This window comes from Bombina bombina, chromosome 11 (genome assembly GCF_027579735.1).
Source record: "Bombina bombina isolate aBomBom1 chromosome 11, aBomBom1.pri, whole genome shotgun sequence".
Classification (NCBI taxonomy): domain Eukaryota; kingdom Metazoa; phylum Chordata; class Amphibia; order Anura; family Bombinatoridae; genus Bombina; species Bombina bombina.
In genome coordinates this window covers 50,554,170-50,698,348 of record NC_069509.1, presented here as the reverse complement: position 1 = coordinate 50,698,348, position 144,179 = coordinate 50,554,170, and the positions used below count along the sequence as shown (strand labels likewise).

General features: G+C 38.9%; 1 protein-coding gene across 1 annotated transcript; it reads left to right on the top strand.

The window, feature by feature from the left end:
- The first annotated feature begins 39,243 nt into the window (after positions 1–39,243).
- Positions 39,244–126,707, top strand: XPO6 (exportin 6). Its single transcript, XM_053694945.1, has 24 exons — positions 39,244–39,903; positions 40,725–40,815; positions 44,332–44,444; positions 45,068–45,265; positions 45,398–45,557; positions 47,076–47,153; positions 51,125–51,623; positions 52,183–52,309; positions 52,532–52,641; positions 52,889–52,997; positions 53,307–53,399; positions 56,587–56,656; positions 58,707–58,866; positions 61,981–62,073; positions 65,804–65,948; positions 66,372–66,518; positions 68,388–68,574; positions 74,123–74,278; positions 77,027–77,141; positions 80,940–81,111; positions 105,585–105,746; positions 106,014–106,112; positions 121,856–122,086; positions 125,859–126,707. The coding sequence occupies exons 1-24, from the start codon at positions 39,901–39,903 to the stop codon at positions 125,958–125,960; spliced, it is 3,420 nt and encodes a 1,139-aa protein (XP_053550920.1). The 5' UTR covers positions 39,244–39,900; the 3' UTR covers positions 125,961–126,707.
- Positions 126,708–144,179: the final 17,472 nt, after the last annotated feature.

The window sequence follows — 144,179 nt, the reverse complement described above, 5'->3', positions numbered from 1 at the left end:
AGTGTATTCAAAGCAGCTGCAGAAGCACCCAAATGTATTGGTCTCACCCCCACTCATTACTGGGGGTTGGTTTCTGCTGCAGCTTCCCTTTTATAGCCAATGCTGCAGTGTTGAAATTTTAAGTATAGGTGATGATTTCAACAGGCAAAAAAATAAAATATCAAATGACAAAATAAAGATAGATGAGCTATTTGTAAACAAATGAATACACTCCAGCAGGTCAAATTGATAATTTGCAACACATTACAGGTCAGGACATTTTACAGTGCATTATCCCTTTTATGTTTTTAAGACTGTATTTTAGTCTTACTGCTATACCAAATACAAATCCTTCTGATTCCTTTATTTTTTAAGCAGTACACCTGGCTTTTCTATTTCTGATGCTAATAAAAGCCTTTATCAGCACTGGAAAAAGCACTGTTGAAAATGTGCATAGACATAAAGAAAAGAGAGTTACGTAATACTGTCACTACTGCCCTCTCCCCCTCTTCTGATTGGTTGGATATTCAGCTGCACACTTTAATAGGCTTGTGTTATCTACAGACGTTTTTGTAGCTACATTTATATTATTTTACCTATATGACACATTGCGATTAAGCTCGTCTGACATAAAAAAGCTGCAAAGCCAAGGAATCTGATATTTAGTAAAACATGTATCAGTTTGATCATTGTTTGTGTATATTGTATACTGAAAGGGCATTAAAGACTCAATTAAACTTTGATGGGTGAGATAGAGAGTGTAATTTTGTTTTTCAATTTATTTCAGTTATTACATTTTATTCATTCTCTTGGTGTCCTTTGTGGAAAAGCATATCCGGGTGGGCACAGGAGCAGCAATACACAACTGGGAGCTAGCTGTGATTAGTGGCTACACATATATGCCTTTTGTCACTAGCTCACTAGATATGTTTAGCTGCACTGGAGCTGACTTTGGGCTAGATTATGAATGGAACGGAAATTAGCGCTCCCGCTTCTGCGTTAACTTCGAAAGATGGAGGCTTTTTGCGTGCATCGGATAGCTTGCATATTACAAGTTGAAAGCAAAATGTTTGCACGCGAGCGCTAACCCGACGAGCACAAAAAGACGAACTTCAAATATGGCGACCACATTAATGTATTCCCCCGTAGACATCAATAAAGAACAAAAAGGGGGGGTAAAATAACATCCGACAAGTCTTGTGAACCCTAACATGTTTAACCAAGTGCGCTAACCCGACATGAAATATTAATATTTCCCATTCCATTGTTCTTCACATAGCAGAATATGTTCTATTAATTCTTAAAGCACCAGTAAACACAGAAGATTTGCATTAACAACAAATACATGATGAAAAGACAATGCAATAGCACATTGGGGCCGATTTCAGAAGCTCCGTATCGGCCCTAATGCCTCAGGCTCACCAGAAACAGGAGTTTAGAAGCAGCGGCCTCAAGACCGCTGCTTCTTAACTCGTACGCCATCTCTGAGGTGGCGTACAGCAATCAGCCCAATCACATACGATCGGGTTGATTGACACCTAGTGGCCGATTGGCCGCAAATCTGCAGGGGGCAGCATTGCACAAGCACTTCAACAGAACTGCTTGTGCAATGATAAATGCCAACAGCTTATGCTGTCGGCATTTATCGATATGCGGCAGACATGATCGCTACAGCGGATCATGTCCATCCGCACAATGGTAAATCTACCCCTGTGGAATCTGTTGGTGCTTTATAAATAAAGAATAATAATAATAATAATATACAACAAATAATTTGAAACAACTTTTCAATTTACGTCTATTATCAAATCTGCTTTATTGCACTACTGGGAGCTAGCTGAACACACTGGGTGAGCCAATGACAAGAGGCATATATGTGCAGCCACCAATTGGCAGGTACCTCTCACAAAATGCATTACTTTTCCTGAGCCTACCTAGGTATGATTTTTAACAAAGGATACCAAAAGAAAAAAGCAAAATAGATAATAGAAGTAAATTGGAAAGTTGTTTAAAATTGCAAGTTCCATCTGATTCATAAACGTTTCATTTTTATTTTACTGTTCCTTTAATCCCATTGTTCTCCTGCAATTCTATGTACATCACCCCTTACTAAATTTCAAGAAGTTCAATGAATAGAAGATTGTTTGGAGAGGAATAGAGCTGCACAAGGACCTAAGTGTGAGGAGGGAGGCGCAAGCAGTAAAAAAAAAAGTGAAATATATAATGTTATAGTTTTAGTTAAATGCAACTATTTAAATTATTATTATTAAGGTAATTATTATTTTTCTTCCAATAAAGTACAGCTGAAAAGTTAATCAAATATGAATAGTTAACCTATTAAACTGGAGATATTTCACCTCCAAATAATTTCATAATTAACTATGTATTTGTAATGGTATATAAATAAATCAGTCATTTTATATAACTGGAAAAAGAAATCTGAAAAGTTAACCTAAAAATGAAACCTCATGTAGAAAACCATGTTATATATATGTATATATACATTTCAGCCATAAATTGCCTTGGGTGCTGCTCATCAATACAGATAGACCACCAAACAGAAGAGCACTCCAAAGGTCTTGTAAATTAGTCACCTTTAATGTGAACGTTTTCGGGTCAGTACGACCCGTTCTCAGACATACAGTCACTGACCATATTACAGCAAAATAGCATTCTGCCGTGGGCTGCTGAGCAGCTCAGTGCGGCGAACGCTTTAGACAAATAAAGGAAATGAAAGTCACCTTTATTTGTTCCAATGGTAAATCCTAGTGTTTCACAAACATTGCTTCAGGAATATTCCTAAATTAGTCACAAGGTGGCAGCAACAACATTGCTTCTTGCAGTCAGACACCACCAGCTGAGGCTTGAGAGCTCACTGCCAAAACCCAACCAGAATTCACGTGTTTATATCTCCAAAAATGTGATAAAACAAGTACATATGATACTATGTAGAATATTCATAAAGTATAATAAATATTTGTTCCGCTGTATTTACATACAAACTCAGTAATATTACAAGAATATAAAATTAAAGGGGCAGTGCAAAAAATAAAATTCTCTAGTGTGTTGGAGCATTTAATTATTGCAATATTTCTTGCATTTAACATAAGCATAACATTTTAAACACCTTTCAGATTTGCTTCTATTATCAAATGTGCTTCATTCTCTTGGAATCCTTTGTTGAAGGAGCTTCAATGCACGACTGGGAGCTAGCTGAACACAATGGGTGAGCCAGTGACAAGATACATATATGTGCAACCACCTATCAGCTGCTACCTCCCTGCAATGCATTACTTTTCTAAAGCTTACCTAGGTATGTTCTCCAACAAAGGATATCAAGAGAATAATGTAAATTAGACGTAAATTAAAAAGTTTACTCTATTCAATTGCTCTATCTGACCCATGAAAGTTTTATTTTGACTTTATGCTTTTTTAAATATTTAAAATGTAGAGTAGATCAGAGTAACTAAAAGATGGGCATAAACAGGCTGAATATATCTTTTCATGATGATCACTGTGAATGCAGGTTGACTAAATACTTAGCGAGTCCTTTGTTCACTACAATTTAATAGGAATACAGTGGAATAAAGGATATGTCAAATTAGGTAAAACCTGTTCTTATATTACAGTAAAAGGCTGTTTTGTGCGATATTGAAAATATTGTGTAAAAATAAATTAGCTGCCAGAGTAAAGGTCTAGTAATAATGTGTTACAATAAGTATATGATAAGATCCCACATTGGTATGTGTACATATAAGTGCATCGGAGCCTTTTGCAGTTAAGTAGCTGAAAACATGTAAAATCATATTTATGCAATATTCATATTTAATAAAGGTTTTACCTATGTATTTACTATAAACATTTCCCATTCCAGTGTTCTGCAGATAGGGGAATATGTTGCATTTCTAGATAGATATTCCTAAATATATCTGTATATATGTATACCTATTTATAATCATGTAGATAGATATAGATAATATATTTGTGCAAAATACCACTTATATATATATATATTTATGAAAAAATAGAACATATTCTTCTATGTTAAAACTTTGGAATGTGAAATATTCATATTTTCATGTTGGATTAGCGCACTTGAAAATTGTCAGGTTTGCGGTTGAGTAGTGAAAAGAGAAAGTATACGAATATACTCATTTTCTCATATACATTGCAAAATGATACTTAGAGGTGCAGTTTCACGCAGCTTCTAATTTATGTTTAACGTCCCTTTATATGCTCAGAGTATTTCAGCATTGTGCACATAAAGCATTATTTAAAACCAATAAAATATATATGACATTGTAACTCCAGAGGGAAAAATACATTTTTTCTATATATTCTCTTTATTAAGGGAACTAAAAATAATACGATTCAAGTCCTCATGGGAGTAGACAGTCCAACTCACTGAGTGTGTGTGGGATAAATGAATGGAAATCATCTCCAGGCAGCGGCCAGCAAGCTGCTAAATTATAAGCACATTAGCAGAACTACAAAATACCCAGAAACTAGAAACAAGGAAATAACACTGATATTGGACTTACAAGTAAAGAAACTATTAACAATATAGAAAGAGTTGATCAAATCCTGTGTATAAGAGAGTGGGCAATAAGTTGCTGCCCTTGACATGCAGATGCTGCCATAAAGTTAAAGGGATACTAAACCCAATTTTTTCTTTCATGATTCAGATAGAGCATGAGATTTTAAGCAACTTTCTAATTTACTCCTATTATCAATTTTTCTTTGTTCTCATGCTATCTTGATTTGAAAAAGCAGTACTATAAGCTTTAGAGCCAGCCCATTTTTTTGTTCAGCACCTGGGTAGCACTTGCTGATTTGTTGCTAAATGTAGCAAACCAATTAGCAAGCACTACCCAGGTGCTGAACTAAAAATGGGCCGGCTCCTAACCTTTCATTACTGCTTTTTCAAATCAAGATAACATGAGAACAAAGAAAAATTGATAATAGGAGTAAATTAGAAAGTTGCTTAAAATTGCATGCTTTATCTAAATCATGAAAGAAAAAATTTGGGCTTAGTATCTCTTTAATTCTCTAACAGCCTATGCGGTGTATGTATATCACAGGCTACTATATCAGGGTACTGTGCCTATACATTTACAGATTACTCTGTTATAAAATTCTAATTCTAAAGATGAATAAACCAGAGCAGATTTATTACCTGACAGCTGTGACAATAAGATTTTTAGCAAATCACAACTTCATAATATATTGGAGCAGTGGACCATACCACAAAACTGACAAGAGGGGAGTCTTGCCATGAATAGTTAATCGTATCTTCCCAGTTTAGTCAAATAATGCAGGTGCAGCAATCCCATTGTATTTATACAATTATTACTTGTGACATTTCTGAGATCAGTATGAATCCATAAAAAGGAGGACAAAAAATATGTTATGGATCTCTTTTGTTGATGTCCAGTGGTAGCTTTATGGGGGTGCTATGCACCTCCAAACATTTGTGTTGAACCCCTGTTGAGCTGCAAAGGGCTCCAGTTATTATGTGTGTTGTTTCTTTCAACCTTTTCACCACCTTTGTTAGCCCCCCAAATATTAAGTTATAGAACCGCTACTGCTGATATCTGTAGAGTATTAAAGGGACAATGAACCCAATTTTTTTCTTTTGTGATTCAGATAGAGCATGAAATTTTAAGCAACTTTCTAATTTACTCCTATTATCAAATGTTCTTCATTCTCTTGGTATCTTTATTTGAAATGGAAGAATGTAAGTTTAGATGCCGGCCCATTTTTGGTGAACAATCTGGGTTGTTATTGCTGATTGGTGGATAAATTCATCCACCAATAAAAAAGTGCTGTCCAGAATCCTAAACCAAAATAAAGCTTAGATGCCTTTTTTTTACAAATAAAGATAGCAAGAGAACGAAGAAAAAATGATAATAGGAGCAAATTATAAAGTTGCTTCAAATTGCATGCTCTATCTGAATCACGAAAGAAAAATTTTGGGTTCAGTGTCCCTTTAAGGAGACGTTGTAGTGGAATCCATTAGAGTAGGTACATTTTTCACTACTTGCTGTTGCACTCTATGGTTTACCCTACAAAGGACTTTATTACAAGTGCCATGCTAAGTGTAGCGCATGAGTGATAAGGGGTATATTGCGGCTCTCTTCACACCGGAAATAGCGCGCGTATGACAAGTTGAAAGTAAATGCAATTTGCTTGAGTACAATCGAATTTAACATGCGTCGAGTTAGTGCAATTTCAGAGCTCTGTTTAACTGTTACACGAGACAAAAAAGTTGCGCAAAAAATATAAAAAATACATTTAACAGTAAAGTTACACTCATAATAACATTGTCTAATAATTATTATTTTTAATTGCATTTAAAGGGACACTCAGGTTAAATTAAATTTTCATGATTCAGATACAGTATGTAATTTTAAACAACTTTCCAATTTACTTCTGTTAAAGAAAATGTGCACAGTCTTTTATATTTACAATTTTGGAGTCACCAGATCCTACTGAGCATGTGCAAGAATTCACAGACTATACGTATATGCATTTGTGATTGGCTGATTGCCATCACATGGTACAAGGGGAGTGGAAATATACCTAACTTTGAAATTTGTTACAAAAAAAATCTACTACTCATTTGAAGTTCAGACTAAGTGCTATTGCATTGTCTTGTTATCTTGCATTTGTTGATTATGCAAATCTAATGTGTTGACTGGTCCTTTAAGAGTTATAAGGGGCAGGGCTTAAAGATATGAGGTCTCAGGTGTTAGAAAAAAAAAAGGCATGCAAAGGGCTTTATCATAGATACATACATACATGTCTAAATATTATATATATATATATATATATATATATATATGTATTTATGTATTAATGTTTTTACTGTATATTTACTGTACATATTTAACATTATAATGTTCTTCGTTTACAGGAAAATGTCCTTTTTATTTTAAATACATATTTCTATAAATATCTGTATGTACCTACAGTAGGCTACAGGTATACCCCGTTCATACAGCGGGTTAGGGACCGGAGCCCCGCTGTAAAGTGAATACCGCCTTAAAGTGAAACAAGGCAGTTTTATCTTTCTTTTCCCTTGCCAGCGTGTTTAAAAACATGAAAACATGTTTGAGCTAACATATATTAGGGGTGCAATAGGGCTACGTTTAGTTTAACACTAGCACAGCACAGTATTAAATAAATACTGTACCTGTAAAATAGTGCCAATTACTGTAGTAAAATTTGCCAGACTATAGCACTGAGACCCAGATTGCACTGTAATGCTGTAAACAGAGTGAACTGTGCATAACAAAATGGTGCCAGTCACTTTTCTCGCAATCTCACGACGATTACAGCACTGTTTCAAAATCCTTGGAGGTTGAACTTCAGCTCCACAAAGCGCTGTATTAGCGATAGCGAAGCGCTGTAAAGTGAGGTATACCTGTATATGTGTATAGATATAGATATATAGGTATAGATATGTATTTTACATGAACAATAGCAAATATAAATATATATTTAATAATAAAAGTATTCTATGGGTAGAATATAGGAATATAAAATATGCACAATGTGCATCTGGATTCACAATTTAGGACTAACATGGTTGGGTTAGCGCACATGAAAACCAACTATGGGATCTTTTGGACGATGGCCTGCAGGAGGGTATAATTGACCAAGATACCAGAGCCTTTCTTTTTGTAGCGAGGCCTGTTATCTCAATCTTCCACCACCTCCCGAAGGTACATAAATCCTTAGAGGAGGTGCGTGGAATACCTATTATATCAGGCATAGGCTCATTGTTTGAAAAACTGCCTGGATGGGTCGAGACCCTTCTGCAGCCCTTCGTCCATTTGTTACGCTTCTTTGTAAGAGACACTAAACATCTTTTACAGACACTTGATCAAGTGCCTTGGGATGCCAACTGCTCATGGCTTACTATAGACGTTGTTGGGCTTTATTCTGCCATTCCCCATTCATGTGCTTTAGAAGCTATTGAAAACATATTAAATATGTACAGCAATTATGATAGTGGACTTAAGAAGTATCTCCTAAGGGTAATTGAGTTTTTACTAAGTCATAATTTTTTTGAATTTGGTGGGGAGTTCTTTCTGCAGAGACGTGGGACCGCTATGGGGGCAAAGTTTGCCCCGTCATACGCCAACCTTTTTATGGGTTGGTGGGAGCGGTCCCACGTCTATGCAGAAAGAAATCCGTACAGGAAATGTATCAAAGTATATAAAAGATACATAGATGACTTGTTGTTGGTATGGACAGGTACACAAACAGAAGCACAAGAATTTGTTCATTTCTTGAACAATAATAGAGTGAACTTGGAATTCACATTTACACACCATCAGACTGAAATTCCCTATCTAGATATCACTCTGATGGGGGATATACTGAGTGGTCATATCAACACAACCCTATATCGCAAACCTATTGCATCAAATGCTCTTTTGCATGCACGGAGCAATCATCCACCCCACACTGGCTTTGGAATTGCCAAGGGGCAGTTTATCCGTATCAAACGGAACTGCTCAAGTAGTTCAAATTTTGAGAAAGAAAGTACCATACTCAAAAATCAACTGAGGGAGAGAGGCTATAAGAGCAAAGTGATCAATAGAGCCTATTTAGAAGTAACCAGAATGTCTAGAGAGGACATGATATATAGTGATTGTAAGAGGAAAGACACTATTAAGTTTGGTGAGGAGAAACCCACCTTTATAACTACATATAGTCCTCAGTTTAGGGCTATTTGTGATATAGTCAATAAACATCTCCCCATTTTGTCAGCTGAAGATAGTCTGAAGAACTATACTTCACAAGGCTTTAATTTTGTCGCCAAAAGAGGCTGTACCTTGGGAAATATCCTCTCACCCAGCATGCTTAAAGAGGATCACACAACTGAGAGTAGCTGGCTCCAGGCGAAAGGACATTATAAATGTCATTATAGTAAGTGCATAGCATGTAGCTATGCTAAAGCTACGCGTACCTTTCAATCCAAAGTGACCCAGAGAATGTATAACATTCTTGATTTGACCAATTGTAGAACTACTCACATAGTGTATCTTGTAGAATGTTCTCTATGTGATAAGCAGTATGTTGGGTGCTCGACGAGAGAGGAACGGACACGTCTAAGAGAACATTTAAAGAATATTGAACAAAATAATGAGTGCTCTGGTTTAACACAACACTTCATACAAGTACATAATCAGAATGTGAGTATCTTCAAGTGGAAGATCATTGAATATATAAGACCTTCATCTAGGGGTGGCGATAGGGCACAAAGATTGCTGTACAGGGAGGCATACTGGATCTTCCAGTTAAAAACTCGCAGACCAGCAGGGCTTAATATAGATTGTGATGTCATAAATTTCTGGCAACGGAAGTGATATTAGTAAATACCCATCACAATCATACCTATACTGCGCCAAGGGTAAACATGTGAGTACAGTTTATCTTAGCCCCCTCATCTGACAGAACGGACTAAATAGAAATTGATGATAATAATGAGCTATGACATCTTGGGTTGATTACCTTAATACACATTGAGAATACACGGTATGCATACACCCATGTATTTATTTACAGTCTGGCAATTATTGTCATGAAAATGGAGTGAAGAAAAGTAAATATGTAAGTAATAAATATAAGTGCTTAACCAGCCCCACTGAATGATATATCCTTTAGTTAGGACTCCTTCTGTCCATATTACACATTAAATTGAATACAGTTAATAAATATTCTATATAGGAGCTAAGAAGAAAATGAAAAGGGTTTTTTTTCCTGATACCACTGATATACTTTGCATATAGCTGACTAAGCGGAATGAATGGTTAAGGGGTTTGTTCTAGATACTTTTTTGCAGGTCCCCTCTTATTCACATTGTTTATGTATATGTGGTATAGCTATATCCTGTATTTGCAGGAGATATGCTTACGTTTTGATAATTAGGGGATATGCATTTATCAATGTTCTAAATAAGTGTCCAATGATATGTACATTGCCTGTTGTTAATATGCACTTTAGTCTGATACCATGGTTATGTGTATATCTAAGAAAAACAAAGTACTAATGGCACTGCTGAAATTTGACAATTAGGGTAGCCTATTAATATCTGGGTTTATTGATAGGATATAATATCCACCAATTTATATTTTTGGCCCAGATTAGATATATTACAAGATGGCTGAGGTGCTGTGTACTGGTTTGAACATAAGAACAAAATCAATCCTAAGATTGAAAAAAATGTACACCTGTTTAGCACTCTTTCCCTAACTGATGGTGGCAAAGAGTGCTAAACAGGTGTACATTTTTTTCAATCTTAGGATTGATTTTGTTCTTATGTGTATATCTCTCTCTTAACGTATAGTGTTGTGGTCTCTTTAAATTATTCACAGTCACAGCAGGACAGAGTTAGCTAATCAGTCTGTGCTATTTAAGCACTAACTGGTAGGTAATAGCTATGTCTATGAGTAAGGCTTGATCACAGCCGAAACGCGTAAGACACCAATCCTGCTGTGAGATCTTGCTTTGGTTTTAACATTTTAAAGCTTGTAACCTGCTCCAATAAAGGATCTTTTTCATCTAAAATGCCTGGAGGTTTGCCGGAGTTCTCTGTTTGTTGTTGCATACCTGTATACGTGTATATCTATTCCTATAGATATAGATAGATATAGATATATAGGTATAGATATGTATTTTACATGAACAATAGCAAATATAAATATATATTTAATAATAAAAGTATTCTATGTGTAGAATATAGGAATGTAAAATATGCACAATGTGCATCGGGATTCACAATTTAGGACTAACATGGTTGGGCTAGCGCACATGAAAATTTAGTAATCTTAAAGTGATGATAAATCCAAGCGTATAACAAACACTAAGATCACTAAAAATCAAGTGGAGTTTAAGTGATCAAACAAGTAAGAAAGGGTGCTAAACTCACCCTTTCTGTGCCGTTGCATAGCGCTAAACTCAACGGCTCCGGTCGCCCACGGCACATCAATCTCCTTCAATGATGTGACATTTGCACATCTGAACCAATAGCTGTGCGTGTCAACTGACAGGTTTCTGTTTGCACGCACGGCTATTGGTTTAGAGGTGAGTTTAGTGCTGTGCAATGGCACAGAAAGGTGAGTTTAGCACCCTTTTTTACATGTATGATCACTTAAACTCCACTTGATTTTAATTGATGGTAAATCCTAGCGTTTGTTAAACACTTGGATTTACCATCACTTTAGGGTATGGTATTGAAATATTAAATATGAAAGATTAAAAAATATGTAAATTATTTAAAATTATTATACGAACTGTAAAATATTCTAAATAATCCATTCAATATAAATATACAGTATATATACTGTATATTACACACACACACACACACATATATATAAATTGTATTTTTTACAGTAGGTATAATAATTTTAAATAATTTATATATATTTAAAAAAAATGTTTTTATATTTAATATTTCAATAACGCACCTTAAGATTACTTGTGCGACTGCTGCTGCCTATTGACTCGCCAGCTATTCCCTGCATGACTTTCGATATCATAAATAAGGAAAGTACCTAACTATTTTGTATTGAAATGTCCCTGTATTTCTCTTCTGCTAAAAACGTGCTCTTAAGTGAATGTAATATTTACTTCTTTATTCACAAGGGATTACAAAATTCTTTGTTCAACCAAATAAATCTGTTTGTTGCAGGAATGCTCTTTATTCTGACAAAAAAAACTTTAATACAAACAAAAAAGCACTTATTATTAAGACAATGAAACACATTATACAATACTGACTAGTAGGCTTGTCAGTTGCTCTCCTCAAAAATATTGAAGAACCTGTAGGTGACTTGGCACAAAACTACATGAGGTCACACAGTGCATTCCCAAAAAGCCTCGACTCCAACCATGTATATGTTTTGCAACTGAGCAGTATATTTCATCCCTTGGCTGCCAGTAACAAACAAAACAATCATTTTACCTTTAAGGTTGTCAGTAACACATATAAACAGTAGGGATTTGACCCCTAGACTACGACTCACTTCTTTCTGCTTCATATTTGTAATGTATTTAGAAATATGAGGTCATTTACATTTAGCTAGACTCTAAAAAAATGGACATTTACGACTGACCAGTATTTTTGTGAAGATTTTACTGGTTTGACTTTGCGCTCTAGATTTTCCCTACTTTGCGATCTGTGTCTTTGGGCTGTGGGACAAACAGCCTTTCTAGTGAGCAGCAGCACCCAATGGGCCTGATTCTACTACAAGTTTTATCCGATTGTCAAGATTGCCAGGACTTCCTTATACTACAAATATCTTATTGATTATTTGATCATCTTCAACAAGTAAGTCTGTGTCATCATAACATTGTCGCATTTGAAATATTTGACTGTTTCATTACTGGTAATATTGGATTGTAGCGCTTTCTTTTTCTTTATTGTCCAATTTACTTTTATTACCAATTTTGCTTTGTGCTCTTGGTATTCTTAGTTGAAAGCTAAACCTAGGAGGTACATATGCTAATTTCTTAGCCCTTGAAGGCCAACTCTTACCTGAATGCATTTTGATAGTTTTCACCACTAGAGGGTGTTAGTTCATGTGTGTCATATATATAAAACACTGTGCTCACGCATGTGGAGTTACCTAGGTGTCAGCACTGATTGGCTAAAATGCAAGTCTGTCAAAAGAACTGAAATAAGGGGGCAGTTTGCAGAGGCTTAGATACAAGATAATCACAGAGGTAAAAAGTATATTAACATAACTGTGTTGGTTATGCAAAACTAGGGAATGGGTAATAAAGGGATTATCTGTCTTTTAAAACAATAACAATTCTGGTGTAGACTGTCCCTTTAAGATGATTTCTAGTTTGTTCTTCAAATATGGCCTCCATTCTTTTTTCACTAGTTTGACTTTTACTTTTCTGTATATTTCTTCTGCACCACGTTCTTTTTCTTTATATCAGCAATTGAGATTGAGGCATTATCTTTTTTATTTTCTTATAGCTTTAGTAACAATTCCGTATGTCATACAAAGCCAGAGCAATACATTACAGTATTTATAATGTCATACAGAATCAAAAGATACATATAATTATAAATGTAGTCTCCCATGGTACCAAACAATCCGGGTATCTGTGCATGGTACTTTGATACCTGTATTATTATTTTAAAGGGATACTTAACACTAAATACATTTCATGCATCTCCCTCTAATTATGGGTGCTGCCATATTGGAACCTAGGTTTCACTGCAGGTATCTGAAGAAGAATTACTGCACGTGTGCAAACATGTCAGCACTGGAATGTAGTGAAAGATAGACTTCAATCTGGCAGGCACCCGTAACTAGAGAGAGGTGGAGAATAACCTCAATTCTATGCTTATAAAATGAATTTAGTGTTTAATGTCCATTTAAGTTCATGGAATCAGTAGGTACACATTATGCAGTGTCCATTTATGTTCTTTGAACTCTGATGCATTATCATTTATTCATTTTTTTCTAAATCTTCAGTTATATAAACTGTTATTACTACATGTAATGTTGAAAAACCATTTGCGTTGGCGTGGTCTTAGTGAAACTAGTGTGTGATGATATAAACATGCGTTCTACAAAATAAATCATATCTTTGTCGCCGGTTAGCTGTAGTCATTAAAATTAGTTTGGGATGAATTGAAAATAGGAGCTTGTCATCAATTATAAACAAGAATTTATATCTATACAAATAAATATATTTTTATGTCTCACACTATGGCTAATGAATTATTTTTGTTCAGTCTCAGTGAGTAATTGAGAAGCAAACTTTAGTTTTTCTGTGTTATTGATCGTAATGCGTGATAACACCTGACCTAGCCCATATGGTGAGGCACACCATACCACTGTGATTGGTTTGTACATGTTGTAACGTACTACTACTTGTGATAATTAAATCAATTCTTTTGTTTTGTTGAAAGCTTCTTCACAGAGAGATGTGCAGTTATATATTGGCTTGGTATTTAGTAGCCTATTCATGGGAGATAAAGTATTGGACAAATCAGACAAATAAAAAGAGTGATAGTAGTTCACTAAACTGAGATATCATTATAGTGTTATGTTTGTATTTTCTCCCACGTTGTTTGGATGCCATCCTTGTCCACAATATGGACACAAAATTCTAGCCTTTCTTTAAAAAATTCACACGTTAGTAAATTCATTTTTTGTCTAAATTCATGTAACCATTATAGAAGCACATTTCCTCATATCATCTGTTGGTCTTTTCAGTTTTAACATATCACATGATGTATACGGATTGCTAATTAGGATTTTGTCCGTAGTCTCTTGCCAAATGGTTTATGCAGAGGTTACCACAAATATCAATCAGTTAAACCTCAATAGTCCCTCATGAATGTTAACTTTGAGCATTTCCTTTCAACCTCTTTGGACTTCTTTCCTCCTGCCAAACTTGTAAAGAGATATTCTCTCTTGTTCAAAAAGAACCTCTCAAATTCTGTTTGCACATTCAATGCTCTAAAATGTTTGCAAATTCTGATATCCCCATTTCTTTTATTTGCAAGCACTAAACATGAAGTCCAGTCACTAAGATACACATTTCATATGATGAATGCATTCAACAGTTTTTAGCTTTTTCAGCTCTGATCACAAAACACATTTTCTTAACGGCAATTCTGATGTTTCTTCAGTTTTCTTAGGCTGGAATCAGGGTCGACTCAACCATAGAACTACAAGTGGGTCCAACGGACCCAGGCAGCACTTGACAAGGGGCAGCACTTCAGTGACTGAGTCAGTCACTGTCAGACCCAAAACACTCCAGTCCTCTGTCACTGTGGGGGGGAGTCGCAGGCTCCCAGCAGCATAAGCTCATCATGCACAGAGACAGAACTGGTCAAGGGCGACATTCAAGGTGCATCTCTTCCCTAAGTTCCTTTCCACTTATTGCACAATTGTGCATAAGTGTTGGTTGTTGCATGCAGGTAGGCAGGCTTAGTAAGGTCAGTGGTCAGACTAGTAGATTCATATGCTAATCAATAATGTTACTTCTAGGTGGACTTCATTTCATTTTCAGACCTAGGCAGCACAATATCTTGAGCCGATCCTGGCTGGAATCGATCTATAAATACATTTCTTTCCTAAGATATGGAGAGTCCACAACATAATTCAATTACTAGTGAGAATATCACTCCTGGCCACCAGGAGGAGGCAAAGAGTACCACAAAGCTGTTAAGTGTAACTCCCCTGCCCATAATCCCCAGTCATTCTCTTTGCCTCTGTCAATGGAGGATGTGTGAAGTTGGTGTCTGAAGATATTTAAAGGGACAGTCAAAAATAAATTAAACTTTCATTATTCAGATAGGACTTTTAATTTTTATCAACTTTCCAATTTACTTTTATCATCAAATTTCCTTTTTTTTTTTTGGTATTCTTAGTTTAAACTAAACATAGGTAGTCTCATATGCTAATTTCTAAGCCTTTGAGGGCTGCCTCTTATCACATGCTTTTTAAATCTCTTTTCAACACAAAGAGACAGAAAGTACATGTGGGCCATATAGATAACACTGTGTTCAGGCACAGGGGGTTATTTAAGATTTAGCACAAAACAATGCTAAATTTAAGACGATAGATAATAAACAGTCACAGTCATGTGATCAGGGGGCTGGAAGAAGGTTCCTAGATACAAGGTAATCACAGAGGTAAAAAGTATATTAATATAACTGTGTTGGTTATGCAAAACTGGGGAATGGGTAAAAAAAGGATTATCTATCTTTTAAAACAATAGCAATTCTATGGTAGACTGCCCCTTTAATCCTTTTATGGTTACTTTTCCCTGCAAGCAAGGATTTGGGTTTAGCTGAGTCCATGTCAATCTCTTCAGTAGAGTAGTGGTGTCTATTAAGCAGTTAGGAAGTTGTGAGGTAGTTCTTGCTTTGTTTCTTAACACATTGCTGCACATGGTACAGAAAGCCAGAGTGGTTATGCCTTGAGGCACAAATTGTTTTGCCTATGCAAATTCTGTGCTGCATGCTTAGCTAGAACACTTCAATTTAAAGATAAATTGTTGCCCTCTGAGCCCAATGTCTCTCAGGATGATGCTGTTCAGGCAATACCACAGCTTTCTCCTCAAATGTCCCAAGCCTCTATGGCGTCACATACAGTGCCCTGCAGTTCCTCTCAGCCTCCTGGAGGAGTTTATTTGCCTGCAGATTTTGCTGCACAGGTATCTTCTGCGGTATCTGCGGCATTATCTGCTTTTCCTATGCTGGGAAAATGCAAGAGGAAAATTAGACATTCAGGTAGTAAGGTTTCTGTTTCACCTACTGCTACGCAGGTTGCCCTCCCTCATAAGTCTGATGAGGAGGATATGTCAGTAGCCTCTGAGGGTGAAATCTCAGATTCAGACAGTATTACTCCTTCATCTGATACTGAAGAAGTAAACTTTAGATTTAAGCTTCAACACCTTCGTGTACTGTTAAAGGAGGTATTGGCTACTTTGGAAAACTCCGATACTGTTGTTGTCAACCCTAAGAAGTCTAGTAAACTTAATAAATACTATGATGTTCCTTGTCCCAGACCGTGTGACAGAGATTATTTCACAGGAATGGGAGAAGCCAGGGATTCCTTTCTCCCCGTCTCCTGTATTTAAAAAGATGTTGCTGACTCCATTAAAGAAACAAATAACAATAAAGTGCGCTACTGCATATCCCCAAATATAGGTATTTAAAGTCAACCCTCATATAGCTATATCATAAATATACGTTTTTCATATGGTGTGTTTAACATCAACTGTTGATACAATAATAACCTTAACAGTTAATACACAATATACTTAATGTTCAAGCAGGACAGTTTGTAAGTCCAAAAAAGTCAGCGTGATCAGAAATGCAGCTCCTCCAGATAAATTCCCATCACAGACTGTGTTGTATTTGGTGTTTGTCACATATCACTGTTAGCAACGCTTTGCTGTGGCACATGAACTTAGGATATACAGCCTGGCTTCCTTTATCACTGTTTTTGGAGTGTTGAATCCCATACACTGAACACGTCAGAGAAACTGTCACAGAAACAACGTGTTGAATATTCTGACATTTGAATCAGCTGGGAGGATCCAGAAGGAGGCGGGCTAGTGATACGTCAGACGCCGAAGCAAGCAGCATAGTTGTATACAACTGATGCGAACGGTACATGTTTATATCTTGTAAGTAGCACTCTTGAAAGGGGTTATATAATAAATTTCATGTATTGTCTACACTTAGATGCGTGTTTTGCGCTTCTCTGTTCTTTTCGTTTGTACAGTGACTCCATTAAAGATTCTTGGCGCACGGTGCCTAAAGTAGAAGAGGTTATTTCTACTCTGGCTAAGAGAACTATGATCCCTATAGAAGATAGCTGCTCCTTTAAGGATCCCATGGACAAAAAGCTGGAAGATTATTTGAAGAAGATGTATGTTTATCAAGGTCTTCAATGGCAACCTGCAGTTTGTATTGCCACAGTAGTAAGTGCAGCATCTTATTGGTGCAACCCCTTGTCTGAATCAATTTTAGTAGAGACTCCGTTGGAGGAGATTCAAGATAGGATTAAGGCTCTCAAACTAGCCAATTCCTTTATTTCTAATGCTAACATGCATGTTATTAGACTGGGAGCCAAGATGTCTGGCTTCACTGTCCTAGCCCGCAGGGCATTATGGTTAAAATCTTGGTCAGCTGATGTTACCTCTAAGTCCAAGCTTCTGGCGCTTCCTTACAAGGGTAAGACCTTGTTTGAACCTGGTCTGGCAGAAATAATTTCTGATATTACGGGTGGAAAAGGGTCTTTTCTACTGCAAGATAAGAAGAACAATAGACTCAAAGGACGTCAAAGTCATTTTCATTCCTTTCGTAACTTCAAAGGTCAAAAATCTTCCTCTCCCTCTTCCAAGCAGGAGCAGTCCACGTCTTCTTGGAAGCCCAATCAGTCTTCGAATAAGGGGAAGCAATCAAAGAAACCATCAGCTGAGTCTAAGTCAGCATAAAGGGTCGGCCTCCGGTCCAGGATCGGATCAAGTGGGGGCAGACTTTCCCTGTTTTATCAAGCTTGGAGACGAGTTGTCCCAGATCCTTGGGCTGTGGACATAGTATCTCAGGGTTACAAAATAGAATTCAAAACTTTCCCTCCGAGGGGCAGATTCTACCTCTCAAGATTATCTGCAGACCAGGTAAAAAGAGAGGCATTCTTGAACTGCGTTCAGGACCTTTCCTCCCTGGGAGTGATTGTTCCAGTTCCAGTAAGGGAACAGGGTCTAGAATTCTATTGAAATCTGTTCATGGTTCCCAAAAAAGAGGGAACTTTTTGATCCATTTTAGACCTAGAGTGCCTCAGGCCTTGCCACAGCTCCCAGAATTTTCTCAAAGGTTCTGGGGGCACTCTTGGCAGTGATCAGGTCTCGGGGAATTACAGTGGCGCCATACCTGGCCTACATATTGGTTCAGGCGCCATCTTTTCAACAAGTAAACTCTCATACAGAGACCTTGTTGTCTTTTCTACGTTCCCACGATTGGAAAGTGAATCTGGAAAATTGTTCCCTTGTTCCAGCTACAAGGGTGGTTTTTTTAGGGACCATAATAGATTCTCTATCTAAGAAAATTTTTCTGACTGAGGTCAGAAAATCCAAAATTCTCTCCTCTTGCCTTTCTCTTCAGTCTACTGTTCGGCCATCAGTGGCTCAATATATGGAGGTAATTGGTCTGTTGGTCGCTTCCATGGACATCATTTTCTTTGCTCGATTACATTTGAGAAGCTCTGCAATTATGCATGCTCAGACAATGGAACGGAGACCATTCGGATCTGTCTCAGAGGATAGATCTAGACCAGTCGACAAGAGACTCTCTCCCATGGTGGCTTTCTCAGGACCATCTGTCTCAGGTCACATGCTTCCGGAGACCTTCCTGGGTGATTGTGACCACGGACCCCAGCCTGCTAGGCTGGGGAGCAGTCTGGGACTCGTTAAAGGTGCAGCGACTATGGACTCGGGAGGAGTCTGCTCTCCCCATAAACATCTTGGAGTTAAGAGCGATTTACAATGCTCTGATGGCTTGGCCTTAATTGTATTTTGCCCAGTTTATCAGGTTGCAGTCGGACAACATCACCTCAGTGGCTTACATCAACCACCAGGGAGGAACATGAAGGAGATGGCAAGGATTATTCAGTGGGCGGAAGCTCACAATTGTTGTCTATCTGCCATCCACATTCCTGGAGTGGACAACTGGGAAGCGGATTTCCTGAGCAGACAAACATTTCATCCCGGGGATTGGGCTCTCCATCCGGAGGTGTTTTCCAGGTTAACCCTCAAATTGGGGGTGCTAAAGTTGGATCTGATGACGTCTCGGCAGAACGTCAAGCTTCCAAGGTACGATTCAAGGTCAAGAGATCCTCAGGCCGCTCTGATAGATGCTCTGGCGGTTCCTTGGGATTTTGGTCTAGCATACCTGTTTCCTCCATTTGCGCTCCTTCCACGAGTTATTGCTCGTATCAAACAAGAAAGAGCATCAGTAATTCTAATAGCTTCTGCATGGCCTTGCAGGATCTGGTATGCAGACCTAGTGAAGATGTCATCTCAGCCGCCTTGGAGGTTGCCTCTGAGGAAGGACCTTCTAACTCAGGGTCCATTCCTCCATCCAAATCTTGTTTCTCTGAAGCTGACTACTTGGAGATTGAACCCTTAGTTCTGTCTAAGCATGGATTTTCTGAGTCGGTCATTGAGACCATGATCCAACTCTCGCAAGCCTGTTACTAGAAAAATTTAGCATAAGGTATGGCGTAAATACCTTTTATTGGTGTGAATCTAAGGGCTACTCTTGGAGTAGGGTCAGGATTCATAGAATTTTGTCTTTTCTCCAGGAAGGTCTGGAGAAAGGGTTGTAAGAAAGATCTCTGAAAGGTCAGATTTCTGCATTATCTATTTTGTTACACAAGCGTCTGGCGTGTGTGCCAGACGTTCAGTCTTTTTGTCAGGCCCTGGTCAGAATCAGGCCTGTGTTTAAATCTGTTGCTCCTCCTTGGAGCCTTAATCTTGTTCTTGAAGTTTTGCAGTAGGCTCTGTTTGAGCCAATGCATTCCATAGATATTAAGTTGCTATCTTGGAAAGTTTTGTTTCTTATTGCTATCTCTTCTGCTCAGAGATTTTCGGAACTCTCAGCTTTGCAGTGTGATTCGTCTTACCTTATCTTTCATGCGGATAAGGCGGTTCTTAGTACTAAATTAGGGTTTCTTCCTAAAGTGGTTTCGGATAGAAATATTAATAATTAATCAAATTGTTGTTCCTTCTTTCTGTCCTAATCCTTCTTCTGGATGTTGTGCGTGCTCTAAAATTCTACCTACAGGCAACTAAGGATTTTCGCCAGTCTTCTGCCCTGTTTGTTTGTTTCTCAGGAAAGTGTAAGGGTTAGAAGGCTACTTCTACTTCTCTTTCCCTCTGGTTGAGAAGTATAATTTGTTTTGCTTATGAGACTGCTGGACAGCAGCCTCTTGAGAGAATTACAGCTCATTCCACTAGGGCTGTCTCCTCTTCTTGGGCTTTCAAAAATGAAGCTTCTGTGGAACAGATTTTCAAGGCTGCAACTTGGTCCTCTCTGCATACTTTTTCTAAATTTTACAAATTTGATACTTTTGCCTCGGCTGAGGCCTCTTTTGGGAGAAAGGTTCTTCAAGCGGTGGTGCCTTCTATTTAGGTCTGCCTGTCTTGTTCTCCCTCCCTGTTCATTCTGTGTCCTCTAGCTTGGGTATTGGTTCTCACTAGTAATAGAATGACGTTGTGGACTCTCCATATCTTAGGAAAAAAACAAAATTTATGCTTACCTGATAAATTTATTTCCGGATATGGAAAGTCCACGACCCCACCCTTTATTAAGACAGTTATTTTTTTACTAAACCTCAGGCACCTCTACACCTTTGTGTTATTCCTTTTCCATTTCCCTTCAGTCGAATGACTGGGGATTATGGGTAGGGGAGTGACACTTAACAGCTTTGCTGTGGTGCTCTTTGCCTCCTCCTGCTGACCAGGAGTGATATTCCCAGTAGTAATTGAATGACGTTGTGGACTCTCCATATCCGTAAAGAAAGACTATTATCAGGTAAGCATAAATTTTGTTTTTATAGTCCATGCATCATTTTTCATGATCTTTCTTCCTCTCCTGATCACTGAATATTATGTTTACCATTTCATAACCTAATAGAAGGAGAATTTCCTGTGAATTTATTTTTTAACCTAATCAATATTGGCTTAAAATATCAAGTGTCTTCCAATCCATTCATGTAATTATGGAAAATGCTTCTACTGTGCCCAGTGACATTTGTATTTTCCTTCCTTCTGTCACCACTGGAATTACTGTATCTTTGTTTCCATTTGTTAAATCTATAAAGTGACACTAATAATTCATTATCATCCTGTTGATAACTGATATCTACATGGTAAAACTATTTCTTCATTATCTGGTCTTGAGCTTTCAAATATATCTTTGTACTACATACTTTTTTTTTTTTTTTTTTAAATCATTTATTTTAAAGTCAGCAATAGAAAACAAAATACATGCTTAAAGAGGAGATGAACAATAGATAGAAACAATTATACTGTATATTTACAAATTCTTAATATCTTGCTGACATACTTTTCCAGTATATAAATCCTAGAATACAGAAGAAAAAGAAAAAGAAAGAGAAGAAAAAAAAAAATAAAAAAATATATATATACTCTCTGCTCCGTCGTTCCCCTCCCCCCGTCCCCTCCACCCTCTGCGAGAGGTTGTTAGTACCATGATACAGGGAATATGTTACGTAAAATTAGACCTTCAAAGTATACAGATCTCTGAAATGCTTTGGTGAGTATATATTGTGTGGGGAGCGGATAGGTCTTTATTATTTTCAACCATTTATTAAAGAATCGTTGTATTTGCTTCTCACATGTGCTACAGACATTATATTGCTCAAACATAATCTGTGCTTTGACCGCTTGTAGGAATAGACTAAAAGGGTTTTTTTTATTATTTTTCCAATTTTTCAGGATTAGATTCCTGACTATTAAAGTAATAGTATTACTTAGGCTATGAGATACTGAATCTGATACCATAAAAAAAAATATTTTTTAGATCAAAAGAAAAGTGCTCCTAGCTGGTTTATTTTTGGACAGTACCAGAAACAGTGAAATAAATTTGCTGAGGGAAATTGACATTTATAGCAATGTCTTTGCTGTACTACATACTTTATATATTATAATTATTATTCTTTATTTATAAAGCGCCAACAGATTCCGCAGCACTGTCTATGGATACAAGGATAAAAGTACAATGGAGAAACAATACAATAAAAGACAAATTTTTACAGACAAATACAGGGGGAATTTAGGGCCGTATTCCCGTGGGAATTTACAATCTAGATACTAATATATTTTTTGTTTTTCTCTGAATCTACATACCAAAGCCGTATGATCTTAAAGGGACACTAAACCCAATTTTTTTTCTTTCACGATTCAGAAAGAGCATGAAATTTTAAGCAATGTTCTAATTAACTCCTATTATAATTTTTTCTTCGTTCTCTTGCTATCTTTATTTAAAAACCAGGAATGTAAAGCATAGGAGCCAGTCCATTTTAGGTTCAGCACCCTGGATAGTGCTTGCTTATTGGTGGCTACATTTAGCCACCAATAAGCAAGCGTAACCCAGGTTCTGAACCAAAAATGGTTTGGTTCCTAAGCTTTACATTCCTGCATTTTAAATAAAGATACCAAGAGAACAAAGAAAAATTGAAAATAGGAGTAAATTAGAAAGTTGATTAAAATTGCATGCTCTATCTGAATTATTAAAGAAAAAATTTGGGTTTAGTGTCCCTTTAATTGACACTTCTAAAGCATGAATTGTTATACTGGCAATATAAATACTGGGCCCTATATGTTCATAGGCTGATTTATATTAAAATAAAATGTATATTATTTCTTTATTGTAGTTGTATGAGCATTTAGTAATTATGCATCTTTACCAGACAGTTCTATACTTTTAGTAATCTCAGTGGCTATTTGGAAAGTTAAAGGGACACTGTATACTGTATTGTTCCCCCTTAATGTGTTCCCATTGACTTTCTATGCCAGGTTCATTAAAATTTGCTCCTTTAGGTTTATGCTAGCTTGCTTTGCTTATTGAACCCACTACCCATAATGAACATTTCAGTACCTCATTTGTATATAGAGAGGTGGGATAAACAAGTTGGTTCTTCCTGCAGGATCAACCTATTTGAATGGGCATGTTCTTGAGGACAATAAGTGGTGGTTTCAAAGAGGAAAACCAGTTATTTTAGATACAAAAACAAATCTAAAGGTGCAAATTCCCTGCATATTTAAGACCCAGCAGCTGGTATAACAACTCATTAGAAATACATTGAGAGGATACACATTTTACTGCACAGTGTCCATTTAAGTGTTACTTTAGTATAAGAGCATTATACAGTCCTCCCATAAAGCAATAGGGAGGTATTCTGCAAATCCACTAGTGCTGGATAATTTAATTAAATGTGGCTGCTTTCTGCTAAACACTTTAAAATGCTCAGTGATATCAAGGAACTTAAAGGGACACACACTGCACTATAGTCTCCCTTTAATATGTTCCAATGACATAGCCAGGAATGCGACAATGCACGCAGGAATATATATAATAATGTCCAGGAACCTAATGACATAGCCAGGAATGTAACAATACACGCAGGATTATATGATAATATCCAGGAACCCAGTGCCATAGCCAGGAATGTGACAATTTACCTGTGAGGGGGTTATGGTGTGTGGAACTCAGAATGCAGTAACAGATATACTTAACAAGTCTTTTTAAAGCTTTACTGAATGATAAACTAAAGAACAGTTGGTCGTTCATATTGAAGATCACAGAAACAGCAAGACTGAACATAGGCCCAAGACAGAACATTAAAGCCCTATACAAAGTTCAGACTACTTAAGTAGGTTGCAAGACTGTCATGGAATACCAGGTAGGTACAGCAGGAACAGCTGGTTTGAGGGAAGCTGTCACTGGTATAGCAGACACAGAATACTCAGCAGGCACAGGATACCCAGCGGGTACTGTTGGTGAGACTTTCACAGGCCAGGTAGGTACAGCTTCAGGAACAAGGTGAGCATACACAGGAATCAGGTAACTTTGCTTGGCTTTCAGCAACCAGGCTAACATAAGCAGGTAACAGGTAAGTATGCTTGGTCTCTGGAACAACATGAGCATACACAGGTATCAGGTAAGTATGCTTTGTCTTTCAGGAACCAGGAGAGCATAGGCAGGTATCAAGTGAGTATGCTTGGTCCCTGGAAGAAGGTGCGCCTACGAAGGTATAAGGTAGGTATTGTTAATCTCTGGAACAAGGTGAGAATACACAGGTAACAGGTAAGAATGATTGGTCTCTGAAACAGGGTGAGCATACACGGGTATCAGGTAAGTATGCTTAGTCTCTGAAATAAGGTGAGCATACACAGGTAACACGTAAGTATGCTTGGTCTCTGGAACAAGGTGTGCATACGCAGGTATCAGGTAAGTATGCTTAGTCTCTGGAACAAGGTGAGCATATGCAGATATCAGATAGGTATGCTTAGTCTCTGAAATAAGGTGAGCACACACAAGTATCAGTTGAGTATGCTTGGTCTCTGGAACAAGGTGAGCATACGCTGGTAACAGTTAAAGGGACACTGCACTTTTTTTTATTGGTGAATGAATTTATCCACCAATCCAGGTTGTTCACCAAAAATGGGCCGGCATCTAAACTTACATTCTTGCATTTCAAATAAAGATACCAAGAGAATGAAGAAAATTTGATAAAAGGAGTAAATTAGAAAGTTGCTTAAAATGTCATGCTCAATCTGAATCACGAAAGAAAAAAATGTGGGTACAGTGTCCCTTTAAGTATGCTTGATCTCTTGAATAAGGTGAGCATAGGCAGGTATCAAGTATGTATGCTTGGTCTCTGGAACAAGGTGAGCATATGCAGGTATCAGATAAGTATGCTTGGTCTCTGGAATAAGATGAGCATACGCAGGTATCAGGTAAGTATGCTTAGTCTCTGGAACAAGGTGAGCATACGCAGGTATCAAGTAAGAATGCTTAGTCTCTGAAACAGGGTGAGTATACGCAGGTATCAGGTAATTATGCTTGGTCTCTGGAACAAGGTGAGCATATGCAGGTATCAGGTAAGTATGCTTGGTCTCTGAAACAGGGTGAGCATACGCAGGTGTCAGGTAAATATGCTTGGTCTCTGGAACAAGGTGAGCATACGCAGGTACCAGGTAAGTATGCTTGGTCTCTGAAACAGGGTGAGCATACGCAGCTGTCAGGTAAGTATGTTTGGTCTCTGGAACAGGGTGAGCATACACAGGTATCAGGTAAGTATGCTTGGTCTCTGAAACAAGGTGAGCATACAGAGGTAACAGAGGTAACAGGTAAGTATGTCAAATTCCAAGAAGAATGTAAGTAATGCAATAACTCAGCAAAGAGTGGTGGTCTGAGTGACCTTTTATAGGAACTCCCACTCTAATAGCGTCCAGGTGAGAGTTCCAGTAATTAGGACATGGCCTCTTTAAATATAGGCAGACAGAAGAAATCACTCTCTGCATTCGCCAAGACCGGGAGCCGGACTGGGAACCGGGCAAGTCCTCATTACCAGGAAATATACGGACTAGACTGACATCCAGGAACTTTTGATATATACATAGAAATGCAGAAACACGTCCAAAAATGCAGTAACATGCCCCAGAGCACTGTGATACACCCAGGAATTGATACATCCAGGAACACAGAATTATAACCAAGAATGTTTAAACTCACTTAGAAATGTAGAATTAAAACTTGGGAGCAAGTGAATAACACACCTAACACTCTGGCAAATATAAATGCATATGGATAACACACATTGGCCCATTCATTCTACTGTGAAGTAAACCACTGTCAAAATGTTAAACTAATTAACATTTAAAAAACTAAATGCAAACAAAAAAAAACAAAAACATAAAAGTAAAACAAAAAACAAATAACTTTATCAGTTTTGCGATAGAGAAACACAACAGTGAGTCAAGATACTCCATAAGGGCAATAGGGTTCTTGAGAATTTCACACACATGCCGTTTGTGTAGGTGAAAAATCTGGCCACACCCCCAGAAAATCACTAGCCAACCCCCTTGTTCGTGACTATGAAGTCCCTGAGACACCTTCTCTCCTATCCATCAAAACCACTTTTCAATAACAAAACAAACATGCTAATATTTTAGTAACACAAGCATTTACATTAACCGTTCTTCAAGCGTATTTTTAAAGCTTTTGCAGTTGTAATTGTTTTTCCACTTAGCAAGACTCTCTATTCATGTGTGAGATTTTGTTAGGGTTGCCAGTATTTTATCAGGCTTAAATGTCCTTTTTTTTATGTATTACAAATATGGAGCAGAAAGAAGGGGGGGGGGGGGTCAATTCTCTACTGATCACATGCTACTGGCATCCAAAGAGATACAATTATTTATTTGAATGTTATTGGAAGCCAAGGGGTAAAATGACTGTTTAGTTGTGAAAAAATATACATGGTAGGATCAAGAGTCGGGGTCTAAGGTAAAGCTTTGGTGGAGGATGCTTGAATTCATTGTGGGGAATTCTAGAATTAAAGGGACATGAAACCCAAAATTTTTCTTTTCTGATTCAGATAGAGAATACAATTTTTAACAACATTCCAATTTACTTCCATTATCTAATTTGTTTAATTCTTTAGATATCCTTTGTTGAAGAAATAGCAATGGACATGGGTGAGCCAATCACACGAGGCATCTATGTGCAGCCACTAATCAGCAGCTACTGAGCCTATTTAGATATGTGTTTCAACAAAGGATATCAAGAGAATGAATCAAATTAGATAATAGAAGTGAATTGGAAAGTTGTTTAAAATTGAATGCATTTTGTCAATCATGAAAGAAAAAAATTGTGTTCATGTCCCTTTAAAGGGATAGTCTAGACCCAATACTTATTCTTTATTACTTATTGTTACACCAGACAAGCATCTTACAATGGGTTCCACATCTATAAGCTTTTAAGAAGTACATGAAACTTTTAAATATTTGTTTTTTAGCAGCGAAAATATCCACCAAGCTCCGCCCACAGCTTGTTGTCCAGTTAGCTATTTTCTTGTAAGACAGTTTAGAAGTGCATATTAGGGCCAGATTACAAGTGGTGCGCTGTTGTTTGCACTTAAGCAATATCAGGTTTTTAAACAACTAGTTAAACTAATTGTATAAGGAATACAATAAAGTTTGTAGCATTGAATTCCACAAAATCAATATCAATATTACTCCAAGGAAAATTGTTTAGGATAAATACTCTAATTTAAAAAGTTCCATACCATTCATACTTTAAATCTTTATTATATAAACTAGGAACACACATTCACACATTAGCAGAAGAATATAAAAGCACTTAAACCTAGTTGAAACGCGCGTCAGGGGTCCAGCAGGAGCAGCCGTGTCTCTCCTGTCTGTCTTTTTTAAACTGCTTACCTAAGTTGTAAATTTAATATTATGGTTCAACAATAAGAGATACCTAATCCTGGTGCCCACTGTACTAGATATCTAAAAATTAAAAGTAATTCAGCCCTCGGATTGTAAGGGCTTAGCTTACTCTATATTACAATATCAGTGGGCCCATGTTTATTAATGGTGAATGAATATTTGAACCTCTAATTCTTACCTTAAAACTAGGTTTAAGTGCTTTTATATTCTTCTGCTACTGTGTGAATGTGTGTTCCTAGTTTATATAATAAAGATTTAAAGTATGAATGGTATGGAACTTTTTAAATTAGAGTATTTATCCTAAACAATTTTCCTTGGAGTAATATTGATATTGATTTTGTGGAATTCAATGCTACAAACTTTATTGTATTCCTTATACAATTAGTTTAACTAGTTGTTTGTGTTCTGTTTCTTTAGAATCCACATCAGGTGTCTGTCCTAGTTAATATATAAATGCTATACTTTAATTTAAGGTATATTGAATGTAATATATAATAAGGAACAGCATCTGTTATTGTGAAAACTCCAAGAATCCCCACTCACATATTCAAAAATATCAGGTTTTTGTGGCCATTAAATTGCACTTGTATTACAAGTTGAAAGTAAATTTGAAAACTCTAGCACAATTGCGATTTATGCTAGAATGATTATCGCAATATATATGTTTATATGTGTTTACATATATTTGTGTATGTATTTATGTTTTTATACAGTATTTTTACTGTACATATTTCACATTCCAATGTTCTGCACATAGCAAAATATGTTATTTGTATTTAAAATAGATATTTATATATATATATATATATATATATATATATATATATATATATATATACATATAGGTAGCCCTCAGTTTACGCCGGGGTTAGGTTCTAGAAGGAATGGTTGTAAATCGAAACCGTTGTAAATTTAAGCCCAGTTTATAATGTAAGTCAATGGGAAGTCAGGGAGTTAGGTTCCAGGCCCCTCTCAAAATTGTCATAAGTAACACCTAATACATTATTTTTAAAGCTTTGAAATGAAGACTTTAAATGCTAAACAGCATTATAAACCTAATACAATAATCACACAACACAGAATATATAATGAAACTAAGTTAAATGAACAAAAACATTTGCTAAACAGCATTATAAACCTAATAGAATAATCACACAACACAGACTTTACTTGCATTTTTCTGCAAACTGTTCTTTCTATGCATTCCAATCTGGACTTTGCAAGCTGCCCTATAGCTCAGGTCTGGTTAAACTGATTAATTTCAGCTTGCTTGGCTTGCATATCTTTGCTGCAACACAAGCGGACAGCTCCACCTACTGGCTATTTTAATCAATGCACTGCTTCTCAATGCTTTTCAATAGCAGTTACATGACTGAAAAAAAGGTTGTTTTTCTGAAACGGTGCAAATTGAACCGTTGTAAACCGAGGGCCACCTGTATTTATATATATATGTATATATATATATATATGTATATATCTATACCTATATATAATCTATATACAGTGTATATATATATATATATATATATATATATATATATATAGGTAAAGATATATATTGTACCAAAATACCATCCGATATATGTAGAAATATGTATTTATACTATTTATGAATAAATATAACATATTCTATGTGAAGAACATTGGATTGTGAAATATTCATATTTTTCATGTTAGGTTAGAGAACCTGAGAATATGCGATCGGGTTAGCACACGAGTAGGGTTTTAGGTTTCTCTTTCCATTTTTTTTGCTCCTTTGACTTCTATTGGGGAATACGTTAACACGTGTGCGATATTCAAAGTTCTGCTTTTTGCGCACACCGGGTTAACTAGGAGCGATAACTTTTTACTTTCAATTTGTAATATGCGCACTACCCGATCACAATTATGTAATGGGTCTAGACTGTCCCTTTAATGTTTTTGGCACTTCTGGCAACTATAGATGTTAATAGCAGGACATGACATCTATGGAAAATATAGGCAAAAACTCGGCGGCCTCAAAAATATCTAGGCCGTTGTCACACTTAATATAGCAAAAGCAAATATACAAAAAAGTGCCACTTGCACAGACACAAATACTGCTAAATACTGTACAGGAGACTTATAAGCAATAAGCAAGTTAAAATAAATATTGTGGCATATATTGGAAAACACTATTACAGATGCAGTAAGTCACGGCAATACAGAAAAACCCACACCTACGCTGTGACGTGAAAACTTGCATATAACACAACATAACAATTTAAACAGATCCGTACATACTTGTCACTCACTGATAAGTAAACTAACAAATGTACACACACAATGATGTATTTTAGTTTTACTCTGTTGCTGAGAGATTATTTGTGTTGTGAAAAAAGACCCCAGGGCATGAATTGTATAGAAGCAAGATGTAACCTGACAGCAGCCCTAGGACAGGACAAGAATGTCAGTTATCCAAAAGGACGGCATACATCCAACCCCTGTCATTCTACCCAGATATCAACAGGAGAAGTGCATCCAACTGCCTGCTAATAAACTGACATAGAACACATGCCTCTCAGTGCTTCCTAATACACAGGTAACAGGAGGTAACTGTGCACTATATCCCATAAAGCACAGTTACCTCCTCCTAATACACGGACATCAGGGCACGTACCTCTCACCTCCTCCTAATACACGGACATCAGGGCACGTACCTCTCACCTCCTCCTAATACACAGACATCAGGGCACGTACCTCTCACCTGCTCCTAATACACAGACATCAGGACACGTACCTCTCACCTCCTCCTAATACACAGACATCAGGACACATACCTCTCACCTACTCTTAATACACAGACACCAGGGCACGTACCTCTCACCTCCTCCTAATACACAGACATCAGGGCACCTACCTCTCACCCCTCCTTATACAGCAGTATCAGGGCACCTACCTTTCACCTCCTCCTAATACACAGACATCACGGTACATACCTCTCACCCCATCCTTATACACAGACATCAGGGATCATACCTCTCACCCCATCCTTATACACAGACATCAGGGCACATACCTCTCACCTCCTCCTAATATACAGACATCAGGGCACCTACCTCTCACCTCCTCCTAATACACAGACATCAGGGCACCTACCTCTCACCTCCTTCTAATACACAGACATCGGGGCACGTACCTCTCACCTCCTCCTTAAAAACAGACATCAGGGCACCTACCTCTCACCTCCTCCTAATACACAGACACCAGGGCACATACCTCTCACCTCCTCCTAATACACAGACATCAGGACACGTACCTCTCACCTCCTGCTAATACACAGACAGCAGGACACATACCTCTCACCTCCTCCTAATACACAGACATCAGGACACGTACCTCTCATCTCCTCCTAATACACAGACATCAGGACACATACCTCTCACCTCCTGCTAATACACAGACATCAGGGCACATACCTCTCACCTCCTCCTAATACACAGACATCAGGACACGTACCTCTCACCTCCTCCTAATACACAGACATCAGGACACGTACCTCTCACCTCCTCCTAATACACAGACTGAGACATCAGGGCACGTACCTCTCACCTCCTCCTAATACACAGACATCAGGACACGTACCTCTCACCTCCTCCTAATACACAGACTGAGACATCAGGACACATACCTCTCACCTCCTCTTAATACACAGACATCAGGACACATACCTCTCACCTCCTCCCAATACACAGACATCGGGGCACGTACCTCTCACCTCCTCCTAATACACAGACATCAGGGCATGTACCTCTCACCTCCTCCTAATAGACAGACATCAGAGCATGTACCTCTCACCCCTCCCCCTACATACAGACATTAGGGCACCAATCTCTCACCACCTTTTAGTACACAGAAATCAGGGCACGTACCTCTCACCCCCTCCTTATATACAGTACAGACATCAGGACACGTACCTCTCACCCCCTCCTTATATACAGACACCAGGGCACCTACCTCTCACCTCCTCTTAATACACAGACGTCAGGGCATCTACCTCTCACCCCCTCCTTATTTACAGATATCAGGACGCATACCTCTCACCTCCTCCTAATACACAGAAATCAGGGCACGTACCTCTCACCCCCTCCTTATATACAGACATTAGGACGCGTACCTCTCACCCCCTCCTTATATACAGACATTAGGGCACGTACCTCTCACCCCCTCCTTATATACAGTACAGACATCAGGACACGTACCTCTCACCCCTCCTTATTTACAGATATCAGGACACATACCTCTCACCTCCTCCTAATACACAGAAATCAGGGCACGTACCTCTCACCCCCTCCTTGTATACAGTACAGACATCAGGACACGTACCTCTCACCCCCTCCTTATATACAGACACCAGGGCACCTACCTCTCACCTCCTCTTAATACACAGACGTCAGGGCATCTACCTCTCACCCCCTCCTTATTTACAGATATCAGGACGCGTACCTCTCACCTCCTTCTAATACACAGAAATCAGGGCATGTACCTCTCACCCCCTCCTTATATACAGACATTAGGGCACGTACCTCTCACCCCCTCCTTATATACAATACAGACATCAGGACACGTACCTCTCACCCCTCCTTATTTACAGATATCAGGACACATACCTCTCACCTCCTCCTAATACACAGAAATCAGGGCACGTACCTCTCACCCCCTCCTTATATACAGACATCAGGACGCCTACCTCTCACCCCCTCCTTATATACAGACATCAGGACACGTACCTCTCACCCCTTCTTATTTACAGATATCAGGACACATACCTCTCACCTCCTCCTAATACACAGAAATCAGGGCACGTACCTCTCAACCCCTCCTTATATACAGACATCAGGACGCCTACCTCTCACCCCCTCCTTATATACAGACATCAGGACACGTACCTCTCACCCCTTCTTATTTACAGATATCAGGACACATACCTCTCACCTCCTCCTAATACACAGAAATCAGGGCACGTACCTCTCAACCCCTCCTTATATACAGACATATGAGCATGTACCTGTCACCTCCTCCTAGTACACAGACATCAGAGCAGGTACCGCTCACCTCTTCTCTATACACAGACATCAGGAATGTAAAATATTCATATTTTAATGTTGGGTTTGCACACAAGTAGGTTTTTTGTTTCAACTTTTTCGGCCCCATTGACTTCTATTGGGAAATACGTTATCGTGCACGCAGTATTCGAAGTTTAGCTTTTCACACTCGGAGAGTTAGCACACAAGCGAAAACAGTTTACTTTCAACTTGTAATATAAGCGCAACCCGACGCGCACAAAAGCTTACTTCTAGCACAATTAACACTCGAGTAGGAGCATTAAATAAGGCTCCACTTTTAATCTTGCCCTTAGTCGGTATAGCGAGGCTCCTCCTTGGGAACTGTGCATCTCAATAATAACACCAATGTAACAACTGGCTGCAACCAAGTCAGATTTTCAGTAGCTCTGCAGAAGAAACGTAAGTTGTGTTCATTCTGTGACTTCTACAAGCATCTATGATATTGGTCTTCTTGGTCATAAATGGTCTGGATTAGCTCTAATGCAAGAAAATGCAGAACCCTTTTAACTATCGTTACCTTCCACAGCTTAGGATAAACATGCTTTTTAAAGCAAGTCCTAAATATAATCATTTACAACCATGTCTCTTTTGATAATGTGTGTCTTTGTGCATGGATAGTGATCAAATCGGGTAAAAATGATCAGAGATCTGAAAGTAAAATAATAAATATGTGTTGACTCACTTTATATCTTAAAGGGCCATAACAGTCAAAAAATTATACACACATTTGAAGAGCTGCTTGAGACCCACAGAGCACTGCTAGTCCCAAGCAGAAATTGATACTGATCCAAACAGCAGCGCTAGTTACACATCTGAGTCGTGCTGCTGATTGGATCAGCTGGGGTTACCACTGTGGACTAGCAGTGCTCTGTGGGTCGTGAGCGGTTTTTCTACTGTGTGTTTAACCCCTTTGCAGGAGTAAAACACACAATAGAGCAGGGTCAATAGTCTTAAAATTACATGCTCTAACAAATTAGATCATGTATTTTTTTTATACTAATAATAATCTGCATTTTTATATCGCTAAAGGTTTATCATACATCTATTACAATTTAATTTAATGTGCCTCCTGGTTAAATAACAAAATCTCTGCATTTTTAAAGGGACATTATATATATATATATATATATATATAATATAAAATGATAAACCTTATGATAAGCCGTAACCAGGCACATTACATTTTAATAGATGTATGATAAACCTTTAGCAATATAAAAATAAATATATAAAAAAAAACTCTACAATATACTTTCATTAATAATTTTGTCCCCTTTTGCTGTAGTTCCATTTAGAAATGGTGAGCATTTCAGTTCCTGTTTGAAATCGAAGTGCAGAACACTGTTATATTCCATACAGCCATTGGCTGCACACTCTAGTGACCTATTTATAACGTTCTCTAATTGGCCACAGGAGAGAAGGTAACCTAAGTTACAACATGGCAGCTCCCATTGTTTTATAGACACTAAGGGGCCGATTTATCATCTGTCTGGCGGACATGATCCGTTATATCGATCATGTCCGCCAGACATCGCTAAATGCCGACAGCATACACTGTCGGCATTTATCATCATTGCACAAGCAGTTCTTGTGAACTGCTTGTGCAATGCTGCACCCTGCAGATTTGCGACCATTTGGCCGCTAGCAGGGGGTGTCATTCAACCCGATCGTATGAGATTGTGCGGATTGATGTCCGCAGCCTCAGAGGAGGCGTATGGGTTAAGGAGCAACTGCTTCTTAACTCCTGTTTCCGGCGAGCCTGAAGGCTCACGTGGAAACAGAGGCATTGGGGCCGATATGGGGCTTAGTAAATTGGCCCCTAAAACTTTATATTTATTTTGTCACTATTTAAACAGCTAATGAAACTTTAAAAAATACATCTACATGTTATTCTCAGACTAATCTTTTCTTTGAATGCATCAATCTATCTACCATTTTTTTAGCCTTTAATATCCCTTTAATGGATTGTATTTCAAGAGATACCCAGGTTAATTTTGCTGAAAGAATCATGATAATTGATGTTTACTTTTTTTAATGCAAGGTTACATTTATTTTATTTTTTATACTAATGGTAGTGTGATATGTGCTGCACAAATAGCATACAAAGAAAATATAATTAAAGGGTGATGATCACATTTACTTTGTTCTCATGGTATCTTTTGTTTAGGATTAGGTAGGTAAGCTTAGGAGTGTGCATGTGTCAGGGGCACAAAATGGCAGCAGTTTTATATATAAATATATATATACAGTCAACAATTTTATTAAAACACTGGTTCCACCTTGCAAATCAGCTGCCATATAGTTCTCCAGGCATGTGAACTCTGCCTACCTAGATGTTCTCTTCCTCAAAGAATACCAAGAGAACAAAGTAAAATTTGATAATAGAATAATAACGGAATATTTATTATAATCATATGCTCTACCTGAACCATAAAAGTAAAAAAATAAAAACAGTTTCATGTCCCTTTAACTCAGGGGCGTATTAAGGCCTAGGCCAACAAGGCCGTGCATAGGGAGGAAAATTAGAGGGGGCAGCAGATTTATTTATTTTAAAATCAAGGTTCTTTTAAATGTCAAAATTGTGTATTTATATATATTTTCTTAATTAGTTTTTACTATGGTGTGATTATACATTTATTTCCCCCTTTGTGGTTAACACTCTTGAAGTTTGAATTAATCTTGGCAACAGCAGATAAAGCTAAACTTCCTCAGCAATCCATTCATCAATATCATTAATTCACACATTCATCCATTTACCCATTCAGTCAAAAAAAAAATCTAACTCCTGGTGGTGGTGGGGCAGCAGAGTTTTGAGTGCCTAGGGCAGCACAAAACCTAAAAACGCCACTGCTTTAACTACAACACAATCTTATAATGGGTAAAATATTATTTTAGTAATCTAAATTATTTTCTCAGCCATACATTATTTTAAAGTGAAGGTCAATTTGGATGAATTAGTGCCCGGTTTTTAATAATCCTATTAAAAACAAGGGCACTTTAAATAATCAAAATTGACATTTCACTTGTTTTCTTCAAAAATTTACCTTTTAATCCTGACACTTGATCCAGCGATTCCCCTGGCTGTCGGAAGCCTCTTCATACATCAGAAATTACTAATCCGGCATCCTCCAATCACGGCTTCCCCCCCCGGGGGAATCATGGCCTGAGGCAACGCAGTGATTGAAGGAAGCCGGATTCGTCATTTTGGACCCGCGAAGAGGGCTTGTGATGGGCGGAGGAAGCAATGCAGCGGCTGTCAGGATTAAAAGGTAAGTATTTGAAGAAAGCGAGTGAAATGTCAATTTTGATGAATTAAAGTGCCCTTGTTTTTAATAGGATTATTAAAAACCGGGCACTAATTCATCGAAATTGACCTTCACTTTAAGATAAAAATTGTTATCGGGCAACCTACAATACTGCACTAATCGTGTGTCCATGGGCCAAAATGGGGGCTATATTTTGGGGTCCAAAAATCCTTTTTTCCCCATAGACTTTCCCCAGGTGGCAAGCATGATTCAGCTCTGTTTATATACATTGATAAATTGTTTCAAACCATCTGCCTATTTATTTTTTATACATTTGTAGCTTTATGCCTTACACTTACAATGCAACACACCCTTTACTGGCACAAAATCTACTACCGAGGACTGAGAAAATACATGGCACAGAAAGGTCACACTCTTAAAGGGACAGATCACAGTATGTATACACACACTAATCTACACAAAGTCTTAAAGGAGCAGTCAATACAGTAGATTTGCATAATCAACAAATGCATGATAAAAAGACAATGCAATGGTCTGACAAATTTCAAAGTTATGTCTATTTCCACTCCTCCTGTATCATGTGACATCCATCAGCCAATCACAAATGTGTATACGTATATTCTGTTAATTCTTGCACATGCTCAGTACGAGCTGGTGACTCAAAAAGTGTAACTATGAAATGATTTTGCACATTTTGTTAATATAAGTAAATTGGAAAGTTGCTTAAAAATTGTATGCTCTATCTGAATCATGAATGTTTAATTTTTTGACTTGAGAGTGAGTCCCTTTAAAGCTACAAATCATAGTAGGCAAACAAAGTAAACAAAATGACTTTTGGACCCCAAAATATAGCCCACCCCTTTGGTCCATGGACACACAATCAGTGCAGTATGGTAGGTTGGCAGAAATGGTAATCAAACAGTGCCAAAATATACAGCCACACAAGCTACTACTCAGAAAGGCGAAATCTCCCAACCAGATCTCGAATAGACGATAAGAAAAGTGCCAAGAGTCAACGCTTCAATGTCCCTGTTATGGGATAAAGTGCTTAAGGTGGTGTCCACAATAAGTTTTATCTAACAGTGCAAATGGTATAATAAAAACAATATGTCTTATAGTATATACAATTTAATATGGTTACAATGCATATTCAACAAATCAAAAATACATTTTTATAAAATATAAAAAATATATTATAAATGTTAAAAACAATGTATCGATTTACTAAAACCTAACGTACTTTTTAACCTGATATCCACTATCTAATAACCAGTATTATAATCAAAAAAGTATACGTAAAATATTGAGATCAGAACAACTGTATGATAACTAATTTAACATATTACAGCAAGTCTAGTATACAAAAAAAGTCCAAATAGTCCCCCAAAAAAAATGTCCAAATTGGATTCCAATCCTATAGAATGGTTAAAGGGACACTGTACCCAAAATTTTTCTTTCATGATTCAGATTGAGCATTACATTTTAAGCAACTTTCTAATTTACTCCTATTATCAAATTTTCTTCATTCTCTTGGTATCTTTATTTGAAATGCAAGAATGTAAGTTTAGATGCCGGACCATTTTTGGTGAACAACCTGGGTTATTCTTGCTGATTGGTGGATAAATTCATCCACCAATAAAAAAGTGCTGTCCAGAGTACACTACTGAAACCAAAAAAAAAAAAGCTTAGATGCCTTCTTTTTCAAATAATGATAGAAAGAGAACGAAGAAAAATTGATAATAGGAGTAAATTAGAAAGTTGCTTAAAATTGCATGCTCTTTCTGAATTACAAAAGAAAAAATTTAAGTTCAGTGTTCCTTTAAGTGTTGGAGATGAAAAATCCGTGTGTGATGTGAGAAAAAATCCAAAAAAACTATAAAATGTGAAAGAAGTTTGAAAATTATAAAAATATAAATATATATATATATATATATATATATACAGTATATATATAAAGTGAAAATTTAAAAAATAAAAGTAAAAATCTGAAAAAAGGCGGTGTACTCCTAAAGTATATGTGGAAAAATAATCCTAAAGAGGATCCTTTGATAATGTCTTGAAGGACTGAGTATATGTATCCAAAATAATCGTGTAAGGTTCCTTTTAAATAAATCCTTTGTAAAGATGTATCCCAAATTAAATGAAAATTGGTGTTAGTGTTCTAGTGATTACACTATAGTGATGATCTTCTTCCAAATATGAATTTTGATAAATTAAGATGACGTCCCAATCCTATAGAAAAATATAAAAATGGACATAGTGCAATAAAGCTACTAAAAAGCGAAAATATAGGTATTTTACTCACCAAAAGAGCCTGGGCCGTTATACCAGTAACAGTCTACGCGTTTCGGTCCGCAGGGACCTTTCTCAAGACTGGTTTTTCTATAGGATTGTGACGTCATCTTAATTTATCAAAATTCATATTTGGAAGAAGATCATTTTTGTATACTAGACTTGCTGTAATATGTTAAATTAGTTATCATACAGTTGTTCTGATCTCAATATTTTACGTATCCATTTTTTATTATAAAACTGGTTATTAGATAGTGGATATCAGGTTAAAAAGTACGTTAGGTTTTAGTAAATCGATACATTGTTTTTAATATTTGTAATATATTTTTTATATTTTATAAAAATGTATTTTTGATTTGTTGAATATGCATTGTAACCATATTAAATTGTATATACTATAAGACATATTGTTTGTATTATAGCATTTTGCACTGTTAGATAAAACTTATCATAGACACCATCTTAAGCACTTTATCCCATAACAGGGACATTGAAGGGCTGACTCTTGGCACTTTTCTTACAGTATGGTAGGTTGCACACATAAGAACCCCATATCAATATTTGTCTTAATTTTTTTTTTTTTTTTAAAAAGCTGAGAAAATAATTTAGAAAGCTAAAATAAGATGTTCCCCTTTTAATGTAACTAAACCAGTTATATAGCTTATAATTGGAAAATTTCCTAAATTGAGCTTTATTTTCAATCGTTATTGGCCGCTATAACATGAGCTCAGTGTCATACAACTTCTGTTTGTCCACAGGGGAGATTTACACCCAAGGATAAAGTAAGCAAGTACTGACAGCTGAGCTTGTCACATTCCAATACTTCCTCTACCAACATGGAGGTCTTGTGATTTTTATATGTATATTAGTAATCACGTGATTCCTGACGACACGTCAAATGGGGCTACACCTACTTATGTCATTGGTTATTTCTTACAAGCAGAACGAAGTTTTCCCATACTAATATGGCCGTCGCCCACTACAAGTCGCTGATTGGAGGAAGCAAGTTGGATTCCCCGCCTCCATTTCCTGGTGCCGTTATCTGATTGGCTCCGGTTCCGGCCCGGTCTGGGTGACTTCCGGCGAGGCGGTTCTGTCAGTGACTGTGTGAGAAGGAGGCGAAGGCAGGCAGGAAGGGAGAACCGGGAGTCTCACAGGAACCGGAAGGACGCACCGATACTGAGCTCAATTTTAAGTGGGGGGCGTTCACTGACCTCTGACCTTTAATATCCATCACTTGCTGGGTGTGTCCCCCAATTCTCTAGGGGCCACAGAACCTCACGTGTAGTTAGCCCATCCCCTGCACACATTTGTATTTTTCTGCCCCTCACACACCTGTATTTTGCCCCCTCACGTTTGCGTCCATCTGCCCATCCTCTACCGTTTTAAACTGCCCTAGTTATATTTATTAATGGAGTATCCAGTTTAGATTTCTGACCTATCTGAGGGAACAGGGGGCTCTCTCTGTGGGTCTGGGTGAGCCCCTCCAGCCCACAAACTGACATCCCTCATAAGAAGAAGGATCTGCCAGTGTTTGGAATTTAAAATGAATAGCCCCTTTTTCTAGCACTTTAATTGTAAGACATTTTTACTGTTACACATAGTATAAGTCATCTATAATATTGTATCATTCTTAAAACCCTTCTGTTGTGGGGGTCAGGGGTCAAGTCTGTCCAGGAGGGGGGGACATGAGATTAAAGAAGGACACAGACACCAAGTGACTCCAATCAAGTGGCAGCATGGTGAGTCCTGGATATTCTTCTCCTTCTTTCTCTCTTGGCAGTGATGGTGGTCAGTGTTTCTGTAGCCCACTAAAAAGGTGTCTCAAAAGGTGCTGTCAAAGGGGCTCAAAGCTAAAATCCCAATGAATTCTTTAATCGTGCATATTAAACGCAAAAAACCTTGTCACATACTTCTGACCCTCCAACGTGTTAGTTAACAGCTTTATCAAATCCGGATCTAACTTGTATCTGTTTTTTAAAGGTCACAACAAAACCTAGGGCTAATCAAGGGGTATGTCTATGGACTGTAAAACAGAACAATTTTTCTAAGACATTTACAGTTTAAATGTTTGAACAAAACATTTATTTTGTAAAATTGCTTTTATGTCTAAGAGGCTCCTTTTTTCCGTGCAGTGTCACTGATATTATTGTTGTTCCATTGTGTTAAGGCTCTATAATGTGGTCTGCCATATTTGCTGATTGGTGGTCCAATTATTTTAGAGTGTATCTACATTGCACAAGGGCAGATATTGTAGTAAGACTGTTAGTGTCAGGTTTCACATCTACTCAGGTAGGACAACATGACCTAAAGGAGGAAATCATTCAAGAACTGACCCAAAATATGTTGCATCATATCGAGGTTCAATATATTCTTTTGTGCCTTGCATTCTGTATAAAGCCAGCTTGTAGGACCTGTTTCATGGTAGTGGGCATGTGATATATTACTTGTTAGTGGGTCTGGCGATCTCTGACTTTAGCCTTCCCTACGAGAGACCTTTTGTATTAAAAATCTGCTTGATAAATTTGTTGTTCAGGAATTTACTGGGCTTCTGTTTTTACAGGCATCGGAGGAAGCTTCGCTGCGGGCGCTGGAGAGTCTGATGAGTGAATTCTTTCATTCGGGCACATCAAATGAACGCAAAAGAGAAATAGGTAAGTCTGGCACATGATAGGCTGGATAGTGAGTTGCTCAGAGATTAAGTAAACTTGGCAAGGGGGTGATGAATGTTGCCCAGGCACACACATGATGGGAGGCTAGTGGGCTAGTTTTAAAGGGACATGAAACTTAACATTTTTATTTCACGATTCAGATAGAGCATACAGTCTTAAAGCTTTCCAATATACATCTATAATCAGTTTTGCTTTGTTTGCCTGGTATCATTTGTTGAAGGAACAGCAATGCACTGCTGGGAGCTAGCTGAACACACCAGTAAGCCAATGACAATGTATATATGTGTAGCCACCAATCAACAGCTAGCTTCCAGCTCCTGAGCCTACCTAGGTATGCTTTTCAACAAAGGATACCAATAGAACAAAGCAAATTTGATAATAGAAGTAAATTGGAAAGTTGTTTGAAATGACATTCTGAATCCATAAAGGAAACAAGTTTAATGACCCTTTGCCTTGATGGGGCTACACACATAGATAAAATGCTGCTCTGTGGCCACTAGCGTTGCAGCTCCCAAAAAAGGAAACGGACAATCAGGAGCAGCAGTTGCACTTTTTGCCAATCACTAGGTGTGTTGTATTTATGAGCCGCAACACTTTTTAAGTGGGTACAATGAATAAGTTAAAGGTACACAAACGCAACTTTTAAGGGGATGTAGAACTCTGATCTTGGAAGTTGGGTGAAATACTCTGTGTTTTTTACTTAAAATCATGTTTACCAGCAACTTCTTATAGGGCCATTATAGTGATAAAATGTTCTTATTCGCAAAGGGGTTAAAAACATAGGTAAAGTGCCAGTGGATTCCTTCAGTTACGCTAGCCACATGACTTAGACTTAACGTTGCTCATTGATTCTGCTGCACTTTCTGCTCAGCAGCTCTGTGGCTCCCTAGCGGTACTTTACCTATGTATTTAAACTACATGTGCGGGTTAAACATATAAAAATCGCATGCCCTAGCAAAATATGAGCAATGCACTACTTACTGTGAGCTAGCTGCTCGTCACTGTCTCACCCAATGTGTTCAGCTAGGCCCCAGTAGAGTATTTCCCTCCCTCAACAAAGGATACCAAGAGAAATAAGAATTTGATAATAAAAGTCAATCTGGAAATTGTATGCTATCTGAAACCCAAGTTTTCTTTCAGGATTATGTCCCTTTAAGTTGTATTTCTCATCTCTGTATGTTTATTTTATAACATTTTTGCTGTGAAGAAGGGGCAGGTTATTTCTGCAGACACAAATTCACAGTTTTGAGAACTACAAAATCAATAATATGTGATAATATCTTCTAGAGAGAAAACCTGCCCAAAATAATCTGACAGAAACCTCTGGGGAGAGCGTGACCTTGACCAAACAAATTAAGCATTGCCGTCTTAAATATACAGCCTCGTGCTACATAATTAAAACAAATCCGTAGGTCATAATGAATAACCTTTGGATTATAATGCATCTTAAATAGAAACAATCTTTAGACAGATTTTTCCTCAAAAAGCATTTTTTTTTTTTTTTTTTTTTTTAAATCATTGATTTTTATTCACCCAGCCTGACAATGCAGACCGTACAGCTAATGTTAATCTATACCGTATGCTCCATAGCTTTTTAATTGCAGCTTCCTCCCGCTTCTGAACGAAAAGCAGTTGATCAATAGAGAATTGTTTACCATGGATAAACCGTTCACCTGGCTTCTTGCGTCACAAAAACTCAAAATTATTTTACCCATTAAAAAAAAAAAAATAACCAACATTCCAGCATATCTTTATATTATTATTGTTTACTTGCTTTTTGCTGTTACAGTTGTGCTTTAGCCACAGACTGAGGCTCAGATTTTGTACTTGAGTATGCTGTATAATGTCTGATTTAGATATTGATTGCTTAGAGCAGTGCATATACCCATTTATTGTTAGCCTATGCAACTGAGTAACGGGTTCAGGCAATTTGCAGCATTTTGTTTTTTGCTTTTTGGCTTCTTTAGAAAGTGTGGCAAAATAATAAATGTATCCTGCAATGTTTTTTATTTTCTAGAATCTTTGGGGAATTAAATTGGTAAATGCACTGTTTAAAAGTGTGAGTTGAGCACTAATAGCTAAAAAAAGGGGGTGCTAGATAGCTATAGAGCTATATAAAGAGATTTATTAAATCACCTGAAAGTGAAGCAGAATATCTGTAGAAAGCTGTCTAGCAAATATCACATGATCATCTCTTTAAAAAAGGAAGATTGTTTTGCCTCAAAATTTCCTCAACTCATCGGATTAAGAGCCCTGAGAGCAGTTATCATTCAGCTACTGTAATATGCAACGTAAAAAAAATAGCCAGTCAGTGTTATCTGTGCTAAGTTCACACTTTGCTTTACTGTGATCTTGTGGGATTTGTCCATAATTTCATAGTAAACTTCCTTTAACTGAGGATGGAAATAACATGACTGTGCCTGCACATACCAGATGCACACTCCCTTGCAAGTCCCAGGACAGGCATTTTGATTGGCTGCTTAAAGTCTCTTTACAATTGGGATGTGGCTACTGAGGAAATTTTGAGGTAAAATATCTTCCTTATTTTACATAGAGATGTTAAAATTATATTTTCAAATAGTTTTTTTAAAAGATATGCTGCGTCACTTTCAAGTAATTCAGCATTTGGGTAATGTGTGTATATATAAATCTTATTTATTTTTAAGCACTTTTAAAAAGTTCATTTGCCCAACCACTTTTACTAAAAAAACTTATAACATTCAGCTGCTGTAGATTTGAATAGGACTTGAGCTACGCTTGTAATTGGCTGCACTGCCAATGTGACCCCCCCCCCCCCCCCAAAAAAAATAAAATAAAATGCTCCATCTTGGGAAGAGGACAAGAGCTTAGTGGGTCTAAATTTAAAGCGACAGTAAAAATTAAACTTTCATTATTCAAACACATACAATTTTAAACAACTTTACACATTTGCATTATTCTCTTGGTATCATTAATTAAATAGTAGGTTCAAGAGCAGCAATTCACAACTGGGAGCTAGCTGAACACATCTGGTGAGCCAATGGCAATAGGTACACGTGTAACCACTAATCAGCAGCTAGCTCCCACTAGTGCATTGTTGCTACGCAGTATTGATAATATAAGTAAATTGGAATATTGTTTCTGAATGATGAGTATTTTAACTTTACTCTCCCTTATCAAGGTAAGAAAATAAACATTTTAAAATAGTTTTCAACAAAAATATTTCATTTAGCCACATGTAGTTCACTTACACTTTTTAGGCCATGCGTTTACTGAGATTAAAGTGGACTATTACTTTAATTTGTCCCTTTATCGTCTACCAGAGAGGAGGTCATTTTATGATCTGTCCTGACACATGATGGGGAGTTTCAGTTGCCATGGTTACCATTTGTAAAAAAAAAAGTGTGTGTTGAAAGGTTCAGAAACTATTTTGTGAATAAATGACCCCTCTCATTATGTTTGTATGTGAGCTACGGCACAACATCTGACTTATTTTCTGCCCCTGACTTCTCTTCTCAGAATCCCTCCTGCATAATTTTGCTCAGCAGCTCGGTGCCTGGAGGTTCTGCTTCTACTTCCTGTCCAGCTCGCACAATGAGTACGTCCTGATGTACAGTCTCAGCGTCTTTGAGGTTAGAGACTTAATTTCTGTTTTCATCGTTTTCACACACATTAAACTTCTCAAAATTTGAACACCATTTAAATCAGGGAATTTAAAGTCCCATTTGTATTGCTTTAACACTTATATTTTCTTGGCACAATTTACAGTATTTTTTTAAACCTAAAGCAGTTCAGGGATATACTCCTTGAAAAATCTGGTAGAATTCCTGCTTTCCTTTTATTGTGACCCAGATAGAGAAGATGTGCTCATATCTAAGCAATCACTGTCTTGCATGTTGTAGGGTCAGATTAAAGTTCACCATCTTTTCTCAGAGCTGTTGAAAACAAAATTTGTTGAACTACAGCAACAAAATGTTCTCTTTGATCCCTGAAATTTTTTAAAAAAATGTTGTTATTTTTCTCCTAACCTTTTCTATATTTCAAATGCTGTTTTATATTGAAGAAGGGAAAAAAATAAAAAATCTTTATTTTGTTTTTTTAAAAAGATTGACAGTCTTGCTTGATATGGTAGAGTTCTGGAGGCCGTGCAGCCATATATCTGGAGCGCCAATGAGTGTTTATTGTAGAGATTCTCTTAGACAGATGTTGCATGCGTCAGGCCTCTTACACTTGTGCTTGGCTTCTATGTCTGCAGAGCCTGATCAACAAAATGTGGTTGGGGGTCCCTTCAGCAGAGAAGATAGAAATCCGAAGTTCCTTGCCTAAACTCCTCCTGAACCAACACAAGAGCCTCCCTGTCTTCGTCTGCAACAAGCTGTGCAAGGTCATTGTGGACATGGGAAGACAGGATTGGCCCATGTTCTACCATGACTTTTTCACTAACATACTGCAGGTGAGTTCATGACCCTCCAGATCACAGAGCAAGATCAAATCACCGCTTACTGCCGAAGGTGCTAGCTCACAATATTTGTGTGTATGTCTCTATCTCATAATTATTATTTTTTATTTAATGGCCTGTTTTTAGATGATCCAGACACCCAGCACCACACCTCTGGGGCTGATTATGCTGAAGACGGCCTCTGAGGAGCTGGCATGTCCTAGGGAGGATCTTAGCATGGCCAGGAAAGAAGAGCTACGGAAACTGCTGCTTGAGCAAGTGCCAAATGTGCTGGGACTACTGACAGGTAAGGCTATTTATTTAACGGACATTAAACTGCCATTATAGTGGGGGAAAATGACATGTTGTAAACTAGTGAACCTGCAATGCTATCTGTGTAACCCTTCAATGGGGTTAAAGTACAGACACCACCGCTGACCCACTCGGCAACGCTAGTCACACAACCCAGCTGTGTGACGGCTGATTGGGTGGCGTTAAGTTTCTGCATGGTTCCAGCATATACTGGGGCTTCTGAGTGGTACTTTATGTGTTTAACTTCTTTGCAGGGTCACTAGACCATGTCCATTTTCCATTATAATGGCCATCTTTAAGAAATCAAATTTTTTTTTTTCACATCAATAATATATCTAAAAAAAATTGAAGCTTAAAGTGAATGTAAACTCGAGCGTACTCGCTCAAGTCGTAGGATAGGATTTAAAAAATGAATGAGACTTTCATTCATCAAATTTGTAGTCTATACTAATCATCTTCCTAGATTTATTTTTTTTTTTTTTTCTTTTTAAATGCTATAACGATAAGTGTCGTTCCTTCCCCGCCATATTACTCAATTGATTGACAGTTGACGAATATGCAATACACTAATTGTGGTGTGTCTCAGCCCCTTTGCGCAAACATCACGACCCGTAGGGGTAACGATTAGTGAATTGCAGATTCGTCATCTGTCAATCAATTTAGCAATATAGTGGGCGGAGGAACGGTGCTTATCGTTATATCATTCAAAGGTAAAAATCTAAGAAGATCAGTATAGACTACAAATTTTGATGAATGAAACTCTCTTACATTTTTAAAATCCTATCCTATGACTTTTAGCGAGTACGCTCAAGTTTACATTCACTTTAACTGCTTTTTATAGCATGGATTCACAAAAAAGTACTGCAATTGCAGACTGTGAAAACCAGCAGTATAGTTGTAGCCCCAAAAAAATCTGTAAATCTGTGCCACCTTCATGTACCATAGTTTTTCCAACCCCACATGGTTAACTTTAACAAAGATTAAACTAATGTTGGCTGTTTTAACCCAAGTATATGATATTGGCAGAGACTGAGTATACAGTTGTTGGGTGTCTGCTCCTAGCAAAATGAGACTAATGGATATTATTTCTCAGTTGTGTGGCATTTGTGTACTATCACACTAAAGAATTCTCATCACTTTGGTATTCCATATTTTAAAAAGCTGTATGGTAAATGACTTGTATTAACGTCTGCTGAACACGACTGACTAAACTGATCAATCTCAATTTGTAGCAAATAGATTAGATTTAAAAAAAAAAAAAAAAAAGTTTGTGCATATTTGTTATAGATTTTGGGGGAACAGACACTTGTCTGCTATCCCCCCCCCCCAAAAAAAAAAGACATACAAATCTATTGACTCCCTCCCCAAAAAGATCTTATTTGGCAGTCTACTTGTTTTCTCAATTTTAAACCACAAATGTATTACTAGTCAGCTGGGAATTTCCAGCTATGTATTTGTACTTCATAGTCAGTTTTATACCAAGGACCATTTATCTGTATTTTGCATCTCAAAGGTGTCCTGGAAAATATTTGGGATAAACACAGCATTACAGCTGCGACTCCCCCTCCCTCGCCCACTGCGTCAGATGCCGGTAAGTAAGCGGCTTGGTTGCTGTTAGCCACTTTAACTGTTTAAAGAGTCAACAGGGGAAATAAGTGTTTTTGTGTAGCTTTTAGTAAATAATATTGAAAATGGCCCAGTGACCACTGCTGCTACTGAGATCACCTTACTAAATTGTCATCAGGGGAAGCCACATGTGAAAATAGGGGACCCATACATGCTTTTGGGGGTTATAATATAGATAAGAATTTTTTTTTTTTCTCTTTCATATGAGTTTTGCAGATGCCAAGGGATCTGAGATTCCATGTTTTTAAGCCCTCCACCCGCCCATCCAGCTCCCTTGCAGATACTCTAAGCTTCCTGCCTTTGCCACTTTTGTGATGTCACTCTGTGTGTACCTGGTGACGTCACCAGCACTCCCATGAAGCCTGGGAGTGCTGCCAACTAGGTCACCAAGGATCCCCGGGCCTGTAGGGTTATTCTGTGATCCCTCTGCATGACGAAAAGGGCTTGTCATGCACCTACAGGATGTACATCAAATCACTTCATTTACTGTTAAAAACCCTATTCACTAAAGTTTAGAGAGCTTATATTTTGTTTCTCATCTTTAGTGAATCAGTGCTCTGGAAGTCGGCAGTCTGGGCCCCTGTCTTTCTTTTGGTAGTGTTCTTTTTAATATTTGATTTTTATTATTTGGAGTGGTGAGTTAGCTTTGTTACTGGGGGTAGTGCCTTTTCTCAAAGGGACAGTAATGACAAGAAATTACTGTTGACTGATATGTTATTCTAGAGCAGAGATGGGGAACCTTGGCCTTCCAAATGTTTCAGAACTACATTTCCCATGATGCTCAACTGGTCTTCAGAGTGCCTTAGCATCCATTGGTAATGTAGTTCTGAAACATCAGGAGTGCCTCCCTGTTCTAGAGCAATAAAAGTCTCCTAGATTTTTTTTTATTTATTTAACAAAAAAACAAAACAATTTAACATCCTTTTTATTGCTGTTTATTTTCGATATCCTAACTCCACCCACCATTTACCTTTATTTAGAGCAGCCAATCTAGGTTTTAGCCCCCAGGCAACAAGCATAGCCACATTCATTATGTTAGTAAAATGGACATTGTTTTGCAGTTATCGGCTAAAGCCAATTAGCTATAGATATGTAGCAGAATTAGCTTTGAGGAGTTAGCATAGTGTATCTTAAGTTTTGAGAATTATACAATTTTTTGTTGTTGAATTACATGAAAGGGGGATCAAAATAAATAATATTGCAAAGTTTGTTTTATTAGACATAACTAAACCTTTTTTTAGTTATAGAGGCCATATCTTCAGAAGGATATTAACAAACTTGAATCTGTGCAAAGGAGGGCTACCAAAATGGTACATGGTCTAAAAAATAAAACTTACCAGGATAGGCTCAATGACCTAAATATGTATAGCTTAGAGGAGAGAAGGGAAAGAGGTGATATGATAGCAACTTTCAAGTACATTAAAGGGTTTAGTAAAACTGAGGCTGTGGGTATTTTACATAAAATGGAAAATTCAAGAACAAGGGGTCATGAGCTCAAGCTAAAGGGTAGTAGATTCCTGAGTAATTTGAGGAAGCACTTCTTTACAGAAAGAGTGATTGATTTATGGAATAAACTTCCTCAAGAGGTAGTAGCAACAAACACTGTGGGGGACTTTAAAAATGCATGGGACAAGCATAGGGCTATCCTACGAACTAGATAAGTTTATACTGTTAGGTAAGGTGGGGCAGACTTGCTGGGCCTATGGCTCTTATCTGCCGTCAATATCTATGTTTCTATGTTTCTATGTTTTTATATATTATATTGTTTACAGACCCTTTTTAATTTATTCTAGGAAGAAGATAATATGAAACTTAGTTCAGTATATTGGTTCTCTATCAGATTATTTTTAAATAGGGTGAGAAAAAAAAACAGGTTTTTCTCTGTCCGTAGTAAATATTAAGCTAGCACAGAGCTGTATCTGGTGGGACTGACTCTTTACATTCATTCCTTTGCTACTGGTGCTGGGTGTCTATTCCTCTCTTCCTGTGTGACGCCAGTAGACACACTGTGTGTGACATTTCCCCAGAGACGCTGTGTGTTTCACTTTCTTCCTTCCTGTTTGACGGCATTTGTGGTTCCATTTTGTAGCGTTGTTTAACCCTTTTGTATGCCAACATGGTCTGCAAGGTATCAGTTGTCTGCATGGGGGTTAGATTGGGGAAGTGTATTTTCCCCTCTCCCCCTGCTCTGTAAAGAGCTGTTTTTGTACCATAGCTGTATCATTTCAGTCCATCCTTGTGGGTTTGTTTCCAAAGGCCAATCGGCAATTCCATCTTTCAGCAGTTTAACTTTTTTTTGTGTGTGTGTTTTAATGTTCAGAATAACTAGATTAAAAGGGGAATGAAACCCATTTCTTTTCCCTTTCATGATTGAGTGAAAAGCGTACAAATTTAACATTGGCCAGCTAGCTCCCAGTAGTGAATTTCTGCAAACAATGGAAACCAAGAGCACGGAGTAAACATAATTTAAAGTAAATTGAAAACCTCTTAACCCCTTCGCCGCAGGCACGTTCCATGATGTCTTAACAGCGCTGGGCGTTGATCATCCTGCAGCCTCCCCCTTTGACACAAGCAAGAATCTGACTGGGGGCGTACCTAGCAGCGTATGCAGTTCCCCATGATCCAATCCAGGCCTTGAAATCGCATGATCGCATTCTTGATCACGTGATTTTGTTTTTACAGAATGTTAACATTGTTCCGATGTTAACACATTGATGCAGGCACGAAGGGGTTAAATTTGCATACTTTATCTGAACCATGAAAGTTTCCTTTTTTAATTTTCACTCGTAAACAAAAAAAACAAAAAGTGTTGCAAAATGACACCGTAACATTGCTTAAAGGGACACTGTACCCAAATTTTTTTCTATTGCGATTCAGATAGAGCATGACATTTTAAGCAACTTTCTAATTTACTCCTATTATCAATTGTTCTTTATTCTCTTGGTATCTTTATTTGAAATGCAAGAATGTAAGTTTAGATGCCGGCCCATTTTTGGTGAACAACCTAGGTTGTCCTTGCAGATTGGTGGATAAATTCATCCACCAATCAAAAACTGCTGTCCAGAGTTCTGAACCAAGAAAAAAAGCTTAGATGCCTTCTTCATATAAAGATAGCAAGAGAAAGAAGAAACATTGATAATAGGAGTAAATTAGAAAGTTGCTTAAAATTGCATGCTCTATCTGAATCACGAAAGATTGGTTCAGTGTCCCTTTAACCAATATATTTTATAAGACCTTTGAACCTCTTTTGCACTTCAACGGTTTCCTGCAAAGGCCCTTAGTCGTTTATTATGATCTGTTCCATTCCAGGCATGTCATTAGGTATGTATTTATTATTTTTTTTTTCCCTCCAACGTATTTGTTTTCTGTAACAAAGCTTCCCTTTATTGATTTAGAGAATTTGCATCTCCTGATTTGCGAGTACAATGAAAGTTCAGATATCTCCCATTATTAGAGACTCTCATAGCTGTGAAGGGGATGATTACCTTTTTAAAACATAGTGCAGCTTGACAGTAGGAGATCATTTCTATTTTCTCCTTCCTATAAATATTAAACCATTGAGTTTGTACTTACAGATGGCAGCGATGTGGACATACTGTTATTTACTTACAGATCTTTCCTACAAAATATTTAATATGTAATTAATATTGTAATTATTTTTTATTTTTCTTTGCAATTTGTGCTCCTCATCTGAAGGAGTTGCTTGCACATGTGCAAACAGGTCAGTGCTGGAATGTAGTGAAAGATGCATTTCAACATGGCTGCACCCATGACTAGAGGAAGGCGGGGAATAATCTTAAAAATATGCTTATAAACTGTATTTAGTGTTTTAATGTCCTCCTTGTTTTTTTTGTTTATCACAACGTTTAGTTTAATTCTTCTTGTGCTAATGTGAGCTTTTCCTTTTTGTCTCCTGTGCATCTTATCTTCCACTAGATGATCTCCTCAGTAACCTTGTGCACACCCCCAGCCTGGCCAAGCAGTTGAACCAACCTCCCCCTAGCCTGGAAGCTGAAAGTGAGCGAGTCTGCGCCCTGGCTCTAGAGTGCCTCTCACACCTATTCAGCTGGATACCCCTTTCTGCAAGCATCACACCTTCCCTCCTTTCCACAATCTTTCACTTTGCACGTCTGGGCTGTGACACCCGGTCGCGACGAGACCCCAGAAGCACCACCACCTCCACTGCCACTCTAAATGGTGGCAGTACCAGTCCACCACTATCAACTCTTGGGACAGTTTCTCAGCAGAATCAGGGCAAGCTGGGTGTCCTAGCAATGTCTTGCATCAATGAACTGATGTGTAAGAACTGTGTCCCCCTGGAATTTCAGGAGTATCTGCTGCGCGTGTGCCAGCAAACATTTTATCTGCTTCAGCGGATCACACGGGAGACAAACGCCCACAGTGTACGCAGCCGCCTGGAAAAGCTGGACGAAAGGTGTGGCCCCGCCCACATAACCTGTTTCCCATACTATCCTGAAAAGGACAATTCTGGTTTATAGCAGGGGTAGACAATTTTTTTAAGATGACGGTAGTATGTATGTGTGTATTTTCTTGCAGAGCCCATTGAACAAAAGTCTGCCATTTGTGGCAGATGTATATTAAGTATAAATGTATGTATTATGTAAATGTGGCACAAAGCATTGGAAATTGTATGCTGTATACTCTCAAATAATTACTGGAGATAAAAGCTGGTTTATAGCAGGAACTTTGTTGCCAAAATGATTAACTGCTTTTTAATGTGACAGTGACACAAACCATACAATAGACAATAGGTAATATAGCAATTTCTGAAATTAATATGCAAATATATATATATATATATATATATATATATATATATATATATATATATATATATATATATATATATATATATATATATATATATATATATATATATATATATATATTAGTAACCAATTTTTCTACAAAAATTCTGATTTGAATATCTGCGCGCGTATAATTTTTTATTTGTTTTTTATTTGTTTTTACAGCTACGTTGAAAAGTTTACAGATTTTCTGAGGCTCTTTGTTAGTGTTCACCTGCGGAGGATTGAATCCAATGCCCAGTTTCCTGTAGTTGAATTCCTGGCACTGCTTTTTAAATACACTTTTCATCAGGTACATTGGCGTCTCTTGCTTATACTTCTAAGCATTTTACAGTAAGATCTGAAATCCACTCTGCTACCTCCCTTGTTTATTCAGCTGAAACGTTTTATGTAAAAAAAAACAACCTTTTTTTTACAAAGTCATAGGACAAATATATTCAAAATATTTTATAGTGGTCCTACTATCTTTGATCTAATTGAACGTGCATTGTTTTCACACTCTTTCAATTTGCAGCCAACACATGAAGGTTACCTCTCTTGTTTGGACATCTGGGCATTGTTTCTAGACTACTTGACCAACAAAATAAGGAATCGGTTAGAGGATCGAGAGGTTATTATCAGCAGGTGAGAATCTACTGTGTGTGCGCATTTAATTTATATATATATATATATATATATATATATATAAAATTTATTTTTGTCTAACAGCAGTATAGTTTCATTTATCTCATCAGCAGAAGGGTAGGTTTTGTTTGTGTGTTAAAAAAAAAAAAAAAAAAGATACCAAGAGAATAAAGCAAATTAGATAATGGAAGTACTGTAAATTGGAAAGTGGCTTATAATTGTGTTCTGTTGTAATCCTTTACCCTAGGTACGAGGATGCACTGGTGTTGCTGCTGACCGAGGTGCTGAACCGAATACAATTCCGCTACAATCAGACACAGCTGGAGGAGCTGGATGATGAGAATTTAGATGATGATGTAAGAAGGGAGCTGAAGTGTCATTTCAGACCATAAAATGTGTACTGGGTGGTGGTTCGTGATGTTTCCCTAGACGGCAAATCAGAGAGGGTGTTAACAGTCCCAATAATTCTGTTTGCACATTAGGAAGTAAGAGCTCTGATCTTATTCCTGTAGGTAGCTGAAGGGCCCTCTCAATTCCTTGTGGTCTTTGAGGTTTCAAGAGGAGATCTATATTCTATTTTTAAGAAAAGAAGAGTTCAGGGTATGAATGATACAGGGGAGTTACTTGTATTTATACTAACTTTTACACTCTGCCTGGTTTCACAGCAACAGACGGAGTGGCAGAGATACTTGCGTCACAGTTTGGAAGTTGTGGCCAAAATAATGGAGCTGCTTCCTACTCACGTGTTCTCGACTCTGGTAACTAATCCTAAAACACTTTAGCCTAAGATCTGTTCCTTTAAAGGCCAGTAAACACCTTGTGTTTTTTTTTTTTTAATGAAGTAAGTAAGGGGAGTAGGCTGTTTTTAATTAAAGAGGGCTGAGTCATAAATTTAGACACAGCTGAACCTGTTTAAAGGTTTGAAAATGCAGACCCTTAAATTATATATTGAAAAAACTTAAAAAAGGGAGAGATTTGTAGTGACCTAATAAGTAACTACACAAGAGACAGGGATATCAGCATTTTCTTTTTAATTTGGGTGTAATAACCTTAACAATCATCCCCATTTGGGGAAAACAAAACAAAACAGTGCAATAAAGTTCATGCAAGCCTATACCAGATAGAGACCCTGATACGTAGCTACACATAAGAACCACATCCAGAAAGTGCACAGTAAAGCTAAGGTCATTCAGTCCTAGGACATCAGTTTGCAACATTCACCCTTAGAACAAGCACTTAAAAACCCAATTCAACAAACCACACCTCTAACAGTGGATGGCAGTGCAGAATCTGCACTAATCGGCCAATGTGTTAATCTATGAGGATCTATGTTTGCTAAAGCGGATAATAACAACGGCCATGTAGAATGTTACATCAAAAAATGATAAACTTTATGGCTTCCATTTATAAATGCATAGGTAAAGTTAGACTGGAAATTGGTAACATGGGACCTAAGAGAAACCGAGCAACACCTATTTCAGAGGGCACCCCTAACATATAGGAAGGATATGGTGTCATGAAAATTACCGATGGAGAATCTATGCTCGGTCTTCCTAACTGTAGGTCACAATGATACCACTTGGCAAATGGTTAATGCAATTACAACATTAATTACAATGTTGCTGCAATGGAAACAAACTGGCAGATATTATATACATTGGTTAAACGTTGTCATGATAAACATAGTAAACCACATAACAGGCAATGTGATGTTTCCTCTTGTGGTACTAGTATTGAGAACTGTCCAGAGTACAAATGTGACATATGCCTGATAAACCAAGCGCCATATAGTTACGTCTTCAGAGGGGTAGAATTCCTTCCCTCTATTTCGGCACAAACACAATATATGTTGAGGCAATCCTTTCTGACAAAAGACCAGCAATCGTGTATCCAAACCGCTTGGCTAGACTTGTAAGCTGCCGACTTTGTTCCAGGACAGAGCGGCCCGCTCCGTGCACGTCACTGCCCTCCATGTCTGCTGCAGGTCACCTGCTAGGTGGGCCACAAGTAGCACTGTAATAATAATCCAAAATTCGCTCAGCCTTTACGTGTCACCTTACAAAAGCACAGAGGAAATGAAAAGTCTCAACACCCCGACCGTGATCTGAGATCATGGCGCCAGCGGCACAGGTCACGGTCGGGGTGTTGAGACTTTTCATTTCCTCTGTGCTTTTGTAAGGTGACACGTAAAGGCTGAGCGAATTTTGGATTATTATTACAGTGCTACTTGTGGCCCACCTAGCAGGTGACCTGCAGCAGACATGGAGGGCAGTGACGTGCACGGAGCGGGCCGCTCTGTCCTGGAACAAAGTCGGCAGCTTACAAGTCTAGCCAAGCGGTTTGGATACACGATTGCTGGTCTTTTGTCAGAAAGGATTGCCTCAACATATATCGTGTTTGTGCCGAAATAGAGGGAAGGAATTCTACCCCTCTGAAGACGTAACTATATGGCGCTTGGTTTATCAGGTATATGTCACATTTGTACTCCTGGACAGTTCTCAATACTAGTACCACAAGTTGAGAGGAAACATATCACATTGCCTGTTATGTGGTTTACTATGTTTATCATGACAACGTTTAACCGATGTATATAATATCTGCCAGTTTGTTTCCATTGCAGCAACATTGTAATTAATGTTGTAATTGCATTAACCATTTGCCAAGTGGTATCATTGTGACCTACAGTTAGGAAGACCGAGCATAGATTCTCCATCGGTAATTTTCATGACACCATATCCTTCCTATATGTTAGGGGTGCCCTCTGAAATAGGTGTTGCTCGGTTTCCCTTAGGTCCCATGTTACCAATTTCCAGTCTAACTTTACCTATGCATTTATAAATGGAAGCCATAAAGTTTATCATTTTTTGATGTAACATTCTACATGGCCGTTGTTGTTATCCGCTTTAGCAAACATAGATCCTCATAGATTAACATGTTGGCCGATTAGTGCAGATTCTGCACTGCCATCCACTGTTAGAGGTGTGGTTTGTTGAATTGGGTTTTTAAGTGCTTGTTCTAAGGGTGAATGTTGCAAACTGATGTCCTAGGACTGAATGACCTTAGCTTTACCGTGCACTTTCTGGATGTGGTTCTTATGTGTAGCTAAGTACCAGGGTCTCTATCTGGTATAGGCTTGCATGAACTTTATTGCACTGTTTTGTTTTGTTTTCCCCAAATGGGGATGATTGTTAAGGTTATTACAACCAAATTAAAAAGAAAATGCTGATATCCCTGTCTCTTGTGTAGTTACTTATTAGGTCACTACAAATCTCTCCCTTAAGTTTTTTTTTCAAAACACCTTGTATTTACTAGACATGTCTGTTGTGTTGCTATAGAATAACATAAGTTTAACCCCTTCCCGTCCATTAGGGCGGCATGGAACGTCCTAGCCGTTTGGCTTTCCTCTAGCCATAACCACTTGCTAAATGGGATCGCAGGCTGGAGGGCATGCCTTGCATCATAGGCACTCCCCCCTGACCTGATCCCATCATTGAAATCACGCGATCGCATGAACAATTGCGTGATTTCGATTTTTACTTATTTATTTAAGCCAATAACAAGAGGCATATATGTGCAGCCATCAATCAGCAACTCCCGAACCTACTTAGGTATACTTTTCTACAAAGAACAAAACAAATTACATAGTAGAAGTAAATTGGAAAGTTTGTTTAAAAATCACATGCTATATCTTAATCACGTAAAGGAAACTTTTTGGGTTTCATGCCCTTTTTTTAAATGTTGGGGGGAAAAACTCAGTTTGGTCAACTTTAATTCAAATCATTGAATTGACTGTCCGTCCTCTTCCCCCCCCCCCCCCCAACCCCAGAGTAATGGTCATTTGTAAATCTTTTTTGATAATGACGTTTAGGTTTTTAATATTTGGAAAAATTTTAAACTTGAGCTTCTTCTTCCAAAGTATTTTATTTTCCTTGTCTTTCCTAACAGTTTGCAGCATTACAGGAAAACCTTGATGTCTATCTGGGATTGCAGCAATACATAGTAACAAATGGGGCAGGTAAGTGTGGTTCTGGTTCCTAAAAGCAGAGTTAGTTTTTTGTTTTTCTATCCCTTGGCTGTGGTTTATTTTCGGCATGTGTTTGAGACAAATTATTTTGGGAATGGAAAATGTCAGAAGTTCTGAGAAGTTGCAGAGCTGAGTAAATGAGCCAAAAACATGTTCTGCTGTGAAAATTGGTTTCATACTCTCTTATTTTGCGCCATCTGACATCTTTGTACTCTGTAAATAATCATGGACACCGAGGATTCCGATTTATTGAGAGTTTTAAAATAGAATGCTAATTTGCCTGTTCTTTCTAAGCACATTCAGTACTGTTTTAATACGTGACTTGGAGTGGGAAGCTTGGCTAAAAAAAAAATATATAAACCTTGATCAAGTCCTTTAAAAGGAGTTATATCTCAGAAATATACACTTTGATTACTTTGTGAATGTATCTGTCATACCAAAGCTTATCCATACAGTTTTCACTTAGTCGGCATACCTGGAGAATTTTATTCCTTTTCAAACTTTTTTTTAAAAGCCATACATTGTTTTACTAAAAACACTTTTACCATCCGTTATTCATTACTGTGCATTTGCTCATATGCCCAGTTTATCTGCATTCTAACACTGTCTGCCCAGACCAAGTGCTGGCCTTGGAGTCATCTGCAACTCAGTATATGCTCTGATCAGAGACAGTGTTTGAATACAGGGGCATATGTACATATACTCTGTGTGCACTGAAAGCTGTTGCTGAAACAGTGTAACTTACTGGAAGCATTTTGCAAATATAATCATATAGCAAAATAGTTTCTGTCCAAGTGTGAAGTGCACTGATGTGCATTTAATTTATGTTCTTGGTAGTGAGTGCAATTACACCTCCACCCGTTGCATGTACGTTTAACAGAACATAAAAAATCTTATTACAAGACTTTTCTATTGTTTTGCAATAGTTTATCATACCAGTCAGGGTTGAAAACATTCTTAAGGTATTAACACCTTCAGGACTGAAGACACCAGTACAACTTCCAAACATAAACATCCGGCAAAAAAGGGTCACATGATCATCACCGCAATTTGGCTCCTGGGGGGACTTCCTGCGTTGCTGGGCACGTCCCCTCCAGGAGCCACCAGAGCTTTCATGAGGAGGAGAGCAGGACACTGCAGAAGGACATTCCATGCGATCTTAAAGGCATTAAAGCCCAGCACTTTTAGGACAGCATTAGACGCCCTAACAGAGTCTAGGCTTTATTACATATTTCCTGCAAGTGTGTGTGTGTGTTTTTTTTTTTTTGTTTGTTTGACAATCTCCATCACTAGTGTTCAATCCAGACTTGTTACTGTATTAGAAAGGCTAGCAACTTATTACCTCTGCTGAGGCCAGTTAGGGACATGTAGCCGGATTAGGCTTTGGAAGTCTGCAGTGTTCACTTCAAATTGCACACGTCCCCTTTTTTTTTTTCTTTTCTTTTTTTTTTTTAAAAGCACAACTTTTTATTACTAATGTGTAATATATTCTCATAATCACGTTTTTAACATTTTCATATTGTTTAATTTGGGTGTGCTCTCTTATTGACAAAATTTAGGACAGCATTGCAAAGTGTTTTTTTTTCTTCCCTACACGTAATTAATAGTTTTATGTCCTAATCAGTAAGTAGTTGTCTCTTTACAGTCATTTGCACACCCAAAAAAAAGTGATCCAGGGAACTGTAACCTGCACCTTCACTTTAGAGCAGTTGCCCCCTGCAATCTGTATCCCTTTTTTAAATAGAGGGTGATTTCAGACTTTAATTAAAAACACCTTCAGTCCTTTCCCCCATTCTCCATATTGATATTGGGTGTAGCGGAGTGCACAATATTATTTGTATGTCTGTAAAGTGACTTAACAAGGTACCTCTGTATTCAACACTGTAATGTGGAGCAGGCGAGGCTGTGTGCCAAACTAAAATCCTTACTAGCTGTGCCCTAGGTAATGTAGGTTAGATTTTAAGAATGTCCATAAACATGAATAGCGACCAATATATTTTACCTTGCCTGGGTATCTATTTGCTTTCCCTTTTCTCCCCAGATCAACGTCTTAACGTAACGGCAGAGAACGACTGTCGCAGATTACACTGCTCACTGCGGGATCTAGGATCCCTCCTCCAGGCCGTGGGCCGGCTTGCTGAGTATTTCATCGGAGATGTATTTGAAGTTCGGTTTAATGATGCACTTACAGTAGTTGAGAGGTAATTGATTTTGTTAGCTTTTCTTTTCCTATGCTGCTTTTTTTTCCCTTTGGTTGTAATCTGTTCAGAGAGCGTCTTCCAGTGTTCCAGGGATGATTAAAAACAGGCCTTGGAAAATGAGTCTGAGATACTTAAAGGGACATGAAGCCCAAAGTTTTTTTTTTTCATTTGTCATTAAGAGCAAATCATTTTAAAGGGACAAGAAACAGAAACAAAATTATTTCATGATTCAGATAGAACATACAATTTTAAACAACTTTTCAATTTACTTCTATTTTAATTTGCTTAATTATTTAGGTATCATTTTGTTGAAAAGCATAGCTAGGTAGGCTCAGCACCTGGGGGCTATTTGCTGATTGGTGGCTGCACAGTTAATATTTTTATAAATGTGCAGCCACCAATCGGCAAATAGCACCCAGGTCCCGAGCTATGCTTTAACAAAGGATACCTAAATAATGAAGCAAATTAGATAATATACGTAAGTTGTTTAAAATTGGACGTTCCATCTGAATCATGAAAGAAAAAATTGGGGTTTCCTGTCCCCCTTTCCAATTTACTTCTGTTATCAAATGTGCTTCATTCTCTTGATATCCTTTTGTTAAAGGAGCAGCAATACACTACTGGGAGCTAGCTAAACACATCTAGTGAGCCAATGAAACATGGCCTATATCGCTTTTTTAACAGAACATGCTAGTGCTAAATACTTCTGTTTGCTATCTGGGGTAAGATCACTCTCCAGGTGTAATCTTAGTTCTTCTGTGCAACGGGGACTCCCACGCGACAAATGTAGATTTCAGTCAGCCTAACTGTAACTTATGGGGCTGGACTGTCCACTTAGACAAAATCAGATTGATATGCACTGATATCTCTTATCTGCAATGGCACGTGAGCTAATAGTGACCGGATTTTCAGTGGGTTTTGCCACACACAGTAAGCCACAGTTTATGAAAGCTTGATTAATTTAAAGGGACAAAAACGAAGAGCGTAGATCTCATATGATGCAAAAAATCTTTTCTTTATTTAAATTTCCAGGACTGGAACACAAAACCACGACATTTCGGGGGTTAAAACCCCTTAATCATGTGATACATATACATTTAATTCACCAAGCTTATATAGGTGTGCACCCAGGATTAACCCTATACATGCCTTCTGAGATTGAATTCATACATAATTGTGCCACCTAGTGGATAAAAAGGTTAAAATCTGCTATGATATGCAATAATACTGTTACAAAAACAAACTTACTAGAGGTTTAATATAATGTTGACTTCAGCAATATCAAGATTATAACCCTGACTATCGAGCACATAAGTAAATCTTAAAAATACAGGAGAACGATAATACAAGATCTATGCTCTTTGGTTTTTGCAATATATTGAGAGTTTGGTAGCTGCTCTCTCTCTGGATCTCTTTCCTGGATTTAGTGCTGGACTCTGCTTTGATTTTGCTCTAATTTAAAGGGACAGTCAACATCAGAAAAGAGATGATCCCTTTATTACCCATTCCCCAGTTATGCATAACCAACACATTTATAATACACGTTTTACCTTTGTGATTACCTTGTATCTAAGCCTCTGCAGACTGCCCTCTTATTTCAGTTCTTTTGACTTGCTTGCATTTTAGCCAATCAATGCTCACTCCTAGGTCACTTCACGTGCATAAGCTCAATAATATCTATATGAAACACATGAACTAATGCCCTTTAGTGGTCAAAATGCATTCAGATGAGAGGCAGTCTTCTATGTCTAAGAAATTGACATGAACCTCCTAGGTTTGGCTTTCAACTAAGAATAACAAGAGAACAAAGCAAAATTGGTGATAAAAGTAAATTGGGAAGTTATTTAAAATTACATGCCCTATTGGAATCCTGTGTTTTTTTTTTTTTTTTTTTTTTAACTTGACTGTCACTTTAATTATAAAAACAAGTCCATAAAAGTGTTAACATATTAACCCTTTCATGCCGGGTTAAATTTGTCTAAATCTGAGATTTCAATGATGGGATCGGGTCAGGGGGTGAGCCTACAACACTAGGTATGCCCACCATGACCCAATCTCATTCAACAAGCGTGGTTGTCTTCAGTACTGCCAAACGGCTAGGACGTTGCATGGCGTTAAAGCCCAGTGCCGTTAGGACTGCATCCAACGTTGGCAAGAGGTTAAAGGACAATTGGATACAGCAGAAATGCATAATCAACAAAGACAATGCAATAGCTCCTATTTTGAATTTTTAAATGAGTAGATAAAAAAAAAAAAAAAAAAAAAAATATATATATATATATATATATATATATATATATATATATATATATATATATTTTTTTTTTCCCTCTGACAAATTTCAAAATTTCCTTTCATTACTTTGCCCTTGTATCATGTGACAGCCATCAGCCAATCAGACTCCTATGTATACACTGTAAACTCTTGCACATGCCTCCAAAAAGTGTGCATAAAAAATGACTGCACAATTTGATAATTTAATGTAGATTGGAAAGAATATTTGTTTTAACTGCATGCTCTATGTGAATTGTGAACTTTTAAAGTGAATGTCCAATTTTGATTCTTAAGTGCCCGTTTTTTTTTTTTTTTTTTAAATTCGATTAACAGGGGCACTTTAATTCATCAAAATTTACATTTCACTCCTATTGAGAAAAAAAACTTACCTTTTTAAACTTTACCGCCACGCCAGATTCCTCCACCCGTCGCAAAGCCTCTTCCTGGGTCTAAAATGAGGAATCCGGCTTCCTCCAATCATGGCGTTGAATCAGACACTGATTCCCCCGGGGGGAAGCCGTGATTGGAGGATGACCTATTCATCATTTCTGACATCAGAAATGACTTGCAACGACCGGAGGAAGCTGGAGCTGCTGTCAAGATTAAAAGGTGTTTTTTTTTTTTTTTTTTTTTTTGTTTTTTTTCTCAACGCGAGTGAAATGTAAATTTTGATTAATTAAAGTGCCCCTGTTTTTAATCGAAATTTAAAAACCGGGCACTTTAGCATCAAAATTGACATTCACTTTAATCTTGACTTTAGTGTTCCTTTTATTTACTACAACTTAACACTATAAAATAACCTCATCGTCCCTCTTTGTCTTTCCTCCTCTGTTGTCTCAGGTTAGTAAAAGTCACATTATATGGCTCCCAGATTAAGCTGTACAACATGGAGACTGCGGTTCCATTGGTACTGAAACCTGACCTGGTTGATGTGTGAGTATTCCATTATTTTTTTTATTATCGGTTATTTGTAGAGCGCCAACTAATTTAAAAAAAAAAAAAAGTGTGTGTGATGGTTGGGTTACAATTTGCAAATAACTTGATGGGAAATTTTTAATTTTTACCATAAATTGTGTAATTTGTGTTTTTATTAGTGCTGCACTCTGAGTACGTTAATTTTTTTTTTATTTTTTTTTTTTTTTTTTTTTTTCCAGCTTAGTAAACCTTTAAGGGACAGTTACGCCCAAATTAAACGTTGATTCAGATATCCTAAGCAGTTAAACTTTGCAGCTTACTTCTTCTTTTTTTTTTTTTTTTTTTTTTTATTAAGTTTTCAAGTTACAGGAATGTATACATTATTGATCATACAGTTCTTGTAGGTTTATATATCCTGTGATATCTGACAATAAACATTTCAAGAATATTAATAATAATTGTGCGAGATAAATACAATAACATAACATATTAAACTTTTCGGTCAGTGCTTCCAGTTTCTACTCTTAATAAAGTACATGTCGAAGTTCAAAATTGCATATACAGGTGAAAGGACGGAGGGTTCTCCTGTCGAGCATCTATGACGAGGGGGGTAAACTAGTAAATTTGTACTGATCCCAGTAAAATTGTACATTGTAAAAAAAAAAAATACGAGTTTTTTTTTTTGTTTTTTATAGAAACAATACTTTTCTAGAAAAAATAATTAATCTGTCCTGTTTATCCACATTTGTCTTGTGGGTGGCGTAATTAGCTTCCACTGTCTGGCTATAATAGATTTAGCACTGTTTAGTGCTATCTGGAAAACTACCTGTCTTATCTTACAAAATTTACCAGGTTTCTGGTTAAATAGGGCATGAGGTACTAACAGTGTATAGTTTGAGCCAAATAAAATTTTTCCTAGTTTTTCTACTTCTGTCCATAATGTATTGCAACCCCACCAGATATGTCATATTTCCCACTTCTCCACATCCGCGCCAACAAGCTCCTGGGGAACTTGGGTATATGTGTTTCAGTCTGTGTGGCGTCAGATACCATCTTGTTAGAATTTTAACATTAAGTTCTAAAATGCTAGCTGACCCGGAAACTTTATGAGTACGATAGAACATTTGTTTCCATTGCTTATCATTGAAATGTTCAGTCAGTTCTTGTTGCCATCTATCTACATATGTGGGTAGGGATATATTCTTCAATTTACTTAATAATTTCCTAGTCCTTGATAGTGTGCCCCTGATTGGTGTCGCGTTTAAGCATATTTTTTCAAAGTCTGTCGACTTACGGAGAAAGTCGTCTTTAAATGGAGATGTGTGTACTAGGTGTGTTAGCTGAGCGTATTTCAATCAGTTTGTGTATATTCCCCCCGCAATATCTCTTAATTCCTCTTGTGACTTCAATTTGTTATTATGGACTAACGTACAGAACGGTATTGAGTAACCGAGATCGCCACTACCGCTATCTCCTATTTCTAATCCCTTTTTGAATTCAGCATTTGCGAATACAGGGGATAGAGGGGATTTTATAGACGATAAGCCCTTATAACTCCCCAATATTTTATCCCAATTCTGAAACACTTGTTTCAGCAGAGTGATTTTTCTGTATTATTTGTGGTCTATGTCTTTTGGCTATCCAGCATAAGGCCCCCACCTGTGGCGCCCTTAATATTTGTGAGTCTAGTGATACCCATGCTTTAGAGTTAGTTCCCGTATGCCATTCTATAACTCTTTGCAAAGTGACTGCTTGATAGTACAATGTTACATTAGGGACCCCAAGTCCCCCTTCATCTAAGGAACGGTAAATAGTAGTCTTTGCAATTCTAGGTTTGTGTATTCCCCAAATAAAGGAGTTTATACTGTTTTGTAGCTTTTTAAGGAATGTTGGTGACAAATAGATTGGGGCCGTCTGAAAGAGATATAGTATTCTGGGAAGTATGTTCATCTTGATGGTTTGGATTCCACCCCACCAAGATGTGATGTTCTTGGCCCATTTAAGTAGGTCTAAGTCAATATTTTTCAACAGTGTTGACTAATTTAGGTCAAAAAGTTTTGAGTGTTGGGCTGTAATCTCAATTCCCAAGGCTCAGCAGCAATGGCCTACTGGTAGCTAGCTGAGCCAATGCCACCAATCGCCAGCTAGCTCACAGCAGTGCATTTCTGTTCCCGAGCCTACTTAGGTATGCTCTTCAACAAAGGATACCAAGAATAAAAAGAAAATTTGATAATAGAAGTTGTTTTAAAATGACATTCTCTTTCTGAATCATAAGCTTTATTTATGTCCCTTTTAAAGAAAATACAAAATTCTACTTCAAAAAATGCACTTAAAATATACCTTTTGTAAAACTGGGTAAAGAAGATTGCAGCATTATCAAATAACAATGTTCCTAGAAATTCTACAAGCATCTAAACTGGAATGTTCTTAAAATGCTATGCTCTATCTGTATTATGATAGAAAAAAACCAAGGGTTTCATGTGCCTTTAATATAATTCACATGTATACGGCTAATACACTTAACTTAAAGGGACAGTCTACGCCAGAATTTTTATTGTTTAAAAAGATAGATAATCCCTTTATTACCCATTCCCTAGTTTTGCACAACCAACAGTTATATTAATACACTTTTTTTACCTCTAATTATCTTGTATCTAAGCCTCTGCAGACTGCCTCTTATTTCAGTTCTTTTGATAGACATCCATTTTAGCCAATCAGAGCTGGCTCACCTGAACTCCACGTGCGTGAGCACAGTGGTATTTTTATGACACACCTGAACTAACACCCTCTAGAGGTGAAAAACGGTCAAAATGCCCTGAGCTAAGAGGCGGCCTTCAAGGGCTTAGAAATTAGCATATGAACCTTCTAGGTTTAGCTTTCAACTAAGAATACCAAGAGAATAAAGCACAATTGGTGATAAAAGTAAATTGGAAAATTGTTTAAAATTACATTCTCTATCTGAATCTTAAGTTTATTTTGGACTAGACTGTCCCTTTTTTCTCAATTTTTATACAAAATTTAGGGCAAATGCACAGTCTTAATGGGACTTTGCGTTTAAAAAAAAAAAAAAAAAAAAAAAAAGACATGGTCTAATTTGTTAGATTTTGTATTAGACTAGATTACTATTTATTTAACCCCTGCAAAGGGGTTAAATGCATAGGTAAAGACCTGCTCGAGAACCACAATCATTACTGCTCCTGAGCTAAACAGGAGACGGTGGGCCGTGCAAATGACACTCCTTGTAGGCTCACCAGCAGTGTTCTACTCGGGAGCACGTCTTTACGTATGTGGGAAACACATGGTTGCTTAGGGTCAGTAACACAAGGAATTGCATAATCCTCAATCGCTGTCCTCAAGTACCCCCCTACAGGCCAGGTTTTCATTATTATAGCTGAACATTTGCACTGGTGAAGTAATCAGTTAATACCATGGTTACTAACCTGCTCTCACCCATAAGCTGATTATTTTACCTGTGCACTGGTTCAGCTATAATGAAAACCTGGCCTGTTGGTGGTACGAGGACTGTGGTTGAGAAACGATGAATTACAGGATTTCATTTTTATGTTTAGAATTTCCTTTTATCTAATGAAGTGTGGAACCGCTTTTTCAATAACAAGATGTGAGCATGGGCTGTAGGCTTGAAAAAAAAATCCTGGTTGTCACAGTTTAAACATACTCCAATAGCCCAAAGCTAAACAGTTGGCATCCTCTGGGCTGCAATACGTCTAACACCATAATTTTCTTGCAGGCATGCTCAGTCTTTAGCAGCGTTACAGGCTTACTCTCATTGGCTGTCACGCTATTACAGTGAAGTACAGCGGCAGAACCCACAGCAGTTCATCTCCATTATATCCACTGCTATGGAGGCTTTACCGTTTCTCATCAGCACCAAGGTAAGCAAGGAAGACGGCCTAAATGTGTTGTCCTTAAATAACTGGGGGAGTAGGAATTTCCAAAAATCCACAATCTTGCATGTTATTATATATGGTGCCAACATGGATGGAGTGCAAAAAATCTTAGTGCTTAAAAAGAGAGGGGAATACAGCGCTCTTTAAAGATAATGCGAAAAGAAAAGTAAAAAATGATATGCAAATAAGTGCAATAGCCAACAAAGAAATAACCCTTATTCAGACCGGCAACATCCTGCTGCTCAGACTGCCGTGGGGATCTACGCAGCCTGATAGGCTTAAGCTTTGTCTCTCTTTTTGAGTACTAAAGATTTTTTTTTAATTTTTTTTTTGTACTTGTATCTTTGTTAGTGCATTGCTAAAATGTGTTGTATCTTAATGGTGCCTCTGCGCTTTACTCTGGTCTAGGTACAAGAGAAGTTGCTGCTATCCGCTTGCCATCTGTTGGTTTCTATAGCCACAACAGTGCGGCCTGTCTTTCTTATAAACATTCCAGCCGTCCAGAAGGTGTTCAGCCGCGTCACGGACAGCTCTGCACAGAGGCTACCAGAAGAGGTAATAAAAACATTCAAAGGCACTTGTGTGTCCAATTATTCTGTCAGTGCTGGTGGTACATATGCTCATATGTCCCACTCCTATCTATTTATTGAGGAACTATGTATGACGAACATTTAATCTTGGTAAAAAGAACAAAAAAAATACACTATATGGTACTCTAAGCGGTAAAGGACCATTTAAAAACAGTAGACTTGTATAATCAACAATTGAATAGAAATAGACCATACAATAGAACTTATTCTGATTTTTAAAAGAGCAATATATATATATATATATATATATATATATATATATATATTATATTATATTATATTATATTATATTATATTATATTATATTATATTATATTATATTATATTATATTATATTATATTATATTATATTATATTATATTATATTATATTATATTATATTATATTATATTATATTATATTATATTATATTATATTATATTATATTATATTATATTATATTATATTATATTATATTATATTATATTATATTATATTATATTATATTATATTATATTATATTATATTATATTATATTTTTATATAACATTTATTTCAATTTGCTGGCTCCCTGTTTCATGTGACAGTCATCAGCCAATAACAGCTTCATATATGTATACACTCTACTGAGCCTTTCCATGAGTTCACAAACTGGTTCCTTAAAGGGATACTAAACCCAAATTTTTCATGATTCAGATAGAGTATGCAATTTTAAGCAACTTTCTAATTTACGCCTATTTTTTCTTTATTCTCATGCTATTTTTATTTGAACAAGCAAGAATTTAAGCTTAAAGGATTACTTTCTGTTATAATTTTTAAGCTAAACAACTAACATATTAAAGTTAATAAACATTAATTAAAACCTACTGACCTATATTTTCTCCAAAACGAAGTTTCATAACGTTCTAAAAGTTATATCTTTTATTCGCCGATGATGTCACTTTATCCTGCCCACTATTTTCAGCACTGCATGTTCAAAATACTTAAACCAATAACTTTGTGTTTTAAAACGCCATTTTGAAACCTAGGTATTGTAAGCGGATTGGTACAGAGCAAAGGATACCCATGGAGTGGGTTTGGAAAACAATTAAATTTTCAGACAAGATTTCTGATATACGGTAGAGATAGGTTAATGAAATGCTATTGATAAAAAGCGTATTTGGGGTAGTTGGTTAGTAACAGGCATAGTAAATATTTACTTACAGTGGCCCTTTAAGAGCCAGCCCATTTTTATTTCAGCACCTAGGTAGCTCTTGCTGATTGGTTACTAAATGTAGCAAACCAATCAGCAAGCTCTACCAAGGTGCTGAACCAAAATGGGCTGGCTCTTAACCTTCCATTACTGCTTTTTCAAATGGAGAGAGCAAGAGAACAAAGAAAAATAGATAATAGGAATAAATTAGAGCATGCAATTTTAAGCAACTTTCTATCTGAATAATGAAAGAAAAAAATTGGGTTTTGTATCCCTTTAAAGTGTTTAAACAAAAAGACTGTACGATTTGATAATGGAAGTAAATTAGAAAGTCTCTTTAAAACTGCATGCTCTATCTAAATCGTGAAAGTTTAATTATGTCTTTAGTGTCCCTTTAAAGATTTTAGGAAGGAATTAGCATTTAATATAGTTGCGGAAATGTACAAAGCCAAGACTCCATTTAATTAAACCAGCTGAAAGTAACTTGAATTAGAGACTTCCTTTTGCCCTTATTGTATGACTAGAATTTGGCAATACAGTTTATTTGTGTGTGTGTTAGATTGTAGAGGTGCACTGTTTCATTATCAGCACTATATTCTATAAATAAGAGGGATAGATTGATTGATTAAAAAGACTTCATACACCCCTATCTCTTCTCTGCAGGCTCAGGTACTGCTTTGCCGTGCGCTCTCTAACATCCTCCTCCTCCCGTGGCCCAATGCCCCAGAAGCAGAACAGCAATGGGGGGAGCGTTCCAACCATCACAACAATCTGCTGAACGCCTTAACAAGGGAGTACCGGCAGCTGAAGGGCAGTGCTCCGCCACAGCGCAAGGGCCAGATGGAGGCCAGTAAGTACTGAACTGTACTTAGCTTGTCAGTGCTAACTCATCGGCATCTGTCTTGCATCATTACTCTTCTCAATCAGGGGCCCGATGATCAAACGCTTGTGGGCAGGGTGAGAAATCGCACAAAATATTTTTTCCATCTAAAGGGGGGGGGGGGGAAGAGTCCACAGCTTCATTCATTACTATTGGGAATTAAGAACCTGGCCACCAGGAGGAGGCAAAGACACCCAGCCAAAGGCTTAAATACTTCCCTCATCCCCCAGTCATTCTTTGCCTTCCGTCACAGGGGGATGGCAGAGGAGTGCCGGAGGTTCGTAGTAGTCTTATGGAGGGTAGTACTCTTTGCCTTGGGACTGGAGTTTTATATAGTCCTGTCAGTCTCTCAGTGAGGGCTCGGATAAAAGTTAGAGTCCGAAGATGCAGGGAGAGTCTTTCTGCGAAACCATCCCGACTAATATTAACAACTCCATAAGCAATCGGCGTTGACGAGTTTCGCTGCCTACTTTCTACACTCAAGTCCATGTAGGGAGCGAGGCTACTAACCTGTCACACTTGAAGGGCCGTGTTCCTGTACCATGGCGTAGATTCTGGTAAGATCGTTTCATTTTTTTTATTAATAATGATAACATAGAGGACCGGGTCACAGTGTGGTGCCTTTTTATCTTTACAGCATCAAGGGTTAATATTCATGGAAAGGGGGATTATTGAATGGGGGGGGGGTTATACATGATAATGTTTGTTGTGTCATTGCTGCGTTATGTGCGAGATGAGGCTCTGGCAATGTGTGGAACTTTTTTTGGGGCATTTTTTTTCCCTAGTGCAGAGCCGGTCCTGCCAGGCATTCCACGTGACTGGGTGTGTCTATCCTCTGTTGATCTGTGGCGCAGGAGACGTAGCGGTTTCTGTAGTCCGGGTCCTAGGAGGTGGTGAGTGCCCCGGCCATTGGTGGTATAAAGGTGCCTTTTTTCCACCTCCTGAGGGTTCTTCGTCCAAGGGGTGGTGCGTTCCCTGCATTCATCTCTGATTGCACATGCAGCGCCAACAGTTACTCCTTCGGGAGAGATTCGTTGGCCGTCGGACTTTGCGGACCAACTGGAATCCGCGGTTTTCTAAAGTGATCCATGCCTTACCACATTCTGCTAAGCGCAAGCGTAGGGTTTATCATAGCGTCCCGACCCAGGGTTTGTCCTCGCCGATGGAAGTTCCAGAGGCTCTAAACGATGACTAAGCCCACTCCGACTCTTCGGAGGAGTCCCCTTCTGAGTCGGAGTCTGTGTCATCTAAACCTCTGGTGGCGGAGGAGCCTGGTTATAGGTTTAGGATGGAGAATTTGCGCTTTCTGCTACGGCAGGTGCTTGCTACTCTTGAGGTTCCCAAACCTAAGATACCAGAGGAACCTGTGATTCCTAAGAAACTTTCCCGTTCTGGACTCTCAGCTTGAGCTGTGGGGGACTATCCCTAAGGTGGATGGGGCTATCTCTAAGCTCACGAAGCGGACGACTATTCCCCCTCGAGGATAGTTTGTAGTTTAAAGAGCCCATGGATAAAAAGCTGGAAAACGTTGTGAAAGATGTTTCAGCACACAGGGTTTGTTTTTCAGCCAGCAGCGGCCTTTGCGGCGGCCGCTGGTGCTGTGACATATTGGTGTGAATCCCTGTATCACATGGTCAAGGGGGGAAACATCCATCAACGAGATACAGGAGAAGATTAAGTCACTGAAGGTCACCAATTATTTAATCTGTGATGCCAGTTTGCAAATTATTCACCTGAATGCTAAGGTGTCAGGTTTTTCTGTTTTTAGCTTGCAGAGCTCTGTGGCTAAAATCTTGGTCTGCGGACATGACCTCTAAATCGAGGCTGTTGTCCCTACCTTTTCAAGGAAAGATCCTGTTCGGTCAGATTGGATTCAATCATATCCACGGTTACGGGAGACAAGGGAGCTTTCCTACCGCAGGATAAGAAGGCTAAGCCTAAGGGAATCTACTTTTCGTCCCTTTCGTGCGGACAAGGCCCAGCAGATTATCTCTATTCTTAGACGCATGGTTGCAGGAGGTTCATGACCCCTGGGTTGTAGATGTTGTCTCCCAAGGTTACAGGATAGGGTTCAGATCCCATCCGCCCGAGGGCAGATTCCTCCTGTCAAACTTCTCTTCAAGACCAGAGAAGATGGAGGCCTTTTGTGTGTGTGTGTGTGGGGGGGGGAGATCTCGCCTCTCTCGGGGTTATCATACCAGTACCCCTAGCAGAAAGGGGTCTAGGGTACTATTCCAACCTTTTGTGGTTCCAAAGGAGGACACGTTCCACCCTATTCTGGACCTAAAGTGTTTAAACAAGTTTCTGAGTGTTCCATCATTCAAAATGGAACCGATCAGATCTATTCTGCCCCTAGTTCAAGAGGGACAGTTCATGACAACTGTAGACTTGAAGGACGCTTACCTTCATGTGCCAATTCACAGCGACCACTTCAGGTTCCTTAAGATTTGCGTTTCTGGACCAACACTTCCAGTTTGTGGTCCTTCCTTTTGGTTTGGCGACAGCCCCGAGGGTCTTCACGAAGGTTCTGGGGGCACTGCTTGCAGTGGCCAGATCCAGGGGCATTGCGGTGGCGCCTTACCTGGACGACATCCTAATTCAGGCGCTGTCGCTCAGCCTCGCAGAGGATCATTTGAGGGCTGCTCTTCTCCAATGTCACGGTTGGAAGATCAACTCGGGAAAGGGTTCCCTGGTTCCCAGCAACAGGGTGGAGTTCCTGGGCACAATAATAGACTCTATGTCCATGAAGATATTTCTCACAGACCAACGGCGCAGGAAGCTTGCGTCCACCTGTCTTGCCCTTCAGTCCTCCAAGCCTGTCGGTGGCTCAATGTATGGAGGTGATAGGTCTCATGGTGTCAAGCATAGATGTCATTCCATTCGCAAAGTTCCATCTCTGACCTCTTCAATTGTGCATGTTGAGACAGTGGAATGGCGATCAATCACAGCTGATATCCATGGATGCTCGGACTCGGAGCTCCCTCTCTTGGTGGATCCGTCCAGAACAACTGTCCATGGGGACATCCTTCTTGAGACCGTCCTGGGAGATTGTGACCACGGACGCCAGTCTGACAGGATGGGGAGCTGTTTGGGGTGCCAGGATGGCACAAGGAAAGTGGCCAAGGAGGAGTCTCTCCTTCCGTTCAACATCCTAGAACTACAAGCAATTTACAATGCTCTGAAGGCATGGCCTTCTCTGTAGTCGACCAGCTTCATCAGATTCCAGACCGACAACATTACCTCGGTGGCTTACATCAACCATCAGGGGGATACGAGGAGTTTCCTTGCGATGAGGGAGGTGTCTCTGATTCTGGAGTGGGCAGAGTCCCGCGACTGCTCGCTATCAGCGATTCACATTCCAGGTGTGGACAACTGGGAAGCAGACTTTCTCAAAAGACAATCCTTCCATCCGGGGGAATGGTCTCTTCACCCCGAGGTGTTTGAGATTTGTCACAGTTGGTGGACACCTGATCTAGATCTCATGGCGTCCAGACTCGATTGCAAGCTACCTCGATACGGGTGGAGGTCCAGGGATCCCCAGGCAGAGCTGATAGATGTCTTGGTGGTTCCTTGGGGATTCATCTTAGCTTACATTTTTCCACCGTTGCCAATTCTACCTCGCGTAGTGGCATGCTTCAAACAGGAGCAGGCCCGGCCATTCTGATTGCTCCTTCGTGGCCGTGGAGGATGTGGTTTGCGAATCTGGTGGGGATGTAATCCTCTCCACCGTGGTGGTTACCCTGTCGCAGGGATCTGCTGTCACAGGGCCCCTTTCAACATCGAAATCTAGATTCTCTGAGGCTGACTGCGTGGTCTTAGCAAAGAGGCTTTTCTGAATGTGTGATTGATACTCTAATTCAGGCAAGGAAGCCAGTCACTCGTCTCATCTACCATAAGTTGTGGAGGACTTATTTGTCCGGGTGTGAGACGCATGGATATCCTTGGAGTAAGGTGAAGGTATCCAGGATTCTGTCCTTTCTCCAAGAGGGTCTTGCCGCTAATTCCTTAAAGGGACAGATTTCAGCATTATCAGTTTTGTTGCATAGGAGACTCGCTGAGCTCCCTGACATACAATCTTTTGTTCAGGTTCTGTCTAGAATCAGGCCTGTCTTTAGACAGTTGGCTCCACCTTGGAGCTTAAATTTAGTCCTTAAGGTTTTGCAGAGGGTTCCATTTGAACCTATGCATTCCATTGACATTAAGATTCTGTCCTGGAAGGTTCTCTTCCTGTTGGCTATTGCATAGGCACGCAGAGTATCTGAACTAGCTGCCTTGCAATGTGATCTGGTGTTTCATGCGGATAAGGCTGTCCCCAAGGTGGTGTCTAACCGTAACATCAATCAGGAAATTGTTGTTGCTTCTTTGTGTCCTAACCCTTCCTCTTCAAAGGAGAGGTTACTTCATAACCTGGGTGTGGTTTGTGCCTTCAAGTTCTATCTTCAGTCTACAGAGAATTTCAGACAGTCTACATCTTTTTGTGGTGGTTTCTGGGAAGCGCAAAGGGCCTCTGCTACTTTTGTCTTTTTGGTTGAGGAGCTTGATTCACTTGGCCTATGAGACAGCGGGACATAAGCCTCCTCAGAGGATCACGGCTCATTCAACTAGAGCTGTGGCTTAGTCTTGGGCCTTCAACAATGAGGCCTCTATGGAGCAAATTAGTAAGGCAGCTACCTCGTCCTCCTTACACACTTTTACAAAGTTTTTTTTTTTTTTACAAATTTCTGCGGAAGCTATTTTGGGAGAAAGGTGTTGCAGGCTGTGGTGCCCTCAGATTAGGGTCCGCCTTTTTACACTCCCGGTTTCATTCAGTATCCTTTAGAGCTTGCTTGGGTATATGTTCCCATTAGTAATGAATGGAGCCATGGACTCTCCTCCCCTTTAGATGGAAAACACAAATTATGCTTACCTGATAATTCAATTTCCATTGAGAGGAGGAGAGTCCATGGCTCCCGGCCGTATCTCCATAGGGCGGACCTAAATTTAATCATCTTCTGGCACCTTTTTATACCCTGTTATTTTTCCTACTGTACCTGGTTCCCTCCGCAGAATGACTGGGGGATGAGGGAAGTGGGGGAGGTATTAAAGCCTTTGGTTGGGGTGTATTTGCCTCCTCCTGGTGGCCAGGTTCTTAATTCCCAATAGTAATGAATGAAGCCGTGGACTCCTCGATGGAAATGAAATTATCAGGTAAGCATAATTTATGGGGTTTTTTTTTTTTTTTTTTAGTTCTATAATGCAAGTATCTCCTTCACATTCAGAACCTACATAGTGATTTAAACCGCTCTCAAGCTAGTGTTTTTTTTTTGTTGTTTTTTTTTTTTGTTTTTTTTTAACCTTTTTATAAAATTGTTTAACGGACCTCACAGCACTGATGACTGATTAGACAATCTCACCAGACCAGAGAGCTTTAGATCATCAGGACCTTAGTATGATCAGCTATGGACTCTGTATTACTGTTTTTATTTATTTGCCTCCTCTAGACATTTTCTCTGTAACCAATAACATATCTGATTTCCAGCTAAGCGTGTTATCTGCCAGACCCTCGGTGTCTTAAGAGACATTGTGGAAAACATCTCTGGAGAGGGCACAAAATCTCGGCAGATCTGTTACCAGTCAATGCAGGAGGTGGCACAGTTATCTCTCACCCTCTTCCCTGTGTACATCCACCAATCAGGTAACTGAACCTTTCATTTGCCTAAAATGTATACAAAGTAGTGCACAGGGGCATAGAAAGTTCTATCAATCCATAATCTGTTATCAGTTAAGAGAAACCGCAGCCTTGGCGTGTAGTGCGATGAACCGGAAGCTGTACCTCAATCAGGCTAAGTGAAGCCCTTGACACACGGAGCGCCATAGCCAAAGCGGTGGATCAATCCGTATAACAGCAAAAGAGAAAGTAACGGCAGGCATTACTCCAGATCTTGAAGTTAAAACCAAATAACTTTTATTTCAATCGGTATTAAAAGCAGACAGACATGGCAGGATGGAGAACAGACCGTGTGACACGTTTCGCGCCCCCTACAGGCGCTTACTTATAGACTACAGTCTATGTCTTAACCAGATCCCTTTTTATAGGCCAAAACAGCAGCACAATTAGCTTCTTATTGCCCAAATAGGTTACAAAAAAGGTTAAAAACACTCGCCAAAATAGATACAGAATAATCATTACAAAATGTTTTAAACTTTTAATACAGATTGAAATAAGTTATTTGGTTATAACTTCAAGGTCTGGAGTAGTGCCTGCCATTACTTTCTCTTTTGCATAATCTTTTATCCTTTAGGCTAATTGCCGTTCCAGGTCCACAAGACATGAGGTGTAGGGAGAAAGATGCATGCAGTATAACTTTTAATATATTATTGGCCATTAAAGTCCTGGTTAGAGAACTGATGATCATCTGTGGTTATGGATGCAAATATCGCTGGTTTGCATGTTATCTGGGAGAGGCACAGAACTGTATTTATTAAGCTTGTTGCGTAATGCGTATATTTATGGAAGTCCTAGTACGAGCAGATTGTAAGGTGTATAGAGGTTATTTAAATAAAAATACTGCTTTACTTAATTCTAATTTGATTTATTAGGGTGCAATCTAAGTAAATAACCCATCATACTGAGTTGTGTGTTTTTTTTTTTTTTTTTTTTTTTTAAAAAGCCAGTCTAGAGATCAAGAAGTGTAAATACAAACCGAGAAATAAAGCAATATATACGCACTCATACCTTTTTTTTATTCTTTAACGACACGATGAGTCCACGGATTATCTTAATTACTAATGGGATATTCACCTCCTGGTCAGCAGGAGGCGGCAAAGAGCACCACAGCAAAGCTGTTAAATATCACCTGCCTTCACTCCCAACCCTGTCATTCTCTTTGCCTACGTTAGTGATAGGAAGTGGTAAAGTTCCCTTTCTGTTCCTCATGTATTACGAGGAAGCTAAATTATAGGGAAAGAATAAATCTCTGCCTTATGTATTTTGTTACACAAACGTCTGGCAGATGTTCCAGATGTACAATCATTTTGTCAGGCCTTGGTCAGAATCAGACCTGTGTTCAAACCAGTTACTCCTCCTTGGAGTTTGAATTTAGTTCTTCAAGGGGCTTTGTTTGAGCCTATGCATTCCTTAGATATTAAATTGTTATCTTGGTAAGTTTTGTTTCTTGTTGCTATTTCTTCTGCTCGCAGAGTGTCGGAGCTTTCGGCTTTGCAGTGGGAGTCCCCTTACCTTATTTTTCATTCTGATAAGGTAGTTTTACATACTAAATTAGGATTTCTTCCTAAGGTAGTTTCAGATCGGAATATTAATCAGGAGATTGTTGTTCCTTCTGTGTCCCAATCCTTCTCAGAAGGAACGACTTCTGCATAATTTGGATGTGGTTTGTGCCTTAAAGTTTTATCGGCAGGCGACTAAAGATTTTCGTCAGTCTTCTGCATTGTTTGTAGTTTTCTCAGGAAAACGTAAGGCACAGAAAGCTACGGCTACTTCTCTTTCCTTTTGGCTGAAGAGTATTATTTGCTTTGCATATGAGACTGCTGGACAGCAGCCCCCAGAGAGAGTTACAGCTCATTCCACGAGGGCTGTTGCTTCCTCTTGGGCATTCAAGAATGAAGCTTCCGTGGAACAGATTTGCAAGGTTGCAACTTGGTCCTCTCTTCACATGTTTTCAAAATTCTACAAGTTTGACACTTTTGCTTCGGCTGAGGCCGTGTTTGGGAGAAAGGTTCTTCAAGCAGTGGTGCCTTCCGTTTAGGTGCCCTGTCTTGTCCCTCCCGTATCATCTGTGTACTCTAGATTGGGTATTGATTCCCATTAGTAATTAAGATGATCCGTGGACTCATTGTGTCATTAAAAAGAAAACAACATTTATGCTTGCCTGATAAATTTATTTCTTTTTTGACACGATGAGTCCACGGTCCGCCCTGTTTTTTGTAAGAGACAGGTTTTTGGGTTTATAAACTTCAGACACCTCTGCATCTTGTTACTTCCTTTCTCTCCTTGACTTCAGTCGAATGACTGGGTTGGGAGTGAAGGGTGGTGATATTTTACAGCTTTGCTGTGGTGTTCTTTGCCGCCTCCTGCTGACCAGGAGGTGAATATCCAATTAGTAATTAAGATGATCCGTGGACTCAGTGTCAAAAAAAAATAAAAAAATTATCAGGTAAGCATACATTTTGTTTTTCTTTGGTTTTTTTGTTGTTTTTTTAACGGTATATTTGGCCCCTCCATTTTACATAACATCACTTCCTTCATGCTCAGTACAAGTTCTGCCCACCTTTCATGATATGGTTTGGGATAAGAGCCCATGCAATGTTTCCTTTTTTTATGTTTTTATTTGAGGGATTGAACTCTGGTTAAAAGTTGTACAAAGAAAATATATAAAGATGGTCACTTTTTCACACGAGCTGATGTTTCCCTCTTTATGTCTAGATGTGACGGAGGAAATGCTCAGCTTTTTCTTGGCGTTGTTTCAAGGTTTGCGAGTACAGATGGGTGTTCCTTTCACAGAGCAAATCATACAGACGTTCCTGAATATGTTCACCAGGTAACTACCAATTGTGCTTCTTACTAGCTCAGGGGGAATTTGGTTAAATGCCATCGGCGCCTCAGAGACCATATAATAAAGAAAGCCGACCAGGGGAAAAACAGAATTTGTTTTATAACTGGTTTATGTTGGGCAAAAAACGCAGAATGTGGATTAATTTTACATAAATACGGTAGATATATAAAATGATGTGCAAGGTAACTAAGGGCTCGTTTCCATTGAGGTGTTAGTTTGGAAACTAATGGTATTGTACAAATTCTCCATAGACTTTAATAGAGATAAATTTTTTTACTCAAAGTTTCCAAACTTTACCACCTCAATGGAAACTAGGCCATAGTTGAGTGTGTGTAATCTGAACTTTGCACAGCCAAATAAAAAATTGGTGTAGACGAATCTGCTCAACAGAGCGCTCTGGGTTTGTACATCCTCCAATGAAACAAACGGCACTATTGATAGAGGGCGGGAACGCGTTCCCTTACTCACCAGTCTCTGGGTCACAGGTCAAGACAGCTCTTGTCCAACGTGACAACTCTGCACGCAAAATATTGAACAAGATGAGTAAGAAAATGGAAAGAGCGCACTAGGAAACCCAGTGTATAAAATGTAAACTTTGTTTTTAATCCTTATAAGGTAAAAACATGGGTCGTAAAACATTCTATATAGTATCCAGGATGATATGCAGGTACTCAGCGTAGCATACGCGTTTCGTGCGCTTGATCACTGCAAATTAAAAAATTGCCTTTGTATAATGCACATATCACACTTCTGTAACCCATTGGGTAAATAACTGTGATTACTTTATTAATGTGCTACTAAAGTCAAACAAAGTTGAATGATTACATTTTTATAAAAATAAACAACTTTCTAATATGCTTCCATTATAAAAATGTGCATTATTTTTATATGCGCACTTTGTGGCTCCAGCTCCTACTGAGCATGTGCTAAAGTGCACAGTATATACCTGTGAATTTTGTGATTGGCTGATGGCTGTCACATGATACAGGGGGAGAGAAAATTTTATTAACTTTGAATTTGAAATGAGCAATAGAATATTTTTTGGCAATTTTCAATGTAAAGTACTATTGCATTGTCTTTTTTTTTCTTTTTTTTTTTCTATTTGTCAATTATTCAATTCTACTGTATTTAATGGTCCTTTAACCCCTTCACACCGTTGGGACATTCCAAGCCGTCCTAACAGCGCTGGGCTTTAGTGCCGTTAGAACTGCATGGAACGTCTTCCCTTATATGGCATCCAGCAGCCTCCCCTTTTTGTAAAGACAAAATCAGTCGGGGGGGGGGGGGGGGCGTGTCTTGCAGTTTTGGCAGTTACCCATGATCCCATCCCTGCCTTGAAACCACGCGATAATCTATGCAATTGTGTGATTTAATTCTTACTAATAGTGTTTACGATCTGAACACTATTATACCAGCACAAAGACGTTAATCACAGGAGGAGCGTATTTAAATATATTGATTTATAGACATTTGGAGTGGGGGTGGGGACTCTCACTTCCCCAAATTGTTTTGATAATTCTGCCGTAGAATAAAAATGCCGTATCACACATCCTCTGCCACTCATGTCAGGTACTGATCTCAAAATATACCCATGACTTAAACCACACAGAATAAAAACCTTTTTCTTATATCATACTGTCTAAATATATAGTTACTTACCCCAAACTGTTCACTTCATCCTTTGTTTAAAAGGGTGAAGACAATTTTTTTTTTTTTTTTTATGTAGCTAAGCAGGAACTCTATAAAACAGATGTTATAAAATGCACAAAAGATAGAACAATGCACTTATAGGACCGCCAGTGGTGTCTGTTTAATCTGTTTTTTATTTCCTGCAATTTAAAAAAAAAATCTTTCTTGTAAAGCACAGATCTGCCAGCAAATAATTGACCTGCTTTTGATTGAGTCATGCATTTTCCTTCAGCATTTCTTGCAGTGTTCTCAGAATGACAATCAATTTTTCAAAAAACAGTCAGACAAGATCAATGGATTAAAAAAAACCAGTGTGACACAATTACAAGACTAGACCGGGCTACAGAAATCTATAAATGGGAAATGCTGAAAGGGACACTAAACCTGTGTTTTTCTTATTAGCAATATATACTTTACTTTCCAGTATATACTGCCTTGGCTTTGTACCCCCTGTGGGTGCAATCTTTTCTGTTACCACAGCTGCCTAAACACGTGTTTTTTTATTTTTAGACCATAATTTGAGGTGCAGAATTGATTTCTGAAAAGCACATTTATGCATTTATTTTATTTTTTAAAGGGCCCACAGCTTTTATATGACCCTGATGTTTCTATAGTTTAATGTGTATGAGAACCTGTAAATGACTATGAACTTCACCTTTTTGGTGAAACCTAAACCGAACCACCCACTTAAAAGTGATGCAGCATAGCTGTAAAAAGCAGACTAAAAAATTATGACATTAACATCTCTGTAAAAAAGGAAGATATGATACCTCAGGCTTTCTTCATCCCATTGTAAAGGGACTTAAAGCAGCCAATCAGGATGATAGCCCCAGGACTTGCAAAGGACATGCAGCACAGTCATGTTATTTCTCTCCTCGGTTTATGGAAGTGAACTATGAAATCTTGCAAGATTTAAATGGAATCCCATAAGATCAGCACTGATGAAGCCAGTTAGCTGTACGGTCTCCACCCCCCCCCCCCCAACATGCATCTGTCAGTAGCTGAAAGACAACTTCATAAAGATGTTTATGTGATATTTTGTTGTCAGCTTTTTACAGTTATGGTGCATCACTTTCAAGTGTTTAAGCATTATGGTTATGTCTTTCCAGTGGTTTAAGGGCGTATTGTCACAACTGACTGTAGGGAAAATGGGAAGTCACCTACTGCTTTATGGATTTGCTGTTAAACATATCACAATCTTCTGCCCAATTCCAGTCTACCTCCTGGAAATTCTAAGTTAAGAGAAAATGATTTGCTTTGCTACATAAACCAGAAATCACACAAGCATATATTTGTGTCTGGCTAACATTGTTCCCATTTGTATGAGCTGAGATACCAGTCCCTGATCAGTTTCCAACCTCTACTTATATCTTGAATCATGAATATCATTTGCAATGTTTAATTTTCCTTAATTTAATTTGGTATTTAATTTTGAGTTCTATATCCCTTTTAAAGGGGCAGTAAACACTAGGAAAGTAAGACACTTTGTGGTCTTACTATAGCATAATACATCAGCAAAGTCAAGTTGTGTGGTGTGTTTTTAAAAAAACAACAAATTAACATCCTTTTTACTAGCCAAATTCCAGCCACCATTTGCCTTATTTGTAGCACCCAATCTGGGCTTTAGTCTGCAGACAATGCTAGTCAGTCATTGTTAGTATAGTATTAGTACATTGTTTTGCATTTGTTATCAATTAGGAAAACATATTTAGCAGGGTTAGCCTTAATATGCCAGGTTTTCTGGGCACATTTACATGAAAGAGGAGCAAAATAAATGAGTTAATTGTAAAGTTCTTTCATTATGCACAACATTTTGAATTAAAATATCAAGGTGTTTGCAGTCCCATCTTTGAAGCATGTAATTTTTGCATTACTAACTATAGCTTACTATGGATTAAAGTCTGCTTGAGTTAACAATGCTTGTAACCCCCAAATGGGACTTTACCTATGTGTTTAACCCTTTTTTATGGGTGGAACAACACAGGATAAGTGATGCAGAAATTACAGGCTTTAATGAATTTTGATAATGTAATTTTTGATTTATATATATATCCCATTAAGGAGAGGACGACACTGTCTTTCTTGTTTTCCTAGGGAGCAGCTGGCAGAGAGTATTCTGCAGGAGGGCAGTGCTGGCTGCCACGTTGTAGAAAAGTTTCTGAAGATCCTTCAGGTAGTGGTTCAAGAACCGGGCCAGGCCTTCAAACCTTTTCTGCCCAGTATCCTCTCCCTGTGCATGGAACAGTTGTACCCAATCATTGCAGAGGTAAGCAATACAGGCTATAGCCACCCAAAATCTGTGACAGCCCTAACTCACTTCTTTCCCCAGGGCAGAGCATTCTGTGATGTGAGATGTCATTGCAGAAAATGCTGCATGTCTGCAGAAACAGGGCACATGCAGGGATTGTTGCCTCTTCCACTTAGCAGCGCTGCTCCACATCATGCTGTTTTATTCAAACAGCACTGTGCTCTGGCTGCACTGTAAGTTTTCCTGAACATAGTGCAGCTAGAGCAAAGCGCTGTTGGAAGAGGACAGGCAAATAGAGTAGTGCTGCAGAGTGGCAGTGCATTGATTGATTGCTTCAGGGAATTTTTCTTTTCTTTCTTTCAGTCCCATCCTCTAGCCATACCCAATCTGCAGAGCTGTGACTCCTGAATGTTAGATGTTGTTGTGAGCAATGCACCTTCTTTTTTTTTTTTTTTTATTACTACATTTTTACCTTTTTATAATTATGTGATGTTAGACCAAGAACAAAGGAAACAAATTTGTTTGAGACATTTTATAACTTATTTATTTTTATTTTTGTGTTTTCCCTGCAGCTAACTTGCAGTGAAATTTTTTATTTTAAATAGTTTTTATTGAGGTACTAAGGATAGGCAAACAGTAAATAATGTAGTACAGTAAGTGATTACATTCCATGACATATTAATATACAGTGCCTATATAGAAGTTAACCCTCCCTATCATACTCAAAAGGCCACTCATGGACCTTACATGGAAAGGCATTACTGAAGATAGGGGAAGGCATAATATAATAGAGGGACCACTCTTGGATCCCATTGCAAGTACCTCAAGATTTTTTGTTTTCTTTTCTTTACACTGCTTAAGCAATCGGATAACTTGCTTTAAGCACTAAGCTTATAACAATATCAAGGGTCTCTGAAGAACACTCATGAGCGTAAGTAAAGTAGTGATCCTCTAGAATACTGTCAAAATGAAAGTACAGCCTGCAAATAGAAAATACATTCAAAAGGGAATTTTCAATACAGATTTTTCAACCACAGGGACAGAATTATCAAACATCAAAAGTTAGGTCTTCTGGGGGACAAGCTGCGGGCGTTATTAAATTGGGACCATTCATAAGCAAGCTTAAAAAGAGTAACATTCATAAGCCCCTGGTGTCGCAGAAAGGGCATAAATATAATGTGTTTTCGTCCTCACATCTCATCTCTTATAGTAGTATCAAAAAGTTAATATACAGACCCCTTAGTCTACTTGGCAGAACATGAACCTTGGTCTCCAGCGTTGCAATTAAACATAGACCCTACACGCCATGGCAACTAGATAATCAGATCATGTATGAGTAGCCCTGCACAATACATCATTCCCCATTTACACACCTACAGCAATACTAAATAGCTGTCCCCTGTGGTTTATGTGCATAAGAACAATACCTAGCCTTGAGAAACAAGTAAATTTAGCATACAGGCTGCACAGACATCACAAACATTGGAGGACAGTAGATCATATAAATTGCTATTATGTATAGAGGGGGGGAGGGGAGGACACATATAGGTACAAAGGAAAACTAATTCACATATACCAACCAAACCTAGAGTGGAATATTTTGATGTAGCAACTAAACTAAGCAAATAGACAGACTATGCATGTGAGAGCAATACTTAGTTTTTCAAATAGTATTAAATGGGCAAACATGGTGCATAAACATCTACCAAATCTAACAGTATATCTAATAATACAGAGTGCAAGTTCAAATATCAGGCCCTAGGTGCCTTCATTACAAGCCGCAACAAGCATCATAGTATAATATTTGGGGACATCAATTATATACATAGAGAGAGTGTCTCATCATCGGCAATCCCCTCAGACGGTCAACACATCCTCAAAGATACACCCCTCACTTATCCGATGCCGGACCGGGAGACTCAGGGGAGCATTATGCCATGGTGATCTAGCTTGGAGAATCTGTAGGATCTTCTGGATCTACCAGTTCCCACAGCCGTCCAGTCGGAGCGAGTGTGGATAGTCCAACCCCAAAGGCACTCTAAGAGCCATACCAGCCAGCGGCTGAGAGAAGTCTGTGGTGGAGAGCTGTAAGGAATGTGTCACGTTGTAGCACCAGACTCTCAGTAACTTTCACCCGCAGTCCTCCTCCTCCTTGGGATAAGCTGCTAGGTGAGCCGCATATGTTGTGCTAGCTGAGTAGAGATGTAGTCCCAGGGTCTGTGCCTGTCAGCATCAACGGAAGAGAGCAGACTTGAGGAGCTGCAAGCGCCATGCTGTTCTGCGGTTCCTGCACCTCATTGCGCTCCACCATGAGGCCGTCACTATGCAGGCGCATTGCTTGAGACATACAAATAAGGGCATCCAAGTCTCTTACATAGCTTTCTCCCATGCTCTTGTAGAAGTTCTCTGACAGGCGGAGTACGTTATTTGCGGTTCCATAGCGGCTAGTACTGTGACACACCTCAGGCATTAAAAAGACCACAGGTTTAAAGATCTGTTAGGCGGTTCAGAGTGTAGTGTGTAATATCCCAGCAGGGGTGCATAAAATATGCCAAGATGGCGCTGCTTGGTGATACGCCCAATCCTAAACAGATTTTTCAGCTCAGCATAGATCGATAAATTGCCAAGCACTTATCGGCATATTCAGGCTTCACCTAGTATGATATATGCAGTAGTTCAGCAATTCTCTTTTTGGGTATAATCCACAATATGAGGCATTTCATAGATGCTATTTTTACGGAGCTCCCAGAACATGCGACTGGATGCAGTTGAAATTTTTCAACTGCTGCAATATATTATCAGCCTTTCAAAATGTTTTTATTCTCCAGTTAAACACAACACATTGCAATTGGTACTTTTAGTGTATTTTTTCTAATTTAAAATTACATTTCATTTCAAAATTTTCACTAAAATAAAACCACTGCAGAAGTGAAAACATTTCTGTCCTAGAGGTCTGCAGTGCATTGCTGTAATGTGTTGTGGCCCTTTTGGAACTGAGGGGTTAAATATAAGATATCTATATCTATCCATAGCCTGTGTGAGACTTTGCACTTATCAGGCTAAAAATTATGTTTATGCCATTTTCAAGGAATGTCTCCTGGCAAACCCCTCTTTCCTTACTGCACTTTCTTGAACTCCAGAGAATGGGTAACACCTTGTACTTTCTCATAGGATAGTGGAATGTGTTGCCATTACAGATTCCCAAACCTTTTTAGAAATTGGTTTGAAGATTTAATGTTCTAGGGAAGTAGACGTTAAAATGAAACCTTTGTGATTCTGATAAAGTTTTCAAAGTTAAAGGGACACTAAATTAAAATTTGAAATGACCATTAAAGGGCCATGATACCCAAATATTGAAACACTTGAAAGGGATGCAGCATAGCTGTGAAAAGCTGACTAGAAAATATCACCCGAACATCTCTATGTAGAAAAGAAAGATATTTTACCTCAAAAATTGCTCAGTAGCCACATCGCATTGTAAAAGGACTTCTAAGCAGCAAATCAGTAGGTCTGTCCCGGGACAGCTGAGGGAGTGAGCTTACGTGCACACTCATATTATTATTTCCCTATTCAGTTTAAGGAGTTTACTATGAAATCTCATGAGATCACAGTAAAAGAGTTCATGACCTCAGCTCTGTGGATGCTGTTTGGCTGCAGGTTTTTTTTTTTTAACATTTTGACAGTTTCTCACAACTAGAGGGTGGTTGGTTCATAACATTGAGCTCATGCATGTTAAGCTCCTAGGAGTGAGCACTGATTGGCTAAAATGCAAGTCTGTCAAAAGAACTGAAATAAGGGGGGCAGTTTGCAGAGGCTTGGATACAAGATAATTAGAGGTAAAAACGTGTATTATAAAAGTGTTGGTTATGCAAAACTGGGGAATGGGTAATAAAGGGATTATCTATCTTTTTTAAAACAACAACAAATCTGGGGATGACTGTTCCTTTTAAATGATCAGTAAACATTTTACTTCAATTTGCTGGCCCTCTGTATCATGTGATGTCCATCAGCCAATCAGACTCCTATACGAATACACTTTAACTCTTGCACATGCTCAGTAGTAGCTGTTGCCTCAAAGTATGTAAATTCTGTGAATTAAGTAAATTGTGTGAAGTCTCTTAAAACTGCCTGCTCTATCTGAATCCAGAATATATAATTTCAGATAGAAGTACATTTTTTTTTTTTTTTTTTTTCTATCCTGCAAGCATGTACATTTTGTATATCGCATGAATGGCACACTCAATTTTTTTTATTTTTATTATTCTCTTAGCCCCTTGAGTGCTAATGACGGCTCTGAGCCATCACAGTGTTTCCCAATCTGGTGCTAATGACGGCTCAGAGCAGTCACTAGCACTCTCCCCACCTTGAGGGAGATCTGGGGGGGCTCCTACCCCAGCGATCTGGCCTGTATAGTGACAGGCATCGCCGGGGCTTTCACGTTATGCACGGTGACGTCACGCCCAATGACGTGATGACGTCACTGCGCAACTTTATTTAACATTAACAATGTTAAATATAGGAGCAGGGGGCATGCTGCTTAGAAGCCTGTATCTCAGGCATCTAAGTAGCTACAGAACCTCCAATATCCACTGTTGGAAAGGTAATCGCCTAACCTTTCCAACAGTGTAAGTCTTTGGGATCTGAAATTTAAAAACAAAAAGTTAATAAAATATATTTTTAAAAATAATATAAAATAAAATAAAAACTTTAAAAAACCTAGATGGGCTCATAGGACCTCAGGAGTGTGCACATTGTTGCAAGTACAGTTTTTTTGTTTTTTTTTCTAAAACCTTAGCACCCAGGTGGGAAAGTGCTTAGCAAGGGTTAGTATCCTTTCTTTCTAATGACACAATGAGTCCACGGATCATCTAATTACTATTGGAAATATCACTCCTGCCCAGCAGGAGGCGGCAAAGAGCACCACAGCAAAGCTGTTAAATATCACCTTCCCTTCCCTCCAACCCCAGTCATTCTCTTTGCCTACGCTTGAGTAAGGAAGTGGTAAGTTAGTGTCTGAGAAGATTCTTCAATCCAAGATTTTTTTTATTTTAATTGCAATTGCTGCCCTTGTTATTATTTATCCACAGTGAGGGAGAGGACCTCTCAAACCTAGTGAGCTGCCTTGCTGCCAGGCAGGACGATCAGGTGCAGCCACGCCCATTGCACAGATAACTACACCCAAAAAATAAAACACATGTCCACCTCGTATTGTTGTCTGGCTATAACCACGCTCTCCCTTATAGAGCTCCAGTTTCACTGCAGATCACGCCCTACGGTACAAGTGACCACGTCCATTAGTTAGAGCTTTCCCGCCTACAAGCTCTCTCAGCTACAAACACACTGTAGTTAAAAAAAAAAAAAAAGAAAAAAATTATTTCGGTTTTCGGCCAGGGGCATCCTGAATTTTCGGTATCGGTTTTGGTCCAGAATTTTCATTTCGGTGCATCCCTACTAATATAGTCCGCCAATCATTTTTGTTCCTCATGTGTTGAGAGAACACTAAATTTTAGGTTTTGAGACAATATTGTCTAGGACTGATGCGTCCAGGAGTCTTTTGGCAATGTTCAAAATATGCCGCAGTTTTTCTCCTCAGGTGTCCCAAATTTTGTATTAATTAATACAGTCCATGCTTTACCTCTCAAGCTCCGTCTGGAGTTTCTTTGCATTGTTCCGTCATGTCTTCTGCAGTTTCTGATGCGTTGTCTGCTTTTCCCTTGCTACAGGGAAAGCGTAGGAGGAAATGTAAAGAATCAGTGTGTATGGTTTCTGTCACGACTATCTATTCCGAACGTTCCCTCTCATAGGTCGGAAGAGGATATTTTGGTAGCACCTGAGGTTAAGATCTCAGATTCAGACAGTGTAATTCCTTCCTCTGTTGCTGAAGTTGTATCCTTCAGATTTTAGCTAGGCAGCTCTTTTTATTACTTAAGGAGTTTTTAGCTACCCTGGACGACTCCGACACTACTGTCGTAGTCAATCCTAAGAAGTCTTGTAAACTAAACAAGTATTTTGGTATACCTTCCAGGGTGGAGGGTTTTTTTTTTCTGTACCAGATAGCTACAGAGATTACTAGGGAATGGAAGAGACCGGGTATCCTTTTTTCTCCATCCCCTATATTTAAGAAGATGTTTCCTATAGCAAGATGTTACCCAAGGTGGAAGGGGCCATTTCCACGCTAGCTAAGAGGTCCACTATTCCCATAGAAGATAGTATCCTTCAAGGAACAACTATGGACAAGAAATTAGAGGGGTTACTCAAGAAAATGTATATACACCAGGGTTTACAATGGCAACCTGCGGTGTGTATTTCTACCGTCTCTAGTGCGGCAGTATATTGGTTTGATGAGTTGTCTGATTCTATTCGGACAGACACTCCCCTCGAAGAGATCCAGGATAGGATCAAGGCCCTTAAGTTGGCCAATTCCTTTGTTACGGATACTTCCCTACAGGTTATAAAACTGGGAGCAAAGATTTCCGGTTTTGCCGTACTGGCCCGCAGAGCTTTATGGTTAAAATCTTGGTCTGCGGATGTGTCGTCTAAGCTTTTGGTGATCCTTTTACAAGAGAATGACCTTGTTTGGGCCAGGTTTGACGGAAATAATTTCTGACATTATCTGACATTATGGGAGGAAAGGGTCATTTCCTCCCTCAGGATAAGAGGAATAAACAGAAGGGATGTCAGAGTAATTTTCGTTCCTTTCGAAACTTCAAGGGTAAACCTTCCTCTCCTCCTTCCAAGCAGGAACAGTCCAAGTCTTCCGGAAGGCCCAACCAGTCTTGGAACAAGGGAAAACAATTTGAGGAAGCCCGCTATTGACTCAAAAAGCAGCATGAAGGGTCTGCCCCGATCCGGGACTGGATTTTGTGGGGGGCAGACTTTCCTCCTTCATTCAGGCTTGGGTTTGGGATGTTCAGGATCCCTGGGCGGTGAACATAGTGTCCCAGGAATACAAACTAGAGTTCAAGACCTTTCCTCCCAGGGGCAAGTTTCTGCTTTCAAGATTATCTGTAGTCCAGATAAAAAGAGAGGCATTCTTAAACTGTGTTCGGAATCTTTCCGACCTGGGAGAGAGAGTTCCCGTCCCAATGCACAGGGTCCGGGGTTCTACTCAAATCTGTTCGTGGTTCCCGTAAAAGAGGGAACCTTCAGACCAATTTTTAGATCTCAAAAGTCTAAACAAATTCCTCAGAGTACCGTCCTTAAAGATGGAAGCTATTCGTTCTATTCTTCCCAAGGGACTATCACAAGTTTCTGAGGTTTGCATTTCTAGAAAAACACTTCCAGTTTGTGGCTCTTCCATTCGGCCTTGCCACAGCTCCCCAGAATTTTTTCAGAGGTTCTGGGATCCCTTGTTGGCGGTGCTCCGATTGCAGGGCATTGCAGTGGCGCCTTATCTGGACGACATTCTGGTTCAGGCTCCATCCTTTCAACAAGCAAGATCCCACTTGGAAATGTTATCTTTCCTGCGATCTCACGGATGGAAGGTGAATTTGGAAAAGAGTTCCTTAGTTCCAACTACAAGGGTAGTTTTCTTGGGAACCATAATAGATTCCTTATCAATGAAGATTTTTCTGACAGAAGTCAGGAAATCAAATATTTTTGATTCCTGTCTAGCGCTTCAGTCCTCTCCTCGGCCATCAGTGGCAAGATGCATGGAGGTAATCGGTCTGATAGTAGCGGTCCATGGACATCATCCCCCGTTTGCCCGTTTCCACCTCAGACCTCTGCAGTTTATGCATGCTCAGGTAGTGGAACGGAGATTATGCAGATCTGTCTCTATGAATACTTCTGGAGCAGGAGACAAGGGATTCTCTTCTTTGGTGGTTGTCTCAGGAACCTCTCACAGGGACCCTGCTTTTGCAGACCCACCTGGGTGATTGTGACGACGGACGCCAGCCTACTGGGATGGGGAGCAGTCTGGGGCTCTTTAAAAGGCCCAGGGGACGTGGACTCAGTCGGAGTCCTGTTTAACCCATAAAACATTCTGGAGCTGAGAGCAATCTTCAATGCTCTTCTGGCCTGGCCTCAGTTAGCATCTGCCAGGTTTATCAGGTTCCAGTCGGATATCATAACTTCAAGTGGCTTACATCAACCATCAAGAGGGAACTCAGAGTTCCTTGGCCATGGCAGAGGGTAGCCAAGATAATTCAGTGGGTGGAGTCCCACAGCTACTGCCTGTCGGCAATCCACTTCCCAGGAGTGGAACTGGGAGGCGGGTTTTCTGAGCGGACTTGCCTTTCACCCGGGGAGTGTGAACTCCTTCCGGAAGTGTTCTCCAGCTTGATTCTCAAATGGGGACAGCCGGAGTTGGATCTCATGGCATCTCGACAGAATGCCAAGCTTCCAAGGTACGGGTGAAGGGATCATCAGGTGGTACTGATAGACGCTCTGGCGTTACTTTGGATTTCAGCTTTGCTTTCCTCCCACAAGTCATTGCTCGAGTCAAAGAGGAAAGGGTATCAGTGATTCTCATAGCACCCGGCAAGGCCTCACAGGATCTGGTATGCAGATCTGGTGGAGATGTCCATCATCTCCACCTTGGAGGCTTCCGTTGAGTATTTACGGCCAGATTATGAGTTTTGCGTTAGAAGCTATGCGGTGCTAACGAGCAGTTTTTTTTTCTCACCGCTCACTTACCTACAGCGGTGGTTTTACAGGTTTTTACAAACCCGGCGTTAAAAAGGCAAGAAGTGAGCGTAGAGCAAAATTTGCTCCATACCCGCACTTCAATACCAGCGCTGCTTAAGTCAGCGGTGAGCTGTTTGTACGTGCTTGTGCACGATTTCCCCATAGACATCAATAGGGAGAGCCAGCTGCAAAAAGCAGCGTAAATCTCAGTAACGCAGCCCCATTAATTCCTATGGGGAAACTAAAGTTATGTTTACACCTAACACCCTAACATGAACCCTGGGTCTAAACACCCCTAATCTTAAACTTATTAACCCCCTAATCTTCCAGCCCCCCGACTTCGCCGACACTTACATTATTCTTATTAACCCCTAATCTGCCGCCACCTACATTATACTTATTAACCCCCTAATCTGCTGCCTCCAACGTCGCCGTGGGTGGTGGGTTTTACTGTTGGGGGAGTTGTTTGTATTTTTTTTTTTTATTTTTTTTACAGGTAAAAGAGCTGATTAAATTTGGGGCAATGCCCCGCAAAAGGCGTTTTTAAGGGCTATTGATAGTTTAGTTTAGGCTAGGGTTTTTTTTTTATTTTGGGGGGCTTTTTTTTTATTTGATAGGGCTATTAGATTAGGTGTAATTTAGTTTAAAGATCTTGTAATTTGTTTTTTATTTTCTGTAATTTAGTGTTTTGTTTTTTTGTGATTTAGCTAATTTTAATTTATTTGTTTTTAATTTAGTTAGTTAATTTATTTAATTGTAGTGTTATTGTAACTTAGGTTAGGTTTTATTTTACAGGTCAATTTGTATTTTAGCTATCTCGTTATTAAATAGTAACTATTTAATAACTATTCTACCTAGTTAAAATAAATACAAACTTGCCTGTAAAATAAAAATAAACCCCAAGATAGCTACAATTTAATTTTTAGTTACATTGTAGCTATCTTAGGGTTTATTTTATAGGTATTTAGTTTTAAATAGGAATAATGTAGTTTAATTATAGTAATTTTCTTTAGATTTATTTAAATTATATTTAAGTTAGGGTAAGACTTGGATTTAGAGGTTAATGCATTAATATGGTGGAGGTGACTTTGGGGACGGCAGATTAGGGGTGAATAAGTATAATGTAGGGTGGCGGCGATGTTATGGGGCCAGCAGATTAGGGGGTTAATAATATTTAAATAGTGTTTGCGAGGCGGGAGTGCGGCGGTTTAGGGGTTAATGTTCTACGTGGCAGCGATGTCCGGAGCAGCAGATTAGGGGTTAAAAAATGTATTATAGTGTTTCGATGCCGGGAGTGCCTCGGTTTAGAGGTTAATAGGTAGTTTATGTGTTTTAATGTACTCTTTTAGCACTTTAGTTATGAGTTTTATGCTACGGCGGTTGTAGTGTAGAAACTCATAACTACTGACTTTAGAATGCTATACGGATCTGGAGGTAGAGGGTGTACCGCTCACTTTTTGGGCTCCCTGGACAGACTCGTAATACCAGCGCTATGGAGTCCCATAGAAAAAAGGGTTTACGTAGTCGTTTTGCGGTAAGGCCAAAGAAGTGTGCGGTTTTGCCCCCTAAACCTGCAAGACTCGTAATAGCGGCGGTAGTGAAAAAGCAGCGTTAGGACCTGTTAACGTTGCTTTTTCAGCTTAACGCAAGACTCGTAATCTAGCCGTTAGTTTCTCTGAAGCTGACTGCTTGGAGATTGAAAATCCACACTTAGATAAAATGAAGTGTTCAGGAGTCAGTCATTAAGACAATGTTTCAGGCTCATAAGCCTGTGACTAGAAAGATTTACCATAAGATATGGCATAAATATCCCCATTGGTGTGACTATTCAAAGGCTACTCCTGGAGAAGAGTTCAGATTCCTAGAATTTTTGTCTCTTCTCCAAGAGGGTTTGGAGAAGGGTTTATCGGCAAGTTCCCTAAAGGGTCAAATTTCTGCCTTATCTATTTTGTTACATAAGCGTCTGGCGGATGTACCAGACGTGCAAACGTTCTGTTACGCCTTGGTCAGAATCAGGCCTGTGTTTAAACCGGTTACTCCTCCTTGGAGTCTTAATCCTAGTTCTTAAAGTTCTTCAACAGGCTCTGTTTGAGCCTATGCACTTCCATGGATATTAGGTTGTTATCTTGGAAGGTTTTGTTCTTGTTGCTATTACATCTGCTCGTAGCGTTTCAGAGCTCTTGGCATTACAAATGAGTCTTCTTACCTTATTTTTCATTCGGATAAGGTAGTTTTGCATACTAAGTTAGGGTTTCTCCCTAATGTGGTTTCAGATCGGAACATTAATCAGGAGATTGTTGTTCCGTCCTTGGGTGTCCTAACCCTTCTTCTCAGAAGGAACGCTGCTGCACAATCTGGACGTGGTGCGTGCATTGAAAGTCTATTTGCAGGCGACTAAGGATTTTCGTCAGTCCTCTTTGTTAGTGATTTTCTCTGGAAAACAGAAAGCTATGGATACTTCTCTCTCTTTGTGCTGAAGAGTATCATTCGCTTGGTAAATGATTGTGCTGGAGATCAGCCTCCTGAGAGAGTTACAGCTCATTCTACGAGGGCTGTTTTCCTCTTCCTGGGACATTCAAAAAATGACGCTTCTGTGGAACAGATTTGCAAGGCTGCAACTCGGTCCTCTCTTCACACTTTTTTCTAAATTCTATAAATTTTTTATACTTTTGCCTCGGCTGAGGCTTCCTCTGGGAGAAAGGTTCTTCAAGCAGTGGTGCCTTCCGTTTAGGTTCCCTGTCTTGTCCCTCCCGTATCATCAGTGTCGTCCTAGCTTGGGTATTGATTCCCAATAGTAATTAGATGATCTGTAGACTCACCGTGTGTATTAGAAAACAAAATTTATGCTTATTTGATTTCTTTCTTGACACTATGAGTCCACGGCCCGCCCTGTTACTTAAGGACAGTGTTTTTTGTTATAAACTTCAGACACCTCTGCACCTTGTTGCTTCCTTTCTCTCCTTGCTTTCGGTCGAATGACTTGGGTTGGAGGGAAGGGGGGGTGATATTTAAACAGCTTTGCTGTGGTGCTCTTTAGCGCCCTCCTGCTGGGCAGGAGTTTAATTCCCAATAGTAATTAGATGATCCGTAGACTCATTGTGTCAATAAATAAATAAATTTTATCATGTAAGCATAAATTTTGTTTTTGTTGAAAAGCATACCTAGGTAACTTCATGAGCAGCAGTGCACTACTGGGAGCTAGCTGGGGATTGGTGGCCTACACAGATGCCTCTAGCCATTGCCTCTCACAAGTTGTGTTCAGCTAGCAAATAGTGCATTATTGCTCCTGAGCCTACCTAGTTTACTCTTCAACAAAGAATACCAAGAGAACAAAAACCTGTTTCATCAGAAGTAAATTTTGTAATTTTAATTAGATTGTACTGTCCCTTTCAAGTCTTCTTGATTGTCAGCTCATCTACTGTTAGATTTAGGAATTGCTCTCAATACTTTGGTTGTTTACAACAATGGATCTTTATGTCCAATCTGCATGAGATTCTGCAAAGGTTCCCTGATTTTCTGTGAAATGCTAGTCAGATTAGCAAAACACTTCCATTATGTAAATCTACTTCACGCCTGTGCGCTTTGTACAATGCTGCTAAATGTCACGTGAATCTGCTGCACTCTTGTGCGCTTTTGTACAATGCTGGCTAAATATCAGTAAATCTTCTTTACTCCTGTGCCGTTTTGTACAATGCTGCTTAATGTCAGTAAATCTGCTGCACTCCTGTGCGCTTTTGTACGATGCTGCTAAATGTCACGTAATCTGCTGCACTCCTGTGCGCTTTTGTGCAATGCTGCTAAATGTCACGTAAATCTGCTGCACTCTTGTGCGCTTTTGTACAATGCTGCTAAATGTCACGTAAATCTGCTGCACTCCATGTGCGCTTTTGTACAATGCTGCTAAATGTCACGTAAATCTGCTGCACTCTTGTGCGCTTTTGTACAATGCTGCTAAATATCAGTAAATCTTCTTTACTCCTGTGCGCTTTTGTACAATGCTGCTTAATGTCAGTAAATCTGCTGCACACCTGTGCGCTTTTGTACAATGCTGCTAAATGTCACGTAAAGCGGATCTATATTGAAGATAAGAAGGCGCCAGACATAGGGTAATATTGTTACAAACTGCAAACACGCTCAGGTAACAAATAGATGGGATACTTACAAACACAGCGGCACCAAATTGTGCCTAGCGAAACAGACCGGGACCTCAACCGTCGCCCGGAAGACCAACCAATGGCGTGCAACCAAACTCCCGCAGTCACGTGAGTGTTGAAGCCAATCAACGAGTCCTTGGGCTCATCACACCTTCCTTTCAAATGTCCGATTTAAAACAATAGAACAACAGTGTAGACAAACCAGGTGTCCCATACACTGCAAGTTTCTGGAAATTGATTGGTTATAGTGCTAGAGTGAAAGTATGACCCACTCCAAGACGAGGTACTATAAAAACAATTTATTTAAAATGTTTTAAAATCAGCAACGCGTTTCTCGACCACGGCAGGGTCGTTTCATCAGGCTTTAATACACAGTGTAGTATTCCCGCTGCTTATGTACCTCTTCTAACCAATCACAACAGTTAAAACTTCACACACCTTTAAGGGGGGCGGATATATTATTCTCAGTGAGCACATCAATTTTAGACACCATTGGAAATCATACTATTAACCTTAACTTTGCATTATATCATAGAGAAGCCAATCTATGTCCTCTAAATATTTAGATTTTATTTTGTTCTAATGTTATTATAATTTGTAGGTTCCTTTTTTGTTTTTGGATATCTTGTATTTGGTTCATTATATTTTCTTGCGTGACAAATTCTCTTTCGATATCTCATAAATTATTTTTATTCGATTTCTTCTAAAATGAACTATATATTAATAATAAATGGGCTCTATATACTATACGGCTACAGTATATTCCAATGCAATCTCATTAGAAATGTGCCCAAGTTTACCTTAGTCCCAAATCATATGTAAATGTCGTATATTGGAATCACAAGTTCTGACATCACACAATATGGCATTTCATAATAACAAATAATGTTTACAAATTTACCTCATATGGTTTTATGGTATATAGTTAAATCATCAAAAAATTATGTGTCTATATAAATTAAATCACTATTGTATATTCTAAACCATTTGACCCAAATGACATATTTTTTCATTATTTGTATTTTAGTGCTTATGTATTTAACCATTAGTTTCTATAGGGTAATCTATTATGTCATATTCATGGCTGATGTCATTGTTGAACTACCTATGAGCTTTGTTGGCCAAAAAATGTTGTGATCTTTGTCTCAAAAACACCTCCTATTTATATTTTTGTGTTTCTTATAGATTATTGAATACTGTTCTCTATATGTAATGTTGTCTTTGTTTTGTATATTCATTCATTTAATTATTTTATTTTATTGATTATTTAAAGGCTGCAAGGTCAATATTCATATTTAGACCTAGTGGATGTAAGGTTTGTAACCTGTAATATCCAAAAGGTCCTCTCTTTGTCTTAATCTGAAGAAACGGTTATAAAAATCAGATTTTAGAGATGCTCTATTGGAGTTATTTTAAACAGCATGGATTTCCATCATGTTTTGCATTACAGTGTCTGGATACACTATGTAATCTATAATTCTTTTTAACATTACGAAAGTGTTCGGGACCATCTCACACTTAGAGCGTCTGCAGGTGCGACCCTATATATGATGTCCGCAAACACAAGTTAACAAGTATATTATATAGTTAGATGCACATGTCATTCGACTATTCATTCTGTATATTTTGGAAGTGACATTAGATTGAAATGTGTTTACATTATTAGTAATATGATCACACATCTTACATTTCTTATTGTTGCATTTAAAACTACCTTTTCTTAGTCGTTCACTGGTGGTTTTATTATTTCCAAATTGATTCAATCTTTCTCCATTGTTTTTATTTTGCATAGTTTTTAATCTTGTTTTTAACAATTTTGCTGGGTGCTTAAAATCCTTTTAAGTTTGGTGCCTTTTTAAAAACTACTGTTGGTTTTGTGTCTAATAACTGACCCAATATAGGATCCTTCTTAAGAAATTTTCCAATGTTTATCTATACTCCTTTTTATCATATCATGATTGCAAATTGTATTCTGTAATAAACATGACTTGATTTTGTCGGCTCTCTTGAGATCTATTAGAATTTTTTGAGAAGTATACAATTTCTATCATCATTTTTAGCTCTTTCATCATCCACTATTGATGATATATTCTGGATACCTTTTTTTCTCTAAATCTTTTTTATGAGAATTTGGCTCTGAGACTCATAATCTATTATGTTACTACAATTTCTACGGACACGTTTAAACTGCCCGTAGGGTACATTTATCTTCCATGGGCGATGGTGATTGCTCCTATAATCAAGGTAACTATTACAGTCAACTTGTTTAAAGTGTGTACTGGTAATAATTCTATTGTTATCAAAAACGTATTGTATAGGTCCAAGAAAACAACAACCACTATCATCTATTGTACTAGTGAATTTTAAGCCTCTATTGTTATTATTTAGATGCTTAACGAAATTTTCTGCTGATGATTTGTCGCCTTTCCAGACGGACAATCAAATCATCTATAAAACGGCCATAGTATACCAGGTTCGCCCCAAAGTTTGGGTCATATATATATACTGTTGTTCGAATATCCCCCATGTATAGATTTGCATAACTGGGGGCGAACCTGGTACCCATGGCCGTTCCTCTAAACCTGAAGATAGTATTCATCTTGAAAAATAAAATATTATGGTGTAAAATAAAACTAAATTAATGATAAAATCGAATTCTTTTTGGGTATCTGGTAGATATTGTCTGTCTCTAGGAATTCAGAAATAGCTTGAATACCCAATAGCGTGTGGAATATTAGAGTATAGGGCTTGTACATCGCATGTGATCCAAATTAGATCACAAGTGATGTTAATTTTTTCAAGTTTACTGATCAAGTCCGATGGAGTCTCGTATATAGGAGGTTAGACCCTATTACGTACTTCTGTAAAAAGAAGTCAACGTAAGATGATGCATTGTCTGTTAAACTCCCTATTCCCGAGATTATCGGGCGACCAGGCGGACATTTGGAATCTTTGTGCAGCTAGGGAGATGGTAATAAAAAGCTCTATTGGGTTCTGTTGGAATTAAATATTTTTTTTCTTTTTTATTTACTATACCTTCTTTAAAAGCACACTCTACTATATCACCCAAGGTTGCCAAATATTTATTAGTTGGATCAAATGACATTTTAATATAATAATTCTTGTCACCCAGGATTCTATTTGCCTCTGTTAAATAGTCTGTCAGATCCTGAATGACAGTCCCCCCGCCTTTATCGGCTTGTCTTATGACGATTGACTTATCATTTTTTAGGGACTGGAGGGCCTGTTTCTCATTCCAATAAAGATTGTTCTTTTTGTTTAAACTTTTTGGAATCAGGTCTAAATCATCAGTAACCAATTGTCTGAAGATTTCTATATGGGGCATTATTTTGGAGTTTAGGAATGAAGTTTGATTTATTTCTGAAATTTGTGTGAAAGAAACCTTCACACAAATGATCCCATTAAAGATTCAGGCTCAAATGTGGGAACAGTTTGATTTTTGAGCCTAGCGTCCATACTGTCCAACAATATAGGCAACATGGTTTCCTCTTTTAGTTTTTTCTCTGCAAAAAATTTTTGCATCGAAAGCTTTTGTGTGAATCTATTTTAGATCAACAAATAGGGAAAACATGTTGTGTGTATTAGAAGGGACTAAATGACAATCCTTTTCCTATAACCCTAATTTCGTCGTCTTGACAATGGACGGGATGATAAATTGAAGATGCCCCCTACCTAATTCCTGTAGTCTTGCCTTTTTGTAGGCTGTACTTCTTCCTCTACATCCTCGTCTGTGTGAGGTCTTTTGCCTTTGTAAGGTGAGGTTAGGGCTGACTACGGGTTCTAGGTAAGCTTGCAATCTTTTTTTGTTTCCATATTGGTTGTCTTGGGCGTTGTTCTAAAAAATGATTTCCTGAAGTGGATGGTTGGGGATTATTTGTCTCATTATACTGGAATGGCCTTTCAACATAGCTTTGAGGATTTGAATCACTCAATGTGTTAAACCTGTTTGAGGTACTAATTTCAGTATATTCTTGGGGACTATAATTTCTTGCATTTTGAGTATGTTCTCGAGTCATATTCCCTACTGGTGTTCTCATGTGGGATGTTTGGTTACTATATATCACTTGATCATTTGACCATTGATTATTAGACGATGGTCTATAATGATTGTATTGATCACGTGAATTCCTATCCCTATTGTGATGATGAAAATTTCTTTCATCACTCACGTACCCATAGTTGTTTGTGTTGGATGGGCCATTATGGGACCAATTCCGATAAGGTGCCTGATGTTGTTCCTTCCTAGGTTTTGGTTGATTATATGTGTTCTGTCTATAGTCTCTGTCATGATAATTCGATGTTTGTCTATTGTAATTTCCGTTATTATAATTACCTGAATTTTTGTTATTATTATTATTATTTTTGTTATTTTTATTTTTGTTTTTATGATGACTGACAACTGTCCATCTACCATCATAATATTGATTGTTGGTAGGTGTGACTGGTGTCATCAGGTTTTCTTCCTCTGAATGCTCATTAGAATTAGATGTTTCTGTCTGTATTTTCTTTTTATTATAAGTGTAGATTTCACCTTTGAGGTAATCCTCATTGTCTCTGGCTAATTTGCGATTTTTATTCTCCATAAGTTCTTTTTGGTAATTATCTGTTTTTTGCAAAACCATATAATTAAACTCTTCGTATTGTTTAGTAGATTTGTATTTGTCCAAACTTTGTTGGACTACTTCTATTTCCTTGGAAATTTTTTTCAACTAGAGATTTCCGATAGGAGAGATTGCATTGGAATATACTGTAGCCGTATAGTATATAGAGCCCATTTATTATTAATATATAGTTCATTTTAGAAGAAATCGAAATAAAAATAATTTATGAGATACTCGAAAGAGAATTTGTCACGCAAGAAAATATAATGAACCAAATACAAGCTATCCAAAAACAAAAAAGCAACCTACAAATTATAATATTAGAACAAAATAAAATCTAAATATTTAGAGGACATAGATTGGCTTCTCTATGATATAATGCAAAGTTAAGGTTAATAGTATGATTTCCAATGGTGTCTAAAATTGATGTGCTCACTGAGAATAATATATCCGCCCCCCCTTAAAGGTGTGTGAAGTTTTAACTGTTGTGATTGGTTAGAAGAGGTACATAAGAGCGGGAATACTACACTGTGTATTAAAGCCTGATGAAACGACCCTGCGTGGTCAAGAAACGCGTTGCTGATTTTAAAACATTTGAAATAAATTGTTTTTATAGTACCTCGTTGGAGTGGGTCATACTTTCACTCTAGCACTATAACCAATCAATTTCCAGAAACTGCAGTGTATGGGACACCTGGTTTGTCTACACTGTTGTTCTATTGTTTAAATCGGACATTTGAAAGGAAGGTGTGTGAGCCCAAGGACTCGTTGATTGGCTTCAACACTCACGTGACTGCGGGAGTTTGGTGCACGCCATTGGTTGGTCTTCCGGGCGACGGTTGAGGTCCCGGTCTGTTTCGCTAGGCACAATTTGGTGCCGCTGTGTTTGTAAGTATCCCATCTATTTGTTACCTGAGCGTGTTTGCAGTTTGTAACAATATTACCCTATGTCTGGCGCCTTCTTATCTTCAATATAGATCCGCTCATCGTACCCCAAACATTTGGAAGAGCTGCCGTTTATTGGACTCCATTGGACTTTATATCCGACATTTGCTTCCGTGAGCGCACCTTTACAGGGAGTCTTTTAAACCCTAAATGTCACGTAAATCTGCTGCGCTTTTGTACAATGCTGCTAAATATCAGTAAATCTTCTTTACTCCTGTGCCCTTTTGTACAATGCTGCTTAATGTCAGTAAATCTGCTGCACTCCTGTACCCTTTTGTACAATGCTGCTATATGTCGCGTAAATCGACAGCATTGTACAAAAGCGCACATGAGTGAAGCAGATTTACATGACATAGCAGCATTGTATAAAATCGCACAGGAGTGAAGAAATGTCATGTAAATTTGTAATTATTCTATCGCTTTAAGTACAGTGACGTGCCTAAGCCAGTAACATTTTACACAGTGATTGTTGGCTTAAGGATTGATGTATAAGATTATATTTTGTAAACCTTTTTATGGGTTACTGCTGGTATCCTTTATTTTCTGCTACATAAAAGCTCTTGTGTTCAATGCTACGAATAATTTGGCACCCATATCTTCACTGTAAATTGCTTTCCAAGGAATCTTACAAGAAGTAGATTATACTAAACATATACAGGGGAAACTCAAAAAATTAGAATATCGTGCAAAAGTTAATTTATTTCACTAATGCAACTAAAAAGGTGAAACTAATATATGTGAGAGACTCATTACATGCAAAGCAAGATAGTTCAAGCCGTGATTTGTCATAATTGTGATGATTATTGCTTACAGCTCATGAAAACCCCAAATCCACAATCTCAGAAAATTAGAATATTGTGAAAAGGTGCAATATTCTAGGCTCAAAGTGTCCCACTCTAATCAGCTAATTAAGCCATAACACCTGCAAAGGGTTCCCGAGCCTTTAAATGATCTCTCAGTCTGGTTCAGTAGGAATCACAATCATGGGAAAGACTGCTGACCTGACAGTTGTGCAGAAAACCATCATTGACACCCTCCATAAGGAGGGAAAGCCTCAAAAGGTAATTGCAAAAGAAGTTAGATGTTTCCAAAGTGCTGTATCAAAGCACATTAATAGAAAGTTATGTGGAAGGGAAAAGTGTGGAAGAAAAAGGTGCACAAGCAGCAGGGATGAATGCAGCCTGGAGAGGATTGTCGGGAAAAGGCCATTCAAAATTGTTGGACTTTCACAAGAGCCACCACACACAGACGGATCCTGGACATGGGCTTCAAATGTCGTATTCCTCTTGTCAAGCCACTCCTGAACAACAAACAACGTCAGAAGCGTCTTACCTGGGCTAAAGAAAAACAGACCTGGTCTGTTGCTCAGTGGTCCAAAGTCCTCTTTTCTGATGAGAGCAAATTTTGCATCTCATTTGGAAGCCAAGGACCCAGAGTATGGAGGAACAATGGAGAGGAACACACTAGAAGATGCTTGAAGTCCAGTGTGAAGTTTCCACAGTCTGTGTTGATTTGGGGAGCCATGTCATCTGCTGGTGTTGGTCCACTGTGCTTCATTAAGTCCAGGGTCAACGCAGCAGTCTACCCGGAGATTTTGGAGCACTTCATGCTTCCTTCCGCAGATGAGCTCTATGGGGATGCTGACTTCATTTTCCAGCAGGACTTGGCACCTGCCCACACTGCCAAAAGCACCAAAACCTGGTTCAATGACCGTGGGATTACTGTGCTTGATTGGCCAGCAAACTCGCCTGACCTGAACCCCATAGAGAATCTATGGGGCATTGCCAAGAGAAAGATGAGAGACATGAGACCGAACAATGCAGAAGAGCTGAAGGCCGCTATTGAAGCATCCTGGTCTTCCATAACACCTCAGCAGTGCCACAGGCTGATAGCTTCCATGCCACGCCGCATTGAGGCAGTAAATTGCTACAAAAGGGGCCCAAACCAAGTACTGAGTACATACAGTATGCATGCTTATATAATGGGTCCGATATTGTTCTATGTACAATCCTTGTTTTATTGATTGCATGTAATATTCTAATTTTCTGAGATTGTGGACTTGGGGTTTTCATGAGCTGTAAGCTATAATCATCACAATTATGACAAATCACAGCTTGAACTATCTTGCTTTGCATGTAATGAGTCTATCCCATATATTAGTTTCACCTTTTAGGTTGCATTAGTGAAATAAATGAACTTTTTGCACGATATTCTAATTTTTCGAGTTTCGCCTGTATTCCCAAAAGCCAAGAACTCCAGTCCGTGTTCTAGGCAGCTGCCTGAGTGCGCTACAAAAAATATATTTATATATTAAAATGGTGTTTTATCTGGTGGATCTCTTTCTAAGCTAGATAGTGCTGAGACCTATGCTACCTTGGGTACAGAAAAGAAATGTATTCCATGTGCAAGCAACATTTGTCAGCTTGTGCTTAATGGGATATTAAACTGTGCCTTTTTTACTACAGAAGATAGTGTGTGTGTGTGTGTAAAACGAGGAAAAGGGGACAGCACTCTCAGACCGGGTACACATCCCATGACCCTTAAACAGGCTCAGCTTTTGGTGCTATAGCACTCTCTTAAAGCTATAATATTTCCAGAGTCACAGGCGGTTAACCCCGGGCCTGCCTGGGTGCAGGTCCATAGGGAAAATTACAAAGCAGACTATGACACGCACACGCATACACATACACACGCATACACACACACACACACACACACACATACACATATATACACACACACACAGTCCAGCACTCGCTCACAAGCTGTCAGCTAGGATTAAAAGCATAACTGGAAGAGTCAGTTACCGCATTTGGCCAAATGGGACAAGCCCAGGTATTGCGTCAAGGTCTCTCCCAAAAACCTGGGTCCCTAATACTACCACGCACACAAATGCAAGCTCTTAAAGGGCCAGTAAACCTAAAAAATAATGTTATATAATTCTGCACATAGTGCAGAATTATATAACATTATATTAGCAGCAGCTTTATAAAACCTAATATTCACTGTGAATTTTTATAAAAACGACCCGCTCTCTGTGCTCTTCTGAGCGGGTCTGTTTTTATCACAGAGCGCATCTGGCCAGCTGTCTAGACACAGCCCAGCCCGACCGCACTAAGTACAGAATTATATAACATTATTTTTTAGGTTTACTGGCCCCTTTAATCAAACAAACTGGGAACAAGTCAGGGTTCACAGATTTATGTAATCGCCCTGGGCATATGCAAACAAAGAAAAGGGGGACAGCACTCTCAGACTGGACTGGGTACACACCCCATGACCCTTAAAAAAAAAATAATAATAAAAAAAAAATATATATATATATATATATATATATATATATATATATATAAAATAAACAAAAACATTGCAAATAATAAAAAAAAAAAAAAAAACACTAACGCTGCTCATGTTTTCTTGCGAAATAAACACATACTCAGTTTTGCCACTGCCCTTAAGGACATGAGGTGACATCATTCTGCCTCTACTGAGCATGTGCAAGAAACGGCCTTCCTGTTTCTCTTGCATTCACTGAACAGTAAGCGAACTCATGTTACTCTAGCATATTTCTGCATCAAGCTAGATAAGCTTCCAGTTGAAACCCCAGCCCCCTTGTAGGGCTGTAACAGTAAGTAATGGACACTGCACAAATGAAGTTTACAAAAACAAATTTTTAAAAAAAAAAGTAAAATCCTTGTGGGGTGTGTGTGTTTGTTTTTTTACAATGAAACGGACTGTTCCATATCCCTTTTTAAGTATGTGTTACTCTGTCCTTTTTCTTTGCTGAATGCCAGAGCATCAAATTAACATCTTAAGTTCTTCACAAAGGATTGTCCTTGGGCTTATTTTACATTCTCAGACAGTTGGGCATATTTCCCTCAGATAAGAAAATAAAAAAGTAGAACATCTTTATAACCTTTAACCCTTGATAGTGTGATTTGGTGACACGGAAGAGGGTGTGGCTTGGTCTGCCTTCCATCACGGGGTATAAGTACACGTTTGGGCAGATATCCTGTCTAAATAGTCTTGCTTTTTTTTCTTATTTATTTAAACTTTTTTGTCTTGTTTCCTTCTCTCTGCATTCCTTAATGGATCTCTTCACCCATTTTTCTCTACCCACCCTCTAATGCCTTTAACATCTCCCTTTTCTTGTTGCCCTTTGTGGTTTTTAAAATGTATAACTAGATTTTTAAATTTAAACCACTAAATATATAATTCTAGGTAAAAAACCCACTAAACCATTACAATTAAAGGGCCACTAAACCCAAAATCTTTCTTTCATGATTCAGATAGAGAATACAAATTTAAACAACATTACAATTTACTTCTATTATTTATTTTGCTTCATTTATTAGATATCCTTAGTTGAAGAAAAATCAATGCACATGGTGAGCCAATCACACGAGGCTTCTATGTGCAGCAACCAATCAGCAGCTACTGAGCATATCTAGATATGCTTTTCAGCAAAGAATATCAAGAGAATAAAACAAATTAGATACTAGAAGTAAATTAGATGTTTAGAATTGCATTCTCTTTCTAAATCATGAAAGAAAAAAATGTGGGTTTCATGTCCCTTTAAGTTAAGTGAAATTAACTCTATAAAAGGGTCTCCATTGTTTCCAAAGAATTTATTAGGAATCAATATACCGTATGTTGCAATAAGAGATATATATATATATATATATATATATATATATATATATATATATATATATATATATATATACATACACAGGGCAACTAGTTACCACAGCCCCAATTTGTGCAACACTGCTAAAATAATCACAGAAATTGTATCCAAGTAATATACTTGGCAAAAATCTCCAATGTGTCCAACATCCGCTATCCTTTCAGCAGGAACAGGGTGAGAGAGAGGTTTTGGTGTTCCAGTTTTTTATACCCCAATTCCATAAGGAGTGGTTTATCAAAGGCTATTGGGAGTGTCCTTCTTAGACAAAGACTTTTCCTAAGTCTATATTTTACATATGTTTGAATAAGAATTAACTACTTGAATATTTCATTTTAAAACCAGCTATGTGATTTTGCCAGGGTTAAAGGGACAGTACACTGTAAAATTGTTTTTATATTAAAGGGACAGTACACTGTAAAATAGTTTTTCCCTTAATGTGTTTACAATTGCTTTTTTTGCCAACTGCAGAGTAAAAAATGTATGAAAAATAGCTTTTTAAGGCTTATTTGTGTATATTAAAGCTCTGATTTTGTGTTTTGAAGCCACAACCTAATAACATGGGTTGAGCTTGTAGGTATAATCAGATCTCATTACTGTATCACATTGTGCACATATACCTGCTTCTTTATCTTATATCTGTCCTTAAAACAATCACCAGTACTTTGAGAGAACAATGGAAAATCAACATTTTATTACCTTATCTCTGCTATATCCCACTGGAGTGTAATTTCTTCTGCTGGCTGTGTTTACAAAGCTTATCTATAGCTGGTACGCGCGGCCACAAACTTTCAGAATAGGTGAGGATACCACATGCTAAATCAACAATTTCAAATGCCAATATAAGGGTAAAGGAGCTACTTGTAAACAATTTAATACACTCCAGCAGGTAAAGTGGATCATTGGGAACAAATTAAAGGGGAGAAATTTTTTGAGTAAACTGTCCCTTTAATGGTTATACCAGCTGCAGAGTATAAAATTTATGATAAATTCCATTTTCAGGTTTGTGTATATAAAGTAGCTGGTTTTGTGCTTTTAAACCACAGCCTATTTTATCACTTTGTGTACACACACTTGCTTCCTTATCTTATATTTGTCTGGAAAACTAAAGCTCAATACTTTCTTCTGCTGGCTGTATTTACTTAGGTTATTCAATAGAGGAGACTCCAGTATCAAAACTTTCAGTATAGGTTGGAATACCACAAGCTGAATCGGCTATTTCAAAGGCCAAAATAGGGTTAAAGGAGCTACTTCCAAACAATTTAATACACTCCAGCAGGTAAAATGGATAATTGGGAACAATTTAAATGGGAGAAACATTGTGGGTGAACTGTCCCTTTAAAACCTCTGAGCTATATATTTTAATAACGGCTAGATGAATATTCCAGTGATAAAATGTCATCACATCCTTCCTTTGTCATTTTCATTGACTTTTCTTTTCCCCCCCCCCATCAGCGTCCCTCCCCAGATGTTAAAGCTGAACTTTTTGAGCTGCTCTTCCAGCTGTTGCACCATAACTGGAGATATTTCTTCCGCTCATCTGTCCTGCAGAATGTGCACAGAGATGGCGGTGATGAACCTATGGAGAACCAGGCACAGTTTATCGCAGTCATGCAGGTTGGTATATTTTTGTCCCTTTTTTTTTCTAGTCGAGTTGGGTGATTGTATGGGGTGGGTGTCAGAAAATGCCATTGTCATATACCTGATATTATCTAAGGGTGATCTGCTCTTTAGAAGAACCTCTTGCAACAGGGACAAGATAAGCTGAATTGGTGCAGAGGATCAGCATCTTTTGTGTTCATGTTCATTAATGACATTTTTGGAGATACAGCACTGTGACAATACAGGTGTGGTGCTCAGATGAATATTACTTTCTCTCTTCAGGCCTTCGGACAGTCTTTCCTGCAGCCAGATATACATATTTTCAAACAGAACCTCAGCTACTTGGAGACGCTCAACAGTAAACACAAGTTATATCACAAGGTGGGTTGTAAAATACAGGATATTGGTGAGATACTGATGTCAGATGTCTGGGCTTTACCCCTGAAACTGTCCATCTCTTAGCCTCTCCCTGACCTCCTTCCTCTCATTCTGCATCCTCTCCCTATTTGGATTCTGACTTTCCTTCTGATGTTTTTCCTCTGTCTTTTAATTCAAATTCTTTGTTTACTGTCTGACACAATTCTTTTTCTCTCTCTCTTTCTCTTTTCTCTCTCTCTCTCTCTCTCTCTCTCTCTTTTTTTTCTCTCTTTTTTTTTTTTTTTTTCTCTCTCTTTTTCTCCAACATTGGTGTGTCCGGTCCACGGCTTCATCCTTACTTGTGGGATATTCTCTTCCCCTACAGGAAATGGCAAAGAGAGCACCCAGCAAGAGCTGTCCATATAGCCCCCCCTCTGGCTCCGCCCCCCAGTCATTCTCTTTGCCTGCTCTGAACAAGTAGCATCTCCACGGGGATGGTAAAGAGTATGTGGTGTTAGTTGTAGTTTTATTTCTTCTATCAAGAGTTTATTTTAAAATAATGCCGGTTTGTACTATTTACTCTACAACAGAAAATGAAGAAGATTTCTGTTAAAGAGGATTATGATTTTAGCAGTATTCACTAAAATCTATTGCTGTTCCCACGCAGGGCTGTTGAAACCAGAGAACTTCAGTTGGGGGGAACAGTTTGCAGGCTTATCTGCTGCAGGTATGATCAGTCATATTTCTAACAAGACATGTTAATGCTAGAAGACTGTCAGTTTTTCCCTTAAGGGGTAAGTAAGCCATTTTCTTACTCATAACAGATTAAGGCTTATTAATGGGCTCTATACTGGTGGACACTATTGTGGGCTAAATCGATTGATTTATTTCATATTTAGATGGTTTTTAGAGTGTTTTGTGTACTAAAAGCACTTTTGGGAACGTTTTTATTCGCCTGGCATTTAGTTAGACTACTATTTCAGTCAGAAAGGCCCCTTCACTCTGGTATGCAGAGGAAGGAGGCCCCGTTTTCGCGCCTCAATTGCGCAGTTTATTTCCATGGCAGTGCATGCAGCTTCATGTGAGGGGTCCTGTGGCTACAAAAACGGACTCAGGAAGGTTTATTTCAGTGCTGAATAACTCTCAGGGAAGGTAAAGAGCCGCAGCAAGGCTGTGGCAGTGATTGTAGTGTACTAAAATTGTTGAATTGAACAAATAGCTCCGGTTTGCTCATTTTAAGGGTTAAAATCTTGAAACTTGGTGTGCAATACTTTCAAGGCATTAGGACTCTGGAGTAAAAATTTTGTAAAAATCGGACATTGCCTTCATTGTTTTTCAAAATATCAGAAATAAAGTGTGCCTGTTTATTATTTAAAGGGACAGTAACGCTTTTCTTTAAAAACGGTTTTATTGCATTATTAGCCTGCCAAATTCTGTCTAACATGTCTATACCTTCAGATGGCTTATGTTCTGTGTGTATGGAAGCCAAGGTGGTTCCCCCTATTAATGTATGTGCAAATTGTGTCATAGCGTCCAAACAAGGTATGGACAGTACTGTCACATTGAATAAGATTGCCCAAGATGATTCTTCTAATGAAGGTAGTGGGGATAGTTCATCATCCTCTCCTCCTGTGTCAACACCAGTTTTGCCCGCGCAGGCGATACCTAGTACATCTAGCGCGCCAATGCTTGTTACTATGCAGCAATTAACAGCAGTAATGGATAATTCTATAGCGAATCTATTATCCAAACTGCCATCCTATCCTAGAAAGCGTGATAGCTCAGTTTTAAATACAGAAGATGAGCAGGTTGGCGCTGAGGATAATTTATCAGTTATACCCTCACATCAATCTGAATTGGCAGGGAGGGAAGGTATGTCTGAGGGGGAAATTTCAGATTCAGGAAAAGTTTCTCAGCAGGCAGACACTGTTATCGTAACATTTAAATTTAAGTTAGAACATCTCCGCGCCCTGCTTAAGGAGGTCCTAACTACTCTTGATGACTGTGATTCTTTGGTAATTCCAGAGAAATTGTGCAAGATGGACAAATTCTTAGAGGTCCCAGTGCACGCTGAGTGACTAAGGAGTGGGAAAAGCCAGGTATACCTTTTTGTTCCACCTCCTATATTCAAGAAAATGTTCCCCATTGTTGACCCCAGAAGGGACGCATGGCAAACGGTTCCTAAGGTTGAGGGGGGCAGTGTCAACGTTGGCTAAGCGCACAACTATTCCTATTGAGGACAGTTGCGCTTTTAAAGATCCTATGGATAAAAAATTGGAAGGATTGCTAAAAAAGATATTTGTTCAGCAAGGTTTCCTTCAACCAATCTCGTGCATTATTCCTGTCACCACGGCAGCGTATTTTTGGTTCGAGGAACTAGAAAATTCGCTCCAAAAGGAGACTCCATATGATGAAGTCATGGACAGAATTCACGCACTAAAGTTGGCTAATTCCTTTATTTTGGATGCCGCTTTCCAATTGGCTAAGTTAGCGGCGAAAAATTCAGGTTTTGCAATAGTGGCGCACAGATCGCTTTGGCTAAAATCCTGGTCGGCGGATGTGTCGTCCAAGAATAAGTTGCTTAATATTCCTTTCAAGGGTAAGACCCTTTTCGGGCCAGAATTGAAAGAGATTATTTCAGACATTACTGGTGGGAAGGGACATGCCCTCCCACAGGATAGGCCTTTCAAGGCTAAGAACAAATCTAATTTTCGTTCCTTTCGTAATTTCAGGAACGGACCGAATCCTAACTCTGCGGCCTCCAGACAAGAAGGCAACTCTTCCCAGCCTAAACCAGCATGGAAACAATTGCAAGGCTGGAACAAGGGTAAACAGGCCAAGAAGCCTGCTGCTGCTACCAAAACAGCATGAAGGGGTAGCCCCCGATCCGGGACCGGATCTAGTAGGGGGCAGACTTTCTCTCTTCGTTCAGGCTTGGGCAAGAGATGTTCTGGATCCCTGGGCACTAGAAATAGTCTCTCAGGGGTATCTTCTAGAGTTCAAGGAACTTCCTCCAAGGGGAAGGTTCCACATGTCTTGCTTATCTTCAGACCAGATAAAGAGACAGGCATTCTTACATTGCGTAGGAGACCTATTAAAAATGGGAGTGATAAACCCAGTTCCAACAGTGGAACAAGGTCTGGGTTTTTACTCAAACCTGTTTGTAGTTCCCAAAAAAGAGGGAACATTCAGGCCAATTCTGGATCTAAAAAATTCTAAACAAATTCCTCAGAGTTCCATCATTCAAAATGGAAACCATTCGGACAATTTTACCAACATTCCAGGAGGGTCAATATATGACTACCGTGGACTTAAAGGATGCGTACCTGCCTATTCCTATCCACAAAGATCATCATCAGTTCCTATCCACAAAGATCATCATCAGTTCCTGAGGTTCGCCTTTATGGACAATCATTACCAGTTCGTGGCTCTTCCGTTCGGTTTAGCCACTGCTCCCAGAATTTTCACAAAGGTGCTAGGGTCCCTTCTAGCGGTTCTAAGACCGAGGGGCATTGCGGTAGCACCTTATCTAGATGACATTCTAATCCAAGCGTCTCTTTCCAAAGCAAAGGCTCATACAGACATTGTTCTAGCCTTTCTCAGATCTCACGGGTGGAAGGTGAACGTAGAAAAGAGTTCCCTGTCCCCGTCAACAAGAGTTCCCTTTTTGGGAACAATAATAGATTCTGTAGAAATGAAGATCTTCCTGACAGAGGTCAGAAAGTTAAAGCTTCTAAACGCTTGTCAAGTTCTCCACTCTATTCTTCAACCTTCCATAGCTCAGTGCATGGAAGTAGTAGGATTAATGGTTGCAGCAATGGACATAGTTCCTTTTGCTCGAATTCATCTAAGACCATTACAACTGTGCATGCTCAATCAGTGGAATGGGGACTGTGGCAAACCTAGCCACTTCTGGACTATAACGTAAGAAAGGTTGTCTGTGACAGACCCTTCGGTCAGGACTGAAAGTGTTAACTTTATTTTCTAACCACAAGTGGCTGGCTCCAGCTACAATCTAATTAATGCTTAGCATTCTATTGTTTGATCACCCCCAGAAACCCCCAGAGAGAAACGCCTAAGTGATAAGGAGAGTCAAGAGTGTCCTGTGGTTGAAGTGTTTAAGTAATATAATCCTATTGTATCATGTCAAGGGCGCTTCTCCCTTTTATCTAATGTACAACATTCTTTCCACCCCCATCTGGGGGGGGGGGGGTCAAAAACCTGTATAAATCTGTATGCTGCCTTCAAATAAAGTGTTATTCTGTTTAAAACCTGAAAACTGGCTGGGTTGTGAATTGCTGATTCCCTATGCAGGACATTGTTCCCTGGTGTTAACCCTTGGTATCCGGTTGGTACCGTTACAATTGGTGGCAAGCGACGGAATGAACCTTATCGCCCAGAAGAGCAACTACACAAGCCAGTAACCTCAGGAAGAGGGGGATTACTACAATACTGACTAAGATGGAAGGAGTACCAGGGACCGAAGTGAATGGAGATGGATTATTCTAAGCTAAAGAGACAAACGTAAAAGGAACTGCTAGAAGCCAGGGGAAAGATAGGCAGCAGCAAACCCAAGGCTATATTAATTGCTGAGCTGATGGAGGGAGACAGAGCTCGCAGCGCTACGCCTCCAGCAGCCATGGAGGAGACCCTATACCAGAGGGAAATGAGGACCAGGCTGGAATTTTTACCCCAACCTGTACCACGGGATATGCTATCCGTGGTAATGGCAGATGTGCAGGAGTACGTGATGGCACACAGTCCGCGGAATGCATCCTCCCGAGCAGAATCCATTTTGGACGCACTCAGCAACCCAGTAAGACCCAAAATCCCATACCATGCATTTAAAATGTTTTGTGAGGAGAAGGATGAGATTGATGGGTATTTACAGGATTTTGAGAGACTGTGCGAGTTACATGATTTGGAGCAGTCCGTATGGGTGCCGGTGCTAGCAGGCAAGCTAGCCGGTAGGGCAGCGGAAGCGTATCGCGCTGTACCCAGGGAGGACAGCAAGGATTACGCTAAAGTGAAGAGAGCGATCTTGGAAAGATATGCCATTACCTCAGAGGCATACCGGCGCAAGTTTAGAGGCCTGCGCAAGCCAGAAAGAGATTCCATGCAGAGTGGGCCCACAAGCTGGATCAAGCATCTCAGGGGTGGATACAGGCCAGCCAAGCTACCACCATGGAAGAATTGCGACAACTGATGCTGTTGGAGCAATTCTTTAACGGCTTGTCCCCAGAAGCCCAAGAATGGGTGAGAGATCGAAAACCCCTCACCTTAACCGAAGCAGCCAGATTAGCAGACCAGCATTTTGATGCCAGGAGGCACCATGGACTACAGCCTAACAACGGACGGGCTAATATACAATGCCACACCTGCAAGCAGTGGGGACATATGGCACGTGAGTGCACCCAAAATCGGAGCAGACAAGCTTGGAACCAGGTCAGACAGAACCTGGCCCCAAGGGCGGCTGCTCACCATTACCAAACGGAGCCAGCCGCTCATGAGGTGTTGAGCACCCAAGCCGAGGAACCCCTGGGAATTCTGCATGAGGTGATGTCGGTCCAGGGACTTCGGGATTCGGGAGCTACTTTAACCCTGATAGCTCCCCATTTGGTGCCGGATACAGCACCCACTGGCGGATCCGTGGCAGTACGAGGGGCAGGGGGAGCAGTATACCGATTGCCCACTGCTAGAGTTGAGTACAGACCCCCAGTCACCCCAGCAGCTGCCAGTTACCAACCCCCAGCACACCGCTATACCACACGGCCTCCGGCCACGAACTACCCTCAGAGAGCCCGGTTCAATTCGCGGGGCTACTCACAACCTATTCGGTGCTTTGGATGTAAGCAACTAGGGCACAAAAGACCAGAGTGTCCCCTAAATGCAGCGAATCAAGCACAGTCCTGGAGAAGACCCGCTGGCGGAATCCCACATAATCCTCAGCCTGTGGCCCGCTACGTAGAGGTGCCAGAATGCTGGGGCAGCCTACATGAAGCAGACCCCGTGCAAGCTGCCCACCGGAATAACCGGCAACGGGTTAAAGTGAATGGGAAGGAGGTCAGTTGTCTACGGGATACTGGTGCTACCATGACCTTGCTTCAAGAGAACTTGGTGCCTGAGAAACAGCACACTGGAGACACTGTGGCTGTGAGGGTAGCAGGGGGCACTGTGTTCCGCCTACCTGTTGCCAGGGTACATTTGGATTGGGGAGTGGGCGCTAGACTTGTGAATGTGGGGGTCAAGAAGGACTTACCTGCTGATGTTCTCCTTGGAAATGACTTGGCCCCCCTTGTTTCTGCCTATGCTCCCATGGATCCCGCTAATGTTAACCCTGTGACTACCCAAGCCCAGTCCCTCCGGGAAGAGACGCTTCCATGTTTGGGGTGGGGGCAGTACTGAGCCAAGTTGGAGCAGATGGCGGAGAACACCCCGTAGCTTACTTGAGCCGAAAGTTGTTGCCCCGGACATCCCCAAGCCGATCCGTTGGGATCAGACTGTGTATGCCGGCTTGGTTCTGGGGGAGCATTGTGGCAAACCTAGCCACTTCTGGACTATAACGTAAGAAAGGTTGTCTGTGACAGACCCTTCGGTCAGGACTGAAAGTGTTAACTTTATTTTCTAACCACAAGTGGCTGGCTCCAGCTACAATCTAATTAATGCTTAGCATTCTATTGTTTGATCACCCCCAGAGAGAAACGCCTAAGTGATAAGGAGAGTCAAGAGTGTCCTGTGGTTGAAGTGTTTAAGTAATATAATCCTATTGTATCATGTCAAGGGCGCTTCTCCCTTTTATCTAATGTACAACATTCTTTCCACCCCCATCTGGGGGGGGGGGGTCAAAAACCTGTATAAATCTGTATGCTGCCTTCAAATAAAGTGTTATTCTGTTTAAAACCTGAAAACTGGCTGGGTTGTGAATTGCTGATTCCCTATGCAGGACATTGTTCCCTGGTGTTAACCCTTGGTATCCGGTTGGTACCGTTACAGGGACTATGCAGACTTGTCTCCCCAGATTCAAGTAGACCAGGTAACCAGGGATTCGCTCCGCTGGTGGTTGTCTCACGATCACCTGTCTCAAGGAATGAGTTTCCGCAGACCAGAGTGGGTCATTGTCACGACAGACGCCAGTCTCTTAGGCTGGGGTGCGGTCTGGGACTCTCTGAAGGTTTAAGGTCTATGGTCTCGAGAAGAGTCTCTTCTTCCGATTAACATTTTAGAACTGAGAGCGATATTCAATGCGCTCCTGGCGTGGCCTCACCTAGCAAAGGCCAAATTCATAAGGTTCCAGTCGGACACCATGACGACTGTAGCGTACATCAATCATCAGGGGGGAACAAAGAGTTCCTTAGCGATGAGAGAGGTATCCAAGATCATCAAATGGGCGGAGGATCACTCCTGCCACCTATCTGCAATTCACATCCCAGGAGTGGACAACTGGGAGGCGGATTATTTGAGTCGTCAGACTTTTCATCCGGGGGAGTGGGAACTCCATCCGGAGGTTTTTGCCCAGTTAACTCAACTTTGGGGCATTCCAGATATGGATCTGATGGCGTCTCGCCAGAACGCCAAGGTTCCTCGATACGGGTCCAGATCCAGGGATCCCAAGGCGACACTGGTGGATGCATTAGTGGCGCCTTGGTCGTTCAACCTAGCTTATGTGTTTCCACCGTTCCCTCTCCTTCCCAGGCTTGTAGCCAGGATCAAACAGGAGCAGGCCTCTGTGATTCTAATAGCCCCTGCGTGGCCACGCAGGACTTGGTATGCAGACCTGGTGAATATGTCATCGGCTCCACCATGGAAGCTACCTTTTGAGGCAGGATCTTCTAGTACAAGGTCCATTCGAACATCCAAATCTAGTCTCTCTCCAACTGACTGCTTGGAAATTGAACGCTTGATTCTATCTAAGCGTGGGTTTTCTGACTCGGTTATAGATACTCTGGTTCAGGCCAGAAAGCCTGTGACTAGGAAAATTTACCATAAGATATGGCAAAAATATATCTGTTGGTGCAGATCCAAGGGATACTCTTGGAGTAAAATCAAAATTCCAAGGATTCTTTCCTTTCTACAAGAGGGCTTGGATAAAGGTTTGTCAGCTAGTTCTCTAAAAGGACAGATATCTGCTCTGTCGGTTTTGTTGCACAAACGTCTGGCAGCTGTGCCAGATATACAGGCGTTTGTACAGGCGTTAGTCAGGATCAAGCCTGTCTATAGACCTATGACTCCTCCATGGAGTCTAAACTTGGTTCTTTCAGTTCTTCAGGGGGTTCCGTTTGAACCCATGCATTCCATAGCTATTAAGTTACTATCTTGGAAAGTTCTGTTTTTGGTTGCTATTTCTTCTGCTAGAAGAGTTTCTGAATTATCTGCTTGGCAGTGTTTTTCTCCCTATCTGATTTTTCATGCAGATAAGGTAGTTTTACGTACCAAGCCTGGTTTTCTTCCAAAGGTCGTTTCTAACAGGAATATTAACCAGGAAATTGTTGTTCCTTCTCTGTGTCCGAATCCAGTTTCAAAGAAGGAACGTTTGTTACACAATCTAGATGTGGTCCGTGCTTTAAAGTTCTATTTAGAAGCAACAAATGATTTCAGACAGACATCATCCTTGTTTGTTGTGTATTCTGGTAAGAGGAGAGGGCAGAAAGCTACTGCTACCTCTTTCTTTTTGGCTGAAAAGCATCATCCGATTGGCTTATGAGACTGCCGGACGGCAGCCTCCTGAACGAATTACAGCTCATTCTACTAGAGCTGTGTCTTCCTCATGGGCCTTCAAGAACGAGGCTTCTGTTGATCAGATCTGTAAGGCAGCGACTTGGTCTTCTCTGCATACTTTTGCCAAATTTTACAAATTCGATACTTATGCTTCTTCGGAGGCTATTTTTGGGAGAGAGGTTTTGCAAGCCGTGGTGCCTTCTGTTTAGGTAACCTGGTTTGCTCCCCCCCTTCATCCGTGTCCTAAAGCTTTGGTATTGGTTCCCACAAGTAAGGATGAAGCCGTGGACCGGACACACCAATGTTGGAGAAAACAGAATTTATGTTTACCTGATAAATTTCTTTCTCAAACGGTGTGTCCGGTCCACGGCCCGCCCTGGGTTTTAATCAGGTTTGAAAAATTTCTTTCTTTATACACTACAGTCACCACGGCACCCTATAGTTTCTCCTTTTTCTCCTAACCGTCGGTCGAATGACTGGGGGGCGGAGCCAGAGGAGGGGCTATATGGACAGCTCTTGCTGGGTGCTCTCTTTGCCATTTCCTGTAGGGGAAGAGAATATCCCACAAGTAAGGATGAAGCCGTGGACCGGACACACCGTTGGAGAAAGAAATTTATCAGGTAAACATAAATTCTGTGTTTTTCTCTCTTCTTTTTTTTCTCTTTTTTTTCTCTTTTTTTTTTTTTTTTCCTCTTTTTTTTTTTCTCTTTTTTTTTTCTCTTAATTTTCTATTTCATGTTTGAGATAGGGCACACAATTTTTTCCAATTTACTTCTATTATCAAATTAGCTTAATTTTCTTGGTATCCTTTGTTGAAGGAGCAATAATGCACTACTGGTAGCTAGCTGAATATTTCAGGCAAAATGACAAAAGGTGCATCCACCAATCAGCAGCTAGCTCTTGGTAGTACATTGCTTTTTTTGAGGCTATCTAGGTATGCTTTTCAAAAAATATCAAGCAAATTAGATATTAGAAGTAAATCTGAATTTCTTCTGTTATGTGTGATCAGTCCACGGGTCATCATTACTTCTGGGATATTATCTGCTCCCCTACAGGAAGTGCAAGAGGATTCACCCAGCAGAGTTGCTATATAGCTCCTCCCCTCTACGTCACCTCCAGTCATTCTCTTGCACCCAAAGACTAGATAGGAGGTGTGAGAGGACTATGGTGATTATACTTAGTTTTTATAACTTCAATCAAAAGTTTGTTATTTTACAATAGCACCGGAGCATGTTATTACTTCTCTGGCAGAGTTTGAAGAAGAATCTACCAGAGTTTTTTTTATTATGATTTTAACCGGAGTAGTTAAGATCATATTGCTGTTTCTCGGCCATCTGAGGGAGGTAAAAGCTTCAGATCAGGGGACAGCGGGCAGTTGAATCTGCATTGAGGTATGTAGCAGTTTTTATTTTCTGAATGGAATTGATGAGAAAATCCTGCTATACCGATATGACATGTATGTATACTCTACACTTCAGTATTCTGGGGATGGTATTTCACCGGAATTACTCTGTAAAAGTACATTAAACCTTTTAATAGGTATTTAATTCATGTTAAACGTTTTTGCTGGAATGTAGAATCGTTTGCATTTCTGAGGTACTGAGTGAATAAATATTTGGGCATTATTTTTCCACTTGGCAGTTTGCTTGTTTTGATTATGACAGTTTCGTTTCTCTCTCACTGCTGTGTGTGAGGGGGAGGGGCCGTTTTTTGGCGCTCTTTGCTACGCATCAAAAAATTTTCAGTCAGTTACTCTTATATTTTCTGCATGATCCGGTTCATCTCTGACAGAACTCAGGGGTCTTCAAACTTCTTTGAAGGGAAGTAGATTCTCTCAGCAGAGCTGTGAGATTTAATAGTGACTGTGATTTAAAACGTTGCTCTGTAATTTTTATGTTTAAAATTTAATTAGTGTTATTTTACTAATGGGAACAAACCTTTACTAAAAAGTTGTGTTGTTTGTTAAGAGTGATGCTATAACTGTTTTTCAGTTCATTATTTCAACTGTCATTTAATCGTTTAGTGCTTTTGAGGCACAGTACGCTTTTATTAAATAAAATTGTAACCGAGTTGCATGTTTATTGCTAGTGTGTTAAACATGTCTGATTCAGAGGAAGATACCTGTGTCATTTGTTCCAATGCCAAGGTGGAGCCCAATAGAAATTTATGTACTAGCTGTATTGATGCTACCTTAAATAAAAGCCAATCTGTACAAATTGAACAAATTTCACCAAACAGCGAGGGGAGAGTTATGCCGTCTAACTCGCCTCACGTGTCAGTACCTGCATCTCCCGCCCGGGAGGTGCGTGATATTATGGCGCCTAGTACATCTGGGCAGCCATTACAGATAACATTACAAGATATGGCTACTGTTATGACTGAAGTTTTGGCTAAATTACCAGAACTAAGAGGCAAGCGTGATCACTCTGGGGTGAGAACAGAGTGCGCTGATAATTCTAGGGCCATGTCTGATACTGCGTCACAGCTTGCAGAGCATGAGGACGGAGAGCTTCATTCTGTAGGTGACGGTTCTGATCCAAACAGATTGGATTCAGATATTTCAAATTTTAAGTTTAAATTGGAAAACCTCCGTGTATTACTAGGGGAGGTCTTAGCAGCTCTCAACGATTGTAACGCTGTTGCAATACCAGAGAAAATGTGTAGGTTGGATAAATACTTTGCGGTACCGGCGAGTACTGACGTTTTTCCTATACCTAAGAGATTAACTGAAATTGTTACTAAGGAGTGGGACAGACCCGGTGTGCCGTTCTCACCCCCTCCAATATTTAGAAAGATGTTTCCAATAGACGCCACCACACGGGACTTATGGCAAACGGTCCCTAAGGTGGAGGGAGCAGTTTCTACTTTAGCTAAGCGTACCACTATCCCGGTGGAGGATAGCTGTGCTTTTTCAGATCCTATGGATAAAAAATTAGAGGGTTACCTTAAGAAAATGTTTGTTCAACAAGGTTTTATATTACAACCCCTTGCATGCATCGCGCCGATCACGGCTGCGGCAGCATTTTGGATTGAGTCTCTAGAAGAGAACCTTAGTTCAGCTACGCTGGACGACATTACGGACAGGCTTAGAGTCCTTAAACTAGCTAATTCATTCATTTCGGAGGCCGTAGTACATTTAACCAAACTTACGGCTAAGAATTCAGGATTCGCCATTCAGGCACGCAGGGCGCTGTGGCTAAAATCCTGGTCGGCTGATGTAACTTCTAAGTCCAAATTACTTAATATACCTTTCAAGGGGCAAACTTTATTTGGGCCCGGTTTGAAAGAAATTATTGCTGACATTACAGGAGGTAAGGGCCACGCTCTACCTCAAGACAAAGCCAAAGCTAAGGCTAGACAGTCTAATTTTCGTCCCTTTCGGAATTTCAAAGCAGGAGCAGCGCCAACCTCCACTGCACCAAAACAGGGAGGAACTGTTGCTCGTTACAGACAAGGCTGGAAGCCTAACCAGTCCTGGAACAAGGGCAAGCAGGCCAGTAAACCTGCTGCTGCCTCAAAGACAGCATGAACCGAGGGCCCCCGATCCGGGACCGGATCTAGTGGGGGGCAGACTCTCTCTCTTCGCCCAGGCTTGGGCAAGAGATGTCCAGGATCCCTGGGCGCTAGAGATCATATCTCAGGGATACCTTCTAGACTTCAAATTCTCTCCCCCAAAAGGGAGATTTCATCTGTCAAGGTTGTCAACAAACCAAATAAAGAAGGACGCGTTTCTACGCTGTGTACAAGATCTATTATTAATGGGAGTGATCCATCCGGTTCCGCGGTCGGAACAAGGACAAGGGTTTTACTCAAACCTGTTTGTGGTTCCCAAAAAAGAGGGAACTTTCAGGCCAATCTTGGATTTAAAGATCCTAAACAAATTCTTAAGAGTTCCATCGTTCAAAATGGAAACTATTCGGACAATCTTACCCATGATCCAAGAGGGTCAGTACATGACCACAGTGGATTTAAAGGATGCTTACCTTCACATACCGATTCACAAAGATCATTACCGGTATCTAAGGTTTGCCTTCTTAGACAGGCATTACCAGTTTGTAGCCCTTCCATTCGGATTGGCTACGGCTCCAAGAATCTTTACAAAGGTTCTGGGTGCCCTTCTGGCGGTACTAAGACCGCGAGGAATTTCGGTAGCTCCGTACCTAGACGACATTCTGATACAAGCTTCAAGCTTTCAAACTGCCAAGTCTCATACAGAGTTAGTTCTGGCATTTCTAAGGTCGCATGGATGGAAAGTAAACGAAAAGAAGAGTTCTCTCTTTCCTCTCACAAGAGTTCCATTCTTGGGGACTCTTATAGATTCTGTAGAAATGAGGATTTATCTGACAGAAGACAGATTAACAAAGCTTCTAAATGCATGCCGTGTCCTTCATTCCATTCAACTCCCGTCAGTAGCTCAATGCATGGAGGTGATCGGCTTAATGGTAGCAGCAATGGACATAGTTCCCTTTGCACGCCTACATCTCAGACCGCTGCAATTGTGCATGCTGAGTCAGTGGAATGGGGATTACTCAGATTTGTCCCCCACTCTGAATCTGGATCAAGAGACCAGAAACTCTCTTCTATGGTGGCTTTCTCGGCCACATTTGTCCAGGGGGATGCCGTTCAGCAGGCCGGACTGGACAATTGTAACAACAGACGCCAGCCTTCTAGGTTGGGGCGCTGTCTGGAATTCTCTGAAGGCTCAGGGACAATGGAGTCAGGAGGAAAGTCTCCTGCCAATAAACATTCTGGAATTGAGAGCAGTTCTCAATGCCCTTCTATCTTGGCCCCAGTTAAAGACTCGGGGGTTCATCAGGTTTCAGTCGGACAACATCACGACTGTAGCTTACATCAACCATCAAGGAGGGACAAGAAGCTCCCTAGCAATGATAGAGGTATCAAAGATATTTCGCTGGGCAGAGTCTCACTCTTGCCATCTGTCAGCAATCCACATCCCGGGAGTGGAGAACTGGGAGGCGGATTTCTTGAGTCGCCAGACTCTTCATCCGGGGGAGTGGGAACTTCATCCGGAGGTCTTTGCCCAAATACTTCAACGTTGGGGCAAACCAGAGATAGATCTCATGGCGTCTCGCCAGAACGCCAAACTTCCTCGCTACGGATCCAGATCCAGGGATCCGGGAGCGGTTCTGATAGATGCTTTGACAGCACCTTGGAACTTCAGGATGGCTTATGTATTTCCACCCTTCCCACTGCTTCCTCGATTGATTGCCAAAATCAAACAGGAGAGAGCATCAGTGATTCTAATAGCGCCTGCATGGCCGCGCAGGACTTGGTATGCAGATCTAGTGGACATGTCATCCTGTCCGCCTTGGTCTCTACCTCTAAGACAGGACCTTCTGATTCAGGGTCCATTCAATCATCAAAGTCTAACTTCTCTGAAGCTGACTGCTTGGAAATTGAACGCTTGATTTTATCAAAACGTGGTTTTTCTGAGTCGGTTATTGATACCCTGATACAGGCTAGGAAGCCTGTTACCAGAAAGATTTACCATAAAATATGGCGTAAATACCTATACTGGTGTGAATCCAAAGATTACTCCTGGAGTAAGGTTAGGATTCCTAGGATATTGTCTTTTCTACAAGAAGGTTTAGAAAAGGGTTTATCGGCTAGCTCATTAAAGGGACAGATCTCAGCTCTGTCCATCTTGTTACACAGGCGTCTGTCAGAAAATTCAGACATCCAGGCCTTTTGTCAGGCTTTAACTAGGATCAAGCCTGTGTTTAAAACTGTTGCTCCGCCATGGAGTTTAAACTTAGTTCTTAACGTTTTACAGGGTGTTCCGTTTGAACCCCTTCATTCCATTGATATAAAATTGTTATCTTGGAAAGTTCTGTTTTTAATGGCTATTTCCTCGGCTCGAAGAGTCTCTGAGTTATCAGCCCTACATTGTGATTCTCCTTATCTGATCTTTCACTCAGACAAGGTAGTTCTGCGTACTAAACCTGGGTTCTTACCTAAGGTAGTCACTAACAGGAATATCAATCAAGAGATTGTTGTTCCATCCTTGTGTCCAAATCCTTCTTCAAAGAAGGAACGTCTTCTACACAATCTGGATGTAGTTCGTGCCCTCAAGTTCTACTTGCAGGCAACTAAAGATTTTCGCCAAACTTCTTCCCTGTTTGTCGTTTATTCTGGACAGAGGAGAGGTCAAAAAGCTTCTGCTACCTCTCTCTCTTTTTGGCTTCGTAGCATAATACGTTTAGCCTATGAGACTGCTGGACAGCAGCCTCCTGAAAGAATTACAGCTCATTCCACTAGAGCTGTGGCTTCCACTTGGGCCTTTAAGAATGAGGCCTCTGTTGAACAGATTTGCAAGGCTGCAACTTGGTCTTCGCTTCATACTTTTTCCAAATTTTACAAATTTGACACTTTTGCTTCTTCGGAGGCTATTTTTGGGAGAAAGGTTCTTCAGGCAGTGGTTCCTTCTGTATAATGAGCCTGCCTATCCCTCCCGTCATCCGTGTACTTTTGCTTTGGTATTGGTATCCCAGAAGTAATGATGACCCGTGGACTGATCACACATAACAGAAGAAAACATAATTTATGCTTACCTGATAAATTCCTTTCTTCTGTTGTGTGATCAGTCCACGGCCCGCCCTGTTTTTTAAGGCAGGTACATATTTTTTAAATTATAATTCAGTCACCACTACACCCTTGGTTTCTCCTTTCTCGTTGGTCTTTGGTCGAATGACTGGAGGTGACGTAGAGGGGAGGAGCTATATAGCAACTCTGCTGGGTGAATCCTCTTGCACTTCCTGTAGGGGAGCAGATAATATCCCAGAAGTAATGATGACCCGTGGACTGATCACACAACAGAAGAAAGGAATTTATCAGGTAAGCATAAATTATGTTTTTTTTTATTTGTGTGCTCTGTCTGAATTATAAACAGAATTTGGGTTTCATGTCCATTTAACGTTAAGTACAAAAAGCCCAATTCCCCCCCCCCCCCCCCCCCCCGTATGTATATAAAAATTCCCCACTGCAGCATTTTGTACTCTTGACTATTTTACTGTTTCTCATCTCATTCACAGAAGTTATTTCGGTCTATGATGCTGCATCAGTTTGTCAGCGTTTTACTGCAGGTTCTTATTCACAAGTCCCATGACCTCCTGCAAGAAGAAATTGGCATTGCTGTTTACAATATGGCATCCGTGGACTTCAGTAGCTTCTTCTCTTCCTTTCTGCCTGAATTTCTTGCAGGTTGTGAAGGCCTGGACTCCAGCCAAAAAGGTGTCCTCGTTCGGAACTTCAAGATGGAACGGGTATGTTGGGCTAATTCATTACAGGCCATCCTACTGAGTTGTACCTATTGTTTTCCTGTGCATAGATTCTAAACTCAAAGGGCTATTATCGTCAAAAAAATTATATGCAAAGGGGTTAAACACATCCATAGAATTACCCCTCAGGCCCACAATGAACTGCTGGTCCTAAGTAGAAACTGCAGCTTATCCAATCAGCAGCACTAGTTAAACTGTTGTGCGTTGTTTCCACTCAGGACCAGCAGTGATCTGCAGCTCCTGAGCAGCACTGCTATGTGTTACCCCTTTATGGGAGTTAAACACACAGTACTCCAGGGTCACTAGTCTTAAAATGACATGCTGTAACAAATTAGTACATGTAATTTTTCAACTATAATGAACATTTAAAAGGATGAGAGATTATAATGTACATAGGAGAGATGCACTAAAAAATAGTTGTATTTTTATTTAAAAATATGGGTAAACGTGTTTTTAAAATCCAGTCCGGAATCTAAGCAATGTTTTAGATGGACGTTAATTGATGATTTTTAATAAAGATGCACTGTAACTTGATTTTTAGTCGAGCTGTGCCATTCTAATACCCACGCTCCGGCCACCCACTTCAAAACTCACATTTCTTTCTGAGCTAACAGTTTGAACTGTTCTACAATCGGCGCTCTAGCTACAAAACAAATGCAGTGAGTCTAGTCGCTAAATTGGGGAACAATTCAAACCGTTAGCTCTCAAAAAATTAGTTTTGATGTGGGCGGCCGGTGCGCGGGGTATTAGACTGGCACAGCTAGATTAAAAGTTAATTACAGTGCATCTTATTTGATCCCTAAAATTGTTTTGTTGTGCTCCGCATTTGTTTATAGCGCTGCGGAATCTGTTGGCGCTCTACAAATAACCGATAATAATAATAATCTTTATTAGAAGTGATCAATTAAAGTCCATCTAAAATATCACTTGAATTCCGGGCCAGATTTTAAAACATGTAAAGTTTTTTTTTTTACCATTTCTTTAAAGGCACACAAAAGTCAAAATTTAAAGGGATAGTCTAGTCAACATTTTAAACTTTTCATGATCCAAATAGAGCAGCAATGTTCTAATTTACTCCTATTAATTTTTCTTTGTTCTCTTGGTATTATTTTTTTAGCGCTGGCTGATAGGTGGCTACATTTCAGACACCAATCAGCAAGTGCTACCCAAGTTCTGAACCAAAAATGGGCCGGCTACTAAGCTTACATTTTTGCTTTTTCAAATAAAGATACCAAGAGAACGAAGGAGTAAATTAGAAATTTGTGTAAAGTGATGGTAAATTCGGCCAAAGTGCTCCACATATTTGTAAAGGTCTTTATCCTAACTAGCTTATCGATAAGCTTTTTTATTAATCAATTCATCAGCACACTGAATAATTTTACTTTTTATTCCTGCTACGTTACTGTATTGAATTCAGCCTCTCTAAGATTTGTGAAGCTCCTTCTTTGAGTGGCATCTGCTCTAGCCGGTCAGAGCCTCACCATGTAAAAGTATCTGCACGCTCCCGTGCTCGGAACGCTGTCATCTTATTGAAATGCGCATGCGCTACAAGCAACTTACACTATTTGCGCAAAAGAAAATTCCCTTATTCTGTTGCGCAAACGTTAGTTGTTTATAGCGCATGCACATTTCAATAAGATGACAGCATTCTGAGCGAGGGAGCGTGCAGATAGAATTTTACATGGGGCACATGGTGAGGCTCTGATTGGCTAGAACAAATGCCACTCAAAGAAAGAGCTTCTAACATTCCCCTCCCTTTTTTTTTTTTTTTTTGTGTGCCTTCCCCCCCTTCTCTTTATATACCCCTTCCATCCATGTCACCTACCACTTAATAGGTGTGAGGATTCTCAAGGTTTATATATCGTGGTTTTCCTACTACCTCCCGTACACTCCAAATTTGTCCCTTACATTATATATAACAATGTGGGTTGCTATATATACTGTCCCTCGTCCCATCATAACTTTTAGTTTTAGCTTGTGGCCTTTTATAGCTAAGGGATGTTGGGTAGAATTGTTTGTTGTTTGTCACTAATTCTCCCCTACAAAGTATTATATGTTATTGTTTGTGGTTATTTCATGTTTTATTATAAGGAAAACGTTATATGCTTGAACCACTTCATTGTCAAGGATAGTGATATTGTCACCTTCCATAGAATTATCCGTTCTTTACTTCCTACATGCCGAATGAACATTTATTCCCAAATATTCATGTTGCATGGATCTATGTCAAGGTTATGGACATGTCTTTGGATGGTGGGCCAGTTTGTGTCACATACTGGTCATAAACCTCTATGGACAGGCTCAGATCTATAATTTCGGAAGAGACTGGACGTGTTCTCTCTGTTGTCTACCTTGCTGTAGTCCATAGTGTCCAAAGAATCCATACAAATTAAAGGACTAGGTAGTGAAGTCAAGCGACTCGGATATTTTCTCCACTTTATTTTACTATATAATGGTATGGTGCATGTTTATAGGTAACAAAAAACTTGAGGTTTATTTTCAACATATTTTCGCTATGTAACAAATTGAATCTTATCTGAAGATGTAGCAATTGTTGTTGCTTTTTTTATTTTCTTGTCATTAAGTTGTTATAATGCAATTTATGCCTCAATAAAAAATTATTTAAAAAAAAAAGAGCCTCAAAAATCTTAGAGAGGTTTAATTCAATATGGTAACGTAGCAGGAATAAAAGTAAAACGATTCAGTGTGCTGATGAATTGCTTAATAAAAAAGCTTTTCGATATGCTAGTTAGGACCTTTACAAATATGCGGAGCACTTTGGCCGAATTTACCATCACTTAATTTAATTAACTAATATTGCATGCTCTATCTGAATCCTGAAAGTTTCATTTTGACAAGACTATTGCTTTAAACTTTTCATGATTTAGATAGAAGGAAATTGGAAATTGATTTAAAATTGGGTGCTCTATTTAATTTTCTTAGTACTCTTGCTGTCTTTAGTTGAAACGCATGCCTAGGTAAGCTTAGGAGCAGCAGTGCACTACTGGGGGCTAGCTGCTGATTGGGGCTTGCACATATGTCACTTGTTGGCTCAACTGATGGTATAATTTGTTTAAGGAGCAGCAATACACTTTTGTGAGCTAGTTGAAAATGAGAGAATGAAGCAAATTTTGATAAAGTACTTTTTAAAGTTGTTTAAAATTGTATTGTTTTTCCCCATAACTTGTTACATCGTATAAAATGTATGAGAAATTGCTCATTTGTGCTTCTTTTTGCAAAATAAATAGCTGGATGTACTCTTTGTAACCACAGCCCATCAAAATAGGCTAAGCTTGCAGACAGATCAGATCTGGTTATCTTATCACTCAAATGATTCCCTTTCTTCTCTCTGTCTCTGTACAATACTTAGAAAGAACAATTGAAAATAAACATTTTTTAGAGCTTTATCTCTCCCACTGTGAGTGTAATTCCTTATGCTGGCTGTGTTTACATAGTTTTCAATAGCATATACCTAGGTATATAAACTTCCAGTATAGGTAGGGATTCTACAGGCTAAATTAGCCATTTCAAATGCCAATATAAAGGCTAAGGAGCTATTTGTAAACAATTTAATACACGCTAGCAGGTAGAATGGATCATTGGGAACAAATTAAGAGAGAAAGTTTTGGTGTCTATCTAGAAGAATCTGAAATCTAATCACCTAATTAGAGACCCACAAAATAGGTTATTTTGTTTTCTAATAAGGTAGATACTACATATTCATGTTTTTAATCTTGACTTTACTCTTTCACAACAGGACTTACCTTCGTTTACCCAGAGTGTCCATCGGTTAGTGAACGATCTCCGATATTACAGACTCTGCAATGACAGCTTAGCTCCGGGAACTGTAAAACTGTGACGCCTCCCCCATCTTTATTTTAATGATGGACAGAATCCTCCCACTTGGCGCCGCTCGCTCTGCATCATTAGTCTTAACGTGCCCATCTACAGCTGTGAAGTCACTTATTTTATTTTTTTATTTTTAAACTATGTGGACTGTTTTTATGATGTACTTGACTGGAGATTTCAGTGCCTCCTCCCTTTGCCTAAACCCTTTCGTTGCCAAACAGTGATACCGTATCCCACACCGGCATTCAGGACGTCAAGTAGAGCATCAGTTTGTTTTTAATAGTAAAAACATTGTAGAATCACAAACCTTCAATATCATTCCCTTGTTTATCTATGGGGGGTGAATGTTCTGCTCCGCCCAATGGACATATTCTGCCTTGGGGTTTTGGATTTTAAACACTCCCTTTAACCAGGGGGCACACAGACATTTATATATTGTTTTATATTATTTACTTGTTTTATCATTCCATTGTGAATTTGCAACATCGCTTTCTGCGAATAAATATCTTGCCTTGTTTAAGGCTTCAAACATTCCTCTTGGTCACAGCTGTTTGGGACTTGCCCTTAAACTCGATATAAAACTGATATCCACTTGTTCGTCACGCTGCGGTAAAAAAAAACGTATTTGAAGTCGGCTTGTGACCTATCATGGTGCCTGTTGAGATGGGCATAAATTATTTTTTACTATTTTAAACATTTCTCTGTAATTTGAAGGTTTGGTAATATATGAATAAATGTTTGTATATATTTTTTAAAAGGCTTTAAAAGTTTAATTAGCTCATGTTTTCCCTGTAAAATCCTTGTGTGCTTTCAAGACCTCTTATTTTGCTGTTGTGCACCGGATGCCCCATATTTTACATGTGAATCCACACACAAGTTACGCTTAAAGGGATATGAAACCCACATTTTATTTTCTTTCACGATTCAGATATCCAATTTACTTCTATTATCAAGTTCGCTTTATTCGCTTGATATTCTTTGTTGAAGGAGCAGCGATTCACTACTGAGAAATAGCTGAACACATTGGTAAGCCTGTAAGTAATATGTGCAGCCAGCTCCCTAGCCTACCGATGTATGCTTTTCAACAAAGGATACTAAGAGAACAAAATAGATAATAGGTGTAAATTGGAAACTTGTTTAAAATTGAGTGCTCTATCTGATTTATGAAATAATAATTTTTGGGTTTCCTATACTTTTTTTTTTTTTTTTTTTTTTTTTTAAAGGGGCATGAAACAGAAAAAAAATTATTTTGAGATTCAGACAGAGCACACAATTTTTAAAGTTTCCATTTCAAATTCTTTCTCAGTATTCATTTTTTTTTTTTTTTTTAGAGATATCTAGGTAGGTAGCGTGCACTTTAGTGGAACAGTACATGACATGAAATATTGCTGCCACCTAGTTCTCTTGCAAATGTATAGCATAGTTATAAAAATGCCATAAATTGCTCCAGTCACATGATCTCTCCTCCACCTTCCTACCTGCTTTTCCACAAAGGATATCCAGAAAAAGAAAACAATTTCATATTAGAAGTTAATTGGAAAGTTGTTGGTTTTTTTTTTTTTTTAATTTTACACTATTTATTTGAATCATGAAAGAAAATGTTGGGGTTTTATGTGCCTTTTTTTAATACAAAAAAAAATCAATCACCAGTCGCCAAAACAGGCTTATAGCTTTGCTCTAGAGATGTTCATAATTCGTCATTCGTTACTGAAAACAAATGCTGAATATCGTTGCGGTCTGCAAATCCAGATATTTGTGTAGTGCCATCAATAAAAAAAAAAGCATATAACAAAATATTATATACTAAAGCGTGACCCCAGGCTGCACTCATTCCCAAAAAATGATTTTATTGTCCAAATACAAAAATATATCTGACAAAGCCCCATGGCCAACCACTAGGGGGAGCGGCAAAACGCATCATGCTTGTTTGAACTTTCCCGCCTACTAGCTCCTTACAATCAAATTTGTAAATTTATATTTAGAATAACCACACTGACAGAGTGCACTCCATACATTTTTTATTTTTTTTATTTTAAGGATATTCCAGATATTTTGTGTGTTGCACTTTTACACTAATAAATCCAGCACCAAAATAGCGATGCGCTGCAGTAACGAATTAAGAATTTCTGCACATTCCTAATCTGCACTATGGAGTAAACGAGAAAAATCTGGTGCTGCCAGCCCCCTGCAAATAAACTTAATTTACAGAAATAAGAGTCACTGGAAACTACCTAAAAATAAACTGCAAAATAGTCCTTAATGGAAATGCACACTAGAAGGGAAGGGCTTATTAATGAGCAAACACTCGTTTGTCATAAATTCAATTTTAATTTGAAAAAACACATTAGCCACTTTTTGTTTGCATTCACTTTTTCTCTGCTGCCGACATATCCAGCTACTGGCCAGGCAAGCAGGGGGCACCTTTATTTTCTAATTTTTGAGCTCTTTCCTTCTAGCGCTACTGATTGGATAAGCAGCATCTTATGCTTTGGGACCAGCAGTGCTCTGCGGGTCCTTTGCAACACTTTTACTGTTTTTAACCCCTTTTGGATGCGTAAACACTGTAGTTTAGGGTCGATCGAAAAATTACATGTTTAATTTGTTAGAGGATGTCATTTAAGACTAATTTAATTATAGCCCTTTTTTATATAGGTAGTTTCTTGTAAGAAATTAATATGTATAATTCTGTACAATTTTAAAGGTGATTTTAAGGTTAATTTTTAGAAGTTTCACACGCTGTTATTAAACCCTCTTCCCTATGCCGGTTTTCTGTAAAAGAACAAAAAAGGGGCATATTAGCCCAAGATACAACAGAAGGTTGTGGCACACAGAAGGAATTATCAGGAACTACATAAACTATTTACTTTTTAAAGCCAGTGTAATATTTGTAATATAGTTTTTATTCACACTATTTTTTTGTTTTTTAAGTTGTGTTTTTTTTTGTGCCATTGCATTTCAAAAGCTTAAGGTTAAGACAATAAATATAAAAAAATAAATACAGTGTATAGATTTTATATCATGTTACCTTGCATACATAATCCTATTAAAGATGTGATTTTATACTTAAAGGGACAGTCAACACTAAAAGTGTTATTGTTTAAAAAGATAGATAACGCCTTTACTACCCATTCCCCAGATTTGCACAACCAACATTGTTAATATACTTTATAACACCTCTAAATATCTGCCTGTTTCTAAGCCACTACAAGCCGCCTCTTATCACATGCGTTTTTATTAGCTTTCCACAACAGGAGACTTCTAGTTCATGTGGGCCATATAGATGACATTGTGCTCATGCCCATGTAGTTACTTAAGAGTCAGCACAACACTGCACTAATTGGCAAAAATGCAAGTCAATAGATAATAAATAAATAGCCGTGTGATCAGGGGCTGCCAGAAGAGGCTTAGATACAAGGTAATCACAAAGGTAAAAAGTGTATTAATATAACTGTGTTGGTTCTGCAAAACTGGGGAATGGGTAATAAAGGGATTATCTATCTTTTTATAAAACAACAATTCTGGTGTTGACTGTCCCTTTATAAAGGAATCTGAAACACAAAAATGCTCTTGTGATTCAGTCAGAGAATACAATTTTAAAAATGCTTCCAATTTATTTCTAGTATCAAATTTGCTTCATTCTGGTCTTCTTTGTTGAAGAGATACCTAGATAGGTGTTTGGAGCACAACATGGTGCCTTCTAGTGCTCTTGCAAATGGATAACATTCTTGTAAAACTACTGCCATGTAGTGCTGCAGACACGTGCACGCTCCTGAGCTTATGTACCTGCTATTCAACAAAAGATACCAAGAGAATGAAGAAAGTTTGATAATAGTAGTAAATTTAGAAAGTTGTTTAAAACTGTATATTCTGTCTGAATCATGAAAGAAACAATTTGGGTTTCATGTCCCTTTTTAAGCATGAGTACTCAAATCAAGTAGCACTACTGTAAGGATAAAGGTCCGTAGTGTTAAAGGGACATGAAACCTCAATTTTTTTCTTTCATGCTTTAGAAAGAGCATGCCATTTTAAACAACTTTCTAATTTACTTCTATTATCTAATTTGCTTCATTCTCGTGAATCCCTTTGCTAAAAAAAGCATATCTAGATATGCTCCGTAGCTGCTGATTGGTGGCTGCACATAGGTGCCTCATGCGATTCGCTCACCCATGTGCATTACTTTCTTTAACAAAGGGTATCTAAAGAATTAAGGAAATTAGATATTAGAATTATATTATAATGTTGTTTAAAATTGTATAATCTATCTGAATCATAATAGAAGAAATTTGGGTTTAGTGTCCCTTTAAAGCTGGAATATCACCAGATTGTACTTTAAAGGGATAGTAAAGTCCAAATTAAACTTAAATGATTCAGATAGATAATGCAATTTTAAACAACTTTCTAATTTACTTTAATCAAATTTGCTTTGTGCTCTTGTTATTTTTAGTTGAAAGCTAAACATAGCTAGGCTCATATGCTAATTTTTAAGCCCTTGAAGGCAGCCTCTCATCTGAATTCATTTGACTGATTTTCACAGCTAGAGGGCGTTAGTTCATGTGTTTCATATAGATAATATTGAGCTCATGCACGTGAAGTTATTTAAGAGTCAGCACTAATTGCCTGAAATGCCAGTCAGTCAAAAGATCTGAGATAAGGAGGCAGTCAGCAGAGGCTTAGATACAAGGTAATTAACTCCCTATGCTTTTTAACAAAGGATACCTCAATAATAAAGCAAATTGGATCATAAAAGTAAATTGGAAAGTTTTTTAAAAAGGTATGCTCTATCTGAATCATTAAAGAAAAAGGGTTTCCTATCCCTCTAATACCCATCTTCATTGCTATTTGTCTATCTACATTCTGTCTGTTACATAAAAAGTGGTCGGTTTTGTCAAAAAAGGTTGTCATGGAATTACAAAAGGCAGAATTGTGGGCACAAGAGAATACCATGACTTCAGTAGTGAGTCCGTATTCTTGCATGTCCCTTGTCTTCTCTCATGACAAAACATGACAGTAAATAGTCTCTGATATCATATTTGTTTTTCTTGTGAAATATGTGCATCATAAGTGACAACATCCAAACTCTTCTCAGCCCTTGAGAATCCAACCTGTAGAAATAAGTTGTATTTATTGCTTGCCCTTATGTTATGTTAATATTAGCAACAATGTCCTATCAGATATGCTTTGGCCAAGGTAAACTGACACAGGTCAACGCTACATAGGTTTTGTATGGACAAGGACTTATGTTCATAGTATCAAAAAAACGTAATGATAATTCCTTATTGAATTGTACACTTCAAAGGATCCTCACCACGATGTCAATAAAATTTGGTTTTCTGTCACCAGCCAAAAAATAAATAAATTACACTACACGTTTTATGTGAGAATGAGTTTAAACGTATTGTCAAATTAACACATTTACAGTATAAAGTCCTTAGAACAAAATGAGGAACGTCATCTAGCTCATAATAAATGAAGAAACCAAAGTTCTACTAATAGTGAATTATATAATTGTTTGCATATAACTATGTAGTCCATAATAATCCTGTAGAAAGGGTGACTGTTTTTTTTGTTTGTTTTTTTTACAACTTGGTGGCTAAATGTGTATGATGCACCTGATTGGCTCACTAGTTGTATCCTGGTCAGCACCAGCTTATCATTCCTGCTATGGTGGAGATCAAACGCAGCTACCATCGGGCATTACTGTAATAATACGATGCTTAATGCGTTAGGGCTTGTTATTATTACACTAATATGTTACTTTCAGCTTTTATACATAACAATTGCAAATATAAACCACATGCATGTAGTCTGAGAGCATCAAAAATAGCAAACGTTTGTATCTGTGTATTTTATTTACACGCAATTATAATGCTGATAATATCTAATCATATACTTAGACACATAATTATGAGTTACTAGCAGTGTGTAATTAGTAAGTATTGTTTTGAATGGCTATGAGTAGCAGGTTATTAGGATGCATAATATCCTTGTATTGTTCAATTCTTTATTATGGTATTTCATGCGCTGTGGTCTGACTCATTTTGTTATATGAACAGACACCCAGTTACAGGGTTGTTTTATGGAGAGAACCTACAAGTTGGGTTTATACATTTTGGTGACTATATACAATACCCTGGGTGCTTTGTATCTATTAAAACTCAAAATTTAAAGTATGCTCCTTCAACAAAGGATACCAACAGAGCAAAGTAAATTTTATTATAGGAGTAAACTGGAGTTGTTTATCCGAATCCTAAAAGTTTTTAAAAAATTGGTTTCATGTCCCTTTAAATACTATTATTGTATTAATTGTTTGTTTTTAGTTGCATTAAAGGGATACTAAACCCATTTTTTTTTCCTTTCACAATTCAGATAGAACAGGGAATTTTTAAGCAACTTTATAATTTACTCTTATCACATTTTCTTGGTATCTTTATTTAAAAAGCAGAAATGTAAAGTTTAGGAGCCGGCCCATTTTAGGTTCAGCACTCTGGATAGCGCTTGCTTATTGGTAGCTACATTTAGTCACCAATCCGCAAACGTAACCCAGGTTTGAAACCAAAGATGGGCCGGCTCCTAAGTGTTACATTCCTGCTTTTTAAATAAAGAAAGCAATAGAACAAAGAAAAATTCATAATAGGAATAATTTAGAAAGTTGCCTAAAATTGCTGCTCTATCTGATTCCATGAAAGAAAAAAATTGGATTTAATGTCCCTTTAAAGATTGAAAGTTTTGTTTATTGTATTTTCTTTTTAATGACACGATGAGTCCACGGATCAAGTGGTTATTATTAAATAGCCTGGTTTTATCATTTCAATGTATTCCTTTATGGCTTTATTTTTCATTACTAATTATCTGAAAGTCTTCTCCATCAAGTTCATCCCAAAAGCTTATCTGTAAATACAAGGCTGCAGTGGTATAATAGCTTCACAAAGATTTGTATTTTTTTAAGTCAAAATTAAACTTGATTCAGATAGAGAATGCAATTTAAAAAAAAAATGTATTTCATTATCAAAATTTGCAACTTTTTGTGCACTTTGAGGCACAGCGTATACATTAACCTGTGATTTGCTGAGAACTGTCACATGATACTTGGGACAGGGAAATTGAAGGACATTTTTAAATTTGTAAAAAAAAAATCTACTGCTCATTTGAAATTTAGAGCAATTTCTTAGGGTCCTTTAAGTTCCCAGAAAGTGTCCCCTTTTTTCTCGCCTGAGTTTGGCCCTTTTTGCTTGATTTGAAAATGGTTAAATGTTTGTGCTCGTATTTGTATTTGTCAGCTCTGTATGGTTTGTTTTCTGCTATACGTGACTCAGGATAAGTTCCAGAGATTCAGGCGTGCAAAGGACTGAAAATAGGAAGAGTCACCCATTTGTACCAGCACGTCTTGCAAGCCTTTTGGTTTCCATAACAAACTGCAATATATTCTCTTAGGACTTCATGTATACTGTGCAGTTGGGTCTATCATTAGAATTATTTTTCGTTAGGGTGGACAAATAATCGTTCAGGTTGCATAATCTGTTATTTTAAAGGCTTTAAGCCTTGCCCTGGAAGCCAAGGAGGAAAAGAAATGCTGATTTCAACCAGCAGGTAATTCAGTATTGAATCCACATTTGACATCTTCCATTGATTGATTGACTGACGAGTATTTATCAATCAGTTTAGCACAGACACTTTATCAGTACAGGCCGAAGAATGCTTAAAGTGATTGTAAAGTTTAATGATTTAAAGCCCAGTATCTAAAAATATTAAAAACAGGGGCACAGCGCAGTTAGGATGGCATGGAATGTCCTAAAGGCAGGAAAGGGTTATTTCATTAGATTTTACAGACGCTTTTTTTTTTTTTAATATACTTACCATTTTATTATGGTAAACATACCGCCGATCCTCCGCCCATATCTCCGTCTGTATCAAGCTACCTCCAATTGTTGCATGCCCCACAAGCTGGACGGCAAAGGGGGCATGCAACGATTGGAGGAAGCCAGATTCATCATCTATATGCTCAATACAGAAGGAAATGCGGGCAGAGGATCAACAGCATGTTTACCATAACGAAATGGTATTTTTTTTTCTAAAAAGAAGCATCTTTGTAAAGTTTAATGAAATAACCCTTTCCTGCCTTTAGGACGTTCCATGCCGTCCTAACTGCGCTGGGCTTTAGCGCCCTTAGGACGGCATGGAACGTCCTACCCGTTTGGCTGTCCTAAAGCCATAGTGCTTGTTAAATGGGATTGCAGGCTGGTGGGCGTGCCTAGCATCATAAGCACTCCCACCTGACCCGATACCATCATTGAAATCACGTGAAATGTAGCCACCAATAAGCAAACCCTATCCAGGGTGCTGAACCTAAAATGGGCCGGCTCCTAAGCTACACAATTCTGCTTTTCAAATAAAGATATCAAGAGAAATTGATAATAGGAGTAAATTAGAAAGTTGATTAAAATTGCATGCTCTATTTGAATCATGAAAGAAAATATTTTGGTTTAGTGTCCTTTTAAGTCATTGGAGAGATTTTACGTACTATTTAGGTGGTTGCATTCTATTCCCCAGGATAACACAATACGGTAGAACAAACATTCCTTGCTAAACTATGTCATTTTTCCTATTTATGTCATTTATCATTAACAGTGACAGTTGTACATGGAGTGCAAAAACACTAGTCTTTTCCTTTGATGGTCCTTTGGGTATGTTTGGCTAATTTGGAGGATGAAAATTGCTCCCACCTGTGGACAAAAGATATGTGTTGATGAATGTAGATTGCAAGCACGCTCTTTTTACTGTATCTTAAAGATGCTGCCCTTGGCAACTCCACAAACCATACCACTATCACACGCAGAGGTGGGGTATTGTTTGAGAACCTGGTGGACCATAGATTTTGAGCCTCCTTACAGGACCTTTTCAAGACGGGGTACCCTCAGTAGATACCTCCTTTGTGGTCAAAATATTAATCACCTGTCCTCATAGAACTGCTTCAATAGGAGGGTCCTACAAGAGAAGGTATAGGATTGGCTTACTAACATACAGTCTACCAATCTTTTTATCTGTGCTGCCTCAATTATGCACTTATCAGTCAGGGACTCTGTCTGTCCTGTGGTTGAGAATGTGGACAGTTTATCCTTCAAAATTCCACCTGTAAAATGTTGTTTCATCCAAAATGCTGTTTGGCTCCAATCTCTAACCCATCTTCTCTCAATATAAATTATGGTTGCTACCAAGCTGGTATTTTACCCACATGGCTGGTATTTTTAAAGTTCCAGTTAAAGATGAAAATAAAGATGTTATTATGATGAAACCTCTTGTAATTATGTAAGAATCTAAATATAAATCAATGATCATTTAAAATCATTGCTAACGACTTTACTTCCTTATTCATTCTGTATAAATATTGAATACAAATGTATGCTGATGAGGAAAGAAAAATATGGCAAAGATAATCCAAATACGGTTTTGGCTACTTTCATCTTTCAAAAAAGAAACAACTTGTCTAGGACCTGACTCCTTTTGTCTTATGGATGATGACTCAAACTGACCTAGCCAGCTGCCTTCATCTAGTTCCTGGTATGCTCCCCCATTAAAATAAAAAAGGGGTAATTGAAATGTAACAATTTAAAAACTAAAACATTTGGAGAGCATAAAAGTGTGAAGGCCTCACGCCATGGAACTACCCATTAAAGTTTTTTGCCACCTTCAATTCTGCTGCCTATTGCTTGGGCCTAGTTAGCCAATTCCAAAATATGCCCATCCCGCCTCCTGTGTGTTGTATGAGAGAGTGTGTGTCTTATAACTTATAGGAGAGTGTGTGTTGTATGAGTTTGTGTGTATGTTATAACTTATAGGAGAGTGTGTGTGTTGGATGAGTCTGTGTGTGTTATAACTTATAGGAGAGCGTTTGTGTGTGTATTGTATGAGTCTGTGTGTGTTATAACTTATAGGAGAGTGTGTGTTATAACTTATAGGAGAGTGTGTGTGTTGGATGAGTCTGTGTGTGTTATAACTTATAGGAGAGTGTGTGTTGTATGAGTCTGTTTGTGTTATAACTTATAGGAGAGTGTGTGTGTGTTGTATGAGTCTGCGTGTGTTATAACTTATAGAAGAGTGTGTGTTGTATGAGTCTGTGTGTGTTATAACTTATGAGATTGTGTGTGTGTTGTATGAGTCTGTGTGTGTCTTATAACTTATAGGAGAGTGTGTGTGTGTGTTATAACTTATAGGAGAGTGTGTGTTGTATGAGTCTGTGTGTGTTATAACTTATATGAGATTGTGTGTGTGTTGTGCGTTGTATGAGTCTGTGTGTGTCTTATAACTTATATGAGAGTGTGTTATATGAGTCTGTGTGTGTGTGTTATAACTTATAGGAGAGTGTGTGTTGTATGAGTCTGTGTGTGTTATAACTTATATGAGATTGTGTGTGTGTTATAACTTATAGGAGAGAGTGTGTGTTGTATGAGTCTGTGTGTGTTATAACTTATACAAAACACACACACACACACTCTCCTATAAGTTATAACACACACAGACTCATACAACACACACACTCTCCTATAAGTTATAACATACACACAGACTCATAGGAGAGTATGTGTGTGTGTTGTATGAGTCTGTGTGTGTGTTATAACTTATATGAAATTGTGTGTGTTGTGTATTGTATGAGTCTGTGTGTGTCTTATAACTTATTTGAGAGTGTGTGTGTGTTGTATGAGTCTGTGGTGTTATAACTTATATGAGATTGTGTCTGTGTGTGTGTTGTATGAGTGTGTGTATGTTATAACTTATAGGAGTGTGTGTGTGTTGTATAAGTTATAACATACACGCACACTCATACAACACAGACACAATCTCATATAAGTTATAACACACACAGACTTATAGGAGAGTGTGTGTGTGTTGTATGAGTCTGTGTGTGTTATAACTTATAGAAGAGTGTGTGTTGTATGAGTCTGTGTGTGTTATAACTTATGAGATTGTGTGTGTGTTGTGTGTTGTATGAGTCTGTGTGTGTCTTATAACTTATAGGAGAGTGTGTGTGTGTGTTATAACTTATAGGAGAGTGTGTGTTATAACTTATATGAGATTGTGTGTGTGTTGTGCGTTGTATGAGTCTGTGTGTGTCTTATAACTTATATGAGAGTGTGTTATATGAGTCTGTGTGTGTGTGTTATAACTTATAGGAGAGTGTGTGTTGTATGAGTCTGTGTGTGTTATAACTTATATGAGATTGTGTGTGTGTTATAACTTATAGGAGAGAGTGTGTGTTGTATGAGTCTGTGTGTGTTATAACTTATACAAAACACACACACACACACTCTCCTATAAGTTATAACACACACAGACTCATACAACACACACACTCTCCTATAAGTTATAACATACACACAGACTCATAGGAGAGTGTGTGTGTGTGTTGTATGAGTCTGTGTGTGTGTTATAACTTATATGAAATTGTGTGTGTTGTGTATTGTATGAGTCTGTGTGTGTCTTATAACTTATATGAGAGTGTGTGTGTGTGTGTTATAACTTATAGGAGAGTGTGTGTTGTATGAGTCTGTGTGTGTTATAACTTATATGAGATTGTGTCTGTGTGTGTGTGTGTATGTTATAACTTATAGGAGTGTGTGTGTGTGTTGTATAAGTTATAACATACACGCACACTCATACAACACACACACAGACACAATCTCATATAAGTTATAACACACACAGACTCATACAACACACACTCTCCTATAAGTTATAACACACACACACTCTCTCATATAAGTTATAAGACACACACAGACTCATAACTTATATGAGATTGTGTGTGTTGTATGAGTCTGTGTGTGTCTTATAACTTATATGAGAGAGTGTGTTATATGAGTCTGTGTGTGTGTGTGTGTTGTATGAGTCTGTGTGTGTCTTATAACTTATATGAGAGGGAACTTCCTGTGGGTAGAGCGTTGAGGAAGGTGTGCACGCTCCTGCTCCCTTGACGGTGGAGCATTGACCAGCGTATACCCAGCCACAGAGCCCTATTGCTGGGGGAAAAAGAAGTACCCTGCCTGGGGAAATTGCAGTGGCAGAGGAAGTCTACATATTCCTTTTTTTAGCTGTCTGGACACAGCTGCAACACAGAGGAGGGAGCGGCAAGGAGCGTGAACGGTTGATGGCTGCCGGCCGCCACCACAATTACAGACAGACAAGTTCTTACAAAAGAAACAAACTGAACTGAGTTACAAAGAAGTGTATCTGTCCCAGGAGAGAGATACCCCTTGTGCGATAAGGACTACCGCCCATCACGATTAAGAGCTGAAGACTAGTTGTGAGACTAACCGGGAGTGAGCTGTAAAGGAACCCAGGAAGCAAGAAGCTAACCCCCATAAGCAAGTTACAAGTGGCTGAAAGAGGGAAAAAAACGGAGAGAAAGAACACTTACCGGTGTGGAGCAAGCAACGATCCGTTGGAAGCTGCAAGAGCTTGGAGCTACCTTACCCCCACGTAAGTCGGCGAAGGCAGGCGACGTCATCTCTACGGGCCGGGCAGTGTGTGGGGAAGTGGCGTCTGACACGTTTGAGTACGGTGGCCCTAAGCACAGCATACACACAGAGACCCGGTTGGAAGGAGAGTCGCCCGAGAAGAAATGCAAGCCCAATATATGCTGTGAAGAGGAGTGGGGGTAAGTAAGTAATAAGGGGGAACCTGTTGAACTGTCCTTAACACTCACAGCGAAGTATAGTAAAAAAGGGCTGGACATATGTAAATGCAGGGGGTACCTCATATTAACCTGGAAAACTTGCCATAAAACTTACTAGTTGGTTGAGACTGAACAGTAAGGGTAAAAGGAGTGCATAAAAGCTAATACACATCTAATAACTGCTGTTATAAAAGACAAGGTGGATAACAGATGGGACCCTAAATTTAATAATGGATTAACATATAGATATCAACGCTTGTAAGAGCAGGCAGAATAAGGAGCATTGTACTATAAGATAATTGAAAGGCTCTGTCTGCTGTAATATGTTTCTGAAATAAAGACTGTAAGGAGATTTAGGTCCGGCCATACATTTCCCTGACTTGGAAGGACTGGTAAAGGGTCTGATAGTTGTTGAAATACGACAAAACAGAGGCCCAGCACAGAATTGCTTGGTTTTTTTTTTTTTTTCTTTGTTTTTTTTTTTACAGTGGGCAAGTAGGCTGAAGCAGTCAGAAGACAAATTCTCTGTAAAAAGACACTAACTGCCTACAGATCATAAACTTTTATTGTCAAGAATTTTATTGTTTGCTTTCTTCCCTTTTTCTTTTTTCTTTTTTTCTCTCTCCTTCCCTCTTTTTTTTTTTTATTTTGCTGGTTAGTCTTTCTTCCTCTTGTTTTTCTTTTTCTGGTTGTCTGATATGGTCTGTGCATATGTTTTCCCTCATTTAAATAGGCACGTTTCTTAAGGTGTAAAATAATAGCATTGGTTGATACTGGAATAGTATTAAGCAATATAGTACTAAGCAATTACAAAGTCTAAAATATCTGAGCAATACACGACAAAAGGGCATTACAGCACAAGGCACTGGTACAAGAAAATCTGATCATAGGTCTATTCTCTCACTTTATCTAGACCATAAACAGACCTATACACCTGCACAGTTTTTGTTAATGTATTATACACAACACTGCGCACGGGTAAATTTAAAGGGTAAGGGGTTAGGAGGACAGAAAAAGGGGGAATAGGGCATAGGATTCCGGGAATAGAGAATTTTGGCACACACACAGCTCATATAGAACAGGCCGCAAAGTTATAAAGGTGTATGATTGTATGAAATCCAATAAGATTATATATAACAGAGCTTGGTGTTAAGCTGTAGTAAGGTATGCGAATAGGCCCATACAGGATATAGACAGTCAGAGGTTTAAAAGTTTGCAGACATGTGCACATACTAGGGAGGCCTAGAAACCAGAGTACAGAGTATATTTACTTTAAAAAGGAACCCACCTCCCTAAACTTCCATGGATAAATATATGACAGGGGCAAAAAATAAATCCCCCGCGATGCCCCCAAGGAGAAAACCGAAAACAGGTCAAGATACAGGGACTGAGAGCAGTCTTGAAAGTTCCTGTATAAATCAAGCTACACAAATGACAATAAATCAGTTAGCAGAACTCTTACTTCCTCAATTTGAACGGGTTAAAAAGGAGATTACAGATTTATCACAGGAAATAAGACTGTTCTCAGTTAGAATCTCAGAAATGGAGGCTAGGGTCTCAGAAGCAGAGGACAAGCTAAATACCCAAGATATAATTATAGGGGAGAATACAGATAAAATTAAGGCACTTTTATTGAAAGTGGAAGATTTAGAGGATAGATCCCGCCGGAATAACGTCCGGGTAGTGGGACTCCCAGAGAGTAGAGAGTTTGAGGATCTTCTGAAATTTGCTGCTAACACACTTCCCAAGATACTAGGGATCCAGACAGACAGAGATACACTCCAGGTAGAACGGGCCCATAGGGTTGGAAATGTCAGGACCTCCACAGAGGGAAATTCACGTCCTAGGATGGTTATAATCAAGTACCTAAACTTCCAAGACAAGATTAACATGCAGCATTACAGGAAATTACAAGGATTAACAATTGAGGGGAAAAAAATCCTGTTGTTTCAGGACTTCTCCTCTGAAACAGCTTCTAAGAGGAGGGTAATGGCACCATTTTGTTCAGGGCTAATTAAGGCTGGTTTAAGAGCAATGTTGATATATCCTGCAAGAATAAATGTCTTAACTATGGAAGGGAGAGTAATGCTAAACTCAGTCAAGGAAGCAAAAGATTTCTGTCAGGAGAATAATGTAGAAGTCTGAAGGAAAGTTTTCATTCAATAAGTATGTGTTATATAAGGATGATGTATCAGAATGTTAGAATGTCAAGTGTAATAAAAAGTTTCAGAGGGGGGGGGAGAGTGGCTTGCCCTTGGGTTTCTTTTTTTTTTTTTTTTTCTTCCCCCCTCCCTCCTTCCCTTTTCCCTACTTCCTCAGATGGTTTTCGGGGTTAAAGGAATAAAATGGCAGAACCCTTAAAAGTAGTTTCGTGGAATGTGGGTGGAATAACTTCCCCCATAAAACGAAATTTTTCTTTGAGATTGTTGAAAAGAGAGACCCCGGATATCACTTTCCTTCAAGAACTGCATTTAAAGGGCCATGAAATAGAAAAATTGAAAGTGAATTGGGTGGCAGAAATAGTAGCAACACCTTGTAGTAAGCGCAAGCGGGGGGTGGCCATTATGATAAACAGAAAGCTTAATTATAAGATTCTGAAACAAGAATGTGATCATCTGGGTAGGTTTATAGTTCTTCAGATACAGATAGAGGGGGTTACCTGGGTCTTCTGCAACATATATGCCCCCAATAAACTTGATAAAGACTTCTGGCAAAAAATACAACAAAAACTTTTACCATGTTTAGAGCAGAACTTGGTTATAGCCGGGGATATGAATCTTACCTTGTATCCAGAGATGGATAGGTCGAAAACCAGAAGCAGTCAGTCGTATAAAAGGGAAGCTAAATTTTTCAGAAACTATATTAAGACATTAAAATTGACGGATATCTGGCGGTGCCAACATCCGGATGATCGAGTATATACATGTGAGTCTAAGGCATATAGGTGCTTTTCGCGCATTGACATATTTCTGATAAATCAGCAAGTAGCTAGGCTGGAGATTGAAACTCAGATAGCGGATATCTCGATATCCGATCATGCCATTATTAGCCTACAGGTCTGGCCGGGAAAAAAAACTAGAAGTCCTGGGAATACGTTTAGTTTCCCAACATACATGAGTCAAAATGCACAGTTTATGAATTGGCTGAAAGTAAAGTGGCAGGAGTATGGGGACCAGAATAGGGAATATCAAGACAAATCAGAAACCTTCTGGGAAGCAGGGAAAGCAGTCATGCGAGGAGAAATTATGGCTTACATGGTGAAGCTAACGCGCAAATTTAAAGCAAGGGAGTTACAGCTGGCAAATCAGCTTAGAAACGCATATAATAGATTTCTTCAATCCCAGAATCAAGTAAATTGGAATAAATATATTGCCTTTAAAACTGAACGAGAGGATTTTCTTAGAGAGAAATGGGCGGGGGAAGATTTTAAGGTGAGATCCAAGTATCAAGGGTATCAGGGGGTTTCAGCTAAATATTTAACAAAAATAATAAAGTTTCGACAAAAGAAAAATATTATATCAGCAATTAAGGACGGGAATAAGGTATTAACACAACCCTCAGATATTCGGGATGCTTTCTTTAAATACTTTCGCAATATTTATACCAGTGGTGGAATAAATGAAAGGGCTAAGGCACAATTCTGGGAAAAAATTAAATTACCTAGTATTTCATCGGAGGATCTTAACCAAATCAATGCGTCAATAACAGAGGTAGAAATAGTCAAGGTAATACAAAGGATAAAAACAGGAAAAGCACCTGGCCCAGACGGCCTTCCGATTGAATTTTATAGAATATTATTAGACACAGTGGGCACCACATTAAAGAACTTATATAATGACTACTTTTTAAGACAAGCTTTAAAATCCCCATACTTTTCGGACTCTATTGTGACTCTTATACATAAGAAAGGGAAAGATCTAGATGAGTTATCATCATATCGTCCAATTTCCCTGTTAAACCAGGACTATAAAATTTTTATGGCAATTATAGCCGATAGGTTAAAAAAGGTCGTGGGTAAGCTGATTCATACGGATCAGGCAGGCTTTATCCCGGATAGGAACTCGGTCCGAAATATGAGAAGAGTCCTGACAGTGGTGGACCACTGTCGCCAGATCTGCCAGCCGGGCAGTAAGGATTACCACAATTCTATAAAAAAAGATCTCGCTTTAATCACTATAGATGCTGAAAAAGCTTTTGACTCGATTGAGTGGAACCATCTTATAACTTCTCTTGAAAAATTTGGTTTCTCTGGTTGGGTGGTAGATCTGGTGAGAGTGGTCTATAACAAGCCTAGATCACAGCTTCTAGTGAACGGGGAGTTAACACAGCATATTATTCTAGAAAAAGGAACACGTCAGGGCTGTCCATTATCCCCGCTCCTATTTGACCTGGCTTTGGAACCCCTGGCAGTTCACATCCGGCAAACAATACAACCAGTTAAGATAGGCAAGGAAACGTTACTCATATCATTATATGCAGATGATATACTTTTGTTTTTGCAAGATACTGTAAAGTCTATCCCATGTGTCCTTCAAATCATTACAGATTTTAGTGCCTTTTCAGGTTATAAAATTAACCCTAAAAAATCAGAGCTATTATGGGTAAACAAAACAAGGCAAAGTTCGAACTACATCTTCAGAGAAGTTATGGCCATCAATTATCTAGGGGTTAAGATCACTAGGAACCCTAGTGAATGGTACCAACTAAATTATTCTGAATTATTTGATAAGATTCAAGACGATTTGAATAAATGGAATTTATATTTCCTGTCAATATCGGCCAGATGTATGATAATCAAAACAATCATATTCCCGAAAATTTTATTTCTGTTGCAGAACCTTCCCCTCTTTATCACAAGAAAAGATATAAAAAGATATAATAAAGCTTGTACCTCTTTTATTTGGGGGAAAAAGAGACCAAGAATAGCCTTAGATAAAATGGGTAATTCAAAACAATATGCAGGGTTTGCTCTCCCTAATATTAAGCATTATAATTTAATAGCCCTGGCAAAATTCGGATTAGACTGGCTTTCAAAAGCAGATTATGTAACATATTATAATTTAGATGCAGAATTGATTAGCCCCTTCAACCCACAAGCTATATTACACTGCCCATATAGGAAGCTACCTCAGAATATAGCTGTAATGCTAACATTCGCCAATATCATTAAAGGCTGGCAGTCATACTGTCTCTTAGTGGGACAGGAATTTCGTGTGTCCCCGTATTTACCGATCATTGGGTGCGTTAATTTCCCAGCGGGCTACAATTATGGATTATTTTTTGAATGGAGGGAAAAGGGGCTGTGTTATTTCGCGCAGCTGAAGAGCGATAGGGGCGGTCAGACCTGTACTTTCCAGAGATTAGCAGAGCAATACCATTTACCAACTAATAATTTTTACGCTTACTTGCAAGTACGTCACTATATCGAAAAAGTTAACAGAGAAGTAACAGCTGAGTGGGGATTGGCCCAAATAGCTTCGGGCGTTAAACTTTATCAAGCAGGGAAACGTTCAATCTCCTGGTGGTATCAAAAAATTTTAAATACGAAAGGGCCGATATACA

Bases quoted from the DNA above. Each gene is read 5' to 3' on its own strand.
- XPO6 (XM_053694945.1), top strand. The intron at 40,816-44,331 runs GTAAGTCTGGCA...TTCTCTTCTCAG, and splicing joins TGAACGCAAAAGAGAAATAG to AATCCCTCCTGCATAATTTT. The intron at 105,747-106,013 runs GTTGGTATATTT...TTCTCTCTTCAG, and splicing joins AGTTTATCGCAGTCATGCAG to GCCTTCGGACAGTCTTTCCT.